Raw genomic sequence first — 118,896 nt, 5'->3', positions numbered from 1 at the left:
GCGGGGTGGGGGTAGGGGAGGGATCCATAAAGTCCAGAGAACTTGAGATGTTAGAAGCAATTAGAACGGAGACAAGCTCTCTGCCCCTCCTATCTGCTAAGCTGTTTAGGGCAAGCAAGTTCAACTCCTGGTACCCAGTGCTGGCTGCTGCTGTTTCTTGGGAAAGCCCAGTGCAGATGCATCTTCTATTTTGCAGTGAATCCATGGACCATGGGTCAGCCTTCTGATGTCACTCCCCAGTGTGCTGGTCTGCAGCAGGCCACTGTGATGGTCAGGTTGGCAACCGCTCTGCCATCACTCACAGCTCCCACCCCACAGCACAATTCATGGGCAAGACAGGTGGTAATGCAAAGGCACTGGCCTCGGGACAGTGGAGAAAAACATGGATGTCACATACACAAACATGAAGCCGGCATGGGGTGGGGGAGGGGGAGCAGTCAATAAGGCAGGGTCCTCAACCTTCCTAACGCTGCATGTTGCAGTGACCCCAACCATAACATTATTTCGTTACTATTTAATAACTGTGATTTTCCTACTGCTATGAATCATAGTATAAATATCTGAGATAAAGCATATCTGATATGTGACCCCTCCCCAGGGTCCTGATCCACAGGTTGGGAACCACCACAATGGTTAAGATTAAAGAGCAAATGGTTTTCTGTGTGTGTTTCCTTGTGGTATTGAGGCCGCAGATACAAAGGCCTGAGGCAGAGGATGCAAGGATGCATGTTCTGTTAGAAGAATAATGGGGTTGGGGGAACAGTGTGGCAAGCATTAGGAGGGGTCTTAGAGCCCCCTCCCCCTGCCACTGGAGATCATTGTCACCTTGACAAGTCAGAACAGCATTTCCTAAATCTAGTTCCTTTAGGGCTGAAGAGATGGCTCAGTGGTTAAGAGTACCAGGCTCAACCACCAATTCCCAGCACCTGCATGGAGGCTCGCACTGTAACTCTAGTTCCAGGGGAATCCACTGCCCTCTAGTGGCCTGGTCTGGCATTGCCTGCATATGGCACTCAAAACACCCAGACACATAAAATCAAAATAGAAACTTCCAAAGCCCGGTCCTACAGCTGGGATCCAGGTCCTGCAGGCAGAGACCTTGCTTGTAAGGGCAGCTGCCATCTGTCAATGGTGTGCCACCGTTTGAGTTTCCCAGAGCCTGGAGGTGTGGGTAGTTTATTTATGACCCCAGGACCTAACTGTCTTTGATCTAGAGAATAGGGGACCTGACCCATCAAGAAGTTTGCAGAGGCTTTTGAAGTGAGCCACAAAGGACAGGTGGGCCGAAGCACTTCTGTATCTTTTGGGTTCAGGCTGGTGGCAGGTTGCCATGGAGGCGCTGGTCTACCCTGGACATGCTCAGGACCCAGTGATCTCAGAAAATACCTAGGATCGGATGTGGGGAAGACACGGGGTGTTCTGGGCAAGCCTCTGGCCTCTCTGTGGCCTGTGTCCACTTTTTTTTTTTTGCCAAGATCAAGCTTCCTCGTTGTCTCTGGTGCTGCCAAGCACTGCAATTGAGCCAGCCGTTGAAATTGACCCGGGCTCTCCCCAGACTCTGCTCCCTGAGGGTCGGCTGCAGCAGAGCAGGTCACTGAATGAAAAACAAGAAACAAAAGGGGAAGGACATGACTGCTCCTAGGTGTGGTGGAGGAGAGAGTTTACTGTAGGTAAAAGGCAGAACATAGCCAGAGACAGGGGCATATGGGAGAGTTCAGAGTGGATGTGACCAGACTGAGCTGGACTTTGTGGGGAGATCAGGAGGGTGAGGGAGAGGAGGAGAGAGGGGAACCAGGTGTAGCAGCTAGAAAGCCAAAGGTACAAAAGAGGCGGGTAACCAAAATGTCTGGGTTATACAGGGAAGAACCTCTGGGGGAAGGGCAGCCCAGCACCTGGGCTGGAGTTGAGGTAGGGGTGGGATGTGCCAACCATACCTGGTAACAGGTGGGGACTGAAGGATGCTGGGAGAACCTGGTGGCCAGATCTGCTTTCATATGTAAAACAGGCACCTGGGTCCTCAGTCCCTGGTTTGAAACCCAACAGCAGCTAATAGTGCTGTTGTGGGGCTGAACATATAGACAGGTCCTGCCTGTTTGTCACCAGTCAGGTGGCTGGTCTTAGGGCTGGTACTTGCTCACCCATGGCTGAGATTACCTAGTGTCTTTAGGTTGTAGTTTCCCATCAGTGACATGGAGATACTGAGTCCAGCCTGTAGGGTCTAAAAGGCAGAGGGAGACATGGAGCATTTGTACAATCATAGGGTGGGCATGGTTCTTCAGCCCGGGCCACTTGTCAAACACTGTCCTTTTTTCCTGGGATCCTGAGCTGGGCTGGGATACATCTCTTTCTTGGGGATTTATGATCTGTGATGTTCCTTTATTCACCTGCCCCTTCTGGACCCCCAGCTATCTCCGAGAGAGAGAGAGAGAGAGAGAGAGACAGAGAGACAGAGAGACAGAGAGACAGAGAGACAGAGAGACAGAGAGACAGAGAGACAGAGACAGAGAGAGGACATCTTGTATGATCAGTTCTCTCTTTCCATTGTGAGATGTGGGAATTGAACCAAGGTCACCAGGCTAACACTGCAAGCACATTTACCTACGGGACCAGTCGGTTTTCCAGCCCTGACCGATCATTTTACAATTAAATGGCGGAATTAATTCAGTAAGGATTTAGCAATGCCTTCAAGCACCGAGGTAATAAAGGAAGGCTCAGAGGAAGAAATGTCTCTCCATGGATGCAGCTGGACAGAGTGACCACTTCATTAGTGGGCAGAGTGTGACCACACATGACAGGATGGGCCCTGGGCCATTGTACCAAGTTCCCAGGAGCCCACTCTGGAGGTCTGTCTTGTCTCCCTGACGTCACCAGGCCCAAGTGGCAAATAGAATGAGCACGGACCTACTGTGTCGCTCAAGAGGCCAGACCTGATGTGGAGGCTCCATGCTTGCTGGGCCATCAAGTGCTGTGAGCTACTGATCACTAGAGAGGCACACATAGACAGAGGTCACATTCCTTCTAGGCCAAACTGCTTGACCATGCTTAATGGCTGGTTCTCCACATTTCTCCAGGGCTGGCCTCAGGGAAGGATTATCTATGTGCCCACTCATGTCTCTTGACCTCAGTGTGTCAGGATGAAGGGACACCTTGTGCTTTAAGTTTCAAGGACGGGAGGGGGTTGGATTGCACCTCCTGATACAGCAAAGCCAGGCATTTCTCTGCCCCTGCGAACCCCAAGTAGCACCTGTGGCCTCCTTTCCTTCTCACTCAGTCAAATCAGTTAACTGTGATACGCTAGGGGGAAGAAATCAGATTCCCAAATCAAACTGACCAAACCGGGGCTATAGCAAGGATCCCCCCACCTTCAGGGGTAGATGAAGGAGGTTTGAAGGAAGTGCCACTTGGAGGGGCAGCGCTGGAATCCCACCGTGTAAGGAGGAGGAATCAGAGTGCCTGGCTTCCCCATACTCAAAGTTGGATGCAAATTCTGACTTCTGGCCAAGAAGGGTTATTCAGGGCAGAGTTTAAGGAACAGCACAGGACCTCCCATCATTCTTCAACAGCTGAACAGCAGGCAGACGTTACCCGTTACCCACCTGAGCCATGTGGCACCTGGAGGCTGAGCTAGGAGAGAGTCATCAGGCGGATGGATGGAGGAGAGCGAGCTTTCCCATGGTGGAGGGCTAGCCTGAGCTCTCTGAGTGCCTGCCTGCATAAGCTGGAGGAAGAGCCAGGGGGACCCAGGGAATGGTGTGTGGGGCTCACCTGAACTAGGACAGTGCTTGCTTCCACCAGCCAGATGGAGAAAAGTCCTGATTTACATAGAATGGGAATGTTATTTCTGACATAGATGTGAAGGAGTGATGGATTCAAGACAGTGAGGCATGGATGGTAGAACTTAAGTTGCAGAAAATCTGGGTAAATGAAGAGAGATTGCACCAGTGGATGGGAAGACTGGGCATTGTTAATATGTCAAGGGTCATCAATCCATAAGTTAACAAAACAGGATAATTTTTTTTTAAAGAATTTGACAGCTGATTCCAGAACTCATCTACAAACACAAAAGTCCTGGCAGAACTCTTAACTATGAAATAAAGAACCAAAGCCAGAGGACTAACTTGATTTCCATGTTGCAAGCGCTTGCTCACTGACTCCAGGGTTCCTGGTGCCAGTACAGATAAGTAGATCAGTGGGAGAGACCAGAACTAGACTCATATGCTATGGTGCCTTATAAACCTGACCTAGGAACGGTAACAGGATAAATGCAAGCGTGTAGACGCCAGTGCACATGCCCGGAACCCATGTGAAAGCTGGCTGTCCAATGTTCCTGAAGCCCAACATCGAGGTGTCACAGATGGGCCATCCTGGGGGCTCACTCGACAGCCAGTCAAGGTGAAATAGAGAACTCTGGGTTCACTGAGAGGTTCTGTCTCAAAAAGGGGGGGAAAGGTGGGGGGAGAGGAAAGGGATAGAGGAGACAGTCATCATTGACTGACCTCCGTCTCTCTCTCTGTCTCTCTGTCTCTCTGTCTCTCTGTCTGTCTGTCTGTCTGTCTCTCTCTCTCTCTCTCTCTCTCTCACACACACACACACACACACACACACACACACACACACACACACACAGACCCCTACCTGCACACACACCTGTACATGCACTTACACATTAGAAAATAATTGTAGGTAATTTAGAAAGAGCTTCAGTTCATAGTGCACACCATATTAGTCTGAAATTCAAATGAATCCCAGCTCTTAAAAGCACATTCTTGTGGGGACCTTTTTCCTAAAGGAGTGGAGTATTTTAGGATTGTGAGTCTTATGGTCGCTGATGGATCTCTACAAGTCTGTCACAGTGCTGTGAAAGAGGCTGTAAGCGATGCATAAATGGATGGGGACAGCTGTGTTCCTCTGACACTCCCCAGCTCAAAATAGGCAGCTGGTCCCTAGGCAACAGTCTGCCAACTTCTGCTGGGGAAGAGAACAGGGCACACACCTTTGTGACCTTGAGCTAGCCAAATATTTCTTAGATTTGGCGTTTGAAGCAGGATCCAGACGAGGAAAAAAAAAACAATAACGTGGGCCTCTTCAAAATGAAAAAATATGGCCTTTGGAGGCCATATTAAGAAAACAAAAGACAAGTGCTAGACTGGGAGAAAAATCGTCGCTAAGCTTTTGTCTGACAGTGAGTTGTTTTCAAACCACGGTGGTGGTGGGGAATCTTTCAAAAGTCAATAACAAGAAAACAAAGAATAATTAGCAAGTCGGTAAAATGCCAGGGCTGACACTTTACCGAAGCTGCTGCAAGGATGGCAAACAGAAGAAAGGATGATGGTCTCAGCCACGGTGCAAGGCACTAGAGCTACAGCAAACTGCTCCCCTGCCCTTGCAATGGCCAACATCACACACACACACACACACACACACACACACACACACACACACACACACACACACACACACACACGGGAGATGGCAAAGACACAGAGAAACCAGAGTCCCTTGCCCCGACAATCACAGGCGTGGGCTGGAAAATGACCTCCATCACACGGAAACTAACAGCATGCTGATTCTGCGGTCTGAGGATTGACCTGCTAGAAAAACACAGGAAATAAAAGACTCTCTAGCCTGCAAAACTTCTCACCCAATTGCAAAGCTCAAAAATAGTATCAAAACAGATCTGACGAGTGTGTATTTATTTCTGTTTTGACCACTTTAGGCCCTCTAGGAATGTGAGACGGGTTGAAGACCAGTTTCTCTCTAAGTACACTTTCATTACAGACTAAAGGGAAAAGACATGTGATCCCAGATATAAAATCCAACAACCAGAGTCTCAGAAAACCAAGGGGATCTTAACCAGATGAAAGACGGCGATCAAGGCCATGGCTGGGGGTGTAGCTCAGCTGGTAAAGTGCCTGCCTTGCATACATGGAGCCCTGAGGTAGAATCCCAGCATCACATGGAAACAGACATGGAGGCACATGCTTGTAACCCAGAGCCTTGGAGAGGAAGAGAGGAGGAGCAGCAGTTCAAAGCCACCCTCAGCAAGTTTGAGTGTATTGTGGGCTGCAGGAGACACGGTATCAAAACCAACCAAACAGAAAGACAAACAAGAAACCCATGATGCTGACTTATTCATTATATATAGAGTTATTTGGGAAAATACACCTCCAGACTGGCAAGACTTTGTTGCATTTTCTTGACTGATGCTTGATGTGGGAGGACCCAGCTCACTGTGGGCAGTGCCACCACTGGGCTGATGGCTTAGGCAGCTTGAAGCAGGTTGAGTAAACCATGAGGTACAAGCCAATAAGCAGCATCTCTCCATGGGCTCTGTTTCAATTCCTGCTTTGAATTCCTGCCCTGATAGTAGACTGTAAGCTATGAGATGGATTAACCCCTTTCTTTCCCCAAGTCGCTTTTGGCTATGATATTTATCACAGCAATAGAAGACTAAGACAAAACCTTGAACTAAAATTCAATGGCTAGCACCATCTTCCACGACGAGGCACTAGAAGCATTTCTAAACACAAGTCTAAGGCTCCTCTGTTAGCATCACTACTCAGTACTTTGTCGTCTGGAAACTGACTGGAGCAGATAGCTAAGTGCTGAAGAATGGCAAGTGTCTTGGTTAGGGTTCACTGCTGTGAAGAGATACCATGACCATGGCAACTCCTAAAAGGCAAACATTCATTGGGGCTGGCTCACAGTTTTAGAAGCTCAGCCCATTGTGTTCATGGCGGGAAGCACTGTGGTGTGCTGGAGGAGCTGAGAGCTCCACATCTGGATCCACAGGCAGCAGAGAGGACTGTCTTCTAGTCATGAGGGGACGCTGGATCACACTTGCCAGACCTGAGCATATATATGAGACCTCAAAGCCCTGCCTTCACGGTGACACGCTTCCTCTAACAAGGCCACACCCACTCCAGTAAGTCCACCCCTCCTAATATTGCAACTCCCTATGGCCCTGAGGGGGCCGTTTTTATTTAAATCACCACATCATGGACGAATGTAGGCAGACATGGTGATGGAGAGGTAGTTGAGAATTCTACATCTGTATATGCAGGCAGCAGGAAGACAGTGGACCCTTGCCTGGCTTGAACATTTGTGACCTCAAGGCCTACACCCTTAGTGACACAATTATTTCTCCAACAAGGCCACACCCACTCCAATAAGCCCACATCTCCTGACATTGCAACTCCCTATGGCCTTATGGGCGCCATTCTTATTCAAACCACCACCACAAGGGAAAGCCACAAGGGAAAGTCTTCTGTTTCAGATAATATGATCATATAGAAAACCTGAGGGAGACTGGGCCTGATGGTGTACAGCTGAATCCTTGGCACTTAGGAGGTGGAGTAGGGGGTTCTATCTGTAGTTCAAGGACAGGTTGGGTGCCAAGAGAACCTGTCTCAAACTAAAGAAAAACAAACGTTAAAAGAGAAAAAGGCTGGGCATGAGGGGGTAACCTGAGAATCGCTCTCCAGCCATTATCAATCTGTGACAATTCAATACAGCCACTGGGCACTGCACATCAGAGAAATCAGCCCTGTCCCTGTTGGACAGTGGCAACAATTAGAGCAAGTGGGAAGGGTGAAACCAACCCCTCTACAGTGGCAGCAATCCCAGGGAGACTTATAACAACTCTACCACAGTACATCCCAGCTTCCTGTTTAGGTGGGGGAGGAGCTCCAGCAGTTGGAACAGAGTCTCCCGTCTCAGACGCAGGTCACAGCCCTACTGCTTTCTGGTTTTCATGAATTAGCCAATCGCTCTGTGCCTCAGCTCCCTCAGATGTAGAGGGAGATCATGACGACATCTCACAGGAAAGTTGGGGAGATTCAATTAGATTTCAAAGTGTTTAGAACAGTAGCGGATGCATGAGACAGCTAACCAAATGCTATTTTTTTAAAGAAGATTTATTTTCATTTTATGTGAAGGGGTGTTTATCTGCATGCACGTCTGCAGAACATGTGTGTGCAAAGCCTGACGTGGCTGCTGAATCCACTGTGTGGGTGTTCAGAATGGAACTGGGTCCTCTATAGGAATATGCACTCTTAACTTCTGAGACATTTGCTCACTTTCCCATGATTGCTTTTATTTATTTATTTATTTATTTATTTATTTATTTATTTATTTAATGTATGTGAGTACACTGTTGCTGTCTTCAGAACACCAGAAGAGGGCGTCAGATCTCATCACAGATGGTTGTGAGCCACCATGTGGTTGCTGGGGTTCGAACTCAGGACCTCTGGAAGAGCAGTCAGAGCCCTTAACCACCGAGTCACCTTTCCAGCCCTGAAAGTTACTTTATTTTGGCTAATTATAAATTCATATTGATTTCAATGAAAATACCAGGAAATTTATTTTAATTTTTAAAAAGATTTAGTTTATGTTTTTCAAGACAGTGTTTCTCTGTGTAGCCTTGGCTGTCCTGGAACTTGCTCTGTAGACCAAGCTGGCCTCAAACTCAGAGATTCGCCTTCCTCTAGCTCCCAAATGCTGGGATTAAAAGCATGCAACACCAGTGCCTGGCTATGACTTAGTTTTAATTATGTGTCTCTGTGTGTTGTGTACAGCTGATGTGCACATAAGTGAAGTACCTGAAGAGGCCAGTAGAGGGCATCAGACCTTCTGGAGCTGGAGTTAGGCTCTTGTGAGCCTCCTGATGTCGGTGCTGGAAATGAATGAACTTGGATCCTCTGCAAAACCAGTATGTGCTTGTAGCTGCTGCTCCACCTTTCCAGCCCCTCAAAAGTACTTGTTACGGGGTCTGAATGGCTAGGAACCTATGTAGAGGAGTAAAAGCCCTGGAGTAGCTAAGACAATTACAAAGAAAAGCCAAGATGGAGTCTTTGGTCTATCAGATATTAACCTACTATACGATACAGCAATTATACACTATATGCCTACTATAATGCTATGCTACCAGGACGGTGCTGTCATACGAATCAGGCAAAAAAAAAAAAAAAAACTGAACAGAACAGAGTCCAGAAGTAGACTCACATCTATACAGGGGCCTGTGCAGAAGACACATGATGTCATAGGTACATGCAGAAGGGATGCATACAGTTCAATGGATGGTTCATACATTAGGTTCTTTATATAGGGAAGGAGCTAGTGTGGTCCTTCCTCAACATGGACAGAACACGCTTTGCAGACATCCCCAAGAACACACTCTTTAGATATCCCCATGGCTCAAGGTATGTAGTGTATCAGCCCAACAGGAGACAGAAGGTGACATACACAAATGACAGCTCCAGTAAATCTCACTGCAGGAAGATCAGCATCTTCTATGAGTTCTCAGGGCAGAGACTTGTGCCCTGCTGCAGGAAGGCATTGTTCTCAGCTTTGGCAATGAGCAGATATTAACTATGTACTCTAGTGTCACCCGAGGCCCCCCATCCCCAGGAGCCTTTAGCTTTAGACGTGGAGACCTGTGTGCTGTTTGTAGCCCTGAGAGTTTGGAGACAATCTAAACATCCACCAGGGTGGGTGGAAGCCTGGCTGGAGAAATGATAGCCCACTGTGGTCACAGAGAAACATTTAACAACTTTCCATCTGGAGAGAATTGATTCGGCTTGTAGCTTTGGCCGGCTTCTGGGACGTAAATTCTTCACTGTGGCTGATCTCTTGCCATTCCCATGACATCACTGAACACAAACTCAGGCAAGATGCATGCAACCAGTTCTGTCGAGAAGGTTCTTAAAGCAAGTGCAGCATACCATCGATTGCCTCCTTCCTGCACTCAAGGTCAATGGGGACGCTATATAGGCTTGAAAGAAGCAGTGCTCAGAAGAGGGAGGAAAGCAATTTGGAACACGGGGCAGTCGATATGATAATGTTCGTATAAACATTAGAACTATTCAAAATGGTCCAACCATGTGCACATATGTTAAAGGGTAGAAATGAATAGTCTGGCACTAGCTTTGGAACAGTGCTTGCCTTTGGGAAGAAGGGAAGGAAAGGGTTATGTATAACTGGGAGGCTTGCAAAAGTCTTTCTCTCTCTCTCTCTCTCTCTCTCTCTCTCTCTCTCTCTCTCTCTGTGTGTTTGTGTGTCTGTCTGTCTGTCTGTCTTTCTCTGCCTCTCTCTCATCTTTCAGTGTGCATAAGGACATGAGAGAGTATGGTTTGTGTATGTGGTATGTGTATACATGCGTGTGAGCCACCATGTGGTTGCTGGGATTTGAACTCAGGACCTCTGGAAGAGCAGTCAGTGCCCTTAACCACTGAGCCATCCCTCCAGCACTTGGTTTTCAATCTTAAGTAAACGGAGTGGTCACAAACACTGACCTATCAGCCTAGGTCCTGATGAAGATGGGGAGGGTCAGACTGGCAGCCAATTCCATGTGTTTTGTTTATCACAGAGGATCAAGCCCAGGGCCTTGCACAATGCTAGGGAAGCTCCCACTAAGCCATGTTCCTAGTCTTCTCAGCTGGCCTGGTGGCCCACCTAAGAGGTATCTGTGAACTCCTTGTCCTGGTACAGTGTAACTTGGTCCACTCTAGAGACAGGAGGAAAAAGCATGTGGGGAAACTTTGCCTCTATCTGCTGCACAAGGACATAGCAGTCAGGACAGGTAAAGGTATGCTGCAGAAACAAACAGCCCTCAGGATTTAGTGACCCTGTGCAGCACTGGGTTATACATGCTAAACCGACACATATGATGGGGGCCCTGACAACTGCAGTCACTCAGGGTCCAATGGAAGCTTTACCTGGATGAGTAAGATTCCCTGAGATTCCTAGACATGAAAAAGAATTTTAATAAAGAAGGCACAGAGAGGCTGTAGAGTGCCAGCTCAGAGGACACTCTAAATCTTCATGGTCCATGGCCCAAAGCATGCCTTGCAGCCGCACCTAACTCGAGAAGGGATAGGCTGTACTTCCACAGGAGGCAGGAAACATGAGGTGAGCTTCAGGGAGAGTCACGGATCTTCCTGAGGCTCACTGGCTGCTGTTGGAGCAGTCATTTAGCCTAGAGATTCTGAATGGAGGAGAGGAGAGAGGATTTGGGGGATAATAGGCTAGGCAGTGACTAGATTGTACAAATTCAGAGTCTCGGGGGTTCACCTTATCACAGAAGTCACCAGTGTCTAATGAAGAAGCAAATGAAACACACAGAGAGGTGCAGTTTGGGTGTCCGGTGGGAGACTCCAGAATTTAGATCCAGCATTTGGAAGCTTCGAGCCTGGAGTACTAGAAGGAGGGAGGAGAATCCTGGAGTCTAGGGGACTGTGAAGCTACCTAGAGGAGGGTGAGGCTGGACAGTGTGGACTACAGAGTCATCACCCCAGCTCATCCTCACTGGTATGAGGGCCAGGTCAGGTCAGAGGATGTTGGATTCGGCAGTAGAAACAGTGAGTAGCTGACCCAGGGCCACAGCTCTCTGAAGGAGGCTGAACAGGTACATACTTCTCAGGGAAGTCTTTAAGCATCCACAACGGAGCTAAACACTGACAAACTATGTCAGCGCTGAGGCACAGGAGACCCAGCCATACAGCTATTAAACTAACAGCCACCCTGCACACCCATTAAAACTAGGCAGAGTGCAGCACGGTTCTGCAGTGGAAAACCACACAGCAGTAAACAGAGAACAAATTACAGCTACGTACCCAAGAGCCTGAGCGAGTGTCGAAACATAACATACAGCAGAAGAGGCAGAGCCCATAAATCTATTTATAGAAAGCTCCCAAACTAGTAAAAGCGGCCGGAAGTCACCCTGGGGTATTCTATTGGGGGGTCCTACAACAAAGACAACTGTCATAGTTAGCTTATGGTGGACAGCTTGACAGAACCCAGAGTAACTTGGGAGGAGAGAACCTCAAACGAAGAATTGTCCAGACCAGACTGGCCTGTGGCCTTATCTACAGGGCATTTTTTTTTTTTTGTCGCTAATTGATGTCAGAGGGACCAGCTCACTTAGGCAATGCCATCCCTAGTCAGATGGATCTGGTTAGCATTCCTCTGTGGTCTCTACCTCATCTTGACCTGGAGGAAATAAATCCCTCCATGAGTCGCTTCTGGCCAGAATGTTTTAATCACAGCAACAGAGAAGCAAACTAAAACAGATCATCACAGGGATGGGGGACAGGTGAGTGGCAGTGCTTACCCAGCTTATGTGTGGTCCTGAAATAAGACCCGGTGTGTGGGCACACACGGACGCACACAGCCACCATGGGCTGGTTACTTAAAGAACACGCACATTTTCTTGACGTTCCTGAGATTGCTCATCATGAGAGCAAAGTGCCAGTAAACCTGATGTCCATGAAGGCTGCTCCTGGTCCATGGTTAGCTGTCTTCTTGCTATGCCCTCAGTCAACAGGAAAGAAGCCACATGCTGTCTCTTGGAGGGCACTGACCCTGCCACAAGGACTCCTTTCCCCTACCTCAATGCTTTAAAAACATGATATTGATGTGTACGTGTATGTGTCCACTTCTCTGAGTGCACCATGTCCTTGCAGGTGTCTGTGGAGGCCATATACCCTGGAACTGGAGTCACAGGTGGATGTGAGCTGCCATGTGCGTGCTGGGAATTGAACTTGGGTCCTCCTGAAGAACAGCTAATGCTCCTAACTAAATATCCAGTTCTTCAGACCCAGTCTTTTCACTTCTTAAAGGCCCTCTTCCTGATACTGTGCCTTGGTTTCAACAGGTGACTCTAGACGAACGTGCACACTCAGGGAGAGTGGGATGAGGCAGGTCCAGAGAGGCTGGCTGTCTCTCCCCTCCTGTCAGACGGTCGGTTACAGAAGAGAGGACACAGCGAGTCTAATTGCTTTATGATTGCCCACTGGGGACATACAACCTGTGTGCATGTTCGTCAACTTGGGTCACTGTGACAAAACACCATAGACTGGGTGCCTTAAGCAGCAGAAATGTATTTTCTCACAGCTGTGGCAGTTGCAGTCCAAGTCCAAGATGGAGATTCTGGCCAACATGATTCAGTGGAGAGTGCTTTCTTCCTGCTTTGGAGATAGCCCACATCTCTCACCTGGTGCCCTGTGACCTAGAAGGCCATAGGTGAGAGGAACTGAGCGAGCTCTTCTGTCTCGTCTTGTAAAGGTACTATGCTCATCACGAGTCCTAACCCCTCCTGGAGGTCTGACTCCGGGATCCAGGATTAGGGACACATCTGGCTCTCTGGATGTCAGAAGGAACACAGGAAACACTGAGCGTGACACACACTGGACAGTTTCATAGGAGCAGCCACTGGAGAGCTGTGGCAGTGGATGAAGAGAGAGGAAGAGAAGGCATCTGTGTAGATCCTAGCATGGGCCGTGAAGAGGGTGTACGTTAAGGGGATGTGGAGTGGAGGCTACTCTTCAATGGCGAGGAGCTGGAGGCTCAAATGGACCTGCAGGTACATCTCTAGCTTATCACCAGCTGTCACTTCATTGTCATGACTTGTTGAAGCAAGGTGTTTATCTGTCCCACTCATGTCCTACTATGCCTCTATGGGGACATGACTGCCCCTTAGGGGCGCAGCGACATTCATCGTGAATGCAGTAAGGCAGAAGTCTGTGGAGAGAGTATGTGGGGCTCATGCTCTTTCCACGGGCAGCGATGGATGTGCACAGGAGTAGAAGAGGGGCAGTGGGTTCTGGGGCTGAGGGGTGCAGGTGTAGGGCAGGAGGCCCAAGGTGGAGGCCTGGCTCTGACTGAGAGGCAGAGAGTGTTGTACAAGACTATCCTCCAAGCCAAGCTCACCACCATCAGGAAGCCAGATGGGCCTGTTCTCAAAACATCATCCCTCCTGGGCTGCCTAACTGCTGACTTTCCTCCTAGAATGAGGGGTGGGACAGTTATAGGACCCTCATCAGTGCATCTAGCTGCCACCCCCATCGGTTGTATGTGATTCTGCAATCCTACTCTAGTTTTGTATGGCTTAGAGGGGAGAAGGGTTCTCAGAGAGAGGCTAGAGTATATAGGTAGGGTAGTACTAAGGAATGGGCCTCCACCATCTCTGTTGGGTGCGGACCTTCCAGTGTGGCTGCTTTGAGGTCATCCATACCCCTCACTCATTGCTCTATGAGCAAGCCTAATACATTCAATGGTTCCCAGGGTTGGTTGACTTGGGAGGACTTTTTGTCACTGGGACCTTGGAGGGTAGGATGGGAATGTTGCTTAGTGCCCCCAGGGCAAACATTCTCACAGCACTGAACCAGTGCAGGTGAACCCTGAGGAAGACAGGATATTGCAGGTGCAGAAGGGCTGATAGCTTGGGACCCACGGGATCTGGGATCCTCAGCATGGCTGAGCCATGACTGTGGCATTAGGTCACAGCAGGCTGTTTTCTGTGTGGTCCAGGGCATCCAGGCAGGAAAAGCTAGACGGACAGGCAAGAGGGTGGATGTGGCTATCCCTTTAAGACCAGGGGACTGGGATGCGACACAGGGAGGGTGCTGTTCATCAGGATGCTAAGAAAGAGGATAGGCTGCAGAGTGGGGTGCTGGGTGAGGATGTGGAGTGGGTATCTAAGCAGAGCAGGTGTTGGGGGGGCGCAACATGACAGGGCAGGGTGAGACCATGTATTCGCTAGTCCCCTTCTTGTGGGGAGTGAGCTTGTTTGGGTGTTTTGGCCCTGAATCTGCACCCAGGCCAGGTGGGCAATGGTTGCCTGCTCTGTAGGGCAAGCTCCAGATCGCAGGGGGTCTAGCTTCCTCCCCTCCAGACACTCTAGAGGACTCTGGGGTATTTGCTACCCTTTGCAGTCCTCAGTAGGCCTTTCTGGAGAATCAGTTCTAGCTCTGGATGCCCTCATTCTCCAGTAAGAAACCAGAGTTCCTTTAAACCATCCTCTCCAGTAAGAAACCAGAGTCCCTTTAACCCACCCTCTCCCATCCAACATCCTCTGGACTGGACTGGGGAGGTGTCTGGGGGCCCAAAGGCTAGCTGAAACAGTACCTCCGAAGGGGGAGCAGCCTTGGTGTTCCTCACCCCAAGCTTGTGCCTAATACCTTGGACTCTAGTCCACTCTCCCTGCTTACCTCAGTGACTAGCCTCTCCCAAAGGAGGCTGAAGCTGCTCTCCTGTCACAGCAAGACTTACTGAGAACACAGCAAGGCTAAAAGATCAACACTCCCAAGGCCCCGTGCGTGCTCCAAATTCCTCAAGGTAGGAGTCAGTAGGAGGTGGCAGTTTGGTTAAAGAAGTGAGCACACTCCCCTCCCGCCGCAGCCGCCCTGCCTCCCTGGCTAGGATGCTGGAAGTGCCTGGATGACTAAGGACGGGAGGAAGGAAGTAGAAAAGGGGATTGGGGGTGGGGGCTTAGGAACAGAAGAAGGAGGCAAGGGAATAAGTACTGAAAAGGGAGAAGGAAAGAAGTGTTGAAAAGTGAGACAGGGAAGATGAGGAAGGAGGAGAGGAAAGAAAGAAGAACTAGAGGGGAGGGTGGCAGAAGGCCTCACTGGGCAGAGGCTCCAAGGAGCAAGCACAGCCAACCAGCCTCAGTGCTCCCATTAGAAAGGTGGACAGGACAGGAGGCAACTCACCCCCTGCCGAATTATCCAGCTCCGCCTTGTGGGGTGCTGACCTTCCGACCCCAAAGGCGCGCTGGGAGGGGCGCCTCCCTCAACCCCCCCCCGCAATTGTCAGAACAACCCCCATCTTCTGCTTAATAAAGGGCCGCGACGTCCTCGCGCTCCCGACCCCCCTAAGTCTCTCCTCCAACTGCCTTGTCCCTAGTTGAAACACCTGGCCAGCAAGGTGGCCTTCACTCTAGATAGGTGTCCCTGGCTCCGGAGGTGACCGTTGTGGCGGGGCTCGGCGCATCAGCTCCACCTGCGCGGTGGCTACGCGGCCGGGGGCGGAGAGGCGTGCAGCGGAGGGAGGGGCCTGCGACACGGCCCCGCCACGGCGCAGCCCGGCTCAGCGCCGCGCGCGTCCCCTCGCCGCCGCCACCGCCAGGCGCCCGGACGCAGCGCGAACGGGCGGCCGGATGCGCGCCCGGCCCCGCCCGCCCCACGCTGCGGCCGCCTCCTGCCCGCCGCACGCTCGCCTGAGCGCGGCGCCCACCCGCCGTCCCCGACCACCTGACCGCGATGCCCGCCCTCCCGGGCCCCGGCGGCCCGAGACCCTGCTAGGCTGCGGCGGCATGGCCCGCGCGCCCGGCGCGACCTCTGCGGATTGCATCGGTGTGCGGCGGCGGGGCATGCCCAGGGCACCGGGCGCGGCCTTCAATGGGCGAGGACACGGACACGCGGAAAATTAACCACAGCTTCCTGCGGGACCACAGCTATGTGACAGAAGGTAACGTACGTGTTGTCTGAGACCCCCTCCGGCCGGCCGCGGCGTGGGGATGCCGTCGCACCGAATGCCCTCCGAAGGTTTGGACCGCGCGCTGTGTGTCGTGTCCCCCCCCACCCCCACCCCGACCCCGGGCCGGGAGGGAGGGAACCCAGGGGCTTCGGCCACTGCCCAGCGCCCTCCTCCGTGCCGCCCTCAGGAACGCAGCTGTCCTTCCCCCGCCGGGTGGCACTGGATCGGGCCCTGACTATCATTTACAAAGCCCAAGGCTGCAGCAAATCTGGTGTGGAAATCTCCAGGACCTGGAAAGGCTTAAAAATCCTTCATTTGCCCTTTCAGCCGGGCCAAAGCTCGCAGAAATTTCTAGATTGCCCACTCCCTGGAGAGGGACCCAGGAGGGAAAAAATTCCATTGCCAGATCCTCTAGGGTTCAGCTGCCCTGGCACCTCCCCGGCCTCCAGAGGCAGGTTCCCTGCGTGGGAGGGGGAAAGAGGCTCGTAGGGTCTACTGTTTTATTCCCGGGTAGTGTTACTGAGACAGGAGCTGGGCCAGATATTCGTGGTTTTCCGGAAAAGTGGGGCATGTTACCCCAAAGAGGCTCTGCGTTTAAAACCCCCTAAGTTGGCCCTGTGCGTCAGCCCCCACCAAAGGCTGGTGGGATGCAGAGGATCGGTGTCCTTTGCTAATGTGACAGTAACTTCCGGAGTCCCCAGCCCCTGACTGGCCACAGGAACGGTGGGGACAGCTCCAGCGCGCAGCCGGGGGCCGGAGAAGTGAATCTGCTGCAGTGAGGGAGTGCCAGACCTGGCCACAGCAGCCCGCCGGCACGCAGGTGCTGGAAACCTCCCCGGGCAGTGTAGGAGCCTCTTCCCCGGGGCTGCGAGCCTGGTGGGGAGGGTGTCTAGGGTTTAAGCAGGTGGCTGACCCGGTGGGAGGGGCCCTGGCACTGAGTCCTGGGGGCCGGCGCGCGTGGGTGCCTGCTCCAAGGAACCTGCGTGGGCATGGCCTCCCCAGTGCCGAGCTCCGCCGGAAATGAGGCGGGCGCGGCGACTCCCGGCGGGCGCGCGGACCCCAGAGGCAGAGGCTAGGTGTGCGACCCGGGCGTGCAGATGCTGATGCTGAGAGCGGGGCTCCGCGCGCCGAGAACCGCTGAGTCACACTTTGCCGCGGGGTGTGCGGGGAGAGGGGGTAGGGCTGCCAGGCTCGGGCTGGGTGGCGGCGCTGCCCTTACCAGGCTTTGGGAGGCTCCTGGCGCAGAACTCAGCCCTTTGTCGCCCGCTGGGTGATGCGGAGGAGGGTCTCGCTTCGCGAAGATGATTATCTGCTTACAGCCTGCCTAGCAGCAGAAGGCAGCCTGCGTGGCAGGTCGGCTGCGGGGCTTCTTGGCAGGGAGTCCTGTGCAGGGCCAGTGTTGGTCTGGCTTTCTGGAGGAAAACCTCAGTTTTCTCATCTGCACACTGGGAACCAGCGGGCCTCAGCGTTTATGTGTGCCAAACACAAAATGCATAGTGCCCACCTCACAGGCAGGGACAGCTCAAAGGGTTGTTCCGGTCCGTATCCTTCTTCCTCTTCCTTAATAAACCCACTTCAGCAAGGTTCACAGGAAGAAGTACCTTCATGGTTCAGTGGCTGCTAGTGGCTGCTACTGCCATCCGCCAAACCTTAAGCTTTCATCGCTGGGGTTGGATGGAGGTCCCTTGCCCTCCTTCATCCTGTGTTGTAGCGGAGATCCCTGTGACTTGTGGGGAAGCCTTTTTTAATATGCCTCACTTTCCCTATTTGTACAATGGGAGGAAACAAAGCCCCCCTCCCTGGCCACCTTCGACCTGTAGAGGTGATTGACAACTGAAATGTCTTGAGCACCTACTGTGCCCTAATGCTTCACATAGGGCCTGGTGGAAGGTCTCTTCATGAGCCCTGGGCAGTGGGCAGTGTGTGTAGGACACAGGACTCAGATGTTTCTACCCCTCAGGGATGTAGAAGAGTAACGTTTATAGAGTGAAACTCCCTTAGAATCTAACTGGAAGGAGTAGGGAATTTAAATGAAGGTGTCACACACACACACACACACACACACACACACACACACACACCCCAGTCACACTATAGGATCCCCGAGTTCAAGGTCACAGATTTGTCTCCTGGCCTACAAAGTTATGTTCAGCCTCCCTGGATGAGTCACTGGGCTTCATTTGTCTTCTCTGTAAAGGGAGAAGTCACAGTGGCCTCTAGCTCAGGATTGTTGAGATGGCAGTGGCCCTGAGAGTGTCAGATGCTCTCAGATAGGATCGGGCCTCCTGGAGGTATTTGGTAAATGTCACCAGAGTCATCGTGTCCTAGAGACTCGCTTTGCACAAGACCCACGTGTATGCCTTCCCATTCCCATCTGGAGGTAGGCCCCTTGCTCACTTAGACGCTCCAGCTTTGACTTTTACTACTGTTCCTTAAGTTAGCCATTCTCTTCCTGATGCCGGGATGTTTTACTGGCTCTCTCTTCTCTCTGGGACACCCTACCCTTCTGAAAACCAACTCCCACTAAAACCCTTGAATTCCCAGTTCAGTGTCATCTTTTGCTAGTGAGAGCCCTGAGTCTCTTAGCAAACCCTAAATATTCTCAGCACAGTTTGAGTTCTGTTCACACTGTGGTGGATTGATGAGAATGGCCCCCAGAGGTTCCTCCGTTTGAATGCGTAGTAACCCAGAGTGGAACTGTAGAATAGGATTAGAAGGATTGGGAGGTGTGGCCTTGTTGGAGGAAGTGTGTCACTGGGGGTGGGCCTTGGGGTTTCAAAAGCCCATGCCAGACTCAGTCTCCATCACTCTACCTGCGGATGAGGATGTAGAACTCTCAGTCATGGCTGCCATGCCTGCTGCCATGCTCCCTGCCACCCAATACTGGACTAAGCAAGCCACTGAAACTGTGAGCTTTGTTTCATAAGAGTTGCCGTGGTCATGATGTCTCCTTACAGCAATAGAGCAGTGACTAAGTCAGAGGTGGGAGCCAGTACTGCTGTGACAGGCTTCACCATGCTGTTTGTTGGAGGAAAACGGAAGGCTCTGGGGCTTTACACTAGGAAAGTGGTTGAACACTTTAAGCAGGGCCTAATTGGCCATCCTGGTATGAATATGGAAGACAATGCTGAGGGCAGTTTGAACTGTGGGGGTCCAGCTTAAGAGGTTTCAGAGAGGAAGAATACTACTAGTAAGTGGCCTAGAGACCATTCTTGTGATATTTTGGCAAAGAATGTAGCTGCTTTTTGCTCTTGTCCTAAAAGTCTGCCTGAAGCTAAATTGAAGATTTTTTTTTTGTTTTTTGTTTTGTTTTGTTTTGAATAATGGTGTTAGCAGAGGAAACTTCAAGACAGCCTAGTATTGACTCTGTTGTGTGGTTATCGGTTATCACTCTAACGCAGATCTATCATGAAAAGGAGCAAGCTGGACAAAGGTAAATACGGAACAGACAGTTTGAGGAGAAAAGGAGCACCAGGAAGTGAAATGGAGCCAAGCCCAGTGCTCAAGGAGATTAAAAATAAGTTAAAGAGAAGTCTGATGTAAATGGAATAAAAGGGAGTGGTGACCTCAGGGCAAGACCCACTCAGCTAAGGTTTCAACTTGTGAAAGGGAATTAAAGAGCAGCTGAAGGGCAGAAGGAGACCACCTACAACAGAAAGCCAGTGCAGATGTGATTGAATAAAGGGGAGCGAGTTCCAGCCCCATCAGACTTGGGAGCTTCAGCCACTGGCCCTGGCTTTAGAGTCAAGGATATAAGGGAAGGATTACAGAATGTCCCTCTGTGGCTAAGGAAAGCTACTGAGGCCAGGTGTGAGTCAGGGGTGTCATTGAGCGGAGACCCAGAACGGCCATTGTATGATGCTGTGAAAGTAAAGCCCAGATTGCGTTGGAAACTCCAAGATGTTGAAGAGCCAGGGTCATGGGATGCCTGCTGAGGAAACCGGCAGACCAGGTATGGAACCATCCCAAGAGAGAGAAGTGTGTTTTAGTCAACAAAGCTGGGGGCAGTTGAAGTTCTGAAGAGCACTTTGACACTGGACGTGGAGATGGCAGAGTCAGGAGTTTTCTGATTTTGGGGCTTGCTTTGGCCTAGCACTTCTTCATTATGTCATCTTTCTTCTGTTTGGAGTGGATGATCTGCCCACACAGAGACACTTCACTCTACTGTACCAGCAACGTCTCGGGTCTTTTGCTACCCTAAGATGTGCCTGTTGCCCGGAGATGTAAGAAGAGGGCATTGGATCCTCTGGAACTGGAGTTACACATGGTTCTCAGCCACTGTATGGGTTCTGGAAATCGAACCCAGGTCCTCTGGAAGAGCTGCGATGAGCCATTGCTCCAGCCCCACAGTTATTTCTTTTGTGGGGATAGGGTCTTCCATTGTACCCAGAGCTTATTGCTAGGTCTGGCTGATTTGTCGGTGAGCACTAGGGCTCCACCTATCCTGCCTCCCCAGCTTTGAGGTTACTTGCGAGTCTGTGTGCACGTGTGCATTGGGTTTTTATGTACAGGCTGGATTGAGACTGAATTCTCATGTTTGCTCGCCACACACTCTACTGACTGAATATAGGAGCTAGGAAGGTGATTCTTCTTCTTTTTTTTTCTTCTTTTTTTTTTTTTTTCGGAGCTGGGGACCGGACCTAGGGCCTTGCGCTTGCTGGGCAAGCGCTCTACCACTGAGCTAAATCCCCAACCTCGATTCTTCTTCTTTTTTTCCTAATTCTGGAGATCCTTCTAATTCTGGAGTAGAATTACTACTCAGGGTACCTTGCTCGGGGTCCTTTGTACAGAGAACTCTCTCCGGATGACCTGGTACCATGACTTCTTTTATCTTCCTTGGGTCAGCCTGACTCACAAGCTGCTGAGATGAAAACGCAGAGCTTCATGTTGACTCAGAGACCTCAGCTGTCTGGAGAACGGCTTCGACAGCCGTGTGTTGCAAATTAGCTATCAGTGTGGAGGAGTCTCAGGTCCACTTTCTCATCTAGTGAAGGAAAGGCAAATTCAGTGGCCTGCAAGTGTCCTTCTTATTTAGTGTTCTCTGATTCTAAAGTCAGAACCGCCCAGTTTTATCTCTATTTCCCTGGACGTAATCTCTTTATCCTTGCTTGTACAGGACTAGCCTTTGAGCCACACAACTGCCATCTTTTTATTTATTTATTTAATTTATTATAGATAAGTACACTGTAGCTGTCTTCAGACACACCAGAAGAGGGCATCAGATCATCAGATCTCATTACAGATGGTCATGAGCCACCATGTGGTTGCTGGGATTTGAACTCAGGACCTCTGAAAGGTCAGTGCTCTTAACTGCTGAGCTATCTCTCCAGCCCCACAACTGCCATCTTGTGGCATTCAGATTGCAAGAGATGGCTTGTTCATCCAGATGGGCTTGTTCACTGTTTATAGCTCCCCCATAGAGGGGCAGGGAGGGCCACAGATACTTATCTGAGTATCCAGCTGCACTATAGCCCCCACCCCAGGCCACAAACACACCTTGGTGTGAATTAGAATAGCTAGATGGGATGTTTGGTGCATGACTGAACTCAGTTGTGTTGTGGGTTGGTGTGCTCTTGGCCGTGAGTGCAGGGCACAGAGGACTTGGGAAATGGAAGCTGTGGGGGTGGAGGGTAGTTGAGCCTAGGAAAGGGGGTTGTAGGATGGGGATGCTGGGGAGCAGGAATAAGTAATGAAGTAGAAGCTATCAGGACAGTGGAGGGATCTGAGCCTAACAAAGGGGGAGCTCTAGAATTGGGTGTTGGCAAGTGTCTATCAGACATAGATCTCCCAAAGGATGCTGCTTGGCTCTGTTTTGAGACAGGCCCAAGACTCAGTTACAGACTGAGTAAGATAAACGTGTCTGGGCTTGGCTAGACCTAGTCCACACACCCATCCTTCCCTTGTGTGCTGTCCAGTATATCCTCTGGGCTGTCCACAGCATGCAGCTGTGGTCATGGGACAGGAGCTCAGCCAACAGGCAGTCCCAGCGGTGACCATTTCTCTGTTTCCACATGGTACTGAGGGAGCATGGTCTCTTGTTTCCTGAAATTCCTCAGGCGTCACTCCAGCATGTGGGTGTCTCTTTACCCATGCCTGGGTGAGAGATGTTAGAGCTGTCTCTCCTTACAGGACTGTACTGGCCTCATAGCTGAAGAAATACAGAGGGCTCAGGTGAGCAGGGGTCTGGCCTGTGGGGTCTAGCACATCCATCGAATGTCCAGTGTCTCCGCTGGCCAGCCTCCCCTCCCTGACCTGTGCACCTCGAAAGGGACCTCAGCCTCCTCTAATTGGACCAAGGGCAATTTCCTTTCCCAGCAGCTTCCAGAATGGGAGCAGGGGATAGTTCTGGAGAATGAGTATAAGATGAAATATATAGGAAGTGAGACCCACTTGGTAGAATACAGAAGCCCCATGGTTTCTCACAGCCATCTTGGCACCCTGGGTGGGGGGCGAGTGTTAAGCCTGCACTGTTTGTGGCAGGAGGGAGATTTCTGATGTTTACTCCAGGCTTTCTGTCAGGAAATCCAGGAGGAAACCTTAAACACCCGGGAGACTGAAGGTAGGAAAACCTGGAGGGGTTTGCAACCAGTTCCTTATCTAGGGAGCCCTCTCTTGTCTCTTATGCAACTCATGTCAGGGCTGCTTGGCCCTGGATTTCCCTCCATGGTCCTGAAGGCTGCTTAGATCACTAGCCATGAGGAGGGGACTGCTGTCTATGTCTCTGTTTCTGCCAGCTTCCCCCCTGCCATTGGGAAAATTGTTCTCAGCTCACCAGGGACTGAAGCTCAGGGGCCCCCTCCTAATAGTATCTACAAATGAGATATGGCTGAAGCCAGAGTTGCCCTCAGAACTCTCATCAGCCGGGCCAGCCAAAGCCCCATCCCCACCTACAAGGAAGCTGAGTTTAGGGGAGGGGCTAGTGGTGCTGACACGTAGTCCAGGAAGAGCCAGTGTTTGCTAGATTGGTGCTCCCCTTGCTTTTGTTGGAGAGGCTTAGTGAGCTTTCCTAGGCTCCATAGCTTCCCCTTAAGGGGCTGGGGAAAGTAGGGTCACATCCTTCATATCTCTGGGCCTCAGTTTCCCTGTGTTGTCTGGTAGCTTACATGTCATAATGCTCAGTGATCAAAGTGCTGTGTAGATACTACTGTTAAATGTGGAAAGGAAGCCACCGCTAGTTTCCCTAAACCCTTGCCTCAGCCTGCCCTGTGTCGTGTAGCCCTGACTGGCCTCCAAATCATGGTGTCCACTGACGTCAAGCTCTTGGCCCTCCTTCCCATGTTTCTGGGGCTACAGGTGCTACCATTACACCTGGCTCCTGGGTCACCTCAGCTGGAGCTGAGAAGGTACAAATGGCGACTCTTCCTCCTCAAAAGCACGTGCTAGTGTATTCCTTCACCGGCTCCTGGCTCTTGTTTTTCCCTCTAGCTTTTGGGTTTTGTCCTTGAGGCTCCAGGGACTAAGGGACCTTTTGATGAGAGATGTTCCGGGCCTTGGGAGGTGAGCAGTGTTGCCGGGCGAAGTCCTGGGGTTCCGTGGAGAGGGTAGCAGGTGTGGAAGGTGGGAGCTGGCAGGTGAAAGGGCACAGGGGCCGCCCATGCCAGCAGCCTGCAAACCTCCATTGAGCTGTCTCTATGCCTGAGCCTGTTTTCAATAACAACAACAGTAATGTCATTATCGAAACAAGATTGAAGCTGCTTTTCTAACTTAGCATGAGGTCATGTGGTTTTCCAGGCTTGGCAGCAGGGCTGATCTCATGGTGCACAGTCTGCAAGGACCCTGTACCAAGTGTGTGGGGACAATCTGGCTGTGCTGTATTGTCTTGAAATTTCCAAGCTCGTCTCTTGGAGCTGAGGTTCTGGGGAGTGAGGGGACTCTAAGGAGGTTGCGGCTTGGAACAGGTTCCTCCCCTTCAATGCCCAGTATTGCGGACCTCACATGGCCACTCTTTCCCCCTACGTGACCCTCTGCCTGCAGCATGTCTCCATTTAAGGAGCCAGCTCTGCTAGATATTGGGTATAAACAGTGACTCCAGAAACATTAACCTTCAAGCTAACAGCATTCAAGAAACTAAGAGTGAGGACATGGGATAGCGAGAAGGGACACCCACTTATTTCTCTTCTTCGCACGTGCTAGGTGAGTGCCCTACCACTGAGCCACACTGCAGGTTTCTTATTTTCATTTTGAGACCCATTCACCAAGTTGCCCAGATGGGCCATGAACTCATCATTCTCTAGCCCAGGCAGGCCTTGGACCTTCACTTCTCCTGCCTCAGCCTCTAGAGCTTCTTTGCTTTTCAGAGTTCAGGTTTTAACCTCACCTCTGCAGGTGGCAGAATGGGCCCAGGCTTCAATTTTCTCTCCAAGTTCACCTTCTGGGATCACCTGTGTATTGAGCCTAAAGCACCCTCGGGCTGAGGACCCCATCCTTGGTGAGGAGCAACCTACATAGCCAAGCCAGAGCCTGTGGGCAGCCTTTGTTCTACCTCAATGGGCCATTCAGCCCATGTCCTGGAGGACAATGGCCCTACTGTGTCAGGGTCAGGGCCACCATGACTCTTTGGGTGGGTCCTGCTCCCTGGGCAGCAGGCAACTGTGTTCTGGGCTCAGGAGAGGAGCCCAGACACCACCAGGCACAAACGGACTGCATACTGGCTGTCCTGTCTGAAAAGCACTAAAATCCCATAGCCTACTGCATCACCATCCCAGACCTAGGGAATGATGCTTACCCTGCAGCTCTCAGAGCTACCAGGCAGAATTCTGTAGAGCCTCCCTCTCTCCCCTGGGCACTGCAGGGCCCTTTTCTCCAAGGAACCCATAACTGCCAAGTTGCACAGACGTCTCAAACTCCACCTCCTAAGGCATGGCGTGTAATCAGAAGTGAGCAGGCCAGCTGTCCCTGCCCTGGTGGTCCCAGTTACTAAATGTGGTGGCCAAGCCTGTGGGCAGATGGCCTGCCTGCGTTTAAACTCCAGCTTCATTCCCCATGAAACTCAAGATGCTAGGCAAGCGCCCACACCTCCGTTCCCCACCACCCCCACCCCCCAGTAAAATCAGAGTATGTGGAATACCCAGTGAGGTCCACAGCATCCCGTCTGTTCAATGTGTGGCCACTCAGAATACCAGCTTTGGTGGTACTCAGCAGTCATCGAACTCCAAAATGAATTCAGCATTTTCAAAGCATAGGGGCTCCCAACCACGCAGGCTTCAGCTGGAGGCTTTTGAAATGTGCAGGAGCCACACAATTGTCCCCAAATCTTCTCCTCACGTGGACTGATGTGGAGCAGGATGTGAGGCCTATACCTGCAACTGGATGGGTCTCTCTCTCAAGTGTTTCATGATCCGGGCTGGGCTGCTCTCCATTTTCAAACTGCCAACCTGCTGAAGGCACCTGTGTGGCCTGGTAAGGATCACAGTGGCACCTCCATAAGTCCACAACAGTGGTCAGAAGTCTAGCCTTTCACCAGGAGCTTCCAGTGCCCCAGCTAGTTCAGACCTGCTCAGTAGCTAAAGGGGCCTCTGTTAGACCATACCTGGGGATCACATGGAAGATGAGGAAGAGTGGATGTGGCTGACCTCCCCTTGAGGTGTGGCAGGTACTGTGCGGGGTGACACATAGAACAGCCCTGCAGGGCCTGGCACAGAGGTCTTTCTCCCCAGGGTGAGAGCAGCAGAAGGACTAGCACATGCCCACCAGTGTGAGCTCTGCTGCCGAGAGGCCTTCACTCCAGAACTAGTCAGTGTGTGGGGAGCCAGCACTCTGTGGGAGCAGAGGGTAGGCTCCTGGGGTCTGGATGCTCAGGACTCTTCATCTAGAATGGGGTAGCTCCATCATTAACACCAGTTCCACAGAAGCCCCAGACCCAGTGGCTGAAAGTCGTGGCTGCCTATATGATAAAACATTCTGAGGTGTGTGTGGGGGGGGCTGGAGATGGCTCAGTGGTTAAGAGCACTGACTGCTCTTCCAGAGGTCCCGAGTTCAAATCCCAGCCACCACATGGTGGCTCACAACCATCTGTAATGAGATCTGATGCCCTCTTCTGGTGTGTCTGAGGACAGCAAGAGTGTGCTTATAGAGAATAAATAAATAAATCTTTAAAAAGAAAACATTCCGACAGCGACTCGGGAGACAGGGTTTATTTTGGCGCTCAGTTCAAAGTACAGCCCATCACGGTGGGGAAATCAGGGCTGCAGGAGCCTGACGTAGCTTGGGTCTAGAGTCAGAAAATGAAAGGTGGATGCTAGTATGCACTCAGTCCTTTTAACCCAGTGTCTGGGCTTCATTCAGTCCAGGGCTCCATCCATGGAATGATCCCACCCCGTCTTCCTTCTTCAGTTAGACCGACTAAGAACCTTGGGTTATCAGAGACCAGGCGATTCTAGACCCTGCGTCATTAGCGATTAATCACCACCGTTGTGGCTGGCCTGGTGGTGGGCAGCGTTACGGGGGGCCCAGACCCTTCCACCCGTCAGCTTTCTCCTCCCCTAAAGTCTTTGAGATGCTGTGTGGATGTAGCTTGCCGGCCTCCCAGACACTTTGGCTCACAAGTGGGACCTTTCACTTCCTCCACATTCCATTGGCTGGAGCTAGTCACGTGGGTCCACCCAGCTGCTAGGGGGAGCCTGAGAGTAGTCTGCGGCTAGGGATGGTGTGGTTATTAAGTGAGCGTGGATCTTAGTGGGCTGCCATCTTTGTCACATGACCTGACCAAACAAAAGCTCCTGCTTTCAGTCTAAAAGGCCCCAGTGGGAATTCTGTCGCTCCGGGTGCGGTACACACACACCTTTAATTATAGCACTCTAGAGGCAGAAGGATCTCTGTGAGTTTGGAGCCAACCTGGTCTACATAGTTCCAGGACAGCCAGGGTTACATAGAGAGACCCTGTCTAACCCTGACCTTCCAAAAGAGTTCCAAACCAGATACCCTTATTCAAACCTTGCTAACCTCAGTATCCCTTGCCCCCCTGGTGATGAGGGACCAGAGTGGAGAGGTGGAAATTACGGAGGTCAGGGATGCCTTTTTGTGGGGTGGTGATATCTAAGCTGAGGCTGAAAGGTTGAGCCCTTTCAGATGGACGAGGTGGACACAGGTATCCGCCTCACGGAGGTGGGGGTGGGGCAGCCTTGCAGGAGCAGCTTGTGAGGTTGTTAAATGCAGGAGATTCATGGAGCGGGTGGGGGGCCAGTGTAGGAGGGAGACTTGTAAATGGCTTTAAATGCTCCAATAAGGAGTTTGGATTTTGAACTGTCAACCCTGAGGAGTCATGTAGAGGTGGGTCTGTCCTTGTTTGAAAGCATTTTAATTTCTGTTGAATGTCACAGAAAATATATGCGCATGTGTATGAAGGTCAGGAAATACAGAGAAAAGGAAACACCATTACTGAAAGTTTGGAATATTTTCTTTTATATAGGTATGTATGTTATCCTCTATTTACCTGCATATCATCTACTTATCATCTATCCTGTATCAGTTATCTGTCTTATCACCCATATCTGTCTGTCTATCCATCTGTCCATCCATCATTTGTCTATCATAGTTAGCGATCCATATTCTGTCTGTTCTTTCCGTATTGACTCTGTAACTGAAACACATGTTTTCGGGTCATTTATCAAAGGTTAATGCTGGGGTTTGCTCTTTAAGTTCTCCCTTACTAATATACAGTGATAGCTTCTAGGTTAGAAGGGCCCCAGCCTTCTGTCTGAGCCTGCAGATGTGGCCATAGCAAAGTGCTGGGGGGACAAGGCAGCTTAAACAGTAGAAATATTATCAGCCTCAGCCCACAGTTCTGGACATGACAAATCCAAGGTCAAGGTGTGGTGAGAGGTGGTTTCCTTGACTGGTGGACAGTATCTTCTCTCCATGTCCTCATGTGGTTCTCTGTCTCTCTGTCTGTCTGTCTGTCTGTCTGTCTGTCTGTCTGTCTCTCTCTCTCTCTCTCTCTCTCTCTCTCTCTCTCTCTCCCTCTCTCCCTCTCTCCCTCTCTGCTGTGTTCTTGTAAGATACCTACACATTGGATTAGGACTGACCTATGAGAGCATATTTTTACACCAGCCACATCTTTAGGGAATCTGTCTCCAAGTGCAGGCACATTCTGAGCTCCTGGGAGCTCAAGGCGTCAACAAATGAATTCTGAGGACGCCGTTGCCACTGTATCTGCCAAGAGCTCTTCCTAGGGATTTTAATGAGTTGCGTGCTGGTGGTTGTGGGAACACCATCTGCCAGGGGTCATGCAGGCCACTGTGAAGGGCCCCTCTCTGGACACTTCGGTGCATCTTTGGTTTTTTCCTCTGGGAAGCAGGTCGGCTTGTTCCGGAATGTCTTCACGGACTCCTAGCTCTCCCCAAGGATCTCACTCAGCAGTGCCCCCGGAGCTCACTACAGTTAAACCTCCCACACTTCCAACATAGCCGTAAAGACGTGGCGATCTGAAGTGGTGTGTGGTGAGCTGAGGCTCCCTTGCAGGTGCTTCCCGGGTGTGGTGTCCGCTCAGCTGAGGGATGTGTACGCCCTCCTTACCTGCCTTTCTGGTCACCTGTCCTCTCTGCAGCAAACACGGCTCCTTGCTTTTTCATTTGCTCCTGTAGTGTTTAATTTTGTGTGGTTGTCTGCCAGTCCATGCCCTTGATCACGTGGCTGTCCTCTTCTGAGAAGAACGGGTAGAACGTGGAGGAGGTGACAATGTGTGGCTTTGGAGTCTGGCCAACAACAGGCTGTGCTCTAGGCCAGGCCTTGCTCTTTGGCATGTTTGGGTTTGGAAGCGGCCATTTTGTGAGGAGGCTTCTGGCAAAGCCAACAGCCAGGGTCACTGTATGGGTGAGTGACCACCACAGTGAGTAGAGAAGACCCTGCAGGTAAAATATTCTAGCTGAGTCAGATCAACTGTGTGGGGAGAGAAGAGAGGCCCCTGAGACCTGCCCAGTGACAGACAGATTCAAAACAATAGCTATCTTGACCACTCATGGCTTCTCACACTGAGTCCCCTATCCTCCTCCCGCTTGCCCAAAAAATGTTTCCCCACCCCAAGTGATCCCTTATGTTAGATAGTATCAGCTTCTGTTGCTGATGACTGAAAAGCTCAGACAAAATGGCGGCTCCCCTAGGGAGAGGGGAGCCCAACCACCTTTCTGCAACAGCTGGGGGCCTGTCCTTGGCATCAGACACTATGTCCACTGAGTGTGTCTGCTGCCTCTGTGTCCAACTCACCACCTGCTGTCTATTGGGGCCAGAAAAGTGTATTTCAGGGAAGAAGGGAGTGAACGACCCCTCTTGTGGGTCCCTCGTCACATCTGGCCTCAGCAGTGCAGGTGAGCTCCTCACCTGGTGTCATACTTTCCCCTGGCCTAATCCCCCAGGACCAGTAATTGCCCATTTATTTGGAGTTGCAGTAATTAAGTTGCAGTCTGATTTTGCAGCTTAAATACCACAGCCCTGGACAACATAGTTCAGGGCTCTCTGAGCAGTGTGGGAACTGAACCATCCCAATGAACACCAGCTTTGGAGGGCTCCTTGTGCCCTGGACATACACTGTGATATGTAACTAAGTCCCGTCCTTTAGTCTATGATAATGGGTCACATGCATCTGTCCACCCAGGGACAAGCAACTTGATTGGACCCTTGTGCCACTCCCGTGGCTTCATGTGGAACGTTGGTGCCCTCTGCAAGTTCATGTTAAGTCCAAACCTCTGTGTAAGGGCGTTTGGGAGGCGTTTTGGTCACTAGAGTTAATTCCCCGGAGAGCTCCTTTGCACCTTGACTTGAGAATGCAGGGAAGAGATACTGCAAATCCAGAAGTCTTCACCAGATGGGAAACCAACTTGGGCCTTGTTTGACCTTCCAGACCCTAGTCCTGTGGGAAATAAATACCATCCGGGCTGTGGCATTTTGTTACAGCCTGAGTGGACTGATGGGCTTCCCCTGTGACAAGCTCACTTGACGCTTTGCAAGTAAGGGTAATTCAGAACGCTGTTCGGCTGATAAAGCTGCATTGAGCAGAGACATAGAGAGAGATGCCTTGGGCTGGGAGGGAGGCTCACTGGTAGAACACTTGCCTTCTGTGCGAGCCCTGGAGAGAGAATGCTCTCTCCATTAATGTATTCATCGAGTGGGAGTTGGATTCATGCAAACTGTAGAAGTCAGAGGCTCAGATTGTTAAAGCAGACGGCCTTGAAGAGGGTTGTCTGCAGCTAGGGTGCCATGAAAAAGGAAAATAGTGTGCCGCCAAGATGGGGTACCCTCAAGGAAGTGAGGCTTGGGAAACACTGTGTTGAAGAGACTCAAATCCTGGGTTTTGGGCATTCCAGGCTGGTATGCACCCACTGAACCCCAGCACACCAGCTTTAGAAACTTACTGGTACCCCATGATGCGGAGGCCGAGGATGGAGCCTCACCTTACTCTAGGTTTTGAAAGGGCTCTCCAAGGCGTGGAAGATCTTTTCCTCAGCTTCAACTGCCCAGACCCCAGCAAATAGAAGCCAGTGTAGCTTGGACCACACTGTCCTAGCCAAGGGAAGAAATCGCAGGACTCCTCAGAATTCGCAGTTCTTTCAATTCTAGTGTCTGAGCCAGGCACGGGAGCGGGGATAACAGTTGATATTGTCTGCTTGGCAGAGTCTAGAACTACCTGAGAGAAGGGCTGCTGGGCGTTCGTGGGGGGTTATCACGATTGTGGTAACGGCTGTAGGAGGAACCTCTGAACTGTGGGGCTGTTCTCTGAGTACTCAAGAGCATCCTGGCCTGTAAGAGATGGGAAAAGCTGGCCAGCCCCAGGGAGCATTCCTCGCTCTGTTTCTTGGGTGTGTCTGTGGTGTGACCAGCTGGAGTTCCCACCGCCCTGACTTGCTCTGACTGTGAAGCCAGAGTAAACACTTAAGCTGCCCTTCGTCAGGGTGTTTCTCTCCTAAGTGCAGGAAAGGAAACGGAGCTCACACCTGCCATCTCAGTTTCATCTAGAGCCTGAGGCAGGAGGATTGCTATGAGTACAAGGCCAGCCTGGGATACAGAGAGACCTTCCTGGGCCTCCACCTGCCCCCAATTACAAAGCCCTTAATAGCAGCTCACTTACTCATTTCCCTGTACATTTGTAACAATCAGAAAGAGAGCTCGTTAAACGTCTTGTTTAAAGGTCACAGGGCGGTTGTAAACTGCCTCCTTGAGCTAAGTTAGCCTGGACCACCACTGATGCTTCCCCTTATGCTGTGTGAAGGGAGGACACTGGTGTTGGAAGTATAGCAACTGCCCTTCTAAAGTGAGACCTCCGTGGTGTTTTATCCACCCCTGCCCCCGAATGAAAACAGTGACGTCTCACCTCACCAAAGGCTGCAGTTCAAGAGGGTCAGACATCCAACCTCCTTGCTGTGAACGGATGTGGCTCGTGGCCCGGCTCTGACAGGGACTCTGCTGTCCCTCCTTGTTGTTCTTGTGGGCACATCCCCCACCGGCCTGTGCACTTTGGGCCCATCTGGCGTGGAATGGCCTCGATGGAGTGCACTGAGCGGTAGCTGTTCCTATGCCAGCTCTCCACGAGGAAGAGGGTAAAAACACCGTGAATATTTCATAGCCCCGAGGAGAGGTTAGGCACTTTATGGAAGCCATGGGAGCATAGTTTATCATCCTGCGCCCCACACTGTCAGGCTGGGCGTGTCGGTGCCTGGTAAGGTGCTCCAGTGGGAAGCTTTTATTGTACTTCTCTGTAATTTATCTTGCTACAGAAAGGCTTGAAGATGCAGAAAATAGGAAAAGGTGTGTGTGTGTATATGTGTGTGTGTGTGTGTGTGTGTGTGTGTGTGTGTGTGTGTGTGTGTGTGATGGGGTAGACATGATGTCCCTGATTTTACCACCGCTAGAAACATTGTATACATTTGGTGTATTTCCCTTTAAGCCCCCTTCAGATTATAACAGTTTTGTTTCTTTTAAAATATTAAACACATTGGAAACACTCCTCTATTATATTATGTACTTCTGGTAAACAGTTTTATTGGCTATATAGTGTTTCATCAGGTAGAGATAATTATGCATTCAGTAGTTACACATGAATTCATTCGTCACATTAATGTTGCCTGTGGTAGGTATGTGAGGGGGGGGAGGGGTACAGAAGGAAGGAATATTACGCAGTGCCGCTCTACAAGACCGGTGGTGATAAAGAGATGAAGCAGATGGTCCTGATCTAGAATGAAGCGGGGTGCAGTGGGCCCGGCTGCAGCCTGGAACTGAGTATTCAGAGGTACCCAGGCTTTGAGATGGCCTTGAAGCAGTTGTATGGCGCGGTAGAAGGAAGGCGGTGGTGGTAGGTTTCCAGGCAGGAGAGTGGTGGCACAGTTGTGGGTGAGGAGCGGTGGTCAGCGTCAGCTGGTGTATTCTGTGCTGTGCAGCCATTGCTGGTCTGTCCTGGAGGTTCTAGTCAGGCATGGTGGATCCTAGAGGGCTGCGATGGATGCTTCTTGCAAGAGGCCACAACGTCCCCATGAGGTGGCCAAAACTGGCGGTGGGAAGGATGTGGAATGGAGATCTGTACCAGTCTCTGGGAACCCTGGATGTGAGGGAGAAGAAAGGCTGAGCTGCCTGGCCTGATTCTTGCCAAACAGGAGGCCCGGGGCTGGGAAGTTGGATGCTGCTGAGGAGGTGGTGTAGTTGTTACTTTTGGTTGTGACTAAGTATCTGACTTAAGCAAAGGTTTATCTGGGCTTGCAGTTAGAGGTGTGTGAGAGGCGGCTGGTCATGTGGTGGGTAAAGTCCTAAGGCGGAGAAAGTGCTCAGCTCACTTTCTCCTCTGGATTTAGTCCAGGACCCCAGCTCATGGGATGGGGCCACCACCCACATTCAGGGTGGAGTTTGCCTGATCTGCTAGACCTCTGTGTGATACCTGGACATATCCGGGAATGTTTCCCTGGTGATTCTGAATCCTATCAGTTTGACAAGATTGAACTGTCACTGATGGAGAGAACCTCCCCCCTGCTGTCGACGCCCACTTATCCAGCTTTTGCTGTCTTAGGTTAAGATCAGCTGAGCATTATGGGATATGCCGAGCACACGGGAAGGTCTGTTAGCCTGCAGCTCAGGCTATCTTAATGTTGCTGCTCTAGGAATGGCGAGTCTTGTTAAAAGTGTTGGGTGTTCTTTTTGAGGGCTTGAATAAAATCATACATCATGTTGCCTGCCAAGCTAAAATTCACTGGCCACAAGACCTTGATCTGGGTGTATTTCAGAGAGACAGGCCTTTTTAACAACCGCTGTAGGAGTTACCTAGAGAACCCAACCGCCCACCCTTTCTCTGTTGCTCTGCCTTATCTAAAGGATCAACTCTAGTTCTGCTACATGGGTGTTATGGCTCCTGTTCACTGTCACTAGATGGGGCCTCCTGAGGTGGGGCTGGGGCTGTGCCCTTGCTAGATTGGGTTATAACTTGCCTGTACATAGAGTAGCTAATTTGTCTTTGTAGCAAATTTGTTAAGAGTAAGTGTAACCCAGGATGTCCTGTCTGGACAGAACTTTGTGAACCCTGTGGGAGTGAGGGTTGGCCCTACTGACACTCAGAGGCCTGCTACACATACCTGTCCTCCCTTCAAGAGCTGCGGTTATTAAGGATGTGTGACAGGTGATGCCATTTAGTGAGGCAGGCAGCAATCACTTTCTTCTGCTTCCTGGTTCTGAGGGTCTAGGGTTGGGCTAGGTGAGGCTAAGCCAGTCTCTCTGAAGCACTTGTTCTCAACCTTCCAAATGCTGTGACCCTTTAATATAGTTCCTCATGTTGTGACCCTCCAATCACAAAATTATTTTATTATTCCATAACTATAATTTTGCTACTAATATGACTCATAATGTAAATATCTGATATTCAGGGTGTCTGATATTTCAACTCCCCGGGGGGGGGGTTTGCAACCCACAGGTTGAGAACTGCTGTTTTTAAGGGTACCCGCTGTGCCTCTCTATAATGGTGGTGGTGGGAGTGGTGGTAATGATGATGTCTGTAAGGCCAGGATCCCATCTCTAACATGTGGCTTTAGGGAGGTTGGATTCCTAAGGTGGTAGCTGGCTTTTCCAGGTCAAGGCACAGGGCCTTCCCTGCTTTCTCAGAAGTCACATGTATCCCTGTCATTTACCTGGTGCAAGATGCAGGGTAGCCCTGGTTGGAGGGCACTAAACTTGAGACATGGGGTAGAGGCCGGCTTGTGTGCAAGAACAAGAAGAGGTGGGATCAGAGATGGTACTAACGACTCTTGGTGCATGCAGTCTGCCCCCAGTTGGCCTGAGTGGTGCTTCTCCGTGTCTGACCTTGGGCAGGTTCCTGAGCTGTGCACATCCATCTTCCTGCCTAGGCCTTAGAAGGGCATATCTTTCCCTCCCCAGCCCTGTTCAAGGATACTGACAACATCCCTTACGCTTTATAATGCAGAACAAGGCAGGTGAGTGGGGGCTTTCTTTAGAGGGCAGACTTGGCTGGAGGCAGCCTGAGGCCTGTGGGTGTTTCAGATACACAAAGCTCCTGTCCTTACCCCCTCCACCCCTTGGTGGTCCTCAGACAACAGTGATCAAGGTGAGGCGGGGCTGGCCTTGTGCGGCTAGGGTGGCTTTGTCAGGGAGAATACAGAATGGGAACAGGTGAGCCAGGCTGGCCTTTCTGCCTGGCTGCGTTGGTGCCAGGAAGGACACACTGACCTTCCCAGCAGCAAGTCTGCTCAGCATCTTAGGAGCAGTTTTATTGGAAACGGCTCCAGCCCTTGTGGTCCCTGCGCTGGCATGGTGCATGAATCTCCTTCCAAGGAGCTGCAGGGCCAGTCTCTGCTCTGTGGACCTGCCCTAGTCTCTCCAAGCCTAGAATGGGAGCCGGGACAGGCTTGGGTGGGGCTGCTTCCTGGTCTTAACACCTTGCTCTCTGCTTGTCCCTTTAGCCACACTTGTTCTGATGTTTGTGACCATGCATCTGGGAGGAGCTCAGGCCACCCTGGGGCTTCCTATGCTTGGTGCTCCAGGCTAGTGCCCATGTGACCTGTCTTGGCCACTCCCGGCATGTCATCTTATGGTCTAAATCAGTGACAAGCATGCCCTTTTGGGGTCCCTCCAAGGTCACACATTGATGACAGGCTGATGCTAAGAGAATTTTTTCACCCCACACTGGTCATTTCGGTGGATAGTGGGACTATGACAGAGGACCACACTTACTCCACCCATGCTCTGCAGCTTGTCCAGGAAAGAAAAGCCTCTGTGGTACCTGCCTTCCCCTGCAGCCAGCCAGGGTGTAGTGGCAGGGAGAGAAGCTATACAGAGGATCAGGAACAGCAGAGTATTCTAAGTGTGGCCAGATACCCTCAAAACCATGGACTCTAGTCAGTATGCCCTAATACACGTATCTCAGCTCCTCCCAGGGGGAGATGTTGAATGCAGACAGGAACTGGTGACATCAGGATAGCATCCATAGAGTCCCAAGCAATCTAGTAAGGCCCTTCAGAGCTCTAGGGGAGGGGAGGGGGCTGACCCAACCCATGCTTTTCCTTTGTCCTCCTGCCTCCTTGGCCACCCCAACCTGGGAGGCTGGGGATTAATTATGTGTTGTCTCTGTAAGCAGGCGGCTATAAAACCCTATCTGCAGGCCAGCACCTTCTGCTTCAGACAGGCGTGGCTGGATTTATCACTCTAGCCTCCTCCTGGCTGCTCAGGGAGGCCAAGGAGACCCTGACTGCTGCCACCCCCACCGAAACAGAAGGAGTTACACAGACATGCAAGCCACAGAAGGGAATGAGTGTACAGTGACAGCGTGTCCCTTGGACTTGGTCCCTAAAAAAAAAAAAAAAGTGGCATTATCTGGCACTGTGGTTTTCTGGGGGTGAACAGAAAGAGGCTTTTTAGGAGCAGTGTCTGAGGGTCAGCCATTACTGGTAGGACATGGGTTTGTCCTGATGAGCTGCAGGGTAGTGGGTGCACACTACACATCAGCGGCTTTGAAGGGAAGAGGGCTGTGGTCACAGAGGTGATGGACAAGGTCTGTGTCCTGGCTGGGCGAGTTGTCAGCTCTGGCTCAGTGGCGAGAGGCTCCCACAAGCTAAGGTGCCCAGGCTAGGTGGTAGGAAGTCGGAGTCCGGTCTAGGTTTCCTAGAAGAGTGGATCTAGACCAGCTATGGTTAAGCAGGAGACAGACTGGTGTTAGGTTAGGGAAAAAGAGCAGGGAGACCAGCTCCAAGAGTCCCAAAGTCACAGTCACAGCCTCTTGGATGAGGGAGGGACATAGGATTCGGGTGAGGAACCTGGCATCATGGATAGAGGCTGTGAGGGCCTGGACTCCAGATGCTGCCCACCACCGAGTGCAGAACTGTCATTTCCAATGAAGGAAATAGAAGGGAGTCCCTAGCTCGGAAATGGATGGGCCTGAACTCGAAGTCAGGCACAAAGCACTCCTTACCTCTGAGGCTCTAGGTGTCCTCTTGTGTGGGTTATGCTGGTCACTCACAGGCTGTTGGGGTGCCTCCTCCCTCTATTATCTGCTTGGCAGACCTGGTGGTTTTGCTGGCCATGGAAGGCCGGAATCCCCTTCCCTGACCTGCTGAGCCTATCATCTGGCACTTCCTTCTAGCCCTTGGCTAGCTTTGACGGTGAGGCTGAGGCACAGCTCTGTGTCTTTGTAACCCAGATGGAGAGTGCGGTAGACACTTAATGCCGAGCGGGGCGAGACCCTGTGTTTGGGTTAAAATCGGATATGCTGAGGGAAAGGGAGGGAAACCAGCGTCTTGTGTGTCCAAGGGGAATTGTTTTTGGATGCTGGCCAGATCCTAATTCTAGAGACGTCCACTATTGGTGCTCAAACTCCATCCAGAAGACAAAAGCTGATGACTCCGCTGGGGTTCAGGCACAGCTTAGGGGTGCACAGCCCACGATGGTAGTGGAAGGGCTCAGCAGCTCAATCGGATTGGCAGCCCCACAGATGGGATCCCTACCGCACTCAGCCGCACCCCGTGCTAATTCTGTTACTTCTGGAAGCCGCAGTCCCCAAAGCTATCTAGGACAGGCGATGGAATAAAAGAGAATTAGGGGATCCCGGGAATACACGTCTGGCTTGTGGAGAGTTGAGGGGAAGCCTTGCAGAGAAGTCCCAGATCTCCAGGCTGTGGGCAAGACTCCTTTCATCCTCTCTTGCCCTAGCGAGTCACAGCCTCCTCTGGAAACCTGTGCCCGCCCCACATCTGGCCAAGGTTCTGGAAACCTTACCCTTACTAGGTTTGGCTTCTAGAGAACATTCTGTCCTGTAGGGAGCTACTTCTTAGAATTCTCAGGGTGGGGTGGGAGAGGGTTAGGCTGCAGCCTGTGTACTGTCAGAGACCTGTGTGTGGGACCTGGAGATCCGTTGAACGGCACCTGCTTTTTGGCACTACGCATGCGCTAAAGGCTCCAGGCTGCACTCTTGGCGTCTCACGGCAGCCCAGCGCATACTGATGGGAAAGGAGCTGATTCTAGCAACGTGAAAGTTCTGTTCATCTGGGACAGAGTCCCAGGAACAGGATAAGGTAGAACTAAAATGCACCTCAGTCTGGGTCTTGAATAGCTAGGCTCTCATGTGGGTCTGGAGCCCCTGCCCATTACCACGCTGGTGATTCAGCAGTCTCTCAGCTTTCTTCTTGTTTCTTATGATGCTCCCGGCCTTGGTGGGCCACTGTGTGCCTCCTGCGTGGGTCGATGTGGTCAAATTCTAGGGAACTGTAGAGACCCCACGTTATCTCTTACATAGCCGTTCCAGCTGAAGGGAAGGGAAGGCTGGCGCATGGGGGTTCTCACCAGGGTCTTCCTGAGAGCCCAGCCTGGGCTCGGTGCTTGTGGCTAGCCCTTGGCAGCCTGTTTAGTGAGCAAGTATCAGGACACCTGGGCTGTGGCTTGGCCCAGCTCCTGTGACTTCTTAGTACCTTTTTTCTCTTTTTCTCAAGAGCACAAATCTACTTTTATTTATTTACTCTCCATTAGTTTAAATCCGGGATGGGTACAGCATCACACGGATTCTGTGTCCAGTGGCCTTTGCAGGAAGGTTGGTTCGGAATTTGGCATGAACCATGCCACTGTTTCCATGGGCCCGAGTGACTTTTCCCCAGATCACTCTGGTTTTGTTTGGTTTGCCTCCAGGAGTCACTGTATTGTTTTTTGCTTTGTACACATAAGCACACCTCTTGCCTAAGTAGACCTCAGTTTCATCTTGGGCATAAACACCTTCAATTTTACAAAGAGCCGTGTGCTCTCTTTGGTTCCAGAGGCCTCGCTTGTAGCCAGCAAAATGGCCTTGCACCACAGCCTTCCAGACATACTTGCTTTTTTGTTTGTTTGGGTTTTTTTTTGTTTTTTGTTTTTTTGTTTTTGTTTTTTGTTTTTTGTTTTTCCCGGAGCTGGGGACCGAACCCAGGGCCTTGCACTTACTAGGCAAGCGCTCTACCACTGAGCCAAATCCCCAACCCTTTTTGTTTTTTTAAGAAGTCCTGTTCCCAGCAGGCCTCCAAAGGCTCCAAGATGGCCGACTTCTTAGTACCTTAATGTCATTCCATAACTGGCTTTTGAACCCTAATGTGTGTGTGTGTGTGTGTGTGTGTGTGTGTGTGTGTGTAGGGAATTCCCAGTAAATGGATGGAAGGGCTTTGCACAGAATCTCAGGAAATATTTTCCATGTTTCTGTAATAACCATGATTTTCTTCCTTAGTAACCTGGCAGACCCGGGAAAGCCTTTAGAGTGTTTAGAAAGGAAGGCAGGGCAGCTCATGTCTGCAGTCCCAGTACTTGGGAGGCTGAGGCAGGAGGATTGGCATGAGTTCCAGGTTATCACGGACTATAGGGTTGAGAAATTTTTATTGAAAAGAAAAAAGGAGGGGCTGTAAGAGCTCAGTGGTTGAGAGCATTGGCTGCTCTTCAGAGGACCCTGGCTCAGTTCTCAGCACCCACAAGCTAGCTCACAACTGTCTGTAACTCTAGTTCCAGAGGATCTGATACCCTCATACAGACATCCATGTAGGCCAAACACCAAATGTATATAAAAGTAAAAAAAATATTTAAAATGGGAAAAAAAGAAAAAGAGAGGAAGGAATGAAGGAACGGAAAAGGAGAACCCAGGTCCTGTCCCTGGGTGTGTAGCTGAGCATCTGAGGTTCTCCGTGCACTACAGGAGAACTCGTCCTACCAGGGAGGAGCCTGTTATTGGGCCCAGTGCTATCTGGATACCTGAGATTCTCAAGAGACTGGTCAAGGTTGCACTGCTCCTCAGAAGGAGATCTTGGCTGTGGCCCTGGAAATAGGCTTTTGCTTGGGCCTCATGAGGCCTCTCCTAGAGAGAGGTGGGGTTCCCTGGCCTGATCATCGATGTCCTGTTCTCCATTAGACTGTTAAGGAAACAGTCCCCCTCACCCATAAGGTGGGGAGGAATAACGGTTAGGTCTCTCTGAGGCCTTACGCCACCCCCTTGGGGGTTTTGGGGAGTTGAGGAGTGTCAGGACTCAAGTACCTATGATTGGGTCTGGGAAGCCTCCGTTTCCATAGTGTCCCGCGTAAGCTCTGCCTTCTTCCATTCTCTCTCTCCCAGTGCTCTCTCAGCAGGGAAGAATAGCAGCCACTGCTGCGGGGTTATTTCAAGGGGATCCCCATGGAAACGGGGAGTGGGCGGCTCCTCTCAGCCAGATAGGGAATTGGTTGCAGTGACAGCCTGTCCAACCAGAGGGTGCAAGGGATCTGCTTTGACAGTGGGGTCTGCAGAGGCTGAGGGAGGGTGCTCCCTACCTTGTACCTTACTGTCGAGGCTCCCCTGGCTCCCTGGGACCCCAAGAGTCGAGCTCCACCTGCCAATCACTTCTTTCTTCAGTCAGGCTTGGACTGGGGGTTTTGGGGGCTTCCAGTGCCTTCGCGCCTAGAACTCTGTATTTTGAGCCTTTGTTCCTTTCAGAATCTCTTCCCCACCATGGACTAGATAATTCTTAGAACCCCTTCCTCTCTCTCACCATCCGTTCTCCTCCTATCTCCTGGAAAGCTTTGCCCCAGGAAAGTTCTGCAGAAACTCTGTGACTCACACTTTTTCCATCTGACGAATGGGAGCCCGCCGTGGCGCCTGCCCTGCTATACTGTTGCTATCTGTTTCCTCAGTCCTGGATGGACAGCACAGGCAAACAAGTCTAGGAGGCAGGGAAGCCACCCAGGAAGTGGTAAACACAGGGGAGTGCCCTCCAGGTGGAGCCTATTTAGTGGGACCCTTCCATCCCTTTAGGAAGGGCAGGCTTCCGAGCTCCTGGTGTCTTTGCTGCTTCTGCAGGACCCAGGAGGCAAATGGTGTTCTTTCTAAAGTTGAAGAGACTTTAGGGTTCAGAGAGGTACTGAGATCTTGGTTTATGCCTGGAAAAAGGCTGAGCTGGGACATAAGCCTAGAGCTTGGTTTCACCCCAGTATCTTTGAGGTCGCTGCCCACTACTGTGGCCTAGCTGCTGGAGCACCTTAGGGTAGGAGCTGAGGAAGAGGGCGACACTTGGTGTTGGGAACCTGTGAGGGAGCGTGTGTGTAAAAGGTGTGGTGAGAATGCTGGAGGACTTGCCTCTGACTTCTGGTGTCTCAGGATTTTAACTGATATTCGCTAGGTGGTTCCTGAGGGCCAGGCACTGTTCTGGGTGCTTGGTTTTCAACTTCAATGTGCTCTAAGGTCAAATGACTGTTGTTACTGGCTTTTACAGACAAGAAAAACAAAGCACAGAGAGGTTCGGTGATGTGCCCGGTGGTGCACAGCAGAGCTGAAGAGCCCAGAAGCACATGAGACACTGGGCCTCAGGGGTCCTTAGAGAGGGGTCACTTTAGGCATCTAAACTAGGAGACAGTGCACATAGATTGAGGCCATATAGCCACGAGACCCAGAAATCCTCCTGCCTCCGTTTCTGGGGCCTGATGGGTGAAAGGCTGAGAGACACAGTGACTGTCTAATGGCATGAGGGTTTTGAGAGCTGGTGTTAAGGCTTCCACTGTGTAGCATCGTCCATCTGTTTATGAAGTTGCCCTTGTATGGAAGATGGGTTGTTGCTGTCATTGTTCTGAAGATTTGATTGGCAGGTAGCGGACTGAAACTCGTTTGACCTGCCATCCTTGGTTTGTGGCCTCCCTTGTGTTTCTTCTGGTTGGAGGAATTGGCTTCATGGTTGCTAATACGTGCATGCATACAAGTGCCTCCAGCAGGTCTTGTCTTTCCCACAACTATCTGGAACATTCTTAGCTATGGCAGAGGGATGATCAGGAGTCACCCTAGAGAGGTGTAGAGGGAGAAGGATTTGGGATCTACTGGATCCCAGTGGCAACGGGGGTGAGGGAGTTCCCAGAAATAGCCCGTGAGGTCTGCTTCTTCATTTAGCGCATGGTTCCTATCTACCCTAGTACCCAGCAAATCTGTGTACACCGTGGAAGGTAGGCAAGCCACCGGCAGGATGTGTGTGCTGGGAGATGGGCGAGCTCTGTCTTCCTCACATAGCTTCCTCCAGTGCAAAGAAGCAGTGTCAAGATGCAGAAGTCTTGTTGTTGGCTTAGCAGGGTACAGGAAGGTGTGTGTGTGTGTGTGTGTGTGTGTGTGTGTGTGTGTGTGTGTGTGTGTGAGTGAGAGAGGGAGAGAGAGAGAGAGAGAGAGAGAGAGAGAGAGAGAGAGAGAGAGAGAGAGAGACCTGAGAGTACTGGAAGCCATGTGACCTCTTAAGTATCAGTCTTTCTGCCTTTGTAACCAAGGGAGTCAAAAGCCGAGATGCTTTCGGTGAGACCCAGTAAGACATGGCTACGCAGGTGGAAGGGTCTCTTCCTACACACCCTGCCCTGCTGTCATGGGCCTCACTCTTCTGTGGAGATTGTCTCTGGCTTGGGGACCTGCTCACTTTCTTTCTAATCATGTCTTTGGACCAGCCTGGGGTCCCAGACATTGCCACTGGGAGAGGGCTACAAGCAGTTAAGTGCGTGACCGGGACGAGTCGCCGTGCTTGCTGCCTCAGAGGTGTGGGCTGAGTGAAGCCCGGTAAGCTGCACCAAGAGCCATCTGTTTGCAGCCCGTGGACCAGATGGTCTGATAGGACTCCTGGGGGCAGGGTGGGGAGGGACGACATTTGCCAAAACACCCAGCATCTTCTAGAGCCTCATCACAGCCCATACTTAAACAGACCAGGAACAGAAGGCCTAGAATGGCTCAACTACTGGTGAAGGTCACATAGCCTGGAGGTGGCAGAGGTGGCATTGGAACACAGGGCTTCTTGGCTCCTGGGCTTCTGTGGTTCCAGCTGAGGACTGTGACCTCAGATTCGATGTGTCTTTGGGCCTTGTCTGGAAGTCTAGACTGTGCCCTGATTTATTATGGTCAACAGACAGAAAGGGCTGGGTCTGTACAGCCCTGTATGTATCCTAAAATACTCTTTGCCTCTTAAAAAATATACAAAACTCTCCTGATGAAGCTGGGGGAAGGGAGAAGTTGTAGCAACGTCAGAGAAGAGGCAGATTGTCGGAAAGACAGGCAAGAGCCTTGTGATGGCGGAGTATGGGAGAGCGAGAAGAGAAAAGTCAGGGAGAAGGAAGAGAACAGAGGGAAGGTGGGAAGGAGAGGCTTCGTGAAGTTAGAAGCTGGGGGATCGCTCATGGGATCCTGCTTTCTAGGACAATGTGTGGTGGGTGGAGAAAAGGGGTTAAGTCCACTGTGTGGCACAGAGCAGGTTGTAAGCTCTTGGAGCCTGGATCTCCTCAGCTGTGGCGAGAGACCACAGGCATGGCACCTCTCTTGGGTGGGTCCCCCAGAAGCCCCCACAGAGCGCAGCTTCCTGGAAGCTGCAGCTACTCCATACAGGGCTAGTGAGCGTACAGGCCCTGGAGGCAGGGAGCCTGCCCTCCAAGCCCCATAGCTCAGCCTAGCCATGTGGCCACAGTGAGTTGCCTGATTTCTGTGCCCACTTCCTTTCTCTGTAGGAGGAAGGTGGTAGAATTATGCCTACATGCTAGGCCTGCTGGGAAAGTAACAGGATTAATTCACGCGAAGCCCATAGCAGTGAGTTTCTCATGGCGCTTTGGTAGTCACAGTTATCCTTGCTGTTACCTTCCTCATCCTTATCACTGTCTCCTCCTGCTTTGGGGTATACAGTTAGGGCCTGAAACCGCTTGGACTAAGCCAAGATGAATAGCCGTGGTCTTCTGTAGGTCATAGACTGGTGGCCCCAGAACTGGAGCAGTTACCTGAGGGCAGATTCCCTTTTCAGATAGGGTGTTGGGAAACTAGTCTGTCCTCTGCTTAGGGTAGGCAAAATGATGCCCCCCAGCCGCAAGCAGGAGGTCTGTCTGTAGCCTGGGGGTGGGGGGACCTTCTGCTAGGGACAGGTGGCCGGAGCATAGGCCAGGTGATGGAAGCCTGTGCAGCAGGTGGCCTGTCAGCCTCCCTGAAGTGCAGGGTCCCCAAGCTCCTGGTAGTCTCCGAGTCACATGAGAATGTGGCAGGCATGGCTGAGTGGTATGAGGGACAGTGTGACCGCAGCTGACTGGTACTCTGGCCCACAACCTCCTCCTCTCCCTTCTTCTTTCTTCTTCTGTCCTGTTTTTTGTCCTGTCCTCTCCTGTTCTGTCTTCTGTTCTTTCTTCTTCTCCAGACTCTGCCTCAAACTGGATTTGTTCTAGTCTGTCCAGTAGTCAGCCACATCCTTTGTAGCCTGTGGGAGGTACACAGCCAGGAAGAGAGCTTTGGAAGGTGGAGAGCTGCTGGCACCGGACGTTTGATTCTGATACCAGCAGTACCTGGAGGATTTGTAACTGTGTCATGGATGGAGGCTGGGTAGTTCCTGCCCATACATGTTAGTAAGCCTTGCATGGGCATAGCTGTCGCCTCTTTCTTTCCACAGATCTGCCTGTTTTTAATTAATTTACTTATATCCCCTTTGATACACACTGGGGCAGTAACAAGTGAACAGAGGCTTGGGGTGCAGAATGGAGAGCTAGACACAGGTAACTGCAGAGCCCTAGGCATACTAAGAGAAAGGTGACAGGGGACCCATCAGCCAGGTGGCACACCCTGACACACCAGGCACACTGGGGAGGGTCTCAGCATGAGCAGAGGTGAAGGTAAGACAGCAGGTGTTCAAATGTAAGTGTGCAAATATGAGTGTGCAACTATGATCAGCACACAAATATGCTGAGCATGCAAATGAATGTGCACATATGAGTGTGCAAGTGTGACCATGCAACTATAAGTGTGAAAATATGATGAGTGTGAAAATATGACAAGTGTGCGAATATGATAAGTGTGCAAATATGATAAGATGAGGCTGCAAGCACAGCTGGAGTGGTGTGGGATACATACAGAGCAGGCCGAAGAGGGGCTCAGATCCCTGCAAGCAAGAGATGGGGGTTAGGTGGGAAAGTCTCTGGTTGCAGTGTAGGGAAGGACTTAAAGGGAGGAAATAGGTCATGGCTATAGCTGATGTCATCAGCCACTGCACACATCCCCCTTGGGGCCCATTAATGCTTTCTCTTCCAGAGCTTGTACCAGTCACCCTGTAGGGCTTGGGCTGCTGGAGCCCATGCTGCTTGTGTACTTGACAACTAGGAATCTTGGGAGTTCATATCTTCTGATTGGCTGCCGGAAAGAGTGGGGATACAGCCCAGGTCCCAGGCTCCTGCCTGGGTTGCTCTGAGATGCCCCCACAGGGCTAAGCCCAGGTCATTCTTTCTGAGACATGCTGCTGCTACACTCTGCTTGGCTGTCTTCTTGCTCTGGTTCCACTTTTCCACAACCCTTTTGGTCTCTAGTCTGCTCCAGGGAGCTCAGCCCAGATGCTGGGGGAGAAACCGTCAGGTCTAGGAATAGGGACGGTTGGACACAGGCCTGGGAGAATGAGGCAGACAGGTGGGAATGTGAGGTCCAGCCTGGGGTTCAGCACCACGGACAGTTCCAGGACCGCACCACCTGGGTGTTGTTCTCCCAGAAGGTTACAGACCTAGCGTGCTATATCCAGTCTACCCCACTACTGAGAGATCCTGAACTGTGTGATGCTGGGGGGCTGTGGTCTCTCTGAGTGAGACTCTGCTGAGCCCCCACATCCATCCTACAAATTATCGGCCATTAGGAACATTCGGGTGTTCACTTTGGTTTTCTTCCATGCCCTGGGACAGGGTAAACGCTTTCTGGGATACTCATGGAACATCTGCTCACCTGTTTGGGAGGTTGGGAAGTCTGGGGTTGAGAGCCAGTGGCTGGAGGAGATTCCTGTGCTGTGTCATCTCCCAGCTGAAGGCAGAAGCGCTTGAGAGTGTGACTTAGCAAGATAGGCCACGCTTTAACAGTAAGCTTATTCTCGGAAGCTCAGCCCAGCGGTGACTCAAGACTGAACCCTTGGGCCAGTCACCTCCCACCACTGTTGCCCAGGGGACTACGTTTCCCCTGAGCAAACTTTAAAGGCACATTTAAACCATGGCAGGCCTAGGGCATCCTCACTGAGCTTGCTATTGGGGGAAGGCAGCTGCAGTGGACAACGTGATAGTGGGAAGGAAGACATGGAGCCTTGGTGCTGTGGTAGCCCTGGGCAGCAGGGAGAGGAGGAGGAGGAAAAGGAAGAGGGGGAGGAAGAGGAGGAGGAGGAGGAAGAGGAGGAGGAGGAAGAAGAGGAGGAGGAGGAGGAGGGAGAGGAGGAAGAGGAAGAAGAGGAAGAGGAGGAGGAAGAAGAAGAGGAAGAGGAGGAGGAGGAAGAGGAGGAGGGCGGCACCGGTATGCCTCCTGGGAACTGGCCTTGAGCTGGGCTGCAGAGGTTAGTTTTCTTCCACATGGGAAGAGGGATGAAGGGTGGTGGATGGATTTGTGAAACTTAAGGACACGAGATGGTGACTTCTGTGCAGAAGTTCCCAAAGGCATGGATTTGGATAGCCAGGATTCCAGGAGCTTCTCTCAAGGCCTTTGGGCGTCATCCTGAGGGTACAACCTCCTCTTGGGACTGGAGAGTTAACTCAGTTGGTAGAGTGCTTGCGTCCCATGTGGGAGGCCCTGAGCCAGACTGTCTGCACTGCATAAACCGGGCATAGTGGAGCACAACTGCAGTCGCAGCAGTTGGGAGGTGTGGGCAGGAGGATAAGAAGTTCAAGGTCATCCCTGGATAGACTGGGATACAAGAAGGTCTATTTTGGGAATTTAAAAATAAAACCAACCAATTCTGGTTATGAAGTCACATTTTCAGGTTAGAAAGATCTCCCCAGACATAGGGGTGAGTCAAGGGGTCCCAGAGGCAGGAGGGCAATAGGACTCATGGACCATCTCAGATATGGGAGTAGAGCTGCCCCCCCAGGGCCTGGTACTGAGCTGGTGACCAAAGCCCCTCACCATCCCAGATCATTTTCCCCTAGGTCAGAAGAACATCAGAGGACAGTTCCTCCACCTTGCCTTTCTAGGATGGATATGAGCTATTGAGTCATGCCGAGGTTAGACTTCCAATTTATTTTAATCCGTGGCTTGTTTGAAGCATTAGGAACTAAAATCACCACTGTCCAAATGCAGTGCCACGAGTCAGTGCCCGCTACCAGAGGCAAAGCTGGTCAATTCTATGAGTGCACACACCCTGCGTTGCTAATAACTCTAATTCTTTATCTTCATGTGCCTCAGAGTGGAGTAATTAGTCATTTCTGCTGATCTTAGCAGAGCAGCGCCAGCAGGGTCAGACGGAGCACGTTTCTCTGGGCTGCATTTGCCTTTCTTTAAAACTGCCTCTTCTGCCTACGTCTCGCGGGGAGAAATGCCATGTTTTTGCTTCCTGGCCTTTTCTAGAGATGGGCAAGGCAGAATAGCAACAGGTGGCACTTCTTGGGCTCTTTCCACATCTCTGGAGCTGTGTGCAGTCCTAGAAGGAGAAAACCCGTTGTCTGCATGGAATGTGCGCGGCATGTTGGGAGGTCCTTCGACCCACGTGAATTCACACTAGCTTCTGTTCTGTGACCTCACCCCTCATTTTAACTCTTAAACACTAGTCAGCCAAGGCCCACCTGTATACCATGTATACATCAGTCACCTTCTGTTTTCTTGACACTCAGTCCTCTCCAATGAAGGGAAATGAGGGTACAAATAGAAGTGGTAAAAGATAATTCATCTCCTCTCCTCACTTTCCCTCTCTCTAACCCGGTGCAGGCTTTCTGTAGCTTGCAAGCAATCGGCCCGGGGGCCATGGTTCTGACTAAGATTGGCTGAGAGCCCTGGAAGCCTGCACCATGTTTCACCAGATAGGGACAAAAACATGGGCGTCCTTTAGAAATCTGGCACAGTTTATAAAAACCTGTTTAATTCCCAATAAGGAAATGAGGCGGTAATTAAAGAGTTTAATCTTGAGGGCAAGAAAGGTCGCTGAACGGAAGGGGCTGCAGAGGAGGAAGCTGAGTAAGGGATGCCTTTTGTTGTAAACATTTCTCCTGGCTGCTGTAAGACATGGGCAGCCAGAGAAGCACTGTCTGATCCAACCCAACCGTCCCGTGGTACTGATTGCATCCACTATCTACCAATCACGTGACCAGGTTGCCGTACTGGCCTTGCAGGGTGGTGTGGAATGGCAAAAGGATCGTGACCTCATCCCCAGACAGTCCTGCGAGCACTGGTCCTCTCTGCCCAGATCTGCTTTGGTAGCTGGTAGGCATGAGGACAGGGAGGGAAGCCTGACAGGAACCTGTTAGGACCCATGGAACATGCTCTTGTTTTGGGTCCCCAGAACCTTGGAGGCATTACAGACAAAGCAGGCTCGTTCTGTCAGTGAGCAAAAGCACAAAGTAGCGTGATGCTGACCTGCCCAGTTCACCTTGTCTGAGGTCATGGAGAGGGGGCTACGGCCAACTGGCCTGGCTCACCCATGCTGCCGTGAGTAGGGAGGCTGGAGAAGAGAAGAGCCGTACTGGATGAGAGCTACTTGGAGCCCTCGTCAATATCACACTGGGAAATGTCTTCTGTGTCTCTACTCCGTCACTAGGGAGACAGGGAGACAGAAAGGCTGTGACAGCCTCGGGCGGGCTCTGGTGAACTCGTTTGGCAGAAAGAGCAACCTAAATTGATGGGAGGCTATTTGTGGTCTCTGTGTCCCACGGGAGTGTGAATTGTATGTTTAAATGTTTGAGCACTGTCCCAGACCCAGGGGGTGGTCACGCACACTGTATTACTACCCCCTCCCCCAATCTGAAACATTATCTGCTCTGAAAAGCTGAGCCCAGCCGAAGGGCTGTGGTGCTGTCCACCCGACCCTGGACTCTCTATGATACTGGGCCCTGGAACTACTCTACTCGCCCTGCAGAGAGCTGGAAGGGTTGGTAGCCCAGTGGTTGGTGCAGAAGAGCAGAGGCCCTGACCTTGTCATGGCCTGGGTGAGAACCAGTGGTCCATGGAGACGTCTTGTGGGGTGAGAGAGAGACACTATTCCTTTGGAGCACCCTCTTCCTGGGTTTCTCTGGGAGGACTTCCCTTACACTACACTCTGGTCCTTGTCTTAGGACCTGTTTCAGCAGGAAACTTGCCAGGATCTCCAGCCTGCTTTCGAACGCTTGTTCCGGATTCTCCATGAATCTCTTCCCGGCCTCTAGCTGAGGCCCTGGGGAAGGCAGGTGTGAGTGGCTGAGTTCCAGTTAACCAGGTGTCTGAGTACCTAGCCCTGGGCCCCCTAGCTTCTGACAGTCCACCTAGTATTTTACTCTCAATGTAGGGTTCTGCTAGCAGGAGTTTGAACTGGGCATACTTAGGCTCCTTCGTGGTGGCTGTGTTCAGTATGAGCTAGCGGGGTAGGTGGGTCTGTGGTTGGTAATAAAATCAGCAGGAGAGAGGATTTATATGTGTTGGAGATCAGTGGGTGGTGAAGTTCAGAGCCCTACCCCTGGCCATGGTGTCCTGTTCTTGTCAAATGTCTTCCTCTAGGCTCCTTGCCCCTGCCAGGCGGTACTGATCCTTGGGCTTGCAAACAAACACTTCAGTCATCCGACCCCCAAGTACATTCCCCCAAGGCCTTGCTTCTTGAAGTGGGTGAACATCACAGCACATCAGAGCCACGGGAAACCTCCCCATCCCTCCTCCTCCGCCATGCTTCATACTTAATCTGTGAAATTGTTATTTGTGGGAAGCAGGAGCTAGCCGCTCCCAGAGTTGGCTTGGTTTCTCTAAGTAAGCATGTCAACCCATCAGCTCAGAGTGAGCTGGCAACAGGCCACTATTGTCCCAGCCTGCCTGGGGCTGGCCTGCCTTTTCTGAGGGTCAGCACAACCCAGAGGGACATCTGGCTCTGAGACTTTCTTTCTTCACGTGGAGGGATGCCTCTGGAGACAAGGTTTTCCCCAGGGATAGGTGGGTCACATAGGGACTCACCTCTTTTTTCTGAGCCTCTGTCTCTCTTCTGGTCTTTCTTTGGTATAATGCTATTGGTAGAGCAGCGTTTCCTTAGCATCCCCAGGTGAGTGGCTCCCATACTTCCTGATGCCGCCCAGCCCGCCTGGCCCTTTTGTGTACTCAAAGGTGCCTCTCCCCTACTAGTTCTCAACTTTCCTAATGCTGTGACCCTTTAATACAGTTCCTCATATGGTGACCCCCCCACCATAAAATTATTTTCATTGCTACTTCATAACTGTAATTTTGCTACTGTTATGAATCATAGTGTAAATATTCAAGATATTTGATATGTGACACCTATGAAAGGGTCGTTTGATTCCCTAAAGGGGTGGCAACCCACAGGTTGAGAACCACTGGTCTCCTCTATCCAGGGTCTGATAGCCTCTTCCTGGCAGGGTCAGGTCATTATCTGCCCTAGGGTATGACCTATTGCTGAGTCTGCTGACCCAAAGGGGACCCCCATGGGTGGCCCTCTGCTGAGGCCCTGTTGTATATTTGCCTAATTGTCACTGCCTAAAGGATCTGCTCTGATGTACTCTAGGTGGTCTATGGAAACATTCTTATGCACCTCTGCCCCTCCCCAATGAATTATTTGAAAGACTTTTAAGGATCAGAGGATGAGCTTTCATCCTCATCCTGTGAAACCACCCACTGTCTTTCCAACTGTGGGTCCTCTCCCTTCTGTCTCTTGTCCCGGGCCAGTTCACTACCCATCCTTCTGCCACCTCCTCCCAGAGAGCCTCCTCAGTGCTTTAAGCCCTTGAGAATGTTTCCTCAGTGGCAGTCTGGGCCCCTAGCATCCTCACCATCACTGCAGTGGTCTACCCCTTAGACCCCTCTCCAGTGGACCGCTGTTTCTTGTTGTGTTTCTTGCTCACCACCCAGGCAGGACCGAGGGCTGGGCAAGTGCTATGCTGTGCCTGCCTGGATGGTGGTGAGCCTTCTCCCAGGAGTGGGTAACAATAAGGCCTGTCAAAAACCCAGCAAGTGGTAGAAGTTACCAGGTGCTTGGTTGATGCCGGTTGTTGAAGGTGTGGCATTTATTGGAATCCTCCTGTGTATGGGAAACTATACATTATTGTGGCGCGTGCACGCGCGCGCACACACACACACACACACACCCCTCACATTATGGTGAAGGCTAGAGAAATGAGGTCCCTACGATGAGTCTGGCTTTGAGTTGGCTGCTTTCCTTACAAGATGAGACCAGGACCCAGACTGAGAGGATTCCACTTGTGGACACAGGGAGAAGGAGCCATCTGCAGGCTAGGACAGTGGTCTTGCAGAAGCCTCAGACACTGGCTTGCTAACACCTTGACCTCAGCTCCCAGCCTCATTGGCAGGAGATAAGTGTCTGCCTTACTTTGTCAGAGCTGCCCTGCAATCCTAGCACTTGAGAAACAGAGGCAGAAGGATCAATTCCAGGCCAGCCTCAGCCACGTAACAAGTTCCAGAGAAACCAGGGCTACAGGAGATTCTGTCTCAAAGAAAGGAGGGAAAGATGCAGACATCAGTCCACAGCTGTGTGCCTGCCTCTCCCCTCCCAGCCTCCTCTGAAGTCACCTTATTAGCTTAGTGGCATGTGGCTCACCTACCAGGGAACAATTCCAGCCAAATCTAGAGGCGTGGCAGTCATGGCTGTGTCTAGCTGCTGTCAGGATATCTGGTGCAAAGTGGCTGGAGCTGTTCGTCATGTAACTCATGGGCATTGAACACCCAGGTGCCATTAGGGTGCTTTGTTGTATAGAAGAAGGGATACACCCTGGCTCCATCTTGGGCTTGTAGTCTCAGGGAGGGCTGAAAAGCAATCTGTGACAATGGCAACTGGGATGCTAAGGAACAGAAAGCCTGTTACTCTTCCAGCTGCACAGACTCGATGTCTGGCCCTCCCATGAGTTCCAGAATTAGCCACTGTGCCACAGCTAGATTCCCAGTCATTGACACCTTTTCGACGGTGTTTGATCATAAGGCTGGCCCAAGAACTTCAAACAGCTAGTCATATCACATGCATGAGAGCAGACAGAAACAATGCAGGCCTGCTCACTTGCTCGTGCTCGGCTTGATTTCTTCACTCTTACATAGTTCAGGATCCTCTGCCTAGGGAATGGTGCTGCCCACAGTGGGCCTTCCCATATGAGTTAACATAATTAAGATGATCTCTTATAGACATGCTCATAGGCCAACTCAGTGTAGGCAATCCTTATAGAGACTATCTTCCCAGGTGGTTCTAAATTGTGTTGATTTAAATTATGTTAAGTTAAATTGAAACTAACCATCACAAGTATCTTAGTCCATTTTCTGTATTTAACAGAACCCTTTGGACTGAGTACATAAAGATCTCAGTTCTGGAGACTCCGAAGCCAGCTTTCGGGGCTGTGTTTAGTGAGAGCCTTCTTGCTTTGTGTGTAACAACACGGCAGAAGGCAGCACGTGGGTGATTGAGAAGCTCTTGATTAGCTTTATATCAAACCCACTGTCCCAGTAACTAGTGACATCATCTGTTCATGAAGGCAGGGCCTGGTGATCCAGGCATCCTGAGGCTCCCACTTGTTAGTGTTGTTGCTCTGGGAACTGTGTGTCCAGCTGATGAGTTTTGAGGGACACCCTCAAACTGTCTTGGTGTGCACTTTTGAAAAATACATTGACCCGACTATGTCCTTTTCTTCACTGTCTTGCAGTAGGTCACCAACCAGGTCATATGAAGGAGTAAGTGTCCCCAGAGCATAGGATCCTATGGCTGGTCTTCCATAGACCTAAGCAGATCAGACAGAGATGCAGACAGGCAGGGTAGCTAGGAGGGGACCTGTCTGGACCCTAAGGCAGAGGCAAGGCTAATGTATGTCCTTTAGAAAAAGTGCCCGTGTCCCTTTGGAGTCAGAAGTTACACACAGGCTCTGAGTCCCTTCTCTGAACCCTAGGCTAGCTCTGTAATCTGCTGGCAGCTGGACCCACAGCAGGAGGGATGCTGGTGGGCCACACACAGCAGAGATCTTATTCCTACCTTCATCGCCACAGGGACGGCTTGGTGCAAGGTGACGTTGGCAGCAGTGGGACTTGGCAGGAGACAAGTTGTTTGTCATGGCTGCGGGCCAGCCCGCAGGTTGTCCCACAGCATGTCCTTGGGAAGTCTTGCCCACCTGCCATTTGGAGTATGTTATGTGTGTGTGTGTGTGTGTGTGTGTGTGTGTGTGTGTGTGTGTGTGTGTGTGTGTGTGTTTAAGGGGAGTGGATAGAACAAGAGGAAAGAACCAAGAGAGGGGGGAGAGGTGCCCACATCCTGAGACCACAATACTGTAGAGGAGACAGAAAATAGGGGTTCAGACCATCGTGTGCACCACAGTCTTCTCCAAACTCCTGTCCCCCAGAGGCTAAGAATGGAACTTTCTTTGCAATGGCTTCCTATTGATATCACTAATTAGAATGGGGCTACAGTGGACTTAAGAAAGGAGGAGAGGACAGAGTGGACAGGGACAGGAAGGTGTGCGGCTGCAGAGACAGAGGTTGGAGCAAAGCATTTGCTAATCAAGCAGTGGTGGGGATCGACCCACCCAAGAAGCTGAGGGAGAACCCACCTGCAGTGTTGAGACACTGTGCTTGCTGTCCCCTTCCACAGCACAGGGTGGTCATGTGCAGATCTCCCTGCAGTTACAGCTGACCCTGGTCTCAGAGCTGCAGGCTGGGGCTTGTCCTGAGCAGTGATCTATCCCTGTGTCTGTAAAGGGCTGGGAGACTTGGTGAGCTGGAATCCCTCTTGCGTACTTTTCCATTTTGCTGTTCTAGGACCCTTTAAAACAGCACTCTTGGCTCTTGAGCCACACGTGGCTCATGAATTCCAGGATCCCTGGATTGGAGGCATAAATTCAGCTTTTCCCTACATGCATAGCCTGTTAGCGAGGTGACTTGGACAGACACCACCTTGGTAAATGTTCCACGAGGGTGAAGTGTGGTTGGGGTGTCCTTGGGATCCCTGCTCATCCTGGGTCAGATCCTGCTGGGCTCTGGTCAGAGAGGGTGCTGGGCTCTTGTATGCTCAGCAGAAGGTTTTGGAACAGTGGCTATAGGCTGTGGCCCTGGACATGGGTCCCCAGAGCCACTGTGGGCCTCAGCAGGGGAACTTGTTTACTAAGAATCTGAGCAGTGACATCCAGAGGGAGCTGGGCTGGGCACACTGGCCCTGGAAACATACCATTGGCTGTCCCGTGGGACTCCAGGAGCCTTTTCAGTCTCCGCATTGGGCAAGAAGATAGTTCCTTGGGGAAGGCCAGAGCACTGTCACACACAGGTCCCTCAGCCACCAGCTCAGTGGAAGATTTCTAAGCCCAAAGGCCTGGGACTGGAGGTCATGGCTTTAGGCATTGTGCTATCCAGACACTGGGAGCCTGTATTACCAAAGCAGCCAGGCTATCTGCTCTCTTAGCCTTGCCTGATTCCCCTTTCTCCCCCCCCCTTGCTTCCTCAGCAGGGTCTGCTGGGAATTCTGGGAAATGCTGTCCCTCCAATCAGGTTATGAACAAAGAAGGCAGAACCAGAGATGCTTAGACTTGCCCTCGTTCCATGCTGTTGCTGTTTGAGGGGACCTGGGAGTGCACAGGTGCTGCTCACAACAGTCCTCCCCCCTATTTCTGGTACAGGCTTTAAGGAGGAAGCTGCCATGTCCTAAGAGGAGTCAGGACATCAGCCCAGAAGCTGAGGCTAGCAGTTCTCTGCACTTGCTGGCTCCAGCCGCAGTGTATGACATGCCTGCATGTACTCGGGAGACCCAGACGGCAGGAGGCAGCACCAGCTGTGATCAGGACGTGTCAGTATCGGGGCGGCAGGTAGCCTCATCTTCCTGAACCTCGTAATTTTCCTTGTAAAGTGATACCTGCCCCAGTGGTACAGTACCTCAAAGGTACTGGGTAGCAGGGGTACTGAGCACCAGAAGTATTCTGGGTGGGGTAGTGGAGTGGACAGTTTCCGCCTTCCGTCTCCACTACACATAAAAATATCCAGTCTCATCTCCTGGAGGAAGGGACCGTGGTGAGCCAAAGCCACTGTCACCACAGGTCTCTTTCTCTTGTAGACCTACTGATGCCACCACGAGGACCCTACCATCTAGGTCTCCTGTTCTGTGTTCAGTAGTTTTCTCGTTGCTGTGACCAAAACACCTGACAGGAAGCCACTTCAGAGAGGATGGGTTTATTTGAGCTCTCCGTCCATCTTGGTGGGGAAGGCTTGGCAGCGGAAGTCAAGTTATCACATTTTATCCACAGTCAGGAAGCAGAGAGGCAAATTCTGGTGCCCAGCTTACTTTTTCCTTTGTACTCAGCCCAGGACTCCAACCCATGGGATGTGTTGCTTGCCCCAATAGGTGACCCCTCCAGAGTTAAACCTGCCTGGAAACGCCCTCCCAGACATGCTCAGAGGTGACAGTGAAGACTAGCCGTCACACCTCCAAATGCCACTAACCGTGAGCCTGGGGATTTTTGACACAGAACCTTGGGGGACACATGCAAGCCACATCGAACTGCGGTGAACGTTTCAGTCACATGAGCACTGAAGGAGGGGACGGCAGGTGTGGTCACTCCGCATTCTGCCATTAGCTCCAGCAATTACACCAGCACTCCAAGGCTGGCCTCGTAGGCGTAGGGATCAGGATTGCAGCAGTGAGCAGTGAACAGGCTGGGACTGGAGGTCTGGTCACACCCCTTCCTGGCTGTGTGGCTTTAGGCTTGCTGCTAACCCTCTCTGATTTCATTGCAGGGGTAGCAAACATGAAACAGGTTCAGTTGGTGAAGGGCTTCAGGGTGGCCTGACACTTCTGAAGGGATGGCATTCTCTCACTTGCTCGGATGTGGCAGAGCTGTGGCCCACTGATTCTGTTCAGTTCTCACTTCCGTGTGCTCCACTGTGCTTATTCTACGTAACAGACCATCCGGAGTGGCCCTTTTAGTTTAGCATCACACTCGATGCATATCCAGCTCCTTCCCGTTTACCTACATGGGCTCTGCCACCAGGCATGCCTCTCTGTGTCCCCCTCTCCCCAGGTATCTTTCTAACACTTTACCGCCTCTATAAATCCTGAGACCAAAGCCCAGCCCCCACTAGCTGTGAGCACAGACACCCCTGCCGTCCCAGCTGGCCATCTAGAGCCAGATCACCCCTCGCCCTGCTCCCCGTCAGGCATGGGGAGTCTGCTCCCTGAGTAGTGGGTGATGAGGGCAGAGCCAGAGCAGAGGGGTAATTAAATCATGAGGTAAAGCTTTGTAGAACACGGGATGCCTCATTAGGCCGTGAGTGAACAAGCATGCATGCCTGCCTGGGCCCTGAGCGCCTGGGAGCCCGTGTAATTACAGCTCAGTGTGAGCCTCGTTAGCTCCATGTTCAGGGAGGGCTTGGTCTGGGGGCCTCCATGGAGCCACTGGAATCTGCCTCAGGGTGGGTGTGGCCTCCCTGCTTGGTTAGCCTGTGAGATTGAGGGCATCCAGGGGTCTATCCTGTAGACCGGACACTGGCCTGGCCCCTGGCTTGTATCCGTTTCCCAAGAAGTTTCCGTAAACCAGCACATCAGACAAGGCCTCGGGTGGGAGTGAGAAGAGACCTTTCATTACACAGACAGAAGACAGATGGGCAGATAGGATCTTAGAAAGGGAACCAGGACAGTGAGGGCTTGGGGGATAACGGGCCCAGTGTGGGGAAGCAGTATGCTCATGGAGGCCAGAGACCTGGGCCCCTATTGTGTTTACCCTGCTCTGTATCCATGGTGTTTGTCCTGGATCCTCTCATTCAGTCTCCCCAAGTAAGCTATTCAGAGCCAGCCTCTGGCCAGTGGTCAGTCTTGACTGTAACACTCCTGTGTCACCCGGTTTCTTTCCAGTGACAATGTTTTTTCTTGGTTCTCCAGGGAGACACTGCCTTACCTGGTTCCCACACCTCACAGCCAGATTCCTAGGTGAGAAATGTGATTGGTTCAGATCTCTGGGAAGCCTGTGATTGGCTGGCTGTGGAAGGATGTGGGTCCCTTTTGATTCAGTCAGCAAAGGGCAGCAAAGGAGGGTGGTCAGTGTGAAGAAGCTGGTGTAGGCTAGGCTAGCCTAGCCCCGGCAGGGGAGTCAGCAAGAAGAAATTGCTCAGATCTTTTTGATGTCAGTATCCTTTTCGGAGTCCCTTTCATTTGAATTTTGTATATGTGTACATGAACTAACTGACACATAGCATTTAATTTATATTCCTAATATGGGCTTATCAGTTTCCAGCATTCTGTACAAAAGTGCCCGGCACTGGGACAACATGTGGGATTGAAGATTTAGGAGCCCAGTGGGCCTGGCAGTTCTTCATCACCATCTCAGTACTTGGGAGGCAGATGTCTCCAGTTTGAATGCCAGGTTTAGTGTCCACCAGCGGCTGGTGGCCCACCGCGTACACTGCATAGCTCTGTAGGATGCCTTTGCTCTACACCCTGAAGGACACAGCCTTTCCCACTCATTTCAGAATAATTGAAGGAATCTTCAATGCACTTGACATTGAAGACTCTGCTCTGGCTTGCCCTGTCCGGGCACCATCACTGTTCTTGTGCCTCTAGTGAGCCCATTCCTCAGATTGGCTATGGTAATGCCACTGCTCACTGGGTGACTTAAAACAGAACCTTCTTTCTGGTTCTGCAGAGAACACTGTGTGAGGCTGCCAGTGTCCCTCGACTTGCGACCATGTTCCTCTGGTTTCCCATTACCTCCTTCTCCTCTCTGGTCCGTGTCTCCTGTGAGACGGCCATTGGATACCTTAAGATCCACTGGGGCGACTCAGGACGAACTCTTTGGATAGACCTCTGCTCAGTTACATCTGCAAAGACCACTTTTAGATGAAAACACACACACACACACACACACACACACACACACACACACACACACACACACACACACACCCGGAGCTTCTGGGGCTCAGCAGGCAGACTTGTCACTGTTGTCACTGGGAGGTGTCATTCCGTCTTCTGTTTAGACAGGGATGCAAGGAGTTAGCATTTTGTGCAAATGCTCACCCAGCTAATGGGCACTACTGCCCCCTGTGGCTGGGGTTAGGCCACGTTTTTCCAAGGCCAGTAAGGGAGGGGTCATTTGATGATCATTTAGGCGACTGAGACAGCCCGCAGCACTGCACCCAAGGGCTGAAGACATCTGGCTTTCATCCTGTAGGTAGCGCTTGCCTGCATAGCCACCATCTCAATAACAGGTGTTAGCAGATGAACAACAACGGACAACAATAGATAAACTCCGCTCCAAGAGCCCCTGCCCGAGCGCAGCACAGTCCTGACTGTAAGTCAGCAGCTGGGTCGCCATACTGGCAGCATCCACAAGCTCTGCCACACTTCTCAGTCCTGTCACCTACAGCCTTATCTGTCCATGGCTCCAGCTGTGTGCGTGCCACCCTTCCCTCTGGAATCACCGGGATGGCACTATCTTGTGTTTGCCACTGAGATTCTCGGGATGTTACGTCAGTGTCTGGATTGAAGGTGGCTGCTTCCTGGATCCCTTTCCAGCTCTGGGGTGGGAAGAGCAGGCTTGGCCCCTCCCCCAGCCAATCACTTCAGGGGAACCTGGGGATGTGCTAATGGGCCCAGGAAGCTGTAAACTCTAATGAAAGCACTGGGGGATGAGGCTCAGCACGGGGCTGCCTGTGGCTTCCTTCCTCACAATTAAATCGGGGATCCTCCTGCTTAGGGGTTGAAGGGAGGCTGGGCCTCCTGGTGGCATTTTTTCAGTGCCAACCCCGATTCCTGTATTCCTTCATTTAATTCACCTGAGTGGACAGGGGTAGGAGGAGAGAAGAGCTCACCCAGGCATGTGCTCGGGGGCTCTGTGAATCTGGGCGGTCCCTTTAACTTCTGGCTTGGTTTTCTCATCTATATAACGATGATGTTTATGTAACAACGGCTGGAGTACAACTGACTTCAGGAATTCAAGGTATGGACAGAGGTGACCTCCCACGCAGTCTGCCTTAAGGAAGGGAAGGAACACGGATGGTATCAATCAGAACCCTCAGCTCTCACACCGCATTTGGTCTGTGCCCGTGCTCCTCTGAGCACCCGCCTCATCTGTCTCCTTTTCAACCCTTCCAGCAGGCCTCTGTAGTATCTTGTGAGCATCCTTCATATTGTGCTGATGATGTGGTTGGGATCTGGAAAGGACAGTGGCTTGCTCAAGCTGACACCAGCAGAGTGCGAGTCCTAGCTGTGGTTGGCATTTCCTCTGCCTGCTCGAAGCTCCAGTGAGACTCCTGCCCAGCTGGGCTGCCCACGCCAGACCAGACTCTGGCCTGTCACTTTAACACACTAGGGAAGGTCCTCCACTGGTTAACATCAGAGGATAGCATAGTATTGCCCTGGGGACTGTGACATCTGCAAGGGGGTTGAGGCGGGCCAGTTTAAAGGTACAGTGTTGGTCGGCCTCAGCCTGATATCCATTTAAAGGTAAAGGATTGTGTGAGGGACTTTGTCACAGCGTTCCTTGGCCACAGACTTCCCCCCTGTGCATGGCTGAGGCTCTGGAGGAGTCTTTCTGGTCAAACCTGAGTCTCCAGCATCTCTTGGCAGTGTTCACTTCATTTTTATTAGGTCTTTACAGAGTGGTTTCACTTTTATCCTGGCTACTTGGGCTTGGCTCCACCTGGCTTTTCTGTACCGTTCACCTTTGGTAGTTATGGGCTATGGTTCCCACACATGGACCTCCCTTAAGAGGAACCCTCTCCAGAAGTGTGAGTTAGAGATCCCTGATGTCCTCAGTCTCCCCAGTTGCAGATCTCAGAGCCCTTCATTTCCCCACAGGCCTTGGGGTGCTTCTGATTTGCCTACAGGATAGAGCACTCTCTCTTTAGGCTGCTTATAACTGTCCCTCTGAGTACTCGGGGACTGAGCGTGCTTCTCAGGTGTCACAACTGATGACACACCTAATGCCTGAGCACGGGAAGTCAAAGTGTCCATACTTGTGGATACACAGTGAACAGTAGGGTCAGAAGCAGCCCCACCCTCCTGGCAGGCACCCTCTGTCACCAAGGAGGGCTCATGTTCCCATACTCTGACATGCAGCATCCAGTCCAGGGCAAAGATAGTCCCTGGATAAAGACAGTAGCACCCTTGGCAGGACATCCCTCTAGCTTGGGGACAGTACTGCAGCCTTGCTGCCATCAAAGTTCCCCTTTGCTTTCACTCGAGGATACAGAGAGGACCCCTGAGTTATTTGCTCAGTCAAACAAGACTCTTGGGAAGCAGCAGACAGAGCCTGAGGAACGGCCTCTGTGACTTTTGCCTCTGAGCAGCTTCTGAGCAGGCTCCCATCTGCAGCACGGAGCACCCCACCCACCTTAGTTAGGAAGCTGTTCTCGGCTGGCCTGTGCTTAATTGCCCAGAGAGTGCCAGCCTGGTGGGCTTAATCTTCACCTGCATGGGAGGCATCATCCTGCCAGGCACCATAATTGAAGTCCTTGGCTGCTTGGTTGTTCTAATTAACTGAGGGGCCCCTCCTGCCTCCTGGCTTTGCCAGCTGCCTACAAGGGGAGCCTAGAGCTAGGCTGCCTACTTGAGGGTGGGGTGGGCTTTCCTGATGGGTCCTTACAAGAAGCTGATACTCCAGGGTCCTGGTTCCCTCTGGATTAGTTGCACACATGTGTAGCCCTGTGTGGCTTTCTACCACCAGCATTTCTGCTCCAGTGGGTTGATAGGATTCAAATTCATTGCCGCCGCTGCCGCCCCCTCCCGCCCCCCCTCCTCCTCCTCTTCCTCTTCTTCCTCCTCTTCTTCCTCCTCCTCTTCCTCCTCCTCTTCCCTCCTCTCTTCCCCCCCCCCCCTCCTCCTCCTCCTCCTCCTCCTCCTCCTCCTCCTCCTCCTCCTCCTCCTCCTCCTCCTCCTCCTCCTCCTCCTCCTCCTCCTCCTCCTCCTTCTCCTCCTCCTCCTCCTCCTCCTCCTCTTCCTCCTCTTCCTCCTCCTCCTCCTCCTCCTCCTCCTCCTCCTCCTCCTCCTCCTCCTCTTCCTCCTCCTCCTTCTCTTTCTCCTCCTCCTCCTCTTCCTCCTCCTCCCCCCCCCTCCCTTCTTCCCTCCTCCTCTTCCTCTTCCTTCTCCTCCTTCTCCTCCTCCACAACCACATATAGCTGAAAACTCCATCTCAGGTCTTTCTACACTGAACAGTTGATTCCTGCACAGCCAGCCAGAGCCTTTCCAGGTTATTGAGCACAGCAGTAGCATGGATTGGGGGGATCTGACGGTCCTTCAGGCCCAGGTCTCTGGTTCTGGTGTCTGCGATGTCGGCTAGTCACTGGGGACTTTATGGTTGGTAATGGGCATGTGACAGCCTCATAGAGCTTCAGGGGCTGTGCCTGGCTGTGTGGGCAAGGTGCTGCTTGGGGTAACACTGGCATTCAGAGCTGACCGTGGTGGGTCTCAACACTGTGGACCAGTAAGGCTCACTGTTCCGGGTGGGCCATGCTAGTTATTCTGGCTGTGTTGTTTCAGGAACTTTTTTTTTTAAGGCAACTTTGTGAAACAACAGTGGCTTAGAGTCTGTTTTAAAGGTCATGCTTGGAGTTCCAGGCCACAAGCCACAGACAAGGCTTGAGGAGCCCAGCGCTGAGACCAAGCTGTGTGAAGGTGCAAGACTGTCCTTTGGCGGTGGGTTTGGGGACCTGCCTCCAGGGTGGTGTTGGGGGTATTGGCTCTGGTGGTCAGCAGGTGTGGAGCAGCCATCTGCTCCTGAGTCAGCTGCAAGTCGGACCCTTGGAACTGCAACTCCCCACATGGAAGACAGCTCCCCACCAACCTCCCTGCTGCTGGGGGAAGTTTAGCTCATTCTGTGTAATGCATCTGTGTAAGGCCCTCTGATACCCAGGCAAGGACCCCTCCAAAGCCACTGCCTCCCTTGCAATCTGGTAGCCCAGGCTTGGTAGTCAGCAGGGGCTTGGGTGGGGGATCCCACAGGGTATCAGTGAGGAAGGAGGAGGAACTGGGCAGAGGCCAGCATTACTCTGTGTCACGTGATTGCTCACAGTGTGTAAGGACCGAGCTCCTCACTGGTCAGATCCAGATGGCACTCTTCTGAATCCTTGATGTGTGGCCTAAGATCTGGCACTTAGTAGGGGAGCAATAGATGCTTAGTGGGTGAGCAGTAGAGGCCTGTCTCTTTCAGAGCACTGAGAAACACCTGCTGGCTAAATGGCAGCGCTAACTGTGTGAGAGGAGACGAGGGGGCGGGAGCTGTATATTCCATAGGCCATGGGATCTACAGAAGACTTTAGGGAAGGTCGGGATAGCATGATGTTGGCCGTGGCCTGAACCAGAACTGAGGCAGGAGAGTTGGGTAGAAGAGATTAGCTGGGCCTGCCAATTATGATCTCAGCACTCTGCTCAGAGAATCTGCCCAGGGACTCGGCATCTAAGTGCCTGACTCCCCTCTGGAGCAGACAGGCCTTGGCAAGGTCTGGTGGACACATTGATGGGATGAGACCTGATGGTGCCAGACCGGCATGGTCCCCACTTCCGGCCTGACAGCTGCAGCCTGAGAGGGAGTGCAGGGCCCCTGGGACCCCAGGTGCTGGGAGTCCTGAATCTGGCCCCAGCCAGCCAGCCTCAGCCAGCCAGCCAGCCAGCCCCAGCCAGCCAGCATCAGATATCTGAGCGGTCAGTCCAAATCAATGTCAGGCAGCTTGCCCCTTCTCTCACACAGTTCAGGGCAGTGTCCTCATTCTGGACAACCGTGGTTGCCACTTTACAAATGGAGAAATGGAGACTCTGAAGAAACCATACAACAGGGCCAGGTTAGACTCCCAACCCAGGTCCTTAGCGGAACACCAGGTCTTATATCATCTCTCTGTATGTCTGTTATTCATGTGTCTTTATCATGGTGGCCAGGGCGGGGTTGGGTTTATACCTGAGATGATGGTGATGGTGGCGATGTGATTGTCATTCAGGGTTACTATTGCTGTGATGAAACACCATGACCAAAAAGCAAGTTGGGGAGGAAAGGGTTTATTTAGCTCACACTTCCACATCATTATCCATCACTGAAGGAAGTTAGGACAGAAACTCAAGCAGGGCTGGAATCTGGAGGCAGGAGCTGATGCAGAAGCCATGGAGGGGGACTGCTTACTGCTCAGCCGGCTTTCATATAAAGCCCAGCACCGCCATCTGGGCTGGCCCCACCCACAATGGGCTGGGCCCTCCTCCATCAACCAGTAATTTAAGAAAATGCCCTACTGTTGGATCTTATGGAAGCATTTCCTCAGTTGAGATTACCTCCCTTTGGATACCTCTAACATGTGACAAGCTGACATAAAAAAAGCCAGCACTGTGATGATGATGCCCCCACCGCACCCCCTCCCCATCCCCTCCACCACAGACAATGACCACAACTACAACAATGCGCTATTTGCACCCGACAATGGTTTCTGGCTGTGCATTCCTGCCTCTGCTGTCTCATTTAGTCCTTACATGAATTATAGCCACTTAAGAACCTGGGGCTCTGACTATCAGAGACTGCAACTTGCCAAGTGCTTTACCAGGGCCCCTCAAAGCTCAGCCCACAGGGGAGAGTTGTCCCTCTACTGATCGCAGGCCCCATCAGGCCTACCAGGTCAGGCCAGACTCTAGAACCTTCATTAGTAAAGAAGCCGGGTAGCATGGAAGCTCTTCTGGAGTCTGAAGTTCAGAGAAGTAAGCAGCAAGTGGGGGTCGCCTCCCCATCTCCTTCAGCCTGATCTGTCCGGAGGCCAGAGACTGGCCTCAGGGCACCTGGCCATCAAACTAGAGCCAGAATTGGGTGTCTTCTATCTTTGAGCACCATCCAGCCTTGCCTAGGCTCAACCACATGGTGCTGACCACAGGCAAATCCACAGCTGCCCGTCTGCCTTCCAGGCCCATCTGCTGTTCCTTCAGTCTGGCCAACAGACATGCCATGGGGCGGGAGTGAGGGGCTGTATCTTCTGGCTGCATACTGGCTCCCTCTGCAGCCCCAGCCCTGGTCAAGGTATAGGGGCTTTTAGAAGCACACCTGAGCTTCTGTTCTGGGGCCTGGGTTTCTGCTTGACAAGCAAGGAACCTGTCTTAAAACCATCTTGGTGGCATGGAGTGTTATAGGCCTGAAAGACAAGTGGGTGCCAATGAGTGCAGTGTGAGTGGCCCTCACAGGCCGTATTTATTTATGTAGAATGACATTTTCCTTTATTAACCCCAGTTCTCACCCCTGACCCCTTTAAGCTTAAGATGCACTGGCCTGGGATAGGGTTTGTGGCCAGATCCCACAGGGACAGATGGGACAGATGGGACAGATGGGACAGATGGGACAGATGGGACAGATGGGACAGATGTAGATCTGTGATTGCTGGACTGGGGAAGACGGACTAGGATGCTGCCGGGGTCCGGAACTTCTTTTCTGGGGGATAGAACTATGGGTTAGAAGGCACTGTGGACTTCCAGGCACATGGAATCCACAGAGAGTTAGGCACACTTTGAAAGGGTGAGCTTTGAATTAGGCATGTCACCCGCCAGCCTAGAAGATGCTGAACTCAGAACAAGACTCTAAACATGCTTCTAAACCCTCTCCTAATGCTGGGATGCTCCTCACCATGAGGGAGGAGGCCCCAGTGGGGAAGAGTCCAGGCTAGGGAACGAGGATGGGCCACTCTCTAGCTGCAGGCACTTTGCCTGCTCTGGGGTATGGACTGTTTCTGTCATGGATTCCTTTCCTGGTGGTCTTCAAGACTCTCATAGAGCCGTCTAGCAGAGTGCTTGCCCGTGAGGCACAGCTATGTGTCTGGTGGCCAGTAGTGCCCATGAGTTCCCCTCCTGTATGCTGCCTCTGGCTCCCTCTGTTGTGTTCCCATGCCGTCCATGCAGCCGGCACACACATATGATGACCCTGCGCTGCCTCTGGGCCATCCTGAAGCCCATGTGGGTCAAATCCCCAGCCGACTTGAATCCCAGATCTTCTGGGATCAGGCTGGGCCTCTCACACCTAGGAAGCATCTTTTGGAGCAGTCTGAGGGCCCTGATTCCAACATTTTCCTTTATTAACCCCAGTTCTCGCCCCTGACCCCTTTAAGCTTAAGATGCACTGGCCTGGGATAGGGTTTGTGGTTTCAGATTCAAGGACTCTGGAGACAGCTTACCTGGGATTAAGTCTCAGTTTTGCACCCAGTAGCCAAGGGGCTTTTGGCAAGTGAATTTTCCTCTTTGCCTCAGTTTCTCCATCTGACCAATGTGGGGATAGGGGTTCTACATCTTTTCAAAGTTGTTCAAAAGATTCAGCATGTGCAGGTGCTTGATTGGGCTCGAAGCTGACTGTGACCCCTTCTGGCTTGAGGTCCAGAAGCCATGAGGCAGAGCCTCAGTCTCAACCTCTCCAATCCCTATGCTCTTTCTACGAGAGTCCCAACCTTCCATTCCTTGTTCCTCCAAACCCTGACTCCTGTAGCTGCTGCTTCTGGCTCTGCCTTCCCCAGCCTCTCCTCTCCTCACTTCCTGCCTCCTCTTCTCCTGTGAGGCCTGGCTCTTCTGTTCTTTCATGCTTCTCCATTAAGAAGCAGCGTAGACCTCAGGATGCTGATTACGTGTCAGAAGGACTAGGCTGGGCTTGCCCAAGCCTCTGCTCTGAGCCCTGATGCCTAGTGTGATGCTCTGAATGGTCAGAGAGGGAAGGAGTCTCCCTAGGGCCTCCTGATCAGCTCACATCTGCAAGGTCCGCTCCGACTTTCCAGAGCCTCTGGAACTTCCTAGTTCAAAGACATTTTTTGTTTGTTTGTTTGGTGTTCTGATTTGTTTTTGTTTGAGATGTGTCTTTCTACATAACCCCTGCTGTCCTGGAGCTCACTATGTAGACCAGACTGGCCTTGAACTCACGGAGATCGTCATACCCAGCCCCAGACATCTGAAGTGTTTCTAAGCCTTAGATACATAGTGACCAGGCAAGGATGACAGCTGCTCCTTTTATCCTGGTGGGTTCTGGGCTCAGCTGGGTGAAGCTTGGTGAGGAAGTAATGGAGCTGCGGCTGGGTTCCCATCACCTTCATGAACCTCTGTGGCCATCTCAGCTCCACACAGCATGAGGTGGAAAGCCAGCCTGGGCACAGATGGCAATCCCTGCATCTTCCAGGGCTCAGGGCTGCGTGGCCTCACCACAGCCTGAGGGTGCTGAGTTCCTAGGGTCGATATCTCAAACCGTACAGCTCAGAACAAATGTATCTGACTGGCACTAGAAGCTGGGAGTCTGAGATCCAGGTGTCAGCAGGGTGGTCCTGATGCTGGCTCCCTCAACAGGCCCCAGGATAGACTCAGCCTGACCCCTTCCTAGCTCTGGTGTTGTTGGTAGTCTTTGGCTTGTAGAATGGGGTCTGCTTGCTGCTTCTCACCACGGGGTCCTGTCTGTCTGTCTGTCTGTCTGTCTGTCTGTCTGTCTGTCTCTCTCTCTCTCTCTCTCTCTCTCTCTCTCTCTCTCTCTCTCCCCCCCCCTCTGTGCGTGTCTGTGTGTATGTCTGCCCCTGGGTCCTACTCCACTTTTCTGTCAGGTCCTTGTGCTTAAGCCCCTCCTCCTTGCTGCATGACGTCTTTATCTTGACCATCTACAAAAACCCTACTGCAGAGCGGTCTCTTGCTTGCAGGGCTGAAGGTCCAAGCCTTTGTCATCTTCTTAGGGCACGCAATCCACCCGTCTTCGCTCATCGTTTCCTGTGGTGTGCAACAGCCTGTCATTACATGGCCAACAGAGGTAACACCTCTCACTTCTCAGGCGTTCACAGGTAGACAGGCACACATTGGACTGGCTCAGGGTGGTAGCCAGTGGCCCTTTGTCCATTGTCCCTGCTCGCCTCCCCTGCATGCCTGCCAACTCTGCAGAAAGAGCCTAGGGCTAGTTCCATTCCAGGTGTCTGCAGCTGCCCACACTGCACAGGCGCCCCCTCCCTCCCCAGGCTAAGTCTTGAGTGAGGGAGACTCACCCTGATTGAGCTGAGCAGTTCTACTTTTGCTGATCCTAGAGTTTGGTTCCCCTCCAGTGACACAGGTAGTTTGGTTTTGGTTTTATTATTTGGTCATGGGTTTAGATTCTGCTGTTGTCACCATGAGAGCTCCACTCCAGTAAGGGTTCCTGGAGACAGAGGGCTCCCAGGACAAGTGGATGGGATTGGTGGCAGACCCTGCCATTCTTCATGGTGAAGACTAGAGACAATGTGGACACAGACCACAGGGAAGAAGAGCTTAGGCCTTACGAGAGGCACACATTGGCCCTTGAGCCCTCAGCTAGAGGAGAGATAATTTTGCTGGTATGGGGTAAGGCAGGCATGTTGGAAGCACGTCCTGAAGGAGGTGGTACTGGGGCGGGAGGTGTCTCAATTCTACTAGGAGAAGAGGTGACCTTTCTCTGCAGAGAGGCTGCCTAGTGACTTAGGTTGACATTGGTGGATAGTGACTTCCGGCTCTCTGAGGTAGCTTTGCCTCAGGTGAACTCCTGAGACCTATGCTGTAAAGACAGTAGATATGGCTCCCACTAGCCCTTGATTGGAGAGCTTGGCAGGGCCCTGGGCTGGGTAGACGTAGCTTCTTCATTGTTATCCAGAACAGGACTGGAGGGGTGGGGTCACAGACTTTTGAGTACCATTGTACTTTCTAGAAGCCAGAGGCAGGCATGGCAGACGGCTGTGGCTCTCTACCAAGTAGATTTTGTTTTGCTCTAATTGGCTCTTCTTTCCTGGTCCTTCCTCTCCAGCTGCCTCTCCATCCTCTCTTCCCAGAAAGACCACACATCATAGACTGACCACAGATGAGGAGCCAGGGCTCAGAACAGTTGTGATGCCCACTCCAAGCCACACAGCTGAGCTGCCTGAGCCACGGTGCTAACCCAGACTCCTCACTGGTCCAAGGAGGGCTCCCGAGCCTTTGTCTGTGGAGGGGGCACCGTCCTCCCGCCACCAACTGGAAGTCATCTCTCCCCCCAGGGGGGCTTTTGTGGCTCCAAGGAAGCAGTGGACATGAAAATGACATACAAATTGTAAATTGCCCACAGACATTAGTATCTGTTACTGTGGTAACCGCCCAGCCTCGGTGGACCTCAATTGCCCTGGATGGCGAGGTTATGCCAGCATTCCAATTTAATTGCATTATTTTCCCCGTCATAAAAATAACGAGTGTCACGTATACCCCCAAACTCATCAAATTGTCTGCATTAAGTATGCTGCTCTTGATGCATTGATTACGTCCAAATAAAGTTATTAAAATAATGTAGCTGCATCACAGAACATCTACAAAAGCAGAAAGGGAAATTTATTTTGTTTCATCCACCCTGCATAAAACGTTGTTAACGGCTTTACGTTAGCAGCATTCCACCCCCCCACCCCGGCCTCGTTTGCTTATTTAACAAGGCTGTGATCACTGGTCTATATAATTAAGACATTTTATATACAATTTTATATTCTGTTTCCCCCCCTTAGGGAGTTTTTAAGGGAAACGGCAAGTGTGTGTAGCAGGCACTTGTCTGGTCCCCTCTGTTTAAGCATAAAGGGGTGTGGTCCCTTTATCTCCTGTATCTGGGCCCCGATTTGTTGCTACTACAGCTGGCATTTATTACAACTCAGAGGCCCAGTAGGGGGTCAGGGGCTCCCTCTGGAGGGCGTGTGTTAGAGCTGGGGGTACAGCTCAATGATGGCCTGTAATAGCCTGGGTTCTATACCCAGCTTCCCTCAAAGAAAAGTTTTTGATAAAATAAAAGGTCTGTGTTGAGTAGGTGCACACACTATACCATGCATGGGCACTGTCACTTCGAAGCACGGATTACATTGCTTTGCTGTCATGGAGCTACACACCAGGTACAGATAAGGAACACGGCATGCAGCCCAGGCCAGGAGAAGAGAGCAGGCTGCTATGGGATGGGGTGAAGATGTCGGTAAAAGGTTCAACAAGTCAGCCACGCTGGTTCACCGATCAGGCTGCCCATGTCCCAGATGAGAAGAAAGTCCCTAGACTGTTGTACTGATGTCATGTGAGAACACCCAGGCCCAAGGTCCAGGCTGGATGCTGATATCAGCTGGGATAAGGGACACTGGGTCAGGCGTGGAATGATGGCGAGGTAGACTAGGATAGGGCCAGCCTGGCAGGCATCCATTACTGGCACGCATCTTCAAAGGACCGAGTTTAGGCTCGTCGGTGACCTGCTGCAAGCTGGGCTTGGCTAGCGGCTGTTGCCCCTGCCTCTGAGGACTGATGGACTAGCCTGGGCAGGTCCCTCTGCTGGCAAAAGCAGAGGCTACATACAGGGCAGAGCTCTGTATATTAGCCTCCTGGCTCTCCTTGCAGCTTGCTAGCTGTGGTCTGTAGTCTCAAGCAGATCACAGGGCCCTCCCAGAGTCTAGGACAGGTGAGAGGCTTACCATTCAAGTGGGGACATGTGAGTTCCAGAGAAGGGAACAGGGGCAGGAGAGGGGAAAGCCTGGGGTCCTGGTGTGCACAGTTACAGACTGCTCTGAATGTGAAGTACAAAGCTATTTAGAAGGGGCAGGAAGTGAAGTGCCATGGTGTTAGCCACAGTGCTTCTGGGCTCTCCCTATGGATTCCCTGCGGCCTGTGGGGCACAGTGATGTAGATGAATATTTGAAGGACAGGTGAAAGCATTGGGGTTGGGTGTCATGGAGGAATGGCTGTTGGGATAGGGAAAGGTTATCTGCTATAATACCCAGAGAAGGAAGTCATATTTGGGGACTGCTGGTGGTTGGGGCATGGAAAGAGAGCGTGGTTCAAGGGTATCTCTCTGGTGACTATCTGAAGAGTGGAATATAGTCAATATAGTTAGGGAGGCCTGCTGGTGATCTACTGGGGCCATGGAGGATTGGCACCTTGGTGACCTGTTAGGCAGATGTTCCTGTTACCATAGTTGGGGTCAAAGATTATGGTACTGACAGAGCCCAGGTCAGAAAGGTGAAGAGTTACCAGGAATCTCATTCACAGGGGTAGACTCTGCCCTGTCCTGCCAACAGTTGCTGCTTGGGCATATGGGTTGATGTTCTAGAACTTTCCGTGCTTCAGAATGTATTGGAAGTACACCTTGGCAAGAATCCTACTTTTTCAATATTAGGAATATGTTTAAATTAAAAATAAAAATCACTTTGGGATTCCAGTAAATCCTGTGGCAGGACAGCCTCAGGTTTAAGGCTGGTGAATTCTGGCTTTGTCTAGAAGGAGCAGCTCTCCTGCCAGGCCTGGTGCTGTCCTTTCCATGTATGACCTAGCCCTGTGGCTGGCCACCTGGAATGTTCAGACCAGACGCCATTGTGGCTCATAGAGCCTGAGGGGGTTGGGGAATAGATTGGGGGTTGCCTTCATTCGCAGATCCTGAGACTGGAGTCTGGGTCTAACACTGTGGGCTCTCTCCAGACACCTGCCCACACAGTGGGTCAGACACTCCAGTTACTGGGGCGACCCCCGTGAGGAAAGCCTCTGGGTGTTAAGTTGAGCTCAGCCACCTATAGTACAGCTTGGGAGAGATCCCAGAGGCCTGCCTGAGGGTGAGACTCTAAGATTAGAGAGCTGGGAGTTCACCCCAACCGCTAGCAGGTACTGTCCTGGCAAGGGAGTGGCTACTTTTTGTCCTGCCACAGGTATAAGGAGTGAACACAGGGCTTGATCCAAGAAGGGAAGACAAGGCACACCCAGGTGGCTTGCAATGCCACCCACCTTCTGTCCCCAGTTTGCAGATAGTTTGTTAGCCATTGTGGTCCCCAGCTTTGTACCCACTCTTCATCTGTCCAGCACAGTGGCTTCCCTGGCTTCATGTCTAGCCCTTAGTTCCCCCAGGGGAGCATTAGAGATTAGAGCAAGCCACTGCGTCTTGTCCCTACTGTCCCTATAGACAATTGCCTTTCCTCGACTCCCTTCCAAAGCTGTACCACCCTGACCTGTGGCAGGCCCTGATGGCACCCAGACCTGTGGAATGGTGGCTTCCTTCCCTGATACCCACAGGCCCCACACTGTCCCCAGTTCGCCCCCTGGGATTGGAGTTCAGCCTCAGTGACCCACTGAGCAGGGAGGAAGCCTACTCAGGAGGGTGGGGACCCTCAGCATGCTCCGTCCTCCTGCTCCAGGGGCCCCCAGGGTGTGGGGTCTGCCGAGTCTAGCAATGTACTGATGTCACTGTGTGATGATACAGGCAGCTAACCGATGCCTTCTGTCTTGTTTCCTCAAGCTGACGTCATCTCCACTGTCGAGTTCAACCACACTGGGGAACTGCTGGCCACAGGTGACAAGGGTGGCCGGGTGGTTATCTTCCAGCGGGAACCAGAGGTATGTGTGTGGAAGGGTCATGAGGGAGGCGGCAGGAAGAGGATGGGCAGAGGATGGAGTTGTTGTTGTTGTTGGTGTTGAGGGTGAGGGTGAGGGTGGCTCAGGTGGATGTGGCCTGGCAGGATGCAGGTCATACTCTGAGCAGGACTTCTGGGCCACCTTGCCTAGGTGCTTACCTAGAATTCTGTTACTGACTGCCTTCTGTTACAAGGTGCCTGGGGCTGGAGGGAAAGGATTGGGGAAGGGCCTGGTAAGTGGTCTGGGACAGTTTCCTAAAGCAAATGAGCTGATTATTCACTGACATGCTCCTGTCCCAGACAAACCAACAAGCTCTCAGCAGAACCTTCCCGACCTGTGTGGCCTGCGGTTGTAGCTGGGGAAGGAGCGAGACTCCCCCACCCCATCCCCACCCCAGCTCTCTGCTGGCCTGGCAGGTTTTGCTCAGACTTCCACTCTTCAAACTGGCCTTTCTTTGTTTTTGTTTTGTTCTCCAAGTCAGGGTTTCTCTGTGTAGGCCTGGCTGTCCTGGAACCCTCTCACTCTAGACCAGGCTGGTCTAGAACTCCGAGATCCACCTGCTTCTGCCTCTGGAATGCTAGGATTAAGGGCGTGTGGCACCCACGCCTGGCTTCAAGCCAGCCTTAACCTGTTCTTCTGCCCTCCCCTGTGGCTGTGCAGCAGAATAATGTATACAACAAGAGCAGCCTGAGACCACCCACCCAGGAGGTCATTTCTGAAACCCTAAAGAACCGTGCGGTCCAGGCCCCCTCAACAATGCTCTCACCGATGCTCTGAGAATCCACTTTATGCAGACGCTGTGCTGAGCATTCTATGTTCCACACAGTTTCCTTGTTTTCTTTCTTTTCTCTTTCTTGCTGGTCCCTGAGGGTACAGATGCACACCCATTAACAGACAGACCAATCAGCAGCAAGCCTCACGGAAACCTGCTGTGTTCTGTCACCCCAGCAAGGGGCTTCTCAATCACTGATGTGTTGGGGGTGGTGGTGAGAAAGCCAGGAAAGGGAGAAGGGAGAGGCTCAAGGGAACAGGGCCAGGGGGAGGAGCTGAAGCCACCCTCATCCCTCTAAAGTGCTGTTCCCTTGCTGCATTAGCTCATACAGACCCCTCCTCACCACCCCACCACGCAGAGAGCTGCTGCTACCCTTCATCTGACAGCCGAAGAACCTCAGCACAGAGGCTTAAAATAGCTCACCAAGGGCAGGCCAGGGACAGCCTGATGCACACAGGTGTCACAAGACCGAACTGTCCCACCAGGGCACACCAGAGTCAGCTATCCTTCTGCCTGCTGCAAGAGAAACGAGCTCAGAGGTTCTGGCTTTTCTCCTTCAGTCTGTCTCTCCCTCTGGTCCTGCTGACCTTTTTCACAACTCGTGCTCATGGGGAAGAGAAGGCAAAAACGTGGAAGGATTTTCAAACAGATCCTAACGCAAGACAGAGACAGGGACCTAAAAATAGGCACTTTCAAAATGAACAGAAAAGCCGAAGCTGTGCTTGGCTGGCCGTCTCCTCTCGTTCCCAGCTGTGATCCTGTGTTGTCATAGAAACTTGACTTGTCTGCTAGGAGAGTGGTCCCCAGTATTTATGGCAGGTCCAGTGCTCAGTACTTGGAGGTCTCCACCAAGACGGGTTCGTAGGAACTCTGCTGCCCAAACTGGGATGGGAGCCACCGTGGGAAGCAGGGTTAAGACCTGACTAATGGGGATAGCATCTGACTTCAGCCAGGGGGATGGTGAATACTTTGTGGGTACATGGGAAGATCCACGGCCTCACAAGCATGAGGACCTAAGTTTAATTCCCCGGAACCCACAGGAAAATACAAGTGCCTATGATCTCACGTTTGGGGAGACTGGAGACAGGCAGGTCCCTGAGGCTTGCTAACTTAATCAGTGAGGTCCAGGACAAGGAGAAGCCCTGCCGCAATAGGGTGGGCAGTGTTTCTGAGGACAATACCTAAGGCTGTCCCTTGCATGTGCATGTTCATACATGCATGCACACCTGCACATATGCACATCTTTGTTCACACATATATACCTGCATATCTTTGTCCACACACATAGATCTCTGGGCACACATCTGTGTATCCCCTGTGCCCAAGGCATACACTCCAGCATATACCCATATCCACCTTGTATACACACACCCATGTATACGCACATACACACCTGCACACATTTATACCCCTGTACACATATATACTTGCACACACATACACCTGCATACAATTCTGTACATTCACCCCAGATGCACACACACACACACACACACACACATACACTCACTTTTCCACATCCCACCTACTGCTTGCACACATATACCCCTGCACATACCCATATCCTCCATGTATACACATACCTGCACACGCACACACACACCCCGGTAAAACATACACACTTGCACATGTCTGCACACACTTCTATACACATATACCTCTGTGTGTACACTTTCATACCCACTACTCGCACACACCTACTCCTACATATACACACACTCTTCCTGTATACATGCCTGCATACACACACACACACACACCTGTAAAACATACACACACACATACCTGCCCATACCTCTACATACACACACACACATACTTTCATACCCACTGCTTGCACATACCCACCCCTGCATATACCCAGACCCTCCTTGTATACATGCCTGCACACATACACACACACACACACCTGTAAAACATACACACTTGCACACACACATCTGCACATTCCTCTACACATACACACACACCTGCACATACATACCTGCACATTCCTCTGCACACACACACACACCTTCACACACATGTACACAGACACCTGTAAAACATACACACTTGCACACACATACCTGCACATTCTCTACACACACACACACACACGCACCTGCACACACATACCTTCACATTCCTCTACACACACACACACACACACCCCTGCACACACACACACCCACACACACACACCCCTCACACCACACACACATGCACACACCCCTGCACACACATATCTTCACATTCCTCTACACACACACACCACTGCACACACACATACCTACACACACACACACACACACACACACACACACACACACACCTGCACACACATGTACACTTGCATCAGTAGTTTCCTTTGCTGATGCTCATGGTACATAGATTGCAAGGTGCGTTCAGCCCCTTGTCATGTCTGCCCCCATCTTCCCTGGGCACTCTGGTGGCTCAGTCTGCCTTTGGGTTTCCCTGCAGAGTAAGAACGCACCTCACAGCCAGGGTGAGTACGATGTGTACAGCACCTTCCAGAGCCATGAGCCTGAGTTTGACTACCTGAAAAGCCTGGAGATAGAGGAGAAAATCAACAAGATCAAATGGCTCCCGCAGCAGAACGCCGCCCACTCGCTGCTGTCCACCAATGGTGAGGCCCTACGGGTGTGGCTGTCCTGGCCTCACTCCGCCTTCCAGGTTTCTCTGTGGTTTTAGTGACTCTTCAGCTTTCCCTGACTGATCACTAATCTCCCACCATTATAAATATAATGTTCACGGATAGCTCCAAGGTGGAGATCATGTTGAATATTTCAAACAACAGGGACCAGTTCCAGAAACCAGGGACCACCAGATACAAACTGAACTCTTAGCCAGAGTCACAAGTCACCCAAACTGGGGCTGCCCCATGTCTTTAAAAATCACTTCTTGCCATTCTGGAAAGAAGTCAGCCATGGGGCCCATCTACTTTTTAGCCCTACAAAATGTCTAGACCAGCTTTCCTACTCATTTCTCCCCCCACCCCGCCCTCACAGATGGCTGCGGCCTATTGAGGGTCCCATTTTCTCTCTAGCTCCTTCCCATGTTCATGGTGTTGCTTGTTTTGACTGCAGATGTTATCAGGGTCCTCTGGGGAAGCCAGGTGTGTTGGGGAGAGACAGAGAGAGGAAAGAGGGAAAGGTAGAGATGGAGAGGAGCTGTGATCCTGGTCCCTGTGATTGTGAGGCCAGAAGCAGCACACACAGCTCAAGCCTGGAGGGTGTCTGCTGGCAGAATCCCCTCTTCCCAGAGAGGTAGGCCTTCATTCTGTCAGGGCCTTCAGCCAATTATATGAGGTCGGCCATCTCCTGATGGCAGGTCATCTACTTTATGCATTTAAACTTTAGTTAATTCTAAAGGAGCCCTCATAACAAGAGTCATTGTGTTTTGAACAATGTCTGTGGCATAGCCAAGATAAGCCATGAGATGATCGCCACCTATTTTTCCTCCTGTGAAATTCACGGGAGGAGTACAGGACAGAGGCTTCTGGTTTGTAGGTGGCAAGTACCACTGAGTTAGGAATGGCAAAGAGAGAGACCACCCTCAGGAAGGCACAGTGGTACGTGCCCAATATAGAGGTCAGTAGAGATCCTTACAAGAGTCATGCCCTTTGACTTAGCAACATCCCCTGTCAGTGACGAAGAGATTTGGCAAAAAAAGATTCCCCATATGCAGAGGTCTTCTACATAAGGCACAGTGAGGGAGAAGAGGGATGTGGGATGGTGACTCCTGGGGCTCATGTCACTGTCCCTCTGTCTAGAGTGGGTATTCTCTTCCTGACCTGGCTGTTGACAGGATGCCTTGTTCTTCCCTGATCTGTTCTTAAAGATAAAACTATTAAATTATGGAAGATTACCGAACGAGACAAGAGGCCCGAGGGCTACAACCTGAAGGATGAGGAGGGGAAGCTGAAAGACCTGTCCACAGTGACGTCACTGCAGGTGAGCCTCATGGATGAACAAGCATTCAGCATTATGTTCTACCAAGTCATGAGACCTTTAGGACTCTTAGAGCCAGGGGGTCAGGGTCACACCACTGTGCCACTATTCTTAGGGTAATGAACAAATGTCTACTCACTCTAGATAGGAAACTGATGGAGACCAAAATACAGACACTACCAAGTCCACCACAATGAACCAGTGAGTTTTACTGAGGTTACTTACAGGAACATGAGTGAGGGGTTACTTACAGGGACAGAAGTGAAGTGACTCAAAGACAACTGCATCATCTACTCCTAGCTCAAAAAAGCTGGGAACCAGGAGCTCACGTACAGCCTCAGCCAGCTCAGCAGGTGGAAGAGCGTCCTTTCCATGTGGCTCAGCTGTTCTGAGTCTCTTCTGGGAGGCTTGTCTGATGAGTCCCCTGGCCTCTGTTTCTTCCAGGCTGATGGTCTGAGCCTTTTCTAAGCAGCTTAGCTTGTTGGAGAGTAACTCTTTACAGTCTTTACTGCGTACATATTCTTGGAGAGGGAGGGACTTAGTGAACTTGGTCAGTTTCAGGGACTTCCTGAAGTGATTCTGAGTTGTTCCTTTACTGTCCTAAAGGAGCTTCCCTGATGGATGAAGTGTTCCAACCTTCCTTTGGAGCAGTGGTTCTCAGCCTCCCTACTGCTGTGACCCTTTAATATAGTTCCTCATACTCTGGTGACCCCAGCCATAAAATTATTTTCATTGCTACTTCATAATGACAATTTTGCAACTGTTATGAATTGTAATGTAAAAATATGCAGGATATCTGATATGCAACCCCTGTGAAATGGTTGTTCCACTAACCTAGGGTCTCGACCCACAGGTTGAGAATCGCTGCCTTAGAACATCCTGTAGTTTCTCTTCCTTGTAAACATCCTGTCCTAGAATATCCTATTGTTTCACGTCCCTCTTACATCCTATGTCTTCAGAATTTCCTCTAAGATGAGAAGTTTTAATCCATTCACAGCAAACATCATGTATGCTTCCTACTGACATGATGTGATGCTCTATGTCTGTGATGGACTTTGAGGAGGGCAGTAAGTCAGAAAATACCCATTTACGGAAAGAAGAAACTGAGTCCCAGAGCCTAGCCACACTTCGCCCATAGTTACTGAGTTGAGCTTGGTTGGCCGTTAGCCTTAGGCTACTGGGTGGAAGGAGCTGAACTAGATCTTCTTTGGTCCAATGACGCCAGAAGGTGGCGCTGCAGAGTTGTGCCAAAGTCTACTCTTGTCCTGCTTAATTAAAAAGCATAAGGAGTGTATCAAAGAGTTCTGAGGAGCTGAAGAGATGGCCTAGTGATTAAGAGCTGTTCTTGCAGAAGACCTGGGTTCAGCTCCCAGCACCTACATGACAGCTTACAGCTATCTCTAACTCCAGTTCTAAGTGGTTTGTACCCTCTTTTGACCATCCTGGGCACCAAACACACACATAGTACACGTGCATGCTTGCAGTCAAAATGTTCATACACACAAAATAAGCCGTGTGTGTGTGTGTGTGTGTGTGTGTGTGTGTGTGTGTGTGTGAGAGAGAGAGACAGAGAGACAGAGAGACAGAGAGACAGAGAGAGAGAGCGAGAGAGAGAGAGAGAGAGAGAGAGAGAGAGAGAGAGAGAGAGAGAGAGAATATGTGTGTGTTTGTGCATGTGCATGTTTGAGCCTTAGGGCCAGAGTTCAAGTCTTGTCCCTGGTAGTTCCTGTTAGGCTCATCAGGCCCCCTATTGTATCATTCCACAGAGAAGCTCAGTAGGAGCTGGGACCCGGATCTATGGATGTCAGGCTCCTGAGTCACCACCCAGTCTATGTTTCTTATGAAGTGGGACCAAGATCCCTGCATCCTACCAGTGGTCATGAGATGATGGCACCAGTCTCTTCCTACTGTAGCAGAGTGGTCTGTGGCTGACCCTGCCTCATAGCCTCCCTGGTCCCCAGATGACTTGGGATGTCATAGTGGCACTTGGCAGCCAGCACCAAATACGCTCACTTGTTACAGCTGATCCAAACAGAGACGGAGGCCCCTCCCTGCACTAGGCATTGGGAACCAACAGAGCCAAGGTGTTTTCAGCCAAAAGAAAGCTTGGTTGCTGACAGGGAAGAGAGGCTGGGCCATGATGCCCAGAGAGGCCCCACTTCCTATCTCTCTGACCCAGGGTCCTCAAAGTAGATGGTGGCTGTATTACAAGAAAAGGGGAGGCTAGTAGCTGACCATGGTGTCCACACATAGGGACCAGACAGAGGACTCCGAGGGGTTCAGAGATACCTGTACCCAGTCACACAGACAGGGAGCAACAGGGGACCCAGCAGATTTAGGTGGACATGCATGCAGCGTGAACAGTCACACCCATGGGCACACATGCCCACGCATATACACACATTCGTATTCGCTCTCCATGTGTGCCCAGGTGAGAGACACTGTCCAATGAGGGTTTCATCTGCACTAGAGGAGCTTGTCATATGACACTAAGGCTGTCACCCCCATTCAGGGACGCAGCCTGTTATGTACTCACTGAGGACGCCTGTGTGGGACCTGGGTGGGTCCTAGAGAGACAGGAGCAATAGAGGATGCAGTACACTCTTCTTGGTCCCCAGTGCTGAAAAGACCAGAGCAGATAACCGTAGGGCGGACCAGCTATGACAAGGACCCACTGGGCCTTGAGATCGCCAGCCTCCAAAAGGGGGTGGGGAAAATGCGTTTATTTTAGCCAGATCTGAGTGGCCATGACCTGGGAACACAGATCCAGCTTGTCCCAATTAATATGTCCCAATGTGGAAGTGGCTACATGGATTCCTTTTAAGATTTACTTGTTCTATGCATGTGAGTGAGTCTACTGTCACTGTCTTCAGACACACCAGAAGAGGGCACCAGATCCCCTTACAGTTGGTTGTGAGCCACCATGTGGTTGCTGGGAATTGAACTCAGGACCTCTGGAAGAGCAGTCAGTGCTCATAACCACTGAGCCATCTCTCCAGCCTGGCCACATAAATTTTTAAGGAGTCATAAAACAAGGCATTTTCCACACACATTGATTGGTAGATGGTTATAGCTAAGCAGGGAAGCCTGCAGTAGGCCTCAGATACAGTCAGATGACTTTCTAACCCTCCCTTGGTGGAAGCTGATAAACTCACACAGGCTTTTACCTGATGGTTAAAGGGACGTTAGGTCAGACAGATAGGTGGGTAACCAATGTCTATCAAGGGGAGTGGGTTAGCCCAAGAAAATGTGGTTCTGAGTGTGTAGCTCTCTAAACATGCACAATAGCCTGGTTTGAATCAGTCCGTCGAGCTTGAATCTTTAACGTGTGTGTGTGTGTGTGTGTGTGTGTGTGTGTGTGTGTGTGTGTGTGTGTGTGTGTGTGTGTGTGTGTGTGTGTGTGTGTGTGTGTGTGTGTGTGTGTATGTTGTGTGTGTGTGTGTGTGTGTGTGTATGTTGTGTGTGTGTGTGTGTGTGTGTGTGTGTGTGTGTGTGTGTGTGTGTGTGTGTGTGTGTGTGTGTGTGTTCTGGGCACTTCAGTTCACACGAAGTGAGTTGGGTTTGCTTCCTGAGCTCCTTGCACAGGTTAAGAAACTTTGAAAACCTCACAGTTAAGCAGCCGCGTACAGAACACGTCATGAGCAGGGTGGGTGAGAGTCAAGTCCTGCTTTGAGTGTTGCAGCGTCCCATTGAGATTTGTGTCCCCTGCCCCTCCCCGTCCCCTGCCCATGTGGCTCTCTGACCCGCTCTTCTCTGCAGGTGCCTGTGCTGAAGCCCATGGACTTAATGGTGGAAGTGAGCCCGAGAAGGATCTTCGCCAATGGCCACACCTACCACATCAACTCCATCTCCGTCAACAGCGACTGCGAGACGTACATGTCAGCGGACGACCTGCGCATTAACCTCTGGCATCTGGCCATCACTGATCGGAGCTTCAGTATCCTCAACCTTGACCTGTGGGGAAGGGGCTTCAGGGGCTGGGGGGTTGTCCTTGGCAGCTTTCTTACTGTAGAACCCATCTCATCTTCGATGTAAAAGGGGCTGGGTGTGTGATCACAAACTGTCTATGAACACCCTAAAGACACGACGGCTGAGGGCTCCACCCCACCACACATCTCCTTAGAGTGGCAGTGATTTTCACCACCTTGGGCCCTCATAGGATCCAGGAAAGACAAGAGAGCTGGAGGCAATGTGCGGTGGAGGAGGAGGGGAGGCTCACCATGCCCCAGGACAGCTCCCTAGAGGTTGCATCCCTGTGTGTTGGTCCAACGTGTGTCACTCTGGACTGACAACTGCACCAGTGTCAGAAGCTGGGGTTTCAGAAGCCAGGCAGAAGTGGGGTCCTCTTGTCATAAGCCAAGGGCTGGGCGCTGCCCCTCCTCCAGCCTGCTAAGGGAATGACTACTTCTAGGACATTGAGCATAGCCTGCAGCGAGCTGGGAAGGTCAGGGGCAGTCCAGGGTGGGCAGGCTGCTACCGTGGCTCTGTCGTGCGGACTGTTAGTGATTGCTAGACTAAAAGTGAACGTTCATGTGCAGGACTCTCAGTGAGGTAGGGATTGTCACCAGCCCCTTGAAAGTCTCAGTAGGGACCTGAGTCATGGAGTCAAGCTTGTATCTCCTGGGAGAGGGGGGTGAAGGCAGGGAAGGATGGAGTACAGACAGTAAGAAATGTTGACGTTGTTGACTTGGGTTGTGTTGTAACTGTTTCTGGACCTAGGTGGCCAGAGGACATTAGAACAAGTTAATTGGGAAGAAGGAAAGAGCATCGATCACCCCAACACTGAGCCTTCTCCCCGTGATACTGGATCCTTGTCCCATGTGGAGTACAGGAATTATGCTCACCCATGTGGAAGAGCACAGCATTCACCTGCAGGTGTTTATCAAGCACCAGTGCCAGGCCAAAAGGCACGCTTGATGCTGGTGCTAGGCACACAAAGGCCAGACATCCAGGATTCTTTAGTGACCAGAACTGGGGTCTTAGGGACAGGCCAGTGAGCACTTTCTTTATCCACATCAGCTGTAGGCCATAGGCAGCAGGTAGGCAGAGAAGAAGCCAAGGCAGGGCTTTGCTGGGTGAATCTGTGGGCCTGGAGCAGATGGGGTGTGTGAGAGTGAATGGGATCGTTGATTGGGGAACCAGTGCTGCACAGAGAGTGGAAAAGAATGTGTGTCAGGGGACTGGTGGTTCTGTGAGAATTAGGGGACTAACATGGCTATTCTAGAACTCTTTTGTCCAACTAGTGTGTAGCTCCAATGTTGCGATAGTGCCTTATATGCTGATAACGAGGTGCCTAGCTTGTCCACTGGAGGAAGGTGTATGTCACGTGCTGAAGACCCAGAAGTGGCTTAGGGAAAACCAGGACTTGAAGCAGCTTCCTGTCTGACGGAGAGGTTAATCAGGGAGCCATGTTGCCTCCCTGTGGCCCGCTGGTACACCAGGCCACAGTGATGAGATTCAGACACCTGGAACAGAGCTCTGGGCTAATTCCCTGGAGGCGAGCCTCCCTCAGCAGAAAAGAGTCTGGATTCTGGGCCGCAGGTGTCCACCATCTGATGGCAGCTGGGTAATTAGAGAAGTCTCACTTCTGGCCTGGACAGGGCCAGAAAAGAGGTGTGTGTGAACTCATGCTGAGTGCTGGGAGCTTGGCTGGATCTCTGGAGCAGACCTGTAAGGAGCTTAGAGTAGTGGTGTTGGGCTAGCTCAGGACCTAGGCCAACATCTGCCTCTTACTCACTGAGCCACCCTGGCCACCTGGCTGTCACACCTGGCCATCACACCTGGCTGCCACACCTGCCTGCCACACCTGGCTGCTCTCCTCCGTTCAGTGGAGATGGGCCTGTATGGAAGGTGCCGAGAGTGGAGTGGACACGGGGTACAGTAACAATTGCCATTTAGATATACCACCCTCACCAGCTCATGGCACACTGAAGCCTCTCATGACTGCCCCATGGTACCACTGTGCAGAAGCAAAGGTGTGCCTGTTAGAACTGTCATCCAGGGGCTTACTGAATAAATGGAACTGAAGGTTTGAAGCAGAGGTCAAAAGTCTATACCGCTGGGTCCTGGTTCAGTTCTGCTGTTCCTCAAGACTCTATGTGTTCATTCATTTAACAACATGGGGCATTTGCTTAGGTGCTGGCGATGCAGGCAAGTGTTTGCCAAGATTTGCAAGAGCAGCACATAGCTTGTCTACTGCACAAAAGAGTGGGGACAGCCCAGCATCCAGAAGACAGACTTTTACAAATGCTTCACAGAAATCAGTAAGATTCTGCTAACACAGTGCCGAGACCCCAGTTCCTGTGTTTAAGCCCTGTCCAGGGTCTCAGGATGAGGCTTGATCTGCAGTCAGTGTAATCCGGGGCTGTTAGCTTACATCTGAGCCACAGGGGTCCAGTGTAACTGGTGTCCTTGGCTGGAGGTAATGTGGGGCACCGACACAATGCCAGCAGAGGCTAGGTGATGACACAGGAACAGAGCGGGTGACCCCATGGAAACACCAGTAGTAGGCCTTGTGGGCGCTCCTGCCCTGTCCTTGGACACCTAGGTCTCAGAACTCTGAAAACCAGGTGCCCGAGGCTTCACCCCCTCGCCTTTGGCATTGTGCTGTGGCAACCAGGAGCTGTGTCTAGGATTCCACATGCTGAGCTTAGAGTGTTTGCGGCCAGGTCATCTTCTGGAGAGAAATCAGTTCTTTTTTTAGATCATCTCCATATGAGGAAGGCTTCGGGGGCTCTCTACACGGGAGGCTCTTCTGTAGGGTTCCGCAGAGCTGCCTCTTGCCTCACTCCAGTCACTACTCGGTTGCCATGACAACATCTTCTGGCCATGAGCGCAGGCTCCTGGGAAGAGCAGGCTCCTGTGGATGAGCCTCATGCTTTGCCTGATGCAGTCAGTCTGCGGAACCCAGAGCCTCTGCATTTTCTCTCACGAAACCTCCATTTGCACTTCATTGAGTGACACGTGATAGCCACACAGTATCATGGGTCTTTGGGGTACAAAGGCCACTGGAAGGCCTGCCCTGCTGAGATGTTTAGAAGCCAGCTCCTTCCTCCATAGCACTACAAGTGGTTATGGGTACGTCCCTGCTCACCCCCACCTCCCCCACTTTCTTCAGGGATGGGCTCCATGCTGCCTTATGAGCAGGATATGGCTGTGTTTGGAGGCTCAGTTTATTGGCTTGTCTCCTGCTGTCTCCATGAATGGCCACATGATAGGGCTTGGTATTGGTTCTCTGCTCTCTGTGCCCACTTCTCCCTTTTCTAGAACAAGCCAATGGTTCTCCATCTCAGAGAATGACTAGCGGGGAATCCCCTGTGGAAGTGGCCCTCAGTCCCCACCACTCCATAGAATGGATGCTGAGACCCAGTGAATGGAAGCCAGGGGACACACAACCCGTCCTCTCCATAGTGCATCAGTGCAAGGGGACAGCGTGACTCCAGCTGGCCTTCAGGAGACCAGGCAACGCCCTTGGCGACAGGAATGATTGACAGTCCATGGAAGTCCCTACAGCCTGACAATGCTGCAGAGTCCATGCGGCTCATGTTTCCGTGTCCTTACAGGAAGGACTGCAGACGCCACTCTAGGGCTTGGCTCTGCAGCAGCTTGGCGGTCTCATCTGACTGGGGTGTCACAGAGTGTAGCGCTCTGCCTGCCTTCAGAGCTGTACCTGGCAGTCTATCCTCTCTCATCTCTTCTGGTCCCCATCACTAAGTCAGTCAGTGTGTGTCTCTGTCTCCCACTCCCCAGCATCCGCATCACCCTTCTATGTGTGTCTAATAAAGACACCTGCGTTGGACCCCAGGTCACCTGGGGAAGGCAGTACTGTCACCTCAACGTCCTCTCTTGATTGCAAAATTGGCTTGCTGTTCCCATTTCCCCTCCGAGGCTCACAGCCTTAGAAGTGCATCCCAGCTCGTGGCCACCTGGTCACTCCTTGAAGGAACCACTGCTTTCCAATCACAACAAGCCCTCCGTTTTGCATATGGGGAAACTGAGGCTTGGGAGGGGGGACATGATGTTCCTCTGTGGCACAGCACAGTCCAGAATGCTAAGATCTGACACATAGCCCACTTCATTTCTGACCTGATCTTCAAAACTAAAGCCACCTGGAGGGGTCATAGTTGAGGGTTTCTGGAAGTCCTTGCTGGCATGGTGTGCAAGGAGAGGTGTGTTCAGTGCATTGTGTGTGTGTCCCTTCCACAGCCACATCCTTGTCAGGCGAGTCCTTCGAGCCCCTGTTTTAGGATGGGTTCAGTGAAATCTAGTGGGGTAACTTGTGGGGATTAATCCTGATCGTCTACTTGATTGGATTTAGAACCACCGTGGAAACCAATCCCTGAGCATGTCTGTGAGGGACTGTCTAGATTCAGATAATGGAGGACTCATCTCAGATGCAGATGATGCCACTCTGTGGGCTGGGGCCCTAGAAAGAATGAAAAGGAGAAAGCCAGAATTTCTCCCTCTCTCCCTCTCCCTTTTTCTCTCCCCCTTCCCCTTCCTTCCCCCTCCCCTCCCTCTTCCCCCTCTCCCCCTCCCTCTCACTCTCTCCCTCTTTCTCTTCCCCTCTCTCTCCCCCTCTCCCCTCTGTCCTTCCCTCTCCCCTCCCCTCACTCTCTGCTTCCTGGCTGTGTACATTGTCAGAGTTGCCATCATACCTCCTGCCCTGCTGGACTGCCCTTGAACTATGGCTTAGAATGGCCACCTCCATCTTCCTCTTCCTTTCCTTCCCCTCCTCTCTCTCTTTTTGAGACAAGGTCTCACTATGTATCCCTGGATGGCCTGGAGCCCACTGTGTAGACCAAGCTGACTTCAAACTAAGCCTGCATCTGCCCCCTGAGTGCTGGGATTAAAGGCATGGTCCACCAAACAATCCCACCCTTCCTCTCTTAAGATGCAATGAGAGAAGTAAGTAATACACAGACCCTCTCAGTACTTAACAACTTCCATCCCAGTGGCACCAGCCAGGCGGAGGCATTAGCCAGTCCTTGAGCCCTATACCCATGTGCTTAGCTGGATGCCCATAGCCTATAGGCCATTCTCCTGCCCAGCAGGCATTGGCCAGTCCCTAGGCTCTGTGACCATGTGTCTGGCTGGATGCCCACAGCCTGTAGGATTCCATTCTACTCTGCAGACAGAGACTGGGGTGTGACTCCAGGTCCCAGAACCCTCTCCTCTGTTCCCATCTAGCCCAGGGAAACCATATCCCAATATCCCTGCATTCCAGGTCCTGGGGTCTCCAAGGCATATGTCAGAGCTAAGTGTCTCAGCTGTCTTCAATCAGAGAATACTCTCTCACTGGCCAGTCTTGATACTGTGGGTAGAAGGGGAGTTGGTGCTGTGGTAACAAAAGCGTACACATGGTCCAGACATAGAAGGACAGAAATGTGAAATCATTCACTAAGAGTGCCCGTGGCCCAGCATGGAGTCGGTGTATCTACTCATTATCTTCTGAGTTCTTGTGACCACATCCCCTGATGGGTGGAAGGGGTCTTTTTGACTCACAATTGGAGACCTCAGCAGGGAAGGCATGGTGGGGCAGCACAGTTTATGGCCATGGGAGTGCATACCAGAGCCTGCTTGCATTAAGGTGGCCAGGAGACAGGAGTAAGGCCGGAACCAAGAGTGGGTGTTAGTTTTAAAGGCCCACCCCTAGGGGCCCACTTCTAAACGTTCTGTGGCCTCCCAAAATAGCAGGAAGTAGAGGACAAGCATCCAGCATACAACCCTATAGGGGGCAATTTACCATGTGGCCCACTGAGCACAGTACGCTGTGCTTCTGAGAGGAAGGTAGGCTCTTGGGAAGGTCCATGGTGATTGCAGGGCTGGGCACTCCTCTGTAAGAGCGTTTGGGCTCAGCTTTGTGGAGCCACTGGTCAGGTACTGGGAAGAGGCACTGGTCAGGTACTGGGGAGAGGTTTTCCATGTGAATCTGTGACTTTGGGGACTAGGGGCTGGGTGTTTGTTTGGTGGTGGTGGTGGGGGGTGTCTTACAACCAGAAAAGCCATGCAGACCTGGTTGAGTTTAACGTGGGCCTCGTGGAAAGGAGAGAGCAAGGGCACCATTGCTGTTTCCCTTGACCTCACCAACCCAGACATCGTAGACATCAAGCCAGCCAACATGGAGGACCTCACGGAGGTGATCACAGCATCCGAGTTCCATCCGCACCACTGCAACCTCTTCGTCTACAGCAGCAGCAAGGGCTCCCTGCGGCTCTGTGACATGCGGGCAGCTGCCCTGTGCGACAAGCACTCCAAGCGTAAGTCTCTGCACTAGGTATATTGGGTCTGGCAAGTGGGTGCACCATTGTGGCGAACACAGTACAAGGAAGACGTAAAGACATGGCCTTGGAGTGGCATCATGAGACATGATTTTGTTGGCATTTGTCTGTGTGTCTACATGTTAAAAATGAGAGGGTGCTTGTGGGCATGCAAACACATGCATGTTTAAGAATGTGTGTTAATGTGTGTGTAAGGGAGAGTGTGTGGGAGAGTGTGTATTTATATAAGGGAGAGAATGTGTGTGTAAGAGTATATGTGTGTGTGTGTGTGTGTGTGTGTGTGTGTGTGAGAGAGAGAGAGAGAGAGAGAGAGAGAGAGAGAGAGAGAGAGAGAGAGATTATGTATATGTAGGGGGAGAGAAAGTGACTCACTTAAGAGCTTTGACCACATCCATCTGTCTGGGCCTCTCTGCAGGCCAGCGGTCCCATGTGTAGACAGGCTGTGTGGCACATAGCAGTCTACAGGTTAAGAGCATTTGTATGTGGGTGCACAGGTGACTGTGGCTTGCAGTTTTCTCTTCCCGTGCTCTCTGGTCTGTTGTTACCGTCCTTCTGCCTTCCTCCCGAGAACTGCAGGTCTCTTCCTCCCCCCCCACCCCCGAGGTTGGCAAAGTACACCTGCACCTCGAGGTCTTGTATTGGTTGTGTATATCTACCAGATGTCCTTTCGATGGAAAGACATGGTTTTCTTTCCTTCCTTCCTTCCTTCCTTCCTTCCTTCTTCTTCTTCTTCTTCTTCTTCTTCTTCTTCTTCTTCTTCTTCTTCTTCTTCTTCTTCTTCTTCTTCTTCTTCTTCTTCTCTCTCTCTCTCTCTCTCTCTCTCTCTCTCTCACACACACACACACACACACACACATTTACTTTATTCCTTTTAATTATATGTCTGTGTCTGTGGGTTAGGGTATATGCAAGTGAGTGCAATACCCACAGAGGCCAGAAGAGGGCAGAATTCCTTAGGGCTGAAGTTGCAAGCAGTTGAGTCATGATGTGGGGGCTGGGAACCAACCTGAGACCTTCAGGAAGTGCAGTGCACACTTGGCCACTGAGCCATCTCTCTAGCCTCATGGTTTTGTTTGTGTCAGTGAGTTCAATTTCCTGCCTCCCTCCTCCCTCCCCCTTCTCCCTCCCCCTCCCCCTCCCTCCCCCTCCCCTCCTCCTCCTCCCTCCCTCCCCTCCCTTCTTTCCTTTCCTTCCTTTCCCTTTCCCTTTCCTTTCTTTTCTTTTTCTTTCTTTCGATTAGTGTTTGTCTTTGTTTCTTTTCCTGTTGCCATGATAAAATACCCTAGCCAAAGCAATAAGGTAGAAAGGGTTTATCCTGATCCACGATTTGATGCTACTGTCCATCATGGTGACTGAAAGAAAGTGAGGGTGTGACTGCTCCTATGCATGCCTCAGGAGGTGTTTTTTTATTGTAGCAGTGAGGGAGAGAACATCCAGAGCCATCTACAAGAATCCAGACTAGACCAGGGGTTGAGAGAAGAGAGAGAAAGAAGAGAGCGGGAACAAGGCAGAGGGGCCAAGACAAGAGAGAGAGAGAAATGTTGGGGTTCAGTTAATCTTTTCTTTCCTCTGCAGTCCAGGGATGAAGCCTAGAGAATGGTGCCACCCACTTTCAAGATGGGGCTTCACACCACTGTTAACCTAATGAGGTAACCCTCACAGGTCTGCCTAGAGGTTTGTCTCCTAGGTGATTCTAGGTCCTGTTTCCCTTGACCTCACAGTATCTGCCATCACAGCCATACCTCTTGCTAACTTGACACCCCGACACATCACCTTTAAGCCACACTTGTTTTTAAACTTCTTATCTCCGTAGGCGCATAGCCATCTCAGAAAACAAACTGTGTTCAGTCCACCTTCAGAAGTCCCCATGGTCTTTAACATTCCACCATCGTTGAATGTCTAAGGCCCACGTCTTATTAAGAGGCCAGGCAACCTCTTGATTGTGAACCTGTAAGATAAAGTCTCATATTCCCAAACATATAATGATATGTTATAAGAAGGGGAAGCATGGAGTCATAGCAAGGGATATCTAAAGCAAGACCAAAGATCAGGGTAAACACCATATCTTTCAGCTCCATGTCCAGTATCTGGGACCCTCGATGGACTCAACAGGGCAGCAAAGAGCTCAAAAACTCCACCTATCCAGCTCCGTTGTCCTCAGCACACATAGCCTCTCTCTTAGGCCACATTTACTCGATGCCGGCACCTTTCCTTGGTGGACGTCCCATGGTCCTGGCTTCTCCAATATCCTGGGTCCCCATTACCCCACAGTCTTTACCTTCCGAGCTGCACACAGTGACCTTAAGTCCCCCTCCCAGGGAATGTTGTGCAACCACACAATCTGGTTTCAGTGCCTTCTGGAACTGTGATGCAAGCTTCCATGACCTACCCACTCCTGCATATTTCTTACCTGCAAAAACCAGTGCCATGTGGATGACTGCTACGTTCTGCTGCCAGTGTGAAAGGTAGCTTGGCCTCCTTGGACCGCAGCTGGATCAGCTTCTGGGGAGACGGGCCCTTGGCAGGAGGCAGGGAACCCCCGCAGCTGCATTCTCAGGCCAGGCTGACTCCTTTCAGACTTTGTCTTCCACTTGTTGGAGCTTTGATGGACAGGCCTTGCCCTCAGAGGGATTTTTCTCTTTTCCCAGTGCAGTGCCAGAACTTTCTCTGTAACAATCATGGCGTCTGTTCAGCTACTGTCTTGACTATAACTTTTGGCTTCCTTGGATTCTTTGCCTCTTTGACAAATTGCATATTTAAAAATATCTTTATGTCCAAATTGTACTCTGTTTTGTTTTACCGTGGCCCTTACACATGCAGTAAACAGGTAGGCTGCAGCCTAATGCTCTTCTGTCTTAGAATGTCCTCCACCAAGCAAGTTAATCCGTGACCCTTAAACTTTAAACTCTGGACGTTTACATACGAAGCCAGACTCTTTTCCAGAGTCTGTAGACGTTAACATCTGCTTCTTCCAGCCCCATGCTCCCAAAAATAAGACTCAGACTCAAAATAAATTTACAAATACTTTCTCCATATAGCTGGGCTCCTCTCTGAATAGATCATAACTAAAATAACATTTATTTTAATCTACATTCTGTCTCATGACTGGTCACCTGTCAGGTGTCATGCGTCTGTCTCCTCACATCTTGAGTGAATCCCCTGCTGTGGCTCTGTCCCAGAATCCTCCAGGGATACCTCCCAGATATCCCGCCTTCTAGTCTACACTTTCCTATAGGCCATGGGTTTTTTAATTGACAGGTGATGCATCCATACAATACACAACTCTTCTCTCCTAAGAATCTACATGCATGGTCTTCAGCCCAGACCCAGACAGAGCCCTTGTTCTCTCTCAAACTTCACGAGCAGGGCCTCCGCTGTTCAAACTTCCGTCAACATTCTTGTCTCTCAGTCTCCCACCAGAATAGCTTAAGCTCTGCCTACAGCGTTCAAGGCTTTTCTGCCTCAAATCTCCCAACTCTTCCATATTCCTCCTTCAAATCTGTTCCAAAGGCCTAAGAGCCTAGTGGTCAGGCTTATCACAGCAACACCCCACTCCCTAGTACCCATTTTTCTGAATTAGATCTGTTTCCTGTTGCTGTAATAAAAGCAACTTAAGGGAGAAAGGGTTAATGCGGCTCATGGTTCAAGGTTACCGTCCATCATGGCAGGAAAGCATGGCATCGGGAGCCTGAAGTGCGTGACCGTATAACATCTCAGTCAGAGTGCAGGGAGATGACGAATGGTGCTTGGCTTGCTTTCTCCTTTCTCTGCAGCTCAGGGAATGGTGCCTCCCATTTAGGGCAAGTCTTCAGCTAACCTAATGAAGATATCCCAGAAGCTAACCACGGCCAGTTCCTCACAAGTGTGCCCGAATGCTTGTCTTCTAGGTGACCCTACATCTTGTCGAGAATATTAATCATTACAGTGGCTCATACACATTTTCTGTTGGAGTTAATTCTATATTTTAGATTCTTCTGGGCTCTTTTCTCAGCCTCTGAATAGCCTGTGTAGAATCCAGGATTCAGAATCAATCCCTACCCTGTTTGCCTCCCGACCCCCAGCCCAGATGAAACCCTAGCCAGGAGCATGTTCGACAAGCACTCTGACACCAACCATGCCCTCTGCCATAACATCTTAGCCTTTGATGCTGCTGCAAGGGCCACTGTCCCTGTCCTTGGCCGTGTGTGCCTCAACCACCGTGTGCGCTCTTGGCTCTCATGAGAAATCCAGCATCTGGTTCTCAGGGGCCAAGCCTGTGTTGTTCCTCATCAGCCATGATTGTTAATCCAGCTGCACTTGTATAGAAAGCCTGGAGCTCTCACTGGTTCTTTGCCTCCCACTCCTATGTTTAAAAGCCAGGGTGTGGCTGTCAGAGCCTCCCCCAGGGCCCTGTGCACAGCGTCCTTTCCTGAGAGGATGACACTGCAACTTTCTCCTCACTGACGGAGAAGCACAGTGGAGCACTGTGTGCGCTCATGCCTGCCACTGGGCATGGGAGGAGGCTGAGGGTGGAAGGAGTACAGTAGCTCCCCAGACCTGTCTGAACCAGACAGGGTTCGGGTATACTGGTTGTCCTGGACTCCCATCCATGGCTTCGGATCTCCCAGAAACGTTAGAAGCCCAGGTTGTTGTCTGCTAGGCATTGTGACAGGGTAACCATAGAAACAGCCATTCACAAGTCCTCAAAATAGGCAGTTATTTCCGCTTTTGACAGCAGAGTCCGCAAGAAGGGCGAACAGGGGCTGAGCTGTTCAAGGATAGCGCACCACCCACTGCTCAGGGTCTCCCAAGGTGGAGCCACGGGCGCCCCTTTCCCGGCATTTTGCTCTTCCTCAGCCTCCTCATGATTTTGCCCTGCAGCCTCGAGAGAGCATGCTTCTCAGCGACTTAAACAACACGCGTGCGTTGTGCAGCTACGGAGGCTGGAGATCTAGTCAGGGTGTGGGCAGGGCTGGCTCTCTGGAGGCTTTAGCTGTTCCCCCTGTTCTTCCCAGCTGCTAAAGCTACCACACCTTGGCTCATGGCTGACACTCCGGCCGCTACACAGCCAGCACAAGTCCCCATCCTGTCCCAAGGGTCTTCATACAGTGTTTTTAACCAGTGTGGTGGGAAGAGGCAAGCTTCGGAGGGAGACCCAGAGCTTCCCCAGATTTGCTTCGGTATAAAGGAGAGTGTGACAGAAGATGGCCTCTGAGACGTGGAAATGGGAGCCGGAGCACGTCCGTTCTTTATGGGCTACAACTGGGGACACGTTTCACTTTGTCTCCTGGGCATTGGTTGTATGAGGTGAACAGGGAACGAACAGTTGTTAGACATTAGTCAGTGAGCATTATTGGATCCACTTTATTCGCACTTTTACCTCTTGGGGGCTGGGCCACTGTTGGGGGCTTTATGTGGCTGGAGAGGAAAGTTCTGTCCTGAGCCTCTTGGGAGCTGTGGTCAACCCTCTGCTTCCAGTGGGGCAGTGGGTAGGACTGTCACTTAGTGGTTTCCTGAGGTTGGCTCTGCAGGTTGGAGGTGCTTAGGTGGTAACTGGCTGCCAGCACCTCTCTCTTCCCACAGAGCCCAGGGAGTTAATGCCATCCCCACAGCGGTCCACATCCCCATCTGCCCAGTCGCCAGGCCCCTTTGGGGTGTGATTAGCCACAGGTGTCCAGTACAAAAGCAGCAACTCCTGACCAGAAGATTCAGGACCAGTTAGTACCAGAGCTGCATCAGGGTCTGGCCTAGAGGCAGAAAATGTCCAGCACATCAGACTACCAAGACACGGTCAGGCTTGTGTTCTGAACTGCCAGTAGGGGGCAGCAGAGAGTGCGCAGCAAGCGTAGCTCTGAGATCTGCTTGTGGATTTACTCAGGCTGAGTTTTCTTGTGTATTAAACGGGGGTAATTAGGCTACCACCTGGAAGTTTTATTAGGGGATTAAGTGAAGTCATTCACATTACTACAGTAAATACTCAATTAACACAGTTCCCACAAAGGAACCATTCCAGGAGCTGGCTTTTCCTCTTTAGAGGGTCCTTAGAGCCCAGGGTTTTGGTAGGTGTTTAGGGAAAGGTTTGATGAATGAATGAATGACGGTACAGACAAACAGCTAAGCCCAGGCGGATACAGCCAGCTGTGGTTCTGACTGGGCAGGACAGCCAGTGACAGCTGCCGATTCTTTCTCCACAGTCTTTGAAGAGCCCGAGGACCCCAGCAACCGCTCCTTCTTCTCAGAGATCATCTCCTCGGTGTCCGACGTGAAGTTCAGCCACAGTGGGCGCTACATGCTCACGAGGGATTACCTCACTGTCAAGGTCTGGGACCTGAACATGGAGGCGAGGCCCATAGAGACCTACCAGGTGTGTGTAGAAGTCTGGCAGCCTCAGGGCCCTCCGTGTGGTATGAGATCTCCCAGGAACCTCCCTTCCTTGTACTGAAAACTCCACAGGGGCTGCAGTGTAGACCAAACTGCAGAGAGCCTTTGGGGTGTCTGAGGGGGCCTTTGCATGGGGCTGCCCTCTGCATCTAGAATCAGTTTCTGTGGAAGGAGGGGAGGAAGGAACAAAAGTGTGTTGTCAGGCCTGAAGTTGGGGTGCAGATGCAACCCCAGCACCATCCACACAGCCTTACCAGTGAGTAAGCATGACCCCCACGTAAACCTGTGTGTGGATTGTATTCAGCGGTAGCATGGAAGGTTCTAGATCTTCAGGGTGGATTTTTTTTTTTTTGAGCCAGTGCGCAGGGTGGACCCCTGAAACTTTATTCATCATCCTGCCAGATCCCTCGGTGGAGCACAAGGGCACAGCTGGTCTGCTATTAAAATAACACATTCACAGTGCAGCTTGTAGGTGTCTGGCAAGGGGGAGGGCAGGGCTTTCTGGAGGCAGCTGCATTTGCGCTGAACCTTGAAGGTTGTCTAGAATTTGGATTGGCAGATACAGGCTCAGGCATGCCATAGAAACCCCAGTCCCGCCCACAGGGCTGTGCCTGTCCGTCCACACACTTGTCTGTCACCTGTTCTGTCCTGCTCCAGCAAAGAAGGCACTGACTAACGATGCCGCAGACAGGGCCGCCAGGAAGTTGGACAGTGACAGAGGACTCTCAGCTCAGTGGCGGCAGTCCCAAAGCTCAACACCGCTTGCTGCCCTGAGAAACCCTGAGGTGTTGTGTCCTGGAGGCAGAGCTTCTGGAAGGAGCTTCTAGAAGTCACATGTTCCCAGGACATCTCCTGCTGGCATGACCACCCCTTTGTTAGCAGTGAGCAGGGCCTGTGACTCCCCACTTCTCCAGGTCCTACCCTGTGTACTCTGAACAGGGCCAGACCCTCTTGTGTCCCTCTGAAAGTGTCCGCAGCTCGACACTGAGACCGGAAAGAACCTCCAAGCTGTGAGGTGACTGAGTCAGTACTTTTCCAGCCCCCCTGGGGCCATCAGAACACTGTGGTCAGCACAGGTCGACCTGTATGGATGTCTGTTTTAGGGAGGGGTGAGTGTGGAGTCTGGGCCTGGATCCTAGTGGGAAGCAGTACTATTATGGGGACCGAGGGTTGGATGCTTGGCTTCTGCAAGCTGACCTACACATTCTAAACTAGCAGTAATAATGACTACAGCGGCCCCTGTCTTTGGGAGGTGACTTTTGTGCCCCAGAAATTGTGTGTAGACTGCTTTGCCAACTTGAAGTACTTGACAAGTGAGAGCTATTTCACGCCATCAAAAGGAATCTTCAGGGGCTGGAGATAAGGCTCTGTGGTTGAGAGCATTGACTGCTCTTCCAGAGGACCCGGGTTCAATTCCCAGCACCCACATGGCAGCTCACTACTGTCTGTAACGCCAGCTCCAGGAGTTCTGACACCTTTGCACAGACACACATACAGGCAAAACACCGGTGCACATAAAATAAAAGTAAATAATTTAAAAAAGAGAAGTCTCAGGGTGGGCTTCCAGGAGTAGGATTATCCCAAGACAATACCATCATCCTCAACCCATGGTTCTTGAAGGCACTGGTCCCTAGACCTGGAGCGTCCTCACCGCAGGCCCAGCAAGCCTGCCAGTCACTCTTTCTCTGCAGCTGAAACATTTTCTGCCATCAGGGAGCAGGCAAGGCTTGGCAGGCAGGAGGGGAAGCTACCACACCTATGCTTAGACCTACTAAGGGCTGTTGTGCCTACACAAGGAGGCGAAACCTTCTGGCAGGATTGGCAGTTGCTATGGGGCCCTTTGGTTTTGACCAGTGCACTGCATCCCAAAGGGTGCTGGATCCAGGGATCAAAAAGAGTTAGAGCCTTGGCTTCATCTTCTTAGGTCTCAGGCAGATGGGACCAGGGTGATGGTGATGCAGTCTGGTAGGAGGAGTGGCCCCTAGACTGTGGACAGCAGTACTCACCCTTTCCTGCCTCACTAATGACAGCCTCTACAGTCTCTGAACTGTGAATGCTGTTCCCCGATGCTATCCCCACAGCCCGCTGCTGTGGGTCAGCTGTGTGTGCAGGACTATGACAAGACTGTCGTCCATCCTGTGGAGGGGTCAGGGCTAATGGTGTCCATTACTCAGCTTGTCTTCTCTTCTTACTAGGTCCATGACTACCTGCGGAGTAAGCTCTGCTCCCTGTATGAGAGTGACTGCATCTTTGACAAGTTTGAGTGTGCCTGGAATGGGAGTGACAGGTGAGCCAGCTGCAGGCACGCGGCCTCAGACACCCTGCCTTGCCCCTCACCCTTCACCCCAGCAGGAAGTTTCCCCCAGTCTGTCACCATAAAACTGCGCTTTGCCTGGTCAAGAGAAGGGAGAGGTGTGGGAGGTCTCCTCCCTTGCAGCCAGAGCTCTTAGCCTCAAGTCCAAGTCTAGGAAGTGAGCCTTCCTTCACCCCCGTGACTGATGCTGACACTCACTTTGACACCCCCTGTTCCGGGATGCCGTGGGATTTTAAGTCAGGATCGGCTAAATGCCTCCCACTCCCTGAGCCCTCTGATGAGGCCTTTACTCCAGCACCTCCATGCCTAGACAGGCAGGCTCTGAACCACCCACACCTTCCTCCTACCATCACTCTGGCAGCCCCATGCTGGTTCTCTGGGGCTCACATGAACTGATGACCGAGTTGTGATCTACCTCTCCCATCCCATAGCCTGAGACACAGCCCCTAGTGCTTGGCACAAACTCCGGTGTTGCCGTAGCCTGGGCCCAGCACAGTGGATGTAGATGGGCCCATGGCATCCCTCATTTCCCCTGCTGGACCCAAAGGCCTGCCTCTGCCTGCCCATGCTTCCACAGCTTAGAAGATTTTCTGTTACGAGGTGGGAAATTGCTTCTCTGTCCCCGCACACAGGCTTCAGGCTCAGTTAGTTACCTGTGACAACTTTACAGTGTAGAGGCCGGTAGATGGCCTCTCAGGGTCTCTCCTAGGGCTGAATAGCCACGTATCCTGCTGCCCAGAAGGAGAGAGGCTTTAGGTGCCAGAGGAGCATAGCACCTGCCATGTTTTACCAGAACTTCTGTGCCATCCCCTCCATTTCCACTGTCCCTGTCCCTCCATCAGTGGTTGTGAAGTGGTGGCATGAGAACCTCAGCCCAAACTTCCCACCATCCAGGTGTGCATCCAGGTGTTCATCCAGGTGTACAACCAGGTGTATGTCCAGGTGTGCATTCAGGCATCCAGGTGTACGTCCAGGTGTTCATTCAGGTGTATGCCTAGGTATGCATCCAGGTGTTCATCCAGGTGTGCATCCACACAGGTAGCATCTGCTTTGCCCTGTGCCCAGGTGCATGGAACATTCTAGAGCTTCTTAGGCAGTCAGGAATAGTGGCTGTGCTCAAGGCTGAGGCTGTTAGTAGGGATGGAGATGGCAGGCAAAAGACCACTAGGAGGAGCCACAGAGCAGGCCTGGCCTCATGTAGGGGCTGCTGTCATCCCAAGGGTCCACCTGTTCTGCAGAGGCTCTGAACAAGAACCGTGCTGAGAAGAGGGACCTGCGTGGTGGTCCATAGTGTTCACTTAAGGCCAATGAGAAGGAGGCAGGATAGGGCCCTGGTCTGAGGCAGGGCGGGCAACCAGGCTTCAGCCTCCTCTGACCACTCCCAGGAGTCAGGGGCCCTGTGATTCTCCCGCAGGCAGCCACACCCACTTAGGATCCTCCTAAGTGGGAGCAGGCCTTGGTAGACTTGCAGGTGAGAGATTGTTATAAGAAGGATATTAGGGTAGGTGGCTGAAGGTTGCCATGCACTGCTGAACTTTACTTTGCCACCAGGGGGAGCATGTATCCAGACAGTGCCTGAACTCAGCACAAAATCACCCAGCCTCTGATGGAGCCCCAATTCTGGGGATTAGCATCCTAATTATGCTTGACACTCCCCATAGATGTACCCCACCCTCCCTTTTCTTCCTCCACATCTCCTCTCTCTGACCCTGCATCCTACTGAAGCACATTCCACCTAGCTCGCTCCGCTGTCTTCTCTAGGAAGCTGCCTTGGTCCTCTCTGCCTTGCCCCACAGGCTCCTGGGCTTTTCCTCCTGTAACTTGCCATTTATGATACGATACAATCTCACTGACTCTGTACTTTTTCCCCATCATCATTAGAAAAGATGTCTGGTAGGAGGGACCTTAGAAAGTGTCCAGTCGGGGTTGGGGATTTAGCTCAGTGGTAGAGCGCTTGCCTAGCAAGCACAAGGCCCTGGGTTTGGTCCCCAGCTCCGAAAAAAAGAAAAGAAAAGAAAAGAAAAAGAAAGTGTCCAGTCAATGGTTGTCCATATTTCTGGCCAGCGAAGAATGGTCTTTACCCTTCCTTCTGCCTCTGGATTCCCCCAAGCTTGGCCTATCTATGGACAGGGATCCCAATGCCTGCATCCCAGGAGCCCAAGGCTAAGAGGAGAAATTCCCCATCCCTTTACGGCCCTTAGTAAATGGGCCAGCAGAGGGCGGGTCAGTCTGTGATATAACGGCCCTCAGTGGAACCTGCATCTCCACTCCAGCAGCCTTGGATGGAGGAGCAGCGTCTGGCTTTGTTTCTAGACCTGAACATTCACTCTTCTGCTAGGAGCAGATGGATTTGCCTGAGTTAGCCCTCTGGAAATGGGCTTCATGTGGCCTTGTGCCAATGTCTTGGGGACACACACACACACACCCATATACACACATATACACAAATATACACATGCATATATACACATACACAAACACACACACCCATATACGAACATACACACACATACACAAACACATATACACACACACCTATATACACACACATATTCACAAACATATACACACACCCATACACATACACACACCCATACATTCACACATATACACAAACATACACACACATTCACAAACACACATACCCACATAAATATACACACACATATACACAACCCATATGCACACAATACATATACACACATACACACACAAATACATATTACACATAATACATACATACATACCCATACACAAACACATACACACAAATATATATTACACATAATACATACATACATACACAAACACATACACACACAATACATACATACCCATACACAAACACACACACACACACACACACACACAACACAAATATACATACACATACACTCACATACAAAGTGTTGGGTCCCTCTTGGTCGTGGTGTTCTTGCTCTACACCTACAAGACTGATGTAGGCTTTTCTTCTAAAACGGTGTGAATATCCCCTCTTCTGTGGCAACCAGCTTCTTCCTCCTCCTCTCCTCATAGCTATTCCAGCCTTCCTTACAACCAACCCCAAATTCCTCCTTTAGGCCCAGGCCTGCTTCCTAAACAAACCAACTCCATGCCTCACTAGACGAAGTCCCTTGTTAGGAGAGGAGCAGAAAGTATGGGGCAGAAGTGTCTCTGAGGGTCCCCTTGCCTGCTGTGGTATTTGCCTCACCCCATAGCTCCGGAATGTCCTTGTCCCCTCTCTCCTCCCACACTGACCCCTCTCCTTCTCTCTCTAGTGTCATCATGACAGGGGCCTACAACAACTTCTTCCGAATGTTTGACCGAAACACCAAGCGGGACGTGACGTTGGAGGCCTCGAGGGAGAGCAGCAAACCCAGAGCGGTGCTCAAGCCAAGGCGCGTGTGTGTGGGTGGCAAGCGGCGGCGTGATGACATCAGTGTGGACAGCTTGGACTTCACCAAGAAGATCCTGCACACGGCCTGGCACCCAGCGGAGAACATCATTGCCATTGCAGCCACCAACAACCTGTACATCTTCCAGGATAAGGTCAATTCTGACATGCACTAGCTGGCCTCAGTGGCCCTCCCGGCCACCTCTGTAAGAGGACAGGGTGAGCGTGGTGGCCATTGTGGGGACATGAGTCCCTAGGTTGGAGTCGGCTTGGATGGCGATTGCCAGTTTAAACAAAGGAAAGGAAAGAGCCTCAGTTACAAGTGGATAAAATGGGTGTGCCTGGTGGGTCTCTGCCCGGGGCTCCTTTGTTTACGGCCCTCCTGTCTCGGGCTGGGCCTTTTATTATTATCAGGACTTTATTCATGTCCGGGGTGGGTTCCTATCAGAGAAAGTCAAGCTGGTCCATGATGGGGCTCCAGAGAGTGAAGTTCACAAGCCGGTCGGGATCTGTAGATCCTCACAGGAGCCAGCCATGTGCCCTGGCTCAGATGCTGCTCCATGTTGGATGTCGGACAGAGCATTCTCACTGAGGGTTGGCGATGGCAGCTTGCCCCTTGGGTGTTTGGGATGCCTTTCTATATTCTAGGTGCCAGGCCAGGGCAGGTTCTGAGAAGCAGAGCCAAGGTGGTAGGGTTAATCGTGAGGCAGGGCTGGGTTCCTTGTGTGGGTTTTTCAGGCTGAGGCAAGTCCTAAGAAGTAGGACTGGGGACCCTGTGTGGCTGCAGCCCTCACCTCACTGCCGTCCGTTTGTGAGTGCCCACTGCACGCTGGGCATGGTGCTCAGCCCATGGTGGCTGTGGCTGGATCCCCGCAGCCCACTTTGTGGTGGCTTTGCTGTCACCCTTCCATGCTAGCCAGTCAGTCATCTTCCCATGGCCGACAGTGGGTCCTGTCCCTGACTGTAGAATCCTCATGCCCATCAGACATGTGTCCACTTATTTCTATAACTCTCAGCTGAGATCCAAGCTCTGCTGGAGCTGGGGTGTAGTCACCGTCCCCTCTGTACCCAGGAGGGAACCAAGGCTGCGAGCAGAGAGGTAGGGTGCCCAGGAGTCCCACCCTGAGGACTGAGTTGGTGTCCCACGCAGGTCTTTCCATAGGCTCTTTCCAACCCACCACATTGGTGACTAGTTTTCAAGCATCATTCCAAGGGAAGGCTTAAGAAGGGAAGCATCTTCATGTCGTGCACTCAGTGCAGGTGCGCTGGTGACAAGATGACACGAGAGAGGAGAAGAGTGGCGTCCGGGCTTGCCTCCCAAGATGCACTTCACCTACATTGTATCTGCAGCTTTCTCCCCACCCTTCCGGCTGCTCCCCAAGGAGGTTGCATGCAGCCAGGCAGCCCCAGAGGATGTTTTCTCAGACCTCCTGAGGGCCACAGGTGAGTGGCCATGCATAGTGACGCCCGCTCCATCCTCACTCCTGCAATCCCAGAACTGCAGGGCTTGGCATTTTGACTCTGGAAGCAGAGAGCAGAGGGGCTTTGGTTTTTACCACACGGACTGCCACCCGGGAAACTGATGTGACAGAGCTTTTCTTCTTTCTCAGTGGATCAAGGTATCCTTGTGTGTGTCAAAGCACAAACCGCATGCACACTCACTTCTGGCCCACAGAAACTGGGCCCGTTACATTTTTTTGCCTTTTTTTTTTTTTTAAAGTCAACGTGAATGAAGAATGTTTATCACTGTAAAATTCAGGCGCTCTGGACAGGATTATATGTACATATTGACCCTGATTCAAGTTAGCAACTGAAAGATCAGCGACTTTCCCCTCTTGTAAAGAAGTTGAAGAATGTGGCCAGTTGTATATAAATCCCGTTGAAGCCCAAATCCTGGTGAGAGGGCCTTACACACTGGCCTGGATCTCTGGCACAACCTTTGCGGTTTGGTGTTAGAGAAGATACTCACCTTGGGAGCTGGAGGCTGCTATGAGGTCCTAGGTTTCACACATAATGTCTTCAAAGTCAAATCTTACACGGTCTTCAAAAGGAGAGGGGTCTTGCACATGGCCCTAGTTTCCAGACTTCTGTTTTAATGTCGGGTACCAAAGTAGAAAGGAAAAAGAGAGACAGAAAAAGAGCCCAGAAGAAAAAGTCTGTCTTTGGGACCCGCAGAAATCACCCAGGTTCAGAGCGGACTGCTAATACTCATGCGTGTTTTGATCGAGGAAAAAAAAAAGCGCGGAGGGGGGAGGGGCGATGTGAGAAATCGCAGAAGGACCAGAGCCTTGCAAGCCACAGACTTTGCCACTTTGCTCTGCCTAAGTTCTCTGGTCTTGAATCCATGGCATTTCCCATAACCACTGCGACATTGTTGGGGTTTTGAGTTTGTCTTCTTCTGCTTTGGTTCTTCTCCGAGGGTGAAGCCCTCGGAGGGTAATTGGGTATATACGTGCTGGTAACATAGTCGGGCCCAATCACTTGGGGTTCTGTGGCTCATAGGTGCATTCTTTTTTTCTTCGGTGTCTCACCAATTATCCAACTGTTGAATAAAACTATAAATATGTTAATACCAGCTTTTTCCAATAAAATAACAAATGTTACATCTAAGACGAGGCTCGGACGGCTGCTGATTAGGGACCTGGCCTGCATGGGGAGCAGCCGCTGGGAGGCAGTGGGGTGGGTGGGGTAGAGGGCAGCTCCCATCGAGACTGGGCTGCATTGAGCTGTGTCTTTTTGGCTCCAACCCTAACCCAGATGGAGGAGGAAATAGTGGGGTCACCAAGTTTGGCATGTGCCTGGAGGAGGGGTCTCCAGATGGGACCTGTGGAGCCCACTGCCTGGCACGTGTTTCATGATAGGCCTGTCTCCGGGTGTGAAAAAGTCACCACAAAGCCAGGTAAGGAAACTGAGGCTCAAACACAAGCATTAGCCTAGCATACCAGCTGCATGTGCTCTCTGGGGCTAGCCTCGACTCTAATACCCCTTGGTGGCCTCACTCTGCAAAGGCCTCAAGTTTGGGGGATGGACATCTGGGTGGCCAGTACACGGGCCCCTAGATTGTGAGGAAGTCAGGGCTTCCCTCTCCGCTGTATTCCCTGAAGCCCAGACCTCCCCAAGGCCTTTTATGGTAAGGAAGGGGGTGGAGGTGGAACGACAGCCTCCAGGTCAGCATCAGGATGAGAAGGCCACTTCCTGGCTGTGTGTCATTTGGCTAACTCTTTACCCACATGTATAAACAGTGCTTGGCTCCTCAGGACCTCTGGGTGACTAATAAGATAAAAGTTCGTTTGTGGAACCTTCGTGCTGCTGAGCCGGACTGGCTAGCCTAGACTCCATAGGATGCTTTTCATAGCGCGTAGATGGAGTGCTGTCACCACACCCATTTTATACATGGAAACATTGAGGCTCAGAGGTGACTAAGTATCATGTATGAATTGGGACAACTAGCAGATGTTGGGTCAGGATTCGAATCGTCATGGCCGAAGTCCCTCGAATGGCATGGATACCCAGGTTGGCATCTGAGACTGTGACAGCCCACCATGCCTCACTTCAGCTACAGAAATGGAGCTCTAGTGCTGGGAGTCAGTGACTGTTCCCATGGTCTCTGAGGCACAGGGACTGTCGTGGATGGCCCAGGGGACCCCATCAGGTCTCCTGAGTCCTCCCTCCAAAATAGGGGGCTATCCTAACTGTACTAGGAATATGACATCAGGAAAACTTTCAGAGAGGCACGGCAGGAAGATGGGACAGCCATGGTTGGCTGTAGAGATGGAAGGGGCCACAGCCACACTGGAAAGCCTCTAGTCTCATTGGCCTGGGGCTTGCCAATTCTGGTTGCTACCCAGCGAGCCCCAAGGTCCTGTCTCCTCGCTGGTGCCAAGATTACAAGCACGTGCCACTGTGGTCGGCTTTTCTCTGTGGGTTCCAGGACTCTAACTTGGGTCCTCATGTTTGCCCAGCAAGCATTACTAAGCTATGTCACTGCGGGGGGTCTCCACAGGACCCAGCTCTGCCAAGCTTGACTTTTCCCACTGAGAGCCACGATGGACTTAAGGTCTCCTGACTCTACAGAAATGAATGTGTGCTCTTCACAAACACCAGGCTCCAGGCCAGCACATAGGTCCCTTCTCTCAGGTCGTCTAAGAACATTCTCACTTTCCTTCATAGACAGGATGCTCAGGGAGGCCCCAGGACTTGCACAGAGTAGGCAGCAAGAGTGGGGGCTGGATCCACTCTGACCACACCTAGGCCTTCCTGAAGGGAAAGAGGTGACACTTTCCTGAGGAGCTCAGCGTCCGGAAGTGGGGAGGAATGGTTGTCAGAGCCAGAACTTGGACAGTACCCAGGACCCCTTGCTGCTCCAGGGAGGGGCTTCAGATAACAGTACTCAGGTCAGGTTCAGGCTTCCGGAGCACCTCACCTGCCATCTGCCCTTTGAAAACAGACTGGGGTGTTAATCTCTCCATAGTCCTGCCGGCTCTGGGTGATCCCTACACCTGTCACCCGTGTCACTCTGTGTCATTTGTAAGAACAGAGACTCCTCTGGGTCTGGGGAGGCGGATCTGTCAGTAATGCTAGCTGTGCAAGCATGAAGACCTAGAACCCACGGAAAAAAGCCGATCATGGTGGCACATGCTTGTAAACCTGGCATCAGGGAGGAGACATGATCCCTGGGCCTCACTGTTCAGGCCCCAGGCCAATAAGAGGCCCTGTCTCAAAAAACAAGGTGGCAGCTCGGCAGGTATCCAAGATTGACCTCTGACCTCCACATGCACAGGCACCCCTGTGTACACACAGACACACAGTGAGTATGCGAAGTGGAAACTTCAGGGTCCTTTGGGAAGTCAGTTGTGTTGGATGGTGTCTGCTGGGGCGAGCATGTGAAGGAGCGTTTCTGCTAAAGCAAGCATGTGGAAGGACGTGTGATGAAGGATTCCTTGCTAACAAGACACATGTATGGGTCTGCCTTACACTGTGGAGTTGAGCCCCATTTGTGGTGATTCCATAGAGAGAAACACATGAAAAAAAAACTTCTGGGGGTGTGCTGCAGTTTCTTGCCGCTTCCACAGACCCAGGCTGATTGACAGAGTGATGTCAGCTGAGACAGACACACGTGCTGAGGCAAGACCTGTGGAAACACGTGGTGTTTGGAGGAAGTATAAATATGACACAAGTGACAGTGGAGGAGGTGGAGCTCGGCTTGCTTGCATAGCTAAACGCTTCTTGGTCTCAAGTCTTCGCCGAGTCTGCCTTAGCCTTTCGCCTGTGTCCGAGTCAATGAAACGTTCCTTCACGTGCTTGCCGTAGCCACGCGTGAGTCTGAGCTACATGCAGTGCTAAGGGCTGTGCGCATATCTCAACCACCGTGTCATCCTACTGACACCAGAGGCTACTCACTGGTGGTGTCAGGGGCAGCCTCCAGAGCCCCCATCACTGTGCAGCCGCCCCAACCGGGCGGGGCCCGCAGGTGTCGTGCTAGCGAGCATTTTTAGCTACCATCCAAACTTTTGCCCTGACTAGCACTATATAGTAGTTCCCACTGAAAGAGACCCTAAGGTCCCGGCCACTCTGTGCCCCTTGTTTCTTACTGTAAACCCACACTTGGTGCTGTTAGTCCTCACATCGAAGAGATGAGGGAGGCCTAGGGACTGCCCATGGCTGCACAGGAAAGAGGGAGGCCAGACTGGAACCTGGCTGTCTGATACCTTTGCAGGCATGCGTTTAAGAGCCGAGATGAGGATAGGGGAGGCACTCTTCCTGTCCCCTAGAACCTTGTTCTCTGTGCTCTGACACGTGCCAGCCACAGGATGATACTCAGACAGCAGCATGAATCAAAGCGAGTCTTCCCATTTCTCTGGGCATCCACTGTTTTCCCTCATCAGTGCACCGCAAAAGATTGGGGTCCCCTCACTGCGGCCACTCGGATGGAAACCACTATTGCTAAAACCCAAATGGCTTCCCAGGCCTGAGAACAGAGCACCTAGACAGGGGAGGTCAGCAACATCTGACAGATGAAAAGCCCAGACCTCTCCTCTGTCCCCACCAAGAGGGTGTCAGACCGGGAGGATGGGCAAGAACCACACAAGATGGCTTCCACATCTCCATCCCATAGCTTAGCCTCAGGATGTCTGGAAATTGCCAAGTCCTGGCAGACAGGAACATTGCTTCTTTAAAGGTCATTAAACAAACAGCCATGAGTGATGGAAACATCTAGAAAAACAAACTTTACTCAGAAAAAAGATGATGTCTTCGCTGTATTGACAGTGGTGGGGTCAAAGCACACAGGCTCCTGAGGTTTGTTTTCTTCTTTAGATTTTTTTTTTAAGAGACTGGCTGTTTTTGTCGGCCTGTGTGTCCTGTTGGGTGCAGTACCCGTTGAGGCCAGAAGAGGGCAGTCAGAGTTCCCAAGAACAGGAGTTACAGCCCACTGCAAGCCAGTGTTCCTATGGCTGAGCCATCTCTCCAACCTTTGTGGATGCCTTTAAGGAGTAAGAAAAAGAACCCCCAGGACTGTGGGTGCTGTCAGGGGAAGGGCTGAGGAGTCTAAAACTGTCACCAATAAGCAGCATCAAGCTATGCCAGCCATCCCCTCCCAGTGTCTGAGTAGACAGACTCTGGTCGGAGGTCTCAGAGGGACTCACAGTTGGGCCGCATTTACAGGGGGGTCACCTGTGCGTAGGCTGTTCATTGTCTCATTCAGAGCCACTACCCTGCGAGCAACCTTGCTCAGAGCCACCGTCCCTTATAAAGGGTCTGTTCTCTTGGCCACACTCTGCTGCTCAGAGCCCAGCCTGATGCACTGGAACAGTTCCTGCAGGTGTGTAGAGACCACGGGCCATCATGGAGGCCACCCCAGGACCTCGGCAAGAAGAGACAGTAAGGCAGCCACCCACCCCTAATGGAGCAGTTATACACATAGCATAGTGAAAAGCAGAGAAAGGGGGTTAGTTCACTCACCGTGACCACGCCGGAAAGAGGAACAAAGAAGTCTGGTCACATCCCCCAGGTCCATTTTCAGGGTTCTGACACAAGGGTTCATTTTAAATAGAGGCACAGAGCTGTGCATTATTAAAGAGTCCTGGTCAAGGTGTGGTCCCGTCCACCCCTTCACCATCACCATCTCAGCCTCAGTGTTTTGCGTGTTGGTCTGACAAGCATCAGAACTGAGATTTCCTCCTGGCAGACAAGCGCCCCCTCTGCCCGGCCCGGCCTCAGCCTTTTCTTTCTTGCAGTATGAGACTCCCAGGCAGTTCCCACCACTTGGAAAACCATTGTTGCAATAGCCAGAGGGCGGGGTGCTTAGTGTCTTTTAAGAATCTGCAAAGATGGTGACATTTGACACCAGCCACAGGACACATTTGACTGTTGGAATCCATTAAGACTCAGCACCTGGATATTTATCGTCCCAGGAGGAGACTCAGCCCAGGGGGACCTGGGAGAAAAACCCTTGGGCTACGGTGTCTCACTCAGCTGGTCATCCTGATGATTAAATAGGAAGAAGGGGCAGGAAAGATGGCTTAGCAGTTAAGAGTACTGCTTGATCTTGCAGAAGATCCAGGTTCAGTTCCCAACACCCCCACGATGGCTCACAAACATCTGTAACTGTGGGTCTAGGGACATCCCTCAGGCCTTCTTCTGGCCTCTGTGGATACCAAGCTCACATGCACTACATATAAAGACGCCAAGTCAAAACACATAATATATAATTTATACATTATATATTATCACTATATATTATATATTGTATATTATATATTATATACTATATATTATATATTACATATATGCACTTGTTCACTCAAGTCTTTTCCTAGTTTGATTCCTTTTCGCCCTGTTTACCTTTCAGAGTCACGTTGCTCAAGTCTAACCACTTGATGCCCAGATGAAACGAAGCTTTTAGGCCTCCAGCACTGTTTCCTAGCAACCAAAGCTTTTAGAGCTGGAAATAATCGCTGGAGTGGGGAGCGGCTGTTTCCGATGCGGTCCTTGGACAGATAAAGCCCAGCTATCTTTACCTGTCACTGTTAGGATTAGTCAGCCACACAGCCGTCTGACTCAGTGAGTCGCAAAGAGGATGCTGGGAGTCTTGCGGGCAGCAGAGTACAAGTGGGCAGTGGGAGGCTCGACTATCAAATCCATATACCCAACGTCCAAACATGGGGAATAGTTGGGGTCTTAAGAGCAGTGAATATTCATGGTTGTCCCTGGAACACTGTGATGGGACAAAGGGCAGTTGCCGTCCCTCTGCATCACCCAGCTGTTCATCCAACACGTGTCCTCAGGGCTGATGCAGTAAATGCATAGGTGCAGCAAGGTGAGGGCACTTGGGTTCCGACCTCAGCTTTAACCCTGGCCAAGGACCTGAGGGATGTCACCTTAACCTGCTGAGTTCCAGCATTCGTTGTTCCGGTCTGCAGGCCTCACCTTGAGGAGCTGCTGATTCCTCCCCACCCTACTCCTTGTCTCTAACCCCTGCAGCCCCAATGTATAGTGTGACTGGGTCCTGGCTCAGACAAATGTGAGACACTGTAGTGCATGCTGGGATTTGGAGACCATACCAAGAGCTGCAGCAGCAGCAGCAGCAGCAGCAGGGAGCGGTGGGAACTCAGGAAGAGGGTATGGGGGCAGGGAGGGGATTGAAGATCACCTGGATGGAACCAATGTCAACTGAATCTCTCGGGATGCCTGGCACTGCAGTGAGGGGTCTGGCCAGGTCTGGATCTCCAGGGCAGCCCAGAAGGGCCAAGAGTATTTGTCACTAGGGGTCACTACCACCCTGCTAGGCTCTGGACTGGTATGAGGCACCTCCCCAGGGATGAGGATGAGTGATGCTTGCTGATGAGACACATCAGCCCTGAGGCAGAGAGACTGAATAATGACTGCATCTCTGGCATGGGTGTCTGAGCTGCGACAGACCTTTGCCTGGCAACTGTTGGACTCTTTCTCCGCTCTTTGCCACCAAGGTTTGTCTTTGACCCAATAGCTGGACCATGATGACATACGACCACAAGGGTAACAGATCCTCTGTCCTTCATGGTATGTAGGACCTGGAAACTGACTGAATCCATTTTCATTTGTTCCCTGGCCAGGGGGAGCTGCAGGTAAAACGTTCCCTAAGGTGTGGGTGGTGGGGACACAACGGACTTGAAGATTCTGCTAGGTTGGTTGACCACTTAGAACTCCATGACCGTGAAGAGTTAGAGTTGCAGATCTAAGACAAATTATCATGGGATGTCTTAAGAACCCTTGCCGGCTAATCATTGCCCAACCCTGTGCCCTACCTAACATCCTTGTGACTATTAGATTAATCCTTTGGGAGACATTCTTAGCAGACTCCTCGCTTCCATCAACCAAAAAGCTAAGAATGCCATCAGATTGTGTCTGAAGCCTATTATCAGAGATTTTGCCATTTCTGAAGCCCACCTTTGTCCACTTACATCCCCTTCCTCCAGTGTCTCAACTTCTGACTTTGTTCCGAAAATAACACAATCTCAGGTGACCAGTTCCACAGTGGGACAGGTCTTTTAGAACACCCTGAAATGGTCATGGCTCCAGGATGTCACTCATGTCGGGCTCATAATAAAGTCCCATTCCTTCTGAGGCACGAGCTGGGCTTTCACATCAACACAGGGGCAGCTGGGCTGTGTGATTATTCTTGGGCAGCCAAAAGGCCAGCTTCAAACCAGGCCCTCATCACTGTGGAAGAGGGGGCCCCCCAGGGACACTAAGCCACTGCTCCTTCCACAGACAGAACAATGGTTCTTTTCACTAGGCCGCTGCACCCCAGGACCCCCAAAAGCCTTAGGTTTTAAGCTGGGTCCCAGAACCTCCAGCAGGACTTTGGGGGAAGCCACATTCCATTGCCATGGTTTGCCCCCAAGTGCTATATGACAAAGAGAGTGGTGATGCTTGTTTGCAACTGCCCTGGCAGGAATGAAGCTATTCTAGGGAGACGTGTGCCCTTCCCTTTGGCAAACGAAGACAAAGGACCCCAAAGAGACTGGGATTTCTCCCTAGTTTTGCTAAAAGAAGAAAAAGGCTGTGGCCATGATGCCGGCCAGAGGGAGAGAGTTTCTTTCTAGAAAGATTTTGCAAATTCTGACAACTTGGCAGATCCCCTCGTAAGAGAGATCGGAGCTGAGACAGTGAGTGGGACCACGCCTTGACAGGCCTTACGTAGAGCTGTCTCTGTTTAAATCTCAAGACCTGTAGAGCAGTGGTTCTCAACCTTCCTGACGCTGGGACCCTTTAATATATAGTTCCTCATGATGTGGTGACCCCAGCCATAACATTATTTGTGTTGCTACTTCATAACTGTAATTTTACTACTGTCACAAATTGTAAATACCTGTGTTTCCTGATGGTCTTAGGCAAACCCCACGAAAGGGTCATTCAGTCCCCAAAGGGGTTGTGACACACAGGTTGAGAACTTCTGTCCTAGCTGGACTTGGGAAAGGACGTCACTTGAAATCTTGTTTCTCTTTCCGATAGGGCCACATAAAATAACCTCCTTTTTCTGCTTTTTCACTATTCCTCATGTGTTTAGTTGGTCTATTGCAGGGGTGGGGGTGCCCGGGCCTGTGTAGTGAGGGTTTGCAGGATCCAGGTTCTGCCCCAACAACTCTGATAACAGCTGCCCCTTGGGACAGAGCTTCTGGATCAAGAGTGGACATTCTGATGGCAGCCCTTCAGAGACAGCTCAGCAATGGATCCGGCTTGTGGGTGAGGTAGCTGGACTGCATTCAGGGCAGTAGAGCCAGGGTTGTGAAGATCTCAGGTCTATGTAAGGATGTTACTTTCCCAACCAAGATCTGCCCGGGAGGATCTGCCTGTGACAGAAACTCTGCTCTGGTTGGAGGGCCTCAGGCTACCCACGAGGGTCAGGACTCTTACAGGGAAGGCCTCTCCCTAATGTAAACCCACTTCCCAGGATGGCTGATGCCTCCTGATAAGTTTTAGAGTGGGAAGGGCAAGATCTATGGACCAGAGACCCTGCCACTTTTCTTAGGTGTTCCTACCCAGGCACCGAGCTAATATTGATAAGGAATATGTCAAACACTAAGTCACAGATATTAGCCGAGTGGTCTTGGTCACATGGCTAGGAGGAAGGAGGGCGGCTTGCGTGTAGAGTGCTGTACAGACAGCCAAGAGACGCCAGGCCCTGTTTGGATGCAGTCATTCAGCTCAGCTCCAATCTAAACATTGCTGGTTTCCATCTGAAATACTTACGAAACCGGCAAGGACGTCACAGTGCCTCTGGCCCGAGGTTCCACTGTTCAGGAATGTTTAAAAGAAGACCCAAGTTTATAAAAGGCTTATCGATGTCTTGTGACCACCTTCCCAGACAATCAACTCTCCTCCCCCTCAAAACAGCTGCTGAGGCTGATGCCAAGGGGCTTGCTCAAGACTACAGCACTGGGAGGGAGCAGGCACGGGGTTCAGCAGCTGCCCATCGGTTGGAAATGCTGCTTCCAGACTGGAGAGCAATGCTCCTACTACACACCAGGGTACTGTGTGGCACTTCATTCCTGCACAGGGCTCATTGTGAGGAAGCTCTGGGAAGCGCTGTCCCAGAGAGGGACACAGAGGCTGGAGATAGTTGCCATTGCGGGGCTCTTGGGCACATAGGGGTTCAAAGTAGCGTGAGAAGTGACACCCAGAATTCATGACTGCTTGGGGTTCTCCCCATGAGTCTGCTTCACTCCAGGGGAGATCGGTCATGAGGTGATGGTAGCAGTGTGGCGGCCTGGGCACAGGCCCTTATCAGCCCCATCCTGGCTCTTTGAACCTAGTGTCTTCTGTAGATGGAGTTGTCATGGATACCCACTCCCCCACCCCCGCCCATCGAGACAAGGATGGGTTGAGGTCGTCTGTGCTTTGCTCCATGAGTCCCATAGTCAGTGGCATGATAACTACATGTTGTGGCCTTGTGGCTGGAGGATGGGGAGAGGGGTGGTGCCGGACAGCTAGCCACACCCACTGCTGGGGAAGACCCCCAAGAGCAAACGTGTACCCATGGCCCCTGATTATCCCTTTAATATGAGGAGTTTGAGGCAGGCCCATGGGGCAAGAGAATGAAGCTGCTCCCACCCCAGTGCCCCAGGTGACCCAAGGAAAATGGAGGCAGCCATATGCTTTAATGTCAGCCTAGGTTAGGTGACATTCTCCAACACCAGCAAGAACACGTACCAGATCTCTCTCTCTCTCTCTCTCTCTCTCTCTCCCTCCCTCCCTCCCTCCCTCCCTCTCCCCCCTTCACAGAAGCAGGTAGTCCTCACCTTAAGGAGAGAAACATAAATGGCAGCTTGGAGGCTCAGCCTTGAAATCTCAGGACTTGGGAGGTTTGAGGTAGCAGGATCACGGAGGAATTCGAGGCCAGGCTAGGCTACCCAGTGGATTTCAGGCCATCCTGAGCTCCATAACACAGTGAGTCCCTATTAAGTTAAATAAAACAAAACACCACCAAGGGGCACTTGCCTATCCAGAGCCTGTCCCAGTGAGCTTTAACTATCAGCTTAACACAGGCCTGAGTCACCTGAGAAGGGAGTCTCAATTGAGTGAGTGCCCAGATCAGAGTGGTCTGTGGGCGTGCGCATAGGGTCTATCCTGTTAACAGACATAGGAGGGCCCAGCCCATGTTGGGCAGCACCATTCCCTAGGCAGGGTGCTGGGCTGTATAAGAAAGTTAGCTAAGCATGGGTCTGTGAGTGAGCCATAGAGCGAGCCACCAAGCACCATTCCTCAGTGGTTCCTGCTGTACTTCCTTGGCAGTGAGTGAGGAATACCTGGCAGGCCTGCCTTAGTGTTGAACTATGACCTCCAAATGCAAGCCAAGTAACCCCTCCCCCCCACCCCGGACCCATGTTGGTTTTGGTTTGGTGTTTGCCACAGTAACAGGAATGAAACTAGCCCAGCACCACAACTCCTCAGTCCTCCATGACAAACTCTGTTTATGCCCCTGTGGAATTACCACACATGACTGCATAGAGCAGCGCAAACCCCACACTGTGACACATGCAGATGATCCAATCGGTGACCTGGTTTTCAATGATCCTTGCCACAAAGAAAGCGCTTTTCGCCCAAAGGCCAGGGTCAACAGCTAGGCTGGCACCCATGTGCTGTTACCTGGTGCCTGAGGTTGTGGCTGAGACCTCAGAGACCCTCAGACCTGGATGGTGCCAATCTGCTACATGGCAGAAGGGATCAACTATGTGGGACATCAGTTCTGTCTGCCCTCAGTGACCCAACTGGCAGGTTTTCATTGAATCTGGGTTCAGACGTTTTGTGATGCATGTGCACGTGCGCACACACACAGACAGACATATAGACAGACAGACAGACAATGCTCCCTGTAAACAGACCAGAAAGCAAGGCTGGAGGTTTCAAACCTTTTATTTCGGCTGCCTTAGAACTTTTTGCTTTTGGCTCTGCCACACTGAACATAGCCAAGCTTACCTATGTACTGAGAAGGACACTCTTGCACTGTTTCCCAAGTCCTGGGGTACTTAGAAGAGATCCCTACAGACTCCCTAACACCCTCAGAGATAGGACAGCTCCAAGGCAGACTGTAGTGTTCAGAGCCCACTTTGGACATGCTATACCCAAGTAGGAAGCCAGGCAGAATGTGACCACTGGGGACAGCCCAGGAAGGTGAACCACTGTCAAGGCTTAGCAGCAACCAAATAAATAAGAAACACTACCACGAGGTCTACATAGACACATATTTGGTTCTTTGAAAAACAAATCCAACACAAAGTAAGGAAAGGGCAGGAGGGCAGCATGAAGAACTGGAGAGGAAGATTCGTATCTGTAAAGTGCTCTTCGTGACAGGGTCTTTGGGGCCAGGCTTGGAGGTCCAGCTCTGTGGGGGAAGGGCAGGATTGTGAAGGGAGAAAGCATGCAATTTCTTACGACACTCGGCATTCAGAGTGGACAGTGCTAAAGAGAACCACCCTCCAGCAGGCTCTGGAGCACAGGTGAGCACAGAGCCTGGGGTCTCATGGGATCTAACCACACGAGAGCGGAGTAGATAGTCACATACACGCACGCACACATACACGCACGCACGCACACACGCACGCACATACTCGTGCACGCACACGCTAGGCACGGCACTGCTCCAGCTGGCTGGGTGGCCAAACGGAAGGACCTCACAGCAACATGCACCGAAGCGTCCTCCAGTGGCAGACACTCCTCAGGCGGCAGACAGGAATGGGAAGAAGAAGAAGTCGAAGGCAAACTTGAGGGCACCGTGCACCGTGCTACGCCAGTCCTGTTCGATCTTTACGTGCCTCCGGGCAGGGGACAGCTGTGTCATGCAATTGAGGCAGCTGATGGCCTTGAGCTCGAAGACGGGCCACTTGCTACCCAGGCGGCCCTCGAGGATGGTGCTGAACTCGATGAGGCTGCCCTGACGCAGGTTCAGCAGCACGTCCTTGAACTCGCTGCTGGCTCGCAGGACGATGTCCTTGGTGATGTCGTCTTCTTCGTGGCCGCGGTTGCCGTTGGTGCCGAAGGGCATGCCCACTGTGATCTCAAACTTGTAGCGGTCAAACTTCTTGATGTGGCAGGGGTGCTTGGCCAGCTGCTTGAGACGGCAGAGCTCCTCCTCAGCCGTGGACGTGTTACCAGAGCTACAGGATGGGTAGGCCTCGCCGTACAGGCAGCGCATCCAGTCGCCCAGGAAGAACGGGAGCATGTTGATGGCCGACTCGGCGCTGTTGTCGATCTCGGTCACTCGGACATACTTGAAGCGGCCCGTCCACGTGACCCTGTGGCCCTCCAGGTGGCTGCACAGGATCTGGGTCCGGGCCATGTTAGTCTCCTTCCAGGCCCGTGGCCCACACAGGAAGCCATATTGCTGCCAGGTGAGTGTGGAATTGTAGACCTTCATGCCTTCCGACCGGTACACGTAGAACCAGCAAAAGAGCAGGATGGCCGTGAGCCACACCAGAATGAGCTTCACTATGGAGCTCCGCGTCAGGGACTTGACCATCCCCACCACCGAAAAGTTGGCCTTGGTCCACCAGCGGAAAAGCAGGGGGACGCTGCAGATCACCATGGTGACCATGATCTTGGTGAGGTCCAGTGACAGGAACCATCGGGCAAACTGCACGGTGCCCATGAGGGCAAGGCCAGCCACCAGGATGGGGAGGGCAAAGAGGAAGAGGAAGTAGCCGATGGAGGCACGGACCAAGCCCAGGCCGGTGGACTGGAGCAGGATGACCACGGACAGTTCACACCACATGAAGCACACCAGGTAGGGCACCAGGTAGCAGTAGGTGCCCTTGAAGTTCCTCAGCTGGGCCATGCGGAAGAAGAGGTAAAAGAGATAGACATAGAGCAGGCAGGGGAGGCTGACATTGAGGATGATGAAGTGGCCGATGGGCACGGTGAAGAATGTCTGGCCGAGTGCTTTCAGGAAGGGCCAGTCCACGGGCATGGTGGGCAGAAGGGACAGCAGCCCAGCAGCCACCTCGGTGACCAGGGCCCGCCTGGTGTAGGGCTCGGCGGAGCTGCTCAGACTCATGTAGCTCGTCACCGTGAAGAAGGCGGAGACGACGGCGAGCTCGGAGCACGGGATGCAGTCCTTGCTGGCCAGCGGGAAGGAGAAGATCACGAAGACGACTGACAGCAGGAAGTGGATGTAGGGCTCCAGGTGGTTCCAGCCGAAGTTCACTTCCGCCTGCTCCACGTCTAGGTTGGGCTCGAAGCGCAGCAGCAGGTCGGTGAGAGTGCGGAAGTTCTCCCAGGCCTTGCTGTCCTGGAACACTTTGAGGGTGCAGATGACCATGGACACGAAGGACAGGTAGAAGACCACCAGGGGGATGAAGAAGGCGAAGAAGTCGATGGTTAGGTTGCTGATGATGAAGAAGAAGATGAGGGCGTTGATGTGATGGGTGGGCACGATGGTGGAGAGCCAGTGCATGCCTGCCTTGGAGGCCACGTCAATCAGGTACTCTTTGATCTCCATGATGGCGTGTAAGGGGTACTTCACCACCTAGCGGGAGACAGAGAGCTGAAACCCACTGGGGCAGGAGCCTCTTGCCATCCGACATGGACAGCCTCTTGTTCCTGGTTCCGTACAAGGTAAATGCCTCACCCCAGGTTTTCCCACTCCCTGTCCTGACAGATCCACCCTCCAGGAGCACCTCCCCCACTCGATGCTCCCCATACTCCACAGTCCCTAGAGACCTGCCTTCCCCTAAGCCCTATACCTCCATCCTGAGAACCCTTGCTGGCTTGAATGAGAATGTCCCCCAGAGGCTCACGTATTTGAAAGTTTGTTCCCAGCTGGTGGACAATTTAGGAAGGGTTAGGAGCTGGAGCACTGGAGGTGGGATTTAAGGTTTTAGAAGCACACACTGGGCCCAGTCTTATTCTTTCTCTAGGCCTGCAACCTGCAGATTAAGATGGAGGCTCTCAGCTACTGCTCTGCTCCAGCGCCCTGCCTGCCTGCCAGCCTCCGTTGTAGAAATGGACCAACCTTCTGAAACTGTAAGCCAGTGCCCAATTAAATGCTTTCGGATATAAGTTGCCTTGGTTATGGTGTCCTTCACAGCAATAAGACAGTAACTAAGACGCCCACCTTCTGCTAAGGTGACTAGGGACTTGCACATCCCTACTGTATCTAGGGGAAGTCACCTAGGCACCCGGATCCCCATCTACCCTCAGGACTCCTGCTTCATGATACAATAGTGTGCCAGGTGGTGGTGGCACATACCTTTAATCCCAGAGGCAGAGTCAGGCGGATCTCTGAGTTTGAGGCCAGCCTGGTTTATAGAGCAAGTTCCAGAATGGGCAGGGCTCTACAGAGAAACCCTCCCGGGCACCAGCAAAAACAAAAACACACCCACATATACAAATATATATATATATATATATATATATATGTATGTATGTATTATATAGTATATATGTGTGTATATTTATATATAAAACATATACACATATATGTATTTTATATATAAATACACATACAACAGCAGTGGGTTTCCCATCAGCCATCATGTCCCTCTCCAGCATATGGATATCAACACTCTGACTCAGCTTCCTCAACTGCCAAAGGGACAGGGACCGTTACTTCATAGGCCACACTACAGAGGGACCGTTACTTCACAGGCCACACTATATGTAACATACAGGTAGCATTATGAGCCCCAAGGAAGGATGGTCGGGGAGGCTCAGAGAGCTCAGTGCCCCGCCCTCCCACTGACACTGGAAGCCGAGAGCAGGACACTGCAACCCAAGCTGACAGGGAGCATGGCCACCTTTACTCAGCACACCAGAGGCAAGTGGCAGGAAGCCAGCTTCTGCTGAAACCTGAGAGGAAATGTCCACATCAGATTTTCTGTAAGTTAACGTAAAACATATAGGATTTAAAAATATTAAATTTGCTTATAAGAGGTCACCCTGACTCCCTGGGCTTGAGGAAAACTGCTGGGCATCTAGAACATTCTTTGTGGGAGTCACATCAGTTCACAGTCCCCCTGTATGTCCCTTGCAGGAGAAGGCATGGAGGGCTGAGGCAGCCCGAATGTGAAGACACCTGGGAGGGCTTCCTGCTTTGTCTCTGCACGAGACTGGCAGTGACAGCCCACAACAGGGATGGCTCTAAACATGGCCACACAGGGCCTTGCTTATCTCTACACAGACTTTAAATCTCTCTCCTCAAAAGGACTTCTAGATCTCACAAAGCTCAGGCACATCCCTGTGGGGTGGCGGAAGGAGGCCTCACAGTGCACACTGGAAAGCTCTTGACCCCCATTAGCAAGAGTGGGGCTCTTCTCTCCCAAGAACCACACAGACTGCGCACCCCAGCTTCCTCCTCTCCTAGCAGGAGCACCATCTGGGAATCCTGTCTGTGAACACGCTCAGTCTAGTGTAGACTGTGTTCCTCACAGCCACGAGCCTCTAAGTCAGCCCGATGCTCAGAACTTTCCCAGTAACTGTCCTTTCTGCTCCGGACCGGCTACTCATCCTCAGGGACAAGGTGAGGCTTTACCTGTCAACAGCCTGGGGGCATGGCTCGCACATGGTCTTCTCTCTCTGGAGTGCTGTGGTGAACTGCTCCCCACTTTCTCTCTTACTTCTGCCCTGTCTCCCCATCCCCTGGGGTGACCTGCTTCACACTCTAGTCCCCTGTGAAGACCGTCTTGTCACTTCCTAGCCAGCAGACCCAGCTGCCCCCATTTTAACTTAGTTGCCCCAATCTAATCGTACTGGTATGTGTGGATGGTGTCTTCTTAGCCGTCAACACTGGAACTGAGGCACACACAAGCCATGTGCTTCATAACGGTTCCTCTGCTCATAGGCCCGTGTGTGGGCCCTGGCTTTGGGGCCACACTGCCTGAAGCACTTACCTGGGTCAAACTGCCCAGTACCCAGGGATGCTTGCACTCCTGCAGCCTGAGACATGGACACATCTGACCAGGTTCATAACTGACCCGGGGCAGCTCTGCAATGGTACTACGGCCACACCCTGTGTCTGCACTGAGTCCCAATGACAGTGTGGAGCCTGGTCAAAGCAGGGTACATTTCTCTATCCCTCCTATTCTTCTTGTCTCCCACCAGTGTCTGTTCTCCCAGCTCACCCTTGCTGTCCCTGTATGGTAGATTCAGTAACCAGGCCCGTGGCTGAGCTGGCCCAGACACTAGCACTTGGTTTGGGGGATGGCATATTCAGAGAGTGGCCTCTGTCCTGGGCCACAGACAGCGTCACTACATAGTCAATCTTAATGTAAGTGTAACCCCAACGCCTCAGCCTGCTGCCCTGGCATAAAGGCTCTGACTCTACCACCCGAGTATACTGTAAGACCCCGCCTCTGCTTTCTGAGCCGAGGCACCGCCTCACACAGGAACCTCAGATGACCCAGGGGACCCAGACCCGGGTATGTCTGTAAAGCTAAGGGCCCCTGGCCTGCAGCTCCCAGGAGTGAGCCAGGGTGCCGGGCAGGAGCTGCACGTACCTTCTGGCGTAGTGGCAGGTCCTCGGGGCTCTTCCCTGACAGCTCGTCTTCATCTTCATCCTCATCCTGCAGGAACAGGTTGTTGGGGATGATGCCCTTGGCATACTTCTTGGTGAGCTCCACAAAATCGTCCAGAGCAATGTAGTTCTTGGCTGAAGCACAGAAAGATACCAGGTTCTCCAAACCATATACCCACTGTGACCCCGATACACACATGACACAGGATGGCACCCTGGGGCCCAGCTAGGTTCAGGCACAGGACCATTCCTTGGACAAAGACATAAAAAAGAACCTGTTTGGGAGGAAGGAGTTTGTCTGCTGTCTGTTACCTGCCCCCCCCCCCGCCTCTAACCTAGGCAACATGCTACATGTGTGAAATGCCATGCCCGTCTAGTCCTTAATGCCTAAAGCCCACTTTAAGCCAAGCCCTATTGCTAGACCGTCAATCAGCTGCTCCCCAGCACTCTTTGATGCCCTTCTCTCTACCATGCTGGGCCTCAGGATGCTGGGGACTAACTTTCCTGAGGCCACCCACCACCCGACCCTCCATACAACAGGATCTGTGGGCTTGCCATACTCTCCGACTCCCATCCATCATGACCCAAGAAAAGACCTACTACACACCCATTAGCTCCTCCATCCAACAAGACCTACCATGTGTCCGCCACGCTCTCATCTCACAGCGTTTATAGAAGGCCAACATAAGTCTGCCTTTTGTTCCCACCCCACCAGGATCCCCTTGAGGGCCTACTGTGTGTTTGCAAACCTTCTAGGTCACCTTATCTGCCAAGAGCCTACTATGCACTGGATGTTTTTTTTAAGCCCTGGGAAATGCCAAGGACATGTAAAAAAATGTAGCATGTGCTAAAGGTTGGGCTCCCAGCCTTCAGGGAAGACAAATGCTAGATACTCATAGAGTCACCAAGAGCCATGGCCATGTTGGAAGCTCTCACTGAGCTAGCTCAGGGAGGCTGCACTCCGGAGTTAACATGATGAGTCACAACTGTGAAGCCCTGTCCCACCCACTGGGCCTCACAAGGATGCCCTGGACTTAGCTCTCCTATCAGTGCTGAGAAGCCCCTAAGATCTGTCCATCTTCTCAAGGAATGGAGGCTGAGCTAGTGAACCACAGATCCCACCCTTCCACACATATGACGCCATGGTCTAGTGTCTTCTAATTCTCTGATTCTTTGACATTCCATTCCAAGGCCACTTCCAGCTCCTTGCGTCCCCAGTCTCTCTCCCATCCCACATGGGTGCTGCTAACTACATCTGCCTCACTGGGACACATCCCACACAACGCTCTGGTCCCTCTCCTGCCTGTTTACAGAGCTGTCTCCCTTTCAGGTCACTCAGGCACCAGCCCCGTCTCTGGTCTTCACCTGGTGAGGGCCGTCACACTGAAGGTCTGTTTCCCACCTGAGACTCCCAGAGTACAAAAGCTTAGGTCCCAGGGGCCAAAACACTGTCACCCAAAGAGACTGAATGAGAGTCCATTTAAGTGCGAGACCCTGGGAGGGGACTCAGGCTAGGACACACGGTTAAGAGTGGGTGCGGTGCTGGGTGGTGTGCGGGAAGCAGGTAGCAGGACCGCAGCGCAGGGTGGACATACTCGCAGGGTGGACATACTCGCAGGGTGGACATACTCGCAGGGTGGACATATTCACAGGGTGGACATACTCACATTCACTGCTCACTAGACGCTCCAGCATGCGCCTCTGCTTCTGCAGGGACTTGGGGACGGGGCCTGGCTGCGCCCCTCCATCTGTAAGATCAGAGAGGATTGGAAGCCAGGGCTGCTGAATTGTCCTGCCCTGTAGCCCACTGGGTGTAGGAGCTCGGGATCCTGGGCTATCACTGTTCGCCGGGATCACAGGGCTTGGGGTCTCATCATATGCAAGGGCCATATCCCTGGGTAGCCACTTCTGAGCCATCACGAGTAGTGCCAGCATATTCAGTGATGAGCACACCCACAAACCCT

General features: G+C 51.8%; 2 protein-coding genes across 3 annotated transcripts in view; one reads left to right on the top strand and one right to left on the bottom strand.

The window, feature by feature from the left end:
* The first annotated feature begins 15,972 nt into the window (after positions 1-15,972).
* Positions 15,973-100,554, top strand: Ppp2r2c (protein phosphatase 2 regulatory subunit Bgamma). 2 transcript variants are annotated; one of them, XM_032915961.1, is made up of 9 exons: positions 15,973-16,248; positions 70,756-70,853; positions 74,107-74,272; positions 75,487-75,599; positions 79,356-79,533; positions 85,691-85,855; positions 92,050-92,219; positions 94,432-94,523; positions 97,829-100,554. In XM_032915961.1, the coding sequence occupies exons 1-9, from the start codon at positions 16,179-16,181 to the stop codon at positions 98,118-98,120; spliced, it is 1,344 nt and encodes a 447-aa protein (XP_032771852.1). In that variant the 5' UTR covers positions 15,973-16,178; the 3' UTR covers positions 98,121-100,554. The 2 variants fall into 2 exon arrangements, with proteins under 2 accessions (XP_032771852.1, XP_032771853.1); XM_032915962.1 differs by having other exon boundaries at positions 16,241-16,325.
* Positions 100,555-112,021: 11,467 nt separating this feature from the next.
* Positions 112,022-118,896, bottom strand: part of Wfs1 (wolframin ER transmembrane glycoprotein) — a 24,571-nt gene continuing 17,696 nt past the window's right edge. The window contains exons 6-8 of the mRNA XM_032916520.1: positions 118,600-118,680; positions 116,916-117,067; positions 112,022-113,947 (exon numbers count right to left, since the gene is read on the bottom strand). Coding sequence (XP_032772411.1) covers positions 112,142-113,947; positions 116,916-117,067; positions 118,600-118,680 — 2,039 coding nt within the window. The 3' untranslated portion in view covers positions 112,022-112,141. The remainder of the gene's footprint in view (positions 113,948-116,915; positions 117,068-118,599; positions 118,681-118,896) is intronic.

The sequence above is a fragment of the Rattus rattus genome, chromosome 11 (genome assembly GCF_011064425.1).
Source record: "Rattus rattus isolate New Zealand chromosome 11, Rrattus_CSIRO_v1, whole genome shotgun sequence".
In the NCBI taxonomy this organism is placed as follows: domain Eukaryota; kingdom Metazoa; phylum Chordata; class Mammalia; order Rodentia; family Muridae; genus Rattus; species Rattus rattus.
This window is presented reverse-complemented; position numbering and strand designations above follow the sequence as displayed.

Coding starts and splice junctions, on each gene's coding strand:
- Ppp2r2c (XM_032915961.1), top strand. CDS start 16,179: ATGGGCGAGGACACGGACACGCGGAAAATTAACCACAGCTTCCTGCGG. Junction 70,854..74,106: donor TCTTCCAGCGGGAACCAGAG/GTATGTGTGTGG, acceptor GTTTCCCTGCAG/AGTAAGAACGCACCTCACAG. Junction 94,524..97,828: donor GCCTGGAATGGGAGTGACAG/GTGAGCCAGCTG, acceptor TTCTCTCTCTAG/TGTCATCATGACAGGGGCCT.